At 48.9% G+C, this 135,620-nt stretch overlaps 11 protein-coding genes, 2 long non-coding RNA genes and 3 other non-coding genes across 24 annotated transcripts in view; 7 read left to right on the plus strand and 9 right to left on the minus strand.

The window, feature by feature from the left end:
- Positions 1-13,133: 13,133 nt before the first annotated feature.
- CRCP (CGRP receptor component) lies at positions 13,134-36,246 on the minus strand. Its single transcript, XM_040082804.1, has 6 exons — positions 36,123-36,246; positions 32,771-32,807; positions 31,931-32,029; positions 29,845-29,939; positions 20,873-20,930; positions 13,134-14,081 (listed from the first exon to the last, which is right to left on the minus strand). Exons 1-6 carry the CDS (start codon positions 36,128-36,130, stop codon positions 13,938-13,940), a joined length of 441 nt encoding a protein of 146 aa, XP_039938738.1. The 5' UTR covers positions 36,131-36,246; the 3' UTR covers positions 13,134-13,937.
- A 101-nt stretch (positions 36,247-36,347) lies between these two features.
- Positions 36,348-36,418, minus strand: TRNAG-GCC (transfer RNA glycine (anticodon GCC)). The gene has a single exon. It is a non-coding gene; the product is annotated as a tRNA-Gly (tRNA).
- A 4,907-nt stretch (positions 36,419-41,325) lies between these two features.
- LOC120761299 (argininosuccinate lyase) lies at positions 41,326-49,182 on the plus strand. The gene is made up of 17 exons (XM_040082411.1): positions 41,326-41,395; positions 41,883-41,945; positions 43,194-43,388; positions 43,951-44,034; positions 44,346-44,402; positions 44,634-44,731; positions 45,348-45,425; positions 45,669-45,746; positions 45,879-45,931; positions 46,267-46,329; positions 46,496-46,610; positions 47,289-47,373; positions 47,533-47,592; positions 47,728-47,811; positions 48,019-48,099; positions 48,473-48,579; positions 48,942-49,182. Exons 2-17 carry the CDS (start codon positions 41,934-41,936, stop codon positions 49,090-49,092), a joined length of 1,401 nt encoding a protein of 466 aa, XP_039938345.1. The 5' UTR covers positions 41,326-41,395; positions 41,883-41,933; the 3' UTR covers positions 49,093-49,182.
- Positions 44,423-50,564, minus strand: LOC120761300 (uncharacterized). The gene is made up of 5 exons (XR_005703595.2): positions 49,965-50,564; positions 49,701-49,814; positions 45,567-45,702; positions 44,646-45,000; positions 44,423-44,492 (listed from the first exon to the last, which is right to left on the minus strand). It is a non-coding gene; the product is annotated as an uncharacterized LOC120761300 (long non-coding RNA).
- Positions 50,565-50,975: 411 nt separating this feature from the next.
- Positions 50,976-58,189, plus strand: LOC120761286 (argininosuccinate lyase). 3 transcript variants are annotated; one of them, XM_040082385.2, is made up of 16 exons: positions 50,976-51,422; positions 53,058-53,252; positions 53,354-53,437; positions 53,749-53,805; positions 54,359-54,456; positions 54,618-54,695; positions 54,942-55,019; positions 55,433-55,485; positions 55,710-55,772; positions 55,939-56,053; positions 56,686-56,770; positions 56,930-56,989; positions 57,236-57,319; positions 57,587-57,667; positions 57,759-57,865; positions 57,960-58,189. In XM_040082385.2, the coding sequence occupies exons 1-16, from the start codon at positions 51,408-51,410 to the stop codon at positions 58,108-58,110; spliced, it is 1,404 nt and encodes a 467-aa protein (XP_039938319.1). In that variant the 5' UTR covers positions 50,976-51,407; the 3' UTR covers positions 58,111-58,189. The 3 variants fall into 3 exon arrangements, with proteins under 3 accessions (XP_039938319.1, XP_039938321.1, XP_039938320.1); XM_040082387.2 differs by having other exon boundaries at positions 51,011-51,061; positions 57,960-58,183; XM_040082386.2 differs by lacking the exon at positions 50,976-51,422 and adding an exon at positions 51,617-51,864 and having other exon boundaries at positions 57,960-58,183.
- A 1,046-nt stretch (positions 58,190-59,235) lies between these two features.
- On the plus strand, positions 59,236-69,442 carry GUSB (glucuronidase beta). Its single transcript, XM_040082260.2, has 12 exons — positions 59,236-59,460; positions 61,057-61,245; positions 61,656-61,837; positions 62,304-62,446; positions 62,617-62,804; positions 63,441-63,593; positions 64,106-64,284; positions 64,673-64,819; positions 65,816-65,900; positions 67,367-67,543; positions 68,025-68,160; positions 69,231-69,442. Exons 1-12 carry the CDS (start codon positions 59,236-59,238, stop codon positions 69,386-69,388), a joined length of 1,962 nt encoding a protein of 653 aa, XP_039938194.1. The 3' UTR covers positions 69,389-69,442.
- On the minus strand, positions 66,768-86,285 carry VKORC1L1 (vitamin K epoxide reductase complex subunit 1 like 1). The gene is made up of 3 exons (XM_040082261.2): positions 86,080-86,285; positions 76,227-76,336; positions 66,768-75,576 (listed from the first exon to the last, which is right to left on the minus strand). Exons 1-3 carry the CDS (start codon positions 86,271-86,273, stop codon positions 75,350-75,352), a joined length of 531 nt encoding a protein of 176 aa, XP_039938195.1. The 5' UTR covers positions 86,274-86,285; the 3' UTR covers positions 66,768-75,349.
- Positions 86,286-89,113: 2,828 nt separating this feature from the next.
- On the plus strand, positions 89,114-91,603 carry CHCHD2 (coiled-coil-helix-coiled-coil-helix domain containing 2). Its single transcript, XM_040082760.2, has 4 exons — positions 89,114-89,314; positions 89,887-90,133; positions 90,669-90,825; positions 91,279-91,603. The coding sequence occupies exons 1-4, from the start codon at positions 89,265-89,267 to the stop codon at positions 91,287-91,289; spliced, it is 465 nt and encodes a 154-aa protein (XP_039938694.1). The 5' UTR covers positions 89,114-89,264; the 3' UTR covers positions 91,290-91,603.
- A 1,242-nt stretch (positions 91,604-92,845) lies between these two features.
- On the plus strand, positions 92,846-100,391 carry PHKG1 (phosphorylase kinase catalytic subunit gamma 1). 4 transcript variants are annotated; one of them, XR_005703666.2, is made up of 12 exons: positions 92,846-92,952; positions 94,442-94,575; positions 94,851-95,026; positions 95,312-95,366; positions 95,994-96,059; positions 96,235-96,398; positions 96,894-96,984; positions 97,742-97,895; positions 97,984-98,109; positions 98,924-99,203; positions 99,667-99,856; positions 99,936-100,391. XR_005703666.2 is itself a non-coding variant. In XM_040082757.2 (11 exons), the coding sequence occupies exons 2-10, from the start codon at positions 94,493-94,495 to the stop codon at positions 99,173-99,175; spliced, it is 1,167 nt and encodes a 388-aa protein (XP_039938691.1). In that variant the 5' UTR covers positions 92,846-92,952; positions 94,442-94,492; the 3' UTR covers positions 99,176-99,203; positions 99,667-100,391. The 4 variants fall into 4 exon arrangements, 3 of the variants coding, with proteins under 3 accessions (XP_039938691.1, XP_039938690.1, XP_039938692.1); XM_040082757.2 differs by having other exon boundaries at positions 99,667-100,391; XM_040082756.2 differs by lacking the exons at positions 99,667-99,856; positions 99,936-100,391 and having other exon boundaries at positions 98,924-99,228.
- On the minus strand, positions 99,934-103,919 carry SUMF2 (sulfatase modifying factor 2). Its single transcript, XM_040082759.2, is given in 10 exon segments — positions 99,934-100,073; positions 100,430-100,589; positions 101,042-101,126; positions 101,487-101,542; positions 101,797-101,947; positions 102,155-102,199; positions 102,656-102,682; positions 102,684-102,771; positions 103,455-103,605; positions 103,839-103,919. Coding segments are annotated over 10 exon segments (927 nt in total). The 5' UTR covers positions 103,897-103,919; the 3' UTR covers positions 99,934-99,967.
- Positions 103,920-104,883: 964 nt separating this feature from the next.
- On the minus strand, positions 104,884-110,810 carry LOC120761334 (T-complex protein 1 subunit zeta). Its single transcript, XM_040082476.2, has 14 exons — positions 110,630-110,810; positions 110,277-110,340; positions 109,796-109,930; positions 109,022-109,195; positions 108,781-108,884; positions 108,079-108,189; positions 107,470-107,629; positions 107,161-107,243; positions 106,695-106,791; positions 106,286-106,433; positions 105,913-106,046; positions 105,691-105,793; positions 105,347-105,419; positions 104,884-105,203 (listed from the first exon to the last, which is right to left on the minus strand). The coding sequence occupies exons 1-14, from the start codon at positions 110,761-110,763 to the stop codon at positions 105,131-105,133; spliced, it is 1,593 nt and encodes a 530-aa protein (XP_039938410.1). The 5' UTR covers positions 110,764-110,810; the 3' UTR covers positions 104,884-105,130.
- On the minus strand, positions 108,310-108,446 carry LOC120761562 (small nucleolar RNA SNORA15). Its single transcript, XR_005703686.1, has one exon. It is a non-coding gene; the product is annotated as a small nucleolar RNA SNORA15 (small nucleolar RNA).
- Positions 109,334-109,465, minus strand: LOC120761563 (small nucleolar RNA SNORA22). The gene has a single exon (XR_005703687.1). It is a non-coding gene; the product is annotated as a small nucleolar RNA SNORA22 (small nucleolar RNA).
- Positions 110,811-114,799: 3,989 nt separating the features above from the next.
- PSPH (phosphoserine phosphatase) lies at positions 114,800-124,297 on the plus strand. 3 transcript variants are annotated; one of them, XM_040082696.2, is made up of 6 exons: positions 114,800-115,032; positions 119,166-119,324; positions 119,938-120,072; positions 121,524-121,669; positions 123,197-123,345; positions 124,111-124,297. In XM_040082696.2, exons 2-6 carry the CDS (start codon positions 119,185-119,187, stop codon positions 124,219-124,221), a joined length of 681 nt encoding a protein of 226 aa, XP_039938630.1. In that variant the 5' UTR covers positions 114,800-115,032; positions 119,166-119,184; the 3' UTR covers positions 124,222-124,297. The 3 variants fall into 3 exon arrangements, with proteins under 3 accessions (XP_039938630.1, XP_039938629.1, XP_039938631.1); XM_040082695.2 differs by having other exon boundaries at positions 114,821-115,084; XM_040082697.2 differs by having other exon boundaries at positions 114,821-115,028.
- A 3,842-nt stretch (positions 124,298-128,139) lies between these two features.
- The window catches only part of NIPSNAP2 (nipsnap homolog 2), a 13,352-nt gene continuing 5,871 nt past the window's right edge, over positions 128,140-135,620 (minus strand). The window contains exons 4-11 of one of the 2 annotated variants that reach the window (XR_009208428.1): positions 134,863-134,957; positions 132,944-133,014; positions 132,462-132,602; positions 132,027-132,058; positions 130,780-130,874; positions 129,914-129,997; positions 129,083-129,206; positions 128,140-128,336 (exon numbers count right to left, since the gene is read on the minus strand). Coding sequence is in view for 1 of the 2 variants with exons in the window: in XM_058422969.1 (XP_058278952.1) it covers positions 129,142-129,206; positions 129,914-129,997; positions 130,780-130,874; positions 132,027-132,058; positions 132,462-132,602; positions 132,944-133,014; positions 134,863-134,957 (583 nt within the window). In the remaining variant the exon portion in view is untranslated. The remainder of the gene's footprint in view (positions 128,337-129,082; positions 129,207-129,913; positions 129,998-130,779; positions 130,875-132,026; positions 132,059-132,461; positions 132,603-132,943; positions 133,015-134,862; positions 134,958-135,620) is intronic. The other variant, XM_058422969.1, reaches the window with a different exon arrangement.
- Positions 129,977-135,620, plus strand: part of LOC131378680 (uncharacterized) — a 7,750-nt gene continuing 2,106 nt past the window's right edge. Inside the window, exons 1-2 of the long non-coding RNA XR_009208429.1 lie at positions 129,977-130,187; positions 135,072-135,141. This is a non-coding gene — a long non-coding RNA (uncharacterized LOC131378680). The remainder of the gene's footprint in view (positions 130,188-135,071; positions 135,142-135,620) is intronic.

Consider the following 135,620-nt stretch of genomic DNA (forward strand, 5'->3'; position numbering starts at 1 on the left):
GCCCGCGGCCTGGCCCCGCCCCTCCCCGCACATCTGGCGCGCACAGCTGGCGGCGGGCGGGGCGCGCGCGTCTGGAGCGGGGACCCCACGTGCGCCAGCGCCTGGCCAGATGTGCCAGGCAGATGTTGGCGGCCGGGAGCCCGGCACGGCTCACACGCCCCCTGTGCCAACCGAAAATTGTTCTTGAATATTCGACGGACAAAACTCCGTCCCCAATCCCGCCCCCCCGGCTTGGCTTTCAGAGGCGAAAGCACCCCAAACTCACAGCCCAGCTGAGCTGGGCGAGCGGTTGAAGTGCAGCTCCAGCTGCGCCGTAAATGGAGAGAAACTCGCCAGGCTTTGAGAGGCAGGCGGTGCTGACAGCCCGGCTCGGGGCTCAGGTGTCCCCTGGGGTCACACACCTGCTCTGCAGCACACGGGAAGCGCCAGCCATGTGCCCACCGCCTGTGCAGCCGGGAAAACATCTGGAACAGCGGCAGGCTGGAGCACGAGCCGAGCCCTGCGGCAGCTGCTGGCACAAATCCCAACTCTCTAACCCAGGGCTGGGTGAAGCGGCCAGGAAAGGAGTGAGGGTGCCTCTGTCCCGGGAGGTGCAGCTTTATAAGGAAATTCACGTCTCTGGATTAACTCACCTCTTAAAAAGCGTGGCCTGAGGCCAGCCCGACCCCTTCACTCCCAGCGCTCCGTGTGGAAAGCCAGGTCTAGTTCCTCAAGAGCAGGAAAACTCCTTGAGTTGGACTTGCTAAGGTTAACAGTGACATGCAAAAGCTGGATCCAACTGAGAACACATTTCTGCCTCACAAACAGCCTGCAGAGACGTCAGTGCTGCTGCAGGGTCACAGCAAAGGAACGATCCCGCAAGACATTCCCCACATTTGTGCAGGGATAAAATCAGCCAAAGGGATTCAACATCCCAAAATTCTCTCTGGGAAAAGCCACAGTGAGAGTGGAGAAGCGTTTCTCTCCAGAGGTGAACGCGGCTTGGCTCAGGTGCACTTTATTTGCTAAGAAAACCAATATTTGCCATGCAAGCAGACACCCGTGTCCATGACAGGGACAATTATTTTCATTCTCTGAAAAGCTCTGCCCTGGAAGGACTGAATTTCCAGAGTACCAGCACTTGAAAGGCTTTAAAATGTGCTCAGAGAGCTGCTGGGAGCCCAGAGAAACCCACAACTCCTTTCAAAGGTGGCAAAATCCCTTTCAAATCCCTTTTCCCTGACAGCTATCGATGAGGAATAAATGCCCTTTGCTCCCAAATGCAGACGGATTTGAAGCAACGATTTCAAGATGAAACAATCTGTCTCCTGTTTCCAGTAACTTTGCCTCCATCCATTAAACAGCACTTTTCAGATGGCTTTATTGGTTTTTCTTTTATGGCTTTCACTGTGACTCACACAGATTGTCCCTTTTAAAGCCATCCAATCAAACGGTGCCTCCGGGGTGGGGGAAAGGCTGTTCTCCGAGGGAAGAGGGGGAAAACAGCGCTGCTGGATGGAGCAGACGGAAATCCAGGAGGCAGGGGGTGCCCCACGCCGGGCTCTGCTTTAATCAATGCTCGTCCGGCAGCCAGGGATCAAATAACCCAACGAATATCGCACAAATATCGCACAAGTGACGGCTGGGTGCAGATGAACGCCCCGAGAAGGGGCAGCGGGAAGGGCTCAGCTGGGACATCTGCACTGGCCTGGCCCTGCTTTGTTCCAGGGAGCTGGGAGTGATTCCCCGCGCTGGGCTCAGCTGGGATGAAGGATGAGCCCAGGGACAGAGGTGCAGCTCAGGGGGAGCAGGGTGACAGTCTGGGGTTTGCTGGGCTCTGGGAGGAGCAGAAGTGGGTGCTGGTGGTTGTTTTCCTCCATTTCCCCCCGTTTCCCCCAATTTTTCCCTCTTTTCCCTCATCAGTGTCATGGTTTTTGTTTGTTGCCATGCTCTCAGCTCCAGCTGTGTCTGGGATTGCTGGTGGGAGGAGGAGGAAGGAGCATCCCTGCGTTCCGGTGCTATTAAGGAGCTTAAATTACTCTTTTTTCTCTGTCTCATTTCCAGATGGGAGCCACAGCACCGAGTGGACTTTTCCTGCACATGGCAGAGCCCAGCTGGGCGTCAGGAGCCAGGCACACCCTGCACAGCCTCGGGCAGCTCGGGCTGTGCCAGCCCCAGCAGCAGGGACAGATTTTGCTGCCTGGCACCACCCCAGGGCCCTCCTGGGGAGCAGCATCTCTGCTGCCACATCACCCGAGCTGGCAAAGCCAGCGAAGGCCCCAGCACTGCTGCCCTGACCTCTGCTAGCTGCAGTCTGGCACATTCACAGGCCAAAATGAGGCTCTTTTCCCCTCCCTGGACTCCCAATCCAACGCATTTCCTGCCACCAGCTCCACTCCAAAATTATCCCTGAGTTCAAGTCCAGCGTGATATTTAAAAGCTTTGCTACTCCAGATAGGCTGGCCCTCCTCCAGGAGCATTTTACCTTAATTCCACCTCCCAATCCCAAGAATGCAAAGAATTTCCCCCTGGCTCTGTCCAGCTCGTTGCAGCAGCCCGGAGCAGGGCGAGCTGTGCCTGCCAGGATTGTTAAATAAGATTCTTTTTCCTCGAAAACCTCAGCGCAACCCCGATTTCTGTCTCACATGAGAAGGATCTCTGATCTCTCCCGCGTGGGGAAGCAGCTGGAGGAGGTTCAGCGCTCGTGGTTTTCATATCTGAAGTCACCAAAGGGAGTTTGGAAAAGCAGGGAGGGATGAGGGGCTCAAAAAAAAAAAAAAATCTCTGTTACCTCCGTTGTAGAAGTTTGGAGCCTTCACAGAAGGGATTGAAGGGAGGGATTTGGAGGATGTGATAAAGCACACACGAAGCAGCAAGGCTGGATTTCGGCTTGTCCTGTGAAAATTCCCTTGGCTTTTGGGTAAAATTCCAACATCCCAAGCCCCGTGTGCCCTGTGCTGGGCACTCCTCCCTCTCCCTGCAGCCCCAACAGCTTCCATGGCTGTGTCAGGGATGCGCTGAGTCAATCCTGTTATCTGGGCATTTATGGATGGGAACGAAACCACGGGAAAAACGATGGGATTGGCACCTTCCCTCCAAAGGAAACTGCCAATTATCCCATCAGCACAGCCCTCAGCGGGGCCCTGGAGGGGCCCAGGGCAGGAGGGGCCCAGGGCAGGATCCCTCTCCACACCCCAGCTCTGAGATGCCCTTGGGCTGAGGGTGATCCCAGACCCCTGAAGCAGGGACAGGGAATGGGAACTCCCCACTGCTGGCTGCAGGCTGAGCCAAAAAAAGCCCAACCTGGACATTCAGGGAAGACTTCAAATTCCCAGAGGAGGAGAAAATCCAAGGACTGTGTCCACAAGCCTTTGAGTTTGGAGGAAAGAGCCTCACAGGACATGAAGCTGATGACATTTGGCTCATCCCAGGAGAATCAGATGTTCCCGCACCCAGATCCCACCTTGAGCCTCACACAGATGATTTCAGGAGCAGAGCAAGCCTGTCAGCCACACAAGCAGCCAGGACATCGGTTAACTTGGAAGGATGTTCATGTCTGGCTCAGCTTTTCCCAGAGGAACACTCATTTTTATTGCTTTTCCCTGCTACTGGCAGTGCCCGTGCAGAGCCTGCCCTTGGCAGGGCAAGGTTTGTCCAGAGCCACCCAAACCAAGGCACAGGAATCCCTGTGGGAGCAGAAATGCCGTTCCCAGGGTTTGCCAGCAAAACCTCTCAGCTGCCAGCACGGGGATCCCCCAAATCTGCCTCAGCATCACCCTCGTGCAAACCCGACAGCATCTCCACCTCCAGCTTTTCCCTGGATTTCCTGGCAGGGATCCCTGGCTCCTGCAGGGTTTGGACTCATCCTGCTCCACCACTGAGCAGGGTTTTCCTGCTGCAAGCACAATTTCAGAAGGATTTAAACTTCATTTAAAAACACGGACTTCATTTTTACAACCTGACCTTCACCCGCTTGCCGCTCAGGGAGGATCAAGGTGATTTTTGCCGCTACCCCAAAAAGCAGCAATTTTCTGATAAATAGCTCCATATTCCCCACCTCTGCCTGATCCCTGCTGGTTTCTGGATGGGACAGCTACGAACTGACCTTGCCACGTGTCTGGAGGAAGGATTATGGGGGCAGGAACATCCCCAAGCCGCCCTCAGCACAGGCATTTTAGCCATCACATGGATTTATTTCACGGGAAGACTTCTTCCCCCAGCTACAGGAGCCCCTGGAGGAGCAGATCTTTGGGATTTTCCAGCTGGTAGGAAGTCCAATAAATACAGAAGGAGCTGTTTTTCCAGCCATAGGCATCTCCCCGTGTCCTTGGCTTGCAGACAGCTGCTGATGTGGCACGAGGACGTGTGCTGGAGGAGAGCTCATCTCCGGCACGGGGACATCCCAGAATAACCCATTGCCTAATTCCTTCCCCTTCCTTAAGTTTTCCTGAAGAAAAAAAAAAACAAAAAACCCCCTAAAAAAGCCCCAAATCAGTATCACAGAGACTGGCTAAGCTGGAGTTTTTATAAAGTCTCTACTGAAGGCTTTGGGGGATGTGCGAAGCTCTCAGGATTTATTTTTTATTTCCTGCCCCATGAGGTTTAAATGGCTGAAAATTCCTAGAGATTGGCCAGATCAAGGCCTGAGTTTGTAAAGCTTTAGCACACCGGGCTCCTCATGAGATAAATATCCATCAGCTCGTTAATAAAGAGACCATCAAGGAACGATCTCGTCTGCACCTGGAAAATGGCACAAGGAGTGAAAGCAGCTCGCAAACCCCAGCATCTAAAAGATAAGATAAAACCTCCACTGCCAAAGACAGGATCAAAGCTCTGAAGGGAGACCATGAGTGCCGCTGATGGGATGGTGCAGCCCTCTTCTGCGAGGTTCTTAGGAGGGGGGGTTAAAACTCCCACCATTAACGATGAGACAAGGCAGAATTCAAACCCCATGCCCACCGTGGCTCTCGGTTCCAGATGGATTTTCACCACTCCCTGCCCCCTGCAGGGCTGCAGGGATCCCAATTAAACCTGAATTCTCCCTCCACAGGGGCTGCCACCGACTTGTTACAGTCTCAGTTCAGCCGCTGGAGTTGAGGAGGGTGATGTGAGCCCCTAAAAAACCAACAACTAAAATCCCACTGCCTTTGGGGCCAGGCTCATTTGGTGGATCCAAACCCCCACCTGCAGGTTTTTCCCTGTTTGCAGTGGATGAACAGCTCAGCCCAGGATATTGCTTGAAAAAATTTGCTTTGAACTCTTTTTTTTTGTAATTCCCAAGCTGGTATCTTCAGGTTTTGAGTGAAAGCCCCTGGGCCAAAATCTGGGAGAAGCTGGAGAGTTCTGCCTTTTCCAGAGCTCTCTCTTCTTGTTTGGATTCTCCTGCTCATTTCTTTTCCCAGTGGCCTTTTGGAATGTGACCCCAGCATTTAATGCTTCCCCTGAGGTGCTGCTGGGTTTGCCCTCACTGAAAATTCAGGAAGCACCTCAGTTTGGGAATGGGGAGATTCAAGGGGAGAATCCCAATCGGAAATTTTCAATCTCAAAAAACCCCCCCAAAACCTTAAATAGCTCATATAAGTTCAATGAGGACAAAATACAAATCTAGACCTCCTTCCTCCCCATCCCCAACTGCTGGATAATGTCCCCCTCAACTAAAAAATAACATGTCAAATTAAAAAAGCAGCACAGAGAAGGATGAAATGCACCAAAAATTAATCTGTTGATGCTCTGCCCCTTTATGCAAAGAAATAAATAATTTTTTTTCCTTAAGCACCCCCATATTACCCCAGCAGAGGCAAACAATGAATTTACCCACCTGAAATAACACTTTTAAATCAAGAAAAGAGAGCAGCCATCGATACAGCAATTTTCCAGAGGAGAGAAAAGGCACAGAAATGGCAAAATCAGGAATTGCTCAGCCCATCTTGGTTTAAACATTTTCTCCATCATTCCCAAACATCCCCACACAAACAGATATTTACAGTTAATGACCTTTGACCCATTCTATTCTATTCATATTCTATTTCTTGTTTTCCTAAGGAAGAAAACCTGACTTTCCCTGCCGGAATCGAGCCACAAAGGGCAGAACTCCACAGCCAACACCCGCTGGTGCTCCTAAAGAAACATTAAAAACTTCCTGCACTCCTGGAGCCAGCAAGAAGCTTTTGCCCTTGCTGGCTTTGGATTCCAGAAACTTTTGGTCCTTTAGGCAGAAATCCTTGCCTTGCCCTTCAGGCAGCCTCTGGCTAACCCAGGATGGATGGAAAGCGGCTGGGTTTAGTGTTTTGGGGTTTTTTGTGGATGCATCCAGCAAGGACAACTCCACCAAACCACGGGGGATCTGGATCAGCCACCCCAAACTGGCCCTGTCCTGTTCACCTGTGCAAGGGCATGAGAGACTCCTCCTGCTTTGCCTAAAACACCTCTTTATATCAATAACATCCACATAAAATGCTCTGGAAGAGGTTCCCCAGGGAAGGGAGCTCATCAGAATTCAAGGGGTATCTGATTCTCTGGCTCACACAGTTAACTTTAGATGGGGGTGAAGAGCAGGGAATTGGACTCGATGATCCTTAGGGATCCCTTAAAACTCAGTCTATTCTACATCCTGTTCTAGAAACACACACATAAATACATGAAACATAAATATAATGAAAACTCCTGCCCCAGCCTGTGCTTGGTGCCCACCCAGCCTCCCTCACTCCGCTCCTCAGCAGCACAGCAAGGAAGAGAAACTGAAAACAAAGCTCAGGGGTCAAGAGAAACTCAGGAGCCACCCCAGAGCCACCAAACCCGGCCAGAGGAGGAGGAGGAGCAGGCACAGCCCCTCCACCACCTGCCCTGAGATTAAAACTCCCCAATTGTCCCAAAAGCACCTTTTGGAGCCTGGGCCAGGACCCAGCTCCTGCAGGGACTGAGAAAATGTGACTGTGGGATCAACCCTCATGAATGCATTTGGGAAACCCTGCCAGTGCCTGCATCTGATTTCTTGCCTCGGCTCCAGCCAGCTTTAATGCAACATCAGCTTGGAAGCTGTAAAACATCAGACAAACAACGTAAACCAATGCAAGCAGCAAGATTTGACAGGAAACAGGCTGTGCTCTTCGTTTTCTGGATGGGAGAGCAGCTGGCTGGGGCAGGGATGATCCCATCCAAAGCTCCTCACACCCATGTGCAGATTTGCAAGGATAAAAAAGGAGGCTGAAGGCTGATTTCATGGGGGGGGTTGGTGCAAATCATCTGTTTGTGGCTTCAAATGGGAGAAAAGGCAGAAAAAGTCACAAAAAAAAGACAGATAAAATATTATTCAACTAAAAGACTGGAGAAAAAAAGAGTAGCAGGAGGAATGTGATGCCTGGAGATGTTGGGATTTCCTGCTTTTCAAAGGAATGGCAGTGGCATCACACGAGGAATAAATATCTGTGCCCTGGAGCTGGAAACAGCTGCACTTAACACCTCTTCGGGGGAACTGAAGGCTGGCAGAAAGCTCCAGGAGGAATTTTCTCCTGCCAGCGCTGAGCTCACCAATGGCACCCGGAGCATGGATCCAAACAACACCAGGGATAAAGCCAAAACCTGCTGGTGGGAAGGCTGGGAGCCGAGGGATGAGCGTGCAGGAGAGGCCCTGAGATTGTCATCGGGGTCAGCCCAGCTGATCTAATCCCTATAACCACTAAAATCCATTCCCATCCCTTCCCCACCTCCCTATTCCCGCTGCAGCAGCCTGCTCCATGGATACCCCACGGCATAACACTGAACACCCTCACAGCTCCCAAAATCCAGCCTCACCCGGGTTTCCACTCCCGTGGATCCCACCCAGCATCCTGCTCCTCCCCAAAACCCGACCCCAACTCACGGCACTGCTGGATTTCATCTCTTTAGGCTCCACCAGGTGACTGCGGGCAGATCCTGCCCTTCCCACCACATCCACTGACCCCACAGGGATCAGCAGCGCTGGGAGAAGGGCTCAGCCTGACTTCCAGCGGCTCAGGAGGATTTCTGCCCAAGCACAGGCAGCTCAGGACACGCTCTGGGATTTTGGGGATCTCTTCCCACCAGCTGCTCTTCCTTCCCCACCCGCTTTTATAGGAGCCTGCTGGCTCCCATTGGCTCGGGACACCCTTTTTATAGCAACCACTCTGCCCCATTTCAATTGCATTCAGTAATTCCTCAGCTCATTGTCCTGCAGAGATGAGTTACACATAAGCATATTTAAGTGATTAACTCCTGGGCTCCCTCCGACTCTCCCTGCCTCACCACTGCTCCCAAAATATTGTGGCTTTCCTTGCTGCTCCTGGCCTGCTCCAACCAGCTCAGCTGGCGCTGGAGGGAAGATTTCAGCTCCAAAAGCACGGGGAAAAGGCTGGCAAAAACTCAAAACCCAAAGGGGAAGAAGCAGAGTTTGGAGAGTCAGTGAGGTTTTGGGGTGAAAACCTTCACATCGCATCTCATCCCACTAAACCTGCTGGGTTCCAAGGGGGAAAACCCTGGCAGCACAGGGATGGGTTACCCACGGAAACCCTCCAGCAGCTTCTGGGAGCACGAGGAGGATTCAGGGCCATTTCCAGCGGTTTGAGCAGCTTTTCCCCATGGTTTCAACTGCTGAGCCTCACCTGGGGTGGTGACACAGCACAGGGGCTCCTGTCCCACTTGGGGATGGCAAAGAGCCAACTTCCTGCAGAGCCCATGCCTGGAGGCAGGATGCTGAGGAGGGAAGGAGACAATGTTTAAATTGGCCTGGATTAGCTCATTTCCATCCCCCAGCGTGGGCAGAGGGAGGCAGCAGCTTTGGGGGGAGCCTCTGGGTGATGGCCAGCAAACCTGCAGGGAGGAAGGGCTGGATCCCATTTGGAGTGGGTGATGAACAGCAAACCTGCAGGGAGGAAGGGCTGGATCCCATTTGGAGTGGGTGATGAAGGAGCAAACCTGCAGGGAGGAAGGGCTGGATCCCATTTGGAGTGGGTGATGAAGGGACAGACCTGCAGGGAGGAAGGGCTGGATCCCATTTGGAATGGGTGATGAAGGAACAAGCACAACCTGCAGGGAGGAAGGGCTGGATCCCATTTGGAGTGGGTGATGAAGGAACAGACCTGCAGGGGGGAAGGGCTGGATCCCATTTGGAGTGGGTGATGAGCAGCAAACCTGCAGGGAGGAAGGGCTGGATCCCATTTGGAGTGGGTGATGAAGGGACAGACCTGCAGGGAGGAAGGGCTGGATCCCATTTGGAGTGGGTGATGAAGGAACAGACTGCAGGGAGGAAGGGCTAGATCCCATTTGGAGTGGGTGATGAACAGCAAACCTGCAGGGAGGAAGGGCTGGATCCCATTTGGAGTGGGTGATGGACAGCAAACCTGCAGGGAGGAAGGGCTGGATCCCATTTGGAGTGGGTGATGAAGGAACAGACCTGCAGGGAGGAAGGGCTAGATCCCATTTGGAGTGGGTGATGAACAGCAAACCTGCAGGGAGGAAGGGCTGGATCCCATTTGGAGTGGGTGATGGCCAGCAAACCTGCAGGGAGGAAGGGCTGGATCCCATTTGGAGTGGGTGATGAACAGCAAACCTGCAGGGAGGAAGGGCTGGATCCCATTTGGAGTGGGTGATGGCCAGCAAACCTGCAGGGAGGAAGGGCTGGATCCCATTTGGAGTGGGTGATGAAGGAACAGACCTGCAGGGAGGAAGGGCTGGATCCCACCAGGTTTTGTGTGGGTGTTTCCATCCCTTCCTTCTCCCTCCCTCCCTCAGGGCTGCTGCACCCCACAGCCAGGGCTTTGTGTCAGGAAATCCAGGAAGCAGACAAAAGGGAAAATGCAGACGAAATCGAAGAGCATTAAAAACCCAGCAGATGGTCCAGGGGGTTGGGACTGAACGCTGCAGCTGGTGAGGGTGGAAGGGCTCCAGAGCTGCCTGGGCTCAGGCAAGCCCCAGCCAGGTGAGCCCTACCCCACGTTCCCCACAGGATAAGGGACACCAGTGCACCCTGAGGGGGACTGGGATGATGCCTGCAGAGCACCCAAGCTGCCTGTTCTGCACATTTCTCCAAACCTCACCTGCCTTTTGTCCACCCACGACATTTCGCAGCTCAACGTGTGTTGCTCATCCCTGTCCTGGTCTGGGGCACTCAGAAAACTGAAAATATCAAACCAATTTAAAAAATACCAGTTTTTTTGGAACCCTCTCAGCCCTGTACAAGTGCAGACATTTGACCCACAGCTGCCAATAAAAGACCTCAGGTTTTTCTCCCTCCTTCACAGGCAGCAAAAAAACTTGGGAGATGCTTTTAGACCTGGCCAAAATCTCTCTAGTCCATGTTTAAAGCCTCCAGCATATTCCCCAGGGGTTAAATTCCACTCTGGTTATGGGTAGCAATAAAAAAAAAGAAATAAAATAGAAAAAGCCTGATATAGGCCAGGCTGAGGTGCACAAAGCCTTTCCTGACTCCTCTCTGCCAAAACCCAAAGTGTTTCACAAGTTTAACTCCCAGCTGAGGCTGCCGCTTCCGAAGCCTGTGGAGCACAGGGGAGCGGACGTGGTGCCAAGGAAGCCAGGCAATTTCTGGGCTGCAGAACGTGCTGTCTGCACATTGCCCTGGCACAGCTGCCACCCCGGGGCAGGCAGAGGCAATAAAAAGTTTCATCAGGGGAAATGCAACACAGAAAAATCCCTGTCTGTGTGTGTGTTTGAAAAGCAGGATCCAGAATAATCCCAGTCTGGGCTGGGAGGGATTGAGCTGGAGTGCAGGAGGGAATGGTTCTGGACTGGGCCAAATTTAAGGCAGTGGAGAGGCACTGTGGAGCGATTTTGTCCAAATTAAGAAAACTTTAAGAGAAAACTGTGGTTAAGATCACCCAGAAACTCCCCCTTATCCCAGCAGCACCCTGGGACTCATCCCTCACACCAGAGCAGCCTCTTCTGGAACAGCCTCAGCTGCCCACAAACCCCAGTTCCAGCCCCAAAGGAAGAGCTGAACCCAGAGGCACAACACCAAATCCTGCTGCCAGCCGTGCCAGCCTGTCCCCTGCCCTCTGCCCACACCCCAGAAATGAGGATTTGCACCGTGCCAGAGTCGGGCTCCCACCTGCCAAGGGGCTCAGGGAGCAAATCCCAGATTTCTGCATCCCAGCCCTCGATGAGAGCAGCCTGGATGAGATGGAAACACTGAATCCATGGCTGGAGGAAGGGAAAGCACTGACAGAAAGGATGGGAGCTCTGGAGATCACAGAGCCCAACCCCCAGCTCCAGCAGGATCAACCAAATCTTCCCCCCCTCCAACCATCAACTGGGAAAAACCACAAATTTCCAGTGGGGTGGAGAGCAAAGCATGAATGAATCAGGTGGGAGCCATTTCAGTGCTGTTTGAAATCAATCTGCTTCCAAAAAAAAAAAACAAAAAACAAACCCTGAAGCTCCAGATTGTGTGGGTTTGCTTTTCCTGCTTCCCACCTTGAGCTAATGAACACGAAGCAAATTAATTTTGCTCCCTGCTCGTCCCATTCTGCACTCAGTGGGGGGCACAGCTCACACACAGCCCTGGGCTCCAGCAAAGCTGCTCAGCTCAGCAGCAGGGATTTCCTGCATCCTCCTCCAAATTCCCTGGGCACATCTGCTTCCAGCAGACCCATTTCCATTGCCCACAGCCAGGCAGGAGCAGCAGCTCCTTCTCCTCCCATAAAATAAAGTTTCTTCTAATAAACCTTCTCCAGCAGGGACTGCCAAAGAATCCTCAAGGAATCTGGATTTATGGGAAGAGAAGGCCCAGGTGTTTGGAAGTATCAGATCAGGAATTCTGGCAGCTCCTTCCCCTTTCTCAGCACAAGAGCAGCGCTGAGCAGAGCCAAACACACACCACAGAGAGAAAAAAAAAAGTGAGGCAGAGGTAAGAAATGAGAAAATGAAAAGTAATATCCAGTTCTTAAACACTCAGGAGGTGCTGAGAGCTCAGTTTCTTCTCAGGACACACATTTCCCTTCCTTGCACCCTCAGAGCCACTCGGTGCCACCTCCTCTGCTCCAAGAATTAGGAGGGTCCATCTCCTGTGGTAGGGAATGGTTAATTAAGGGAATAATTAAGGGAATAAAAAGAGATGGGGGAGACTGGCAGATCTTCTGTGTGATACTCAACCTGCCCTCAGTAAATCCTCCCCTGAATTTACAGGCAGCAGGTTTAAAACTCATTCCTCGGTGCCGTGCACATGCCACAAGCCCAGATCCTTTCAAATGTTGTTCAGCTTTGGATTTTTAGGGGAGTTATTGTTCACAAGCCATCCCTGCCTTTGCAGCTGTTAACATCTGGAACTGACACTGACAGGAAGGTTCACTCCAGCAGCAAGTGAGGGAGTTCCTGCACCCTGCACAGCACCCCCAGAACGGCACAGCTGCTGGCAAAAATCCACCCCAGCAACAAACCCATCCCCAGGATGGAACATCCAGCTTCAGGGAGCTGCAGAGCTGTTCCTGTTGGCTGAAGATATTCACAGTCTGCTTCCAGCTGCTTTTGATATGTCCAGAGCAAATCTCAATAGCTTCGTTTGAGGAAAAGGCAGATCAAAATGTAAACGCTTGCGGCCCAAGGCTGCAGCCTGTCAAACAACATCAGTGGCTGCTGCGAATAAAAATGTTAATTTTAAAATTAATTGTGTGGCTTTCCATGCCATGATCCACTTATCTCTTGTTTTCTTTCCCTTTTGGAGAGAAAAATATACATTGATGTATCACAAACCCATCCAGGACTTTCCCACTCCAACACTAAACAAACCCAGTCTAAATGTCTTTTAGAGACCTTTAGTCTCCAGCCTCGGAAGGCGTTTAATGGAAGATAAATTATCTTTAAGAGGTGACAAATATATTTTTCCAATAATTTTCTTTCCTCTCCAGACATCAAAGCAGCTTAAATACCATGGAAACGAATATGACAAATCCCCCAGACACTGGAATTTATCAGTCCCTCTCAGGCACTGCACAACTGAAGCTCAGACAGCAAAAATTCTCCACATAAAAACACAAAATAAACCCATGACAGAGCTGAGGGGGGGAAAATAAGTCAGATATTGTGATTTGATCTCGCCTGTAAGCCACAAACTCCCAGGATGTACTTAAAATTTTATTTCTATTTCCAGTAGATCATAATAATTATCAAAGAATGGTCTGCAGCCACAATTTAAACCAGCGGCTGACTTTGTGCGGATATTCACACACAAATGATTTATTATAATCACAAAGGCTTTCAACATGAAGTACTTGATCCTGAAATCCTTCATCAGACAAAAAAAGCTCAGGAAATTCTGCATCATCCACGCCTGACTCTCATTTCACCAAACCAGATCAAGAGCTCAGTGTTGCCTCATTTATTCCTCCATCACAGGAGTCTGTGTGTAAATATTGGAATAAATGTTCAGAGGGCAAAGAGACACCTCAGTATTCTGCTGTTAGGGCACTCCCAGCTTTGATTTCACAGCTTCAACCCCCCCAGCTCTCTGGTTTCAGTGCAATCTGCTGAATCTGGATCTCTTTTATTTTATTTATCAGACATCCTTGAGTTGCCTTCCCACAGATCCTCCCCATTCCATGATGCCAGGGTTTGGGAGTGCCTGGCCAGAGCCCAAGGAGCCCCTGAAAACCCCTAAAACAGCCCCAAAATTGGCTTTGCACTGCTCTGGAAGCCATTTGGGCAACTCCAAAGCTTCTGAAAGGAATTCTCATTGCAGCACTGCCCAAAAGATGCTGAGCCCCAGCACTCCTCAGGCTGCTCCAATGCAAACTCTGGCACTGCCCCCCCTGTTTAGGACAAAACACCCAAACAATAGTGTCCTTTTCCCTTCTTGCTTGGGAACAATTGGTTCCCTCATCACCTCCAAATCATAAAAAAAATGGAATATATTTTACAGTTATGTTTACTACAGGATTGAACCGGTATCAAACCCAGACTAACAGCAGCTGGCTCTCTTCTGGAAGCGCTGCCTCCTATGCCTGGTCACCTTTGTCTTGTGCTGCCGTTGCTGAGTCTCTCTGCTGCTCCTCGGGATCCCCTGGCAGGATGGTGGTGACTGTCTGCAGGAGGGACTCGATCTCCTCCTCTGTCAGCCTCTCCTCGCTTTCTTCCACCATCTGCAGGTCCAAAAAACAAACCCCAATTGGCATCATTCAATCCACACTTCCTCCCTCAGAGAGAAGGACTCAGCTCAGCGGGGAAGACTTTGTTAAGGCACAGCCTGAGCTCATCACAAAAGCATTTGACAAAGCAAAACTCTTGGAATATTGTGGAAAAAAAGAGAAAGAACTCCATTGTTCACCACGGCAATTGGCAGTGTGTAATGAGATCCTGCTTTCCTTCCAGCAAGGAGAACACCACTCTGGGAACAGCCTGGTTTATCCTAAAGCCTCTCTCCACCTCCCCATCCCTGTCCTGAGCCAGGCTTTTCCTTTAGCTCAGATGCAGCCCCGCATTCCTGACCCTTTTCCCAAGTTTCTGTGCTTCTGTGGGATATCCTGAGAGGGATTCCCTGGACCTTGGCATCTCATCCAGTACCTCCATGAAATCACCAGCCCATAAAAGAAACCACCTCACCCTAACAGCAGCTGTACTCCACTGGAATTTGCTTGGATTGGGAGATTCCTGGATATAAAGACATTTAAAAGCTCTGAGCAACATCAAAAACGCCGTCATGAATCAACTCCATGATTCCATGAGATTAATTAGGGACCTACTCCCACTGTGGAGCTGTGGCAGCTTTTATATCATTGCTACCAGTAAAACAACTGCCCTAATTTATAGGCAGCTGTTAAAAGGGAAAAAAAAAAAAAAGCTTGTCAGAGGACTGGAAAAGCAAGTCAGAAGAACTCTTCAAACACAAATGAAACCAATTAGGATTGTGGGGTTTGAGTTTTCTTTTTTTTTTTTTACATCAAGTCCTTGAAGATGGCCTTTGAAGAGGAGTGATTTGGATGAATGTTGGTTCCAAGGCAGAGCAGGTTTAATCAGCTCGAGCTGTACACTGCCAGCTCTTCAGATGCCCTCTGAAAAGCAGAGTGGGAAGTTTGACTCAGTTCTGTTTTTCTTCAGAGTCCTCCGAGCCCTCTTTGCACAATCTGATCATCTTTCATCAGGATCATGCACAGATCTGCACACACACAGAGAATCCACTCCTCAGCAAAAGGCAGACAGTGAATTTCCATTTGTCAAGGACTATCCCCATCAAAGGATGAAAATCCCTGTGGAGTGGCTTTCCAAGCACTCAGTAACCACTGTCGGACCCTGGCTTGAGCAGCAGCCCTGGCTCTGCCTCCCAGCAGCTGCTCCACTGCACACCCTGTGCTCAAACACTCCAAATCCTCCTTCTCTGCCTGGGAAGAGCCCCTGGCAGCTCACTCCTGCCAGGCAACTCCCACGGGGAAAGCTCAGCACACCCTGGAGCAGCAGCACCACACTGTGATGTGGAAGATGTCCCTGGTATTAAATGTTCTTTCAGGTCTCTCCCAGCCCAAACTATTCTGGGATGGTGATTCCATGATCAAACCCGCTCCGCTCGCTCCTTGGTGCCAATGCTGCTGACAAATCTCCCCTCTCCAGGTGACCTTTGCTATTAAATGTCACAGAGGATTTTCAGCCTGGCTTTCACACTGGATTACGGGGCTATTCACGACTCTTACACTGAATTTTCAAGGCGGGGTAGGTGCCGTAGGAGCGGGAGCTGTGCAAAGAACCAGCCCAGGCGTTTTGGATTAAGGGATTACCCCAGGTAGGATGACTGAACCAATGTCTCCATTTGTTACCATCCCTCAGAAAAAGGGCACTTGGCCTTGTTCAGATTGGATTTATTGCACTACACAAACCCCAACCCTGTTCCCATTTTAATTTTATCTATATCTGTACCTCCTCTCCATTTTTTTCCCCTCTCCACTTTCTCCTTCAGGTGCTTGCTCTGTTGAAATCAGAACTCAAATCAAACCCAGGGATTTCTGACCAGCACCAGCTCTTACCAACTCCTGATTTTAAGGCAGAACATGTGAATTCTAATCCCTGTTTTCTTCCCAGCCCCCCAGTGACTCCCAATGAGTAATGCCCCAGCTCCCAGTATGAACAACCCTGCTGATGTCATTTTTACTGGCACAGCACGAGGCTGACAAAGTGCAGAGACAGACACAGCAGCTCTGGGGTTTGCTCTGGCAGCCCCAGAAATCCCAGACATGAAAAGAAAATCATCTCTGGTGTTTGTGATGTCTCATTAAAACGCTGTGAAAAGCATTTTTAGAGATGTCAGACCCTGCACTGAGGAGAGGATGGAGCTCCCAAATTCCCTTCTGCTGACAGATCCAGAGGGAAGTGGGAATTCCTGCAGCAAATTCACCTCTTGGTGCCTCTCCAGCAGCTCCCAGGAACCACCAACAGACACAAATCAACATTTAGCAGGATAGCTTCTATGGACAGATAGCTTCTAAGTGAAGTTAATGCTTCAGCCGTATTTTGTTGTGATATTATTCGAGATTTCAAAGGATCAAAAGCACAAACTGTAAAAATCAATTTTTTCCACTCTTCCAGGAAGTGAAAAAGCAGTCTGAGCCTTATTTATGAAAACATAAGCAGTGAGGAAGCAGCAAAGCAACAAGCCAAAAGGAAAAATTCAAAATTAAGCAGACAGCAGGCAGATAAAGAGGCAAAAGTGTCCTAACAGAAAACAGATCTCAGGGGGAACAGGAGGTCACTCAGAGGCTCATTCTACATTCAGCAGATGTTCTCACAGCCTTCTGATTTACAGCTGCAAGGCAAAACACCTTTGATGCAGAGAGCACAAAGAAATCTGGCGCTGAGAAGAGAAATGAGGCGCAAGAAGCAGCCTAAGAGGCAAAAAAACCCCCAGACTGGATTCAGGTACCTCCTTTTCCAGCAGCAATTTTACCAATCTTGGAGAAAATCTCCAGGAAAAAGCCCTGCACTGGCTGAAACTGCTCGAGAGCCAGACTGAGCCCATAAGCAGCCAGGAATGCAAAGTTTATAGCAAGGAAAACAAAAATGCAAGGGTTTGAAGGGAGGGGATGAGCTCAGATGTTGATGTTGGCAGTGCCACCCAGCCCAAATGGGAACAGTTTCCCCTCTCAGATGATGCCATGTGAAAAGTTTGGGGTATTTCTGACCAAAGCACTGCTGGCCCTCGATATTTGGAGATTTGGGTGAGGAGCAGAAAGTGGGACAGAAATACAATTTATGCAGAAAGAGCCCCCTGATGTCATAAATAATTCTCAGAGCTGCTGGTCAGCATTCAAGGCTGTGCTGCCCCAAAATAACTCCAGGGGTTTAGAAAAAACTGCTGCAGGACATCACTGTCATTCCTAAACACACCCAGTGTGTGTTACCTGTGAAATGTGATAATTCACCCAGCTCAGGCCTCACTAATAATTCCTATTTCACCCAAATTACAGCAGTTTGTTACTCAATTCCCATTGCAATGTATTCATAAAGTCAGCAACGCTCCCATTTAGTTGCCACAACGCTCTACATCTAATCAAAGAGGGAATCAGGAAAACTTTATAAATTAATTGGCAGAAAATTCTCCCAGCTCAAACGAAAAGCAGCACGTTCCCCCTGCAGCTCAAATTTAATTCTCAGAAATTCACAGGCAGCCCATGAAGATAATCCCAGGGATTAAAGTGTTCATTCAGGAGTTAAGATGCAAATCTATGTTCACGGTGCCCTGGACAAACGGAAGCATAAAATCACTCAGGACTGTCTAAATTCCCTTTTTTTAACTTGCTGAAACAAGGACAAACATCCTTAATTCAAACCATACCTATCTTTTGTGCTTACCCAAATAAAAGCAGAATTTAAGAGACTTCATCCTCCTCCCTGTGCTGTTTTCAAGGCTAACGTTTACTTGGTTTAGCCTCCTGAGACATAACAATAAATCAAGAAGGAAGAGTAAATAAAGCCACACTGAAGAACCCCAAAAAGTCCAGAACGAACTGAGAAATTCTCTCAGTATTTGGTGAACAAACCTCAGCATCACAGAACAACCCGTGGGTTAAAAGCTATTGGTTACTGGAATAATGAGCTAAGAATAAGATTTAAAAATAATCACTAAAGTACAGTAATAAAGGAAATAGGGGCTCTGATCATTTCCAAAGCAATCAAGCACATCGTTTAACTCCAGTGGAGGAGGGAGATGTTTGATGTGAAAATCACTGTTATTTCCTCCTTTGAGCAGTGATTTAAAATTGCTCAGCGCCACCACATTAATAAGGAAAAAAAGCACGTTAAAAAAAAGAAATAAAGTACAAGACTGAACGATTGAATTAATGTCCCTCAGAGATAATTAACCAAGGGCAAGGCAAAAATACACTGCTGAGAAAATAAAATGTTCAAACCCTCTTAAGACCTTTAATTTTCCAAAACAGGTTTCATTACTCTTTTCCAGCAGAAAGGACAACGTGCCAGCCTGGTTATGCACGTAAGTACAGAATTCTTCAAGGTAGAAACAAACGTTTAAAAAGAACAAAATCAAAATCTACTTTTCCACTCAGACAAATGTGGTGGAATTTGTTCCTTAAAAATGATGATGCTTCATCTTCAGCATTAATAAAGCTGAAGCACTCTCATGGTGAGCTGAACATCCCCGACTTTTAATTTGCTCCTTTTGGGAATCACTGAGCCAGAGCCAATGTGTGTTAAAGATTAAAGCAGGAGGTCAAGATAGCTGCAACGTGCACAGTGTTTTACTCTGTGGGGTAAGAATTTGAATTTCATGCTCCTTTTGTTGCTTTTGTTGTTGGAAAATAAATCCTGGCACAGGGGCTGGAAAAGGCAACGATGGACAATGGCAGCATTTTATGCATTAAGGTTTACAAAAGCTCAAAAGATCACAACAGGAATTGGCTTTTCAGCTGCAAAAACAATTTTACCAAAATGGATTTAATGTTTGCATGCACCTAAAAATTAGGAATTCTACAGAGGGACAGTAAAAAACTAAAAAGCAGCAATAATTATAAATATCCTCTCGCATGAGCCTGCCAGGTAAGTCCGGCTCCATTCCACGGTCAGGCTGCACTGAGTAAAAGTCTGAGACATCCAAACTGAGCCAGGGAGAGCCAGCTTGGACTTGGCTGGCATTTTGCTTCAAGCTTTCTGAAAAATGAGACTGATGTGCCTCCACTCTGGGAACTGCTCAGAAGCTCTCCCCAGCATTTCCTTCTGATTCAAGTTCAGTGAGGAGAGAATCAAGGCCATTTCAGAGCCCAAATTCACTTCTCAGCAGGTTGTGTCTCACCCATCACTGCAGGGATCCTGTGCATGGGTGACCTCTGGGTTATTTTATAGCCAGGAAATGCAGATTTTGTGTGTTCAGTGACTGCTGCAGCCTCTGTCCTCACCAAACACGGGATCCAAGCCAGCAACTGAACAGCAAAACCATCTCCTTGCTTCTCTAACACCAACCTGCAGCTCCCCAGCAGTCCCCGAGCTCCAAAGGCCTTGACTGAAGCACTCTGAAACGTGCTGCAGCTCTGGGGAGGGTTCACCTGGCACAGGGTTAACAATCCTGCCCACTCCACGCTGATTCGGGGAAAATGTGCCCTGGGAATTACAGGGGATCACAATGGAACAGGAATAACTGCAGCCCCAATGAAGATACAAACTCGGGCTAACCCCCACCTGTGCAGATATTCAACTTTTCACTAGTTGGTTTAGATCATTATCATCAATAATTGGATCAATAATGAACCGACACTGAACTCAGATCTTGTGCCTGTGTTCTCTAAGCTTCAGCGAGTTTTATTTAACTTTGACACTACCAAACTTGGAATAGCTAAAATATGGCGCTCCACAGAAAGCTGAAAGGCCCAAAATTCTTATTTTCTTCAAATGTTACACTGGAGCAAACTATTTTCAGGATTTTATGGGTAGGTAGGGCAGGAGGGGAGAGACAGACAAAGCCATGCAGTCACCTGAGAGCCCCAAAAGATGACTGCATTTAAAGAGGGGAAGAAAAGCCTGCAGATGGCAATAAAATAAATCTGTCTAAGCATATGAAGCTAACAAAGGTGTGAGACAGGCTCCAAATCGTGGTTTCTGACTAACTTAAAGCCTTAAAGCTCCTGCTTGGGCCGCTGATGGACGCTGATCTCCTGAGGCACAGAACAGAGCATGAATTCCTCAGCTGGAATCGTTCTTCTGAGAGTCCTTCAGCACTCTCATCTCTGCTCCTCAGTGACAGAAGAAAAATAGTCCTACTGGTCCCTCTTTAATCCTTCCTTTTGTGCAGCAAAATATCATCCTGTTCCTCCCCAGCTTGGTTCCAGGGGAAGATTGCAAACAGATGCTCTTAATGCAAGGGATCTTTATTGAAATAATATCCTGATTATAACAATGTCTTTATTACCACAGGGGTTTGTACTCCTGAGGAGATGCTTGAGAGAATGGAAGCATCTATTTCTATTCTGTGACAATCCCTCTTTACAGCTGAATTATTCTTAGACTGACAATGGCTACTTTCCATCAGAAAGTTTACACCCATTTCTCATCCTGCCTTACTGAGCTCGTTTCTTTTTAGGATTTCGGATTTCAGCGTAACCCTGCCGCTAAAACAACCAGGGAAGATGTCAAAAAATAAAGTATTCCACCACAGAGGTGCAGAGCAAAAAGATTAAATACATTCTTATTTGCAACGCTTTCATAAATCACCTTTAATGACTGCACTGGGCATTTTAAATGTGTGCCACTGAAGCAAACAGAGGGGGAGAATCTGCCTGAGAGGGCTCTGAGGAGAGCTCTGACAGGAAGCTGAGTGGATTTGAACCCATAAAGGGATACATTCAATCACTGGCCCATGAGAAAGCAATTATTCAATTGATCTCCAAGGTTAAAGCTGCTTCCAGTTAAGCTTTGAACAGGCCCAGGCATTGTTACTCACCAGCTGGATTTCCACTGCAGTCACCGGCCTGTGGTTCAGCAGCTGCAGCTTCTCTGCCCTGGTAAAAGCAAAGTGCAAGAAAATCCGCGTTACTGGGTGGTTTGAGGATCCCCTCAACGCCTGCAGTGATGCAAACACATTCCTGATAACTCAGGGATGAAATGTCACTGCCAGGAACAACCCTGGCTGGGTTAGCAGCGTGGCTGCAGGGCCATAATTTGGATAATTTTGATAATCTGGGGACTTTCATGTGTTCAGCCACGCTGCTGTGGGCACCGCTAGCCCAAGGTGGCAAAGCAGAGACCCTCAGATCATTAATGTGCAAGCATTAATTAACTGCTGCTTTGTTAAAGCTGCGCAGAAATACCGAACAACTCGCCAGACATTAAAAACTTCTGCCATGAACACACAACCACAAGAACAATTTTCATACCTAAGCAGTTACAATCCCATCAAATGGCAGCAACTCGTTTATCCTTTTAGCTCACTGCAAATACAAAGTTCCAGCTTCCAAACTGTAGGGAACTACAACTTGGAAAAACGAAATCTTGCCATTTATCACTAGTTACAGGGCATCTTTAAAGCATATTTGACCAGATTCTGGAGGGTTTAAAGCATATTTAAATAGATTCTGGAGGGTTTAAAGCATATTTGACCAGATTCTGGAGGGTTTAAAGCATATTTGACCAGATTCTGGAGGGTTATTTAAATAGATTCTGGAGGGTTTAAAGCATATTTAAATAGATTCTGAAGGGTTTAAAGCATATTTCAACTGATTCTGGAGGGTTTTACCCCTGGGGTTTTTTTAGAAAGGAAACCTCACAGCTTTTAAGAGAACACAGATCACTCCATGTTTACAGCCAACAATTTCAGTGTGTCTGGAGATACCCCAGAGACATAATTTCATCTCAAGTGGCCTCTGCCACTGGCTGCTGGACGATCCAGCTAAAATGTCCATTTCAATCACCACCTTCAGCTTCACAAGAAAAGCTTGTACATTTTTAACAGAGCAGTTGTGAGATACTTACAATTCCTAACAGAAAGCTCCAGGAAATCCTCCTATGTATTAATTAATTTATTATTAATTTGTTTTGCTTTTGGAGAGCCAAAATATGTTTCCACTGGCGACGGGAAGCAGGGAATACATCTCCCATGTTAATCACTCAAATCTGTTTGGTGTTTGGAGAGCGTGGCTGGGTTTTGCTCTGAACTCAGAGCATTTTACTGGCAGAAAGACGAGATGTTTGTAACTGCTGCCATCTACCACTGTCATAAAAAGCAGGAATAAAACCCCAGTAATGACAGGAGATGAGCACCCAGACCCTTCACATGGAAAGCAGGGGATTTAAGGAATCGATGAGACAAAACTCACTTGTGTAAAAGCGAAGCCAAAGGCAGCACTGCCATGTAGAGCTGGGCAAAGAATATTAAATAATATCTTTACTGTATAGAAATCTGACCAATTCAGCTGGATTTTTGAAAGATTTTTTCCTCCAGAGCCGGGAAATTCCCTGCTTTGGTGCCTGATGGAGGCACAGTGCTTTCAGTGCTCTTTGCTTTGCTCCCTGGCCAAGCCAGTGTTGGTGCCTCAGTTTCCAGAGCTCTCCAGCAGCTTCTCTGAGGATCCTCCTCGTAAAAACCTCCCTCCTCCTCCTCCCCAGCCCTACCAACAGGACAGACTGTGATGAATTCATATTTTACCTGAGTTTCTCCCACATGCCACTTCTGAGATCAGAGCCTTCTCAAACAACCCTTTCTTCTCTTTTACAGCGAGACACATCCCAATCCTCCAGCTCCACCACTCCTCCGCACAAAGCACATTATCTGAGCTTTTATTAAATAAATTTCCTCACCCTCTTCTTTTCAAAGTAATATCCTTGAAATTCCTCGCCAGCGAAACTCCAGAGCCAAATAAAGAGGATCAAACAGCAAAAGCCATTTCGTGCTTGAGCTGAAGAATGCAAACCTGATTTACCCAGAGCCATTTTCAAGCAGGTAGAGCTGTGTTTATCACAGGAAGATTGCAGCAGCAAGCAGAAATAAATTAACACCAATTACACGTCGTGACTAAAACAATCAATTAGTGCAACTGCTCACGTTTCCTGAAGAAATAGAGGGCACAACAAAAAGGGGTCACCTCTCCAAGACTTTTTGCTTATAAGCCATGAACATCACTCCAGCTCATTAGGGAGAGGCAGAACTTTTACAGTCAGGCCAAACAGATCCTAAAAGCATCATTTCAGGGTGTTTGCAGTTTTAAAAATGTGTACAGAAGAACGAGAGAGACTTTACAAGTGATTAACACATTCAGAGGCGTAATCTGAAGGATTTAATGGCTGGTTTTGATCAGTAAAGCTCCCTACTGGAAAATGATGCAGAACAACACAAAGGAACGAGCAGCAGGGTGCAAAAAAACCCCTAAAAGCTGCATAAATGCCGTATTTCATCTAGGGCTGCTTGTGCAGCGTGAGCACTAATTAACAGCCCGACATAATGATCTTTAGACGTGGTAATATGTAATTGTGAGGTAAGCAATGAAACAAACGCTTCCAAAATGTCTCTAAATTTAATTGAAATGGATTGCTCAGCCCTCAGCACCAGCAGAAGGCAGAGGTTTGAGTTGGAGCTCAGTACTCACTGCACCTTCTTAACACTGATCCCAAAAACTCACTGCTAGGATCAGGCTGTGTCTGATCCCAAAAACTCACTGCTAGGATCAGGCTCTCTGTGTCTGATCCCAAGTCACTGCTAGGATCAGGCTCCCTGTGTCTGATCCCAAGTCACTGCTAGGATCAGGCTCTCTGTGTGTCTGATCCCAAAAACTCACTGCAAGGATCAGGCTCTCTGTGTCTGATCCCAAAAACTCACTGCAAGGATCAGGCTCTCTGTGTCTGATCCCAAAAACTCACTGCAAGGATCAGGCTCTCTGTGTCTGATCCCAAAAACTCACTGCAAGGATCAGGCTCTCTGTGTCTGATCCCAAAAACTCACTGCTAGGATCAGGCTCTGTGTGTCTGATCCCAAAAACTCACTGCTAGGATCAGGCTCTGTGTGTCTGATCCCAAAAACTCACTGCAAGGATCAGGCTCCCTGTGTCTGATCCCAAAAACTCACTGCAAGGATCAGGCTCCCTGTGTCTGATCCCAAAAACTCACTGCTAGGATCAGGCTCTGTGTGTCTGATCCCAAAAACTCACTGCTAGGATCAGGCTCTGTGTGTCTGATCCCAAAAACTCACTGCTAGGATCAGGCTCTGTGTGTCTGATCCCAAAAACTCACTGCAAGGATCAGGCTCCCTGTGTCTGATCCCAAAAACTCACTGCTAGGATCAGGCTCCCTGTGTCTGATCCCAAAAACTCACTGCTAGGATCAGGCTCCCTGTGTCTGATCCCAAAAACTCACTGCAAGGATCAGGCTCTCTGTGTCTGATCCCAAAAACTCACTGCTAGGATCAGGCTCCCTGTGTCTGATCCCAAAAACTCACTGCAAGGATCAGGCTCTCTGTGTCTGATCCCAAAAACTCACTGCAAGGATCAGGCTCTCTGTGTCTGATCCCAAAAACTCACTGCTAGGATCAGGCTCCCTGTGTCTGATCCCAAGTCACTGCTAGGACCAGGCTCCCTGTGTCTGATCCCAAAAACTCACTGCTAGGACCAGGCTCTCTGTGTACCTGGAATTTCCTGACAGCACATGCACAAATTAAAACCTAAAAAACCACAATTTCATCCGAGATCAGCTTTAAGCAAGGCAACCATGCATTAGGATCAGCCCTGACTGCAGTGTTTGGCTCGGGCACAGACCTAAGCCTGTATTTAGCTCACGCTCCATTAAATCTAAAAAGTTAAAATTAACTTTTCCCAGCTCCTATGAATTCATCTTTACACTCTGTACAGCACGCTGACGCTTGTTAAATAAAACGGGGAACTGTCCCATTCATCCAAACAGAAGGTGAGGAACATTTTCAGCTTCACTGCCCCCAAACTTCAGCATCTGCATTTTCCCTGCTCCGCCCGGATTTCAGTAACAGTTTGGAACACGGAAGCTGCTCGTTCAAGAGGAGAATCCCCACAAAAGCTGAGTGACAGCTGAACAAGGTCCCGCTGATCGCAGCTAATGGGCCGTGCTGCAGACTCGGACAGGAGCCGCCTGCTGAGAACCCCCAAAACGGCAATTCCTGCCGTGGGGCTGAGCCTCGCGCGTCCTGCAGCTCCGGGACTCAGCTGGAGACAGCAGCAGCTTGTCCAGGATGGAAAAATGCTCTGGAGTGGCTTTGGGGACACACACAGAGCTCAGGCTGTGCAGTTCTGGGGAAGAAAAATGGGTCTGAGGTCTGTCTGAGGGGAGAGTGCTGGAGGAGGTGAGGATGTTGAGTTCCATCCTAAAAATCCTAAAAAAACATTTCTACAAGACAAAAACCGCCTCTGGGTCATGTTCAAGATCACAGGCAGAACAAACAGCACTTTCCTACACTGATATGTCAATTCTGAAAAATAATACAAATAACTCCATGCTCTTATGGAAATTCAGACAAAGTGCACCATTTTCTGTCAGCACTAAGCAAACTTTTGCAGTTTTTATTTTAACCAAAATCTCCTCTGCGTGCTGGCATTGCCCTTTCATTAATCTGCTGAACTCCCAGAGTGTTTTTTCCAAGCAAGAGGTCCGGGTAAGGAGAAAACAGTGCCAAGATTCAGCACAGAGAGCTTAAAAAAAACCCTTCAAACATCTGAGCAGAAGCAAATTTATCCTCAGGAAGGGATGTTTGAGAGTTGCTAGGAAAACCATGAAGTAACAGCTGGATACACGAGCAGGGGTTTTATTCCTGCTGGAAATAGAAACCCCATGGTCCTGAATCAACCACGGCAACTTTTAATGCCTGAATCCTGAGCACAGGGCTGAGGGAGGATCTTCCCAAAATGGGAAATCACAGCCCCAAGTGGGTGCTGTGTTTCCCCACAGGGATTCCTGCTGGAAAAGCTGAGAATAATCTTTTTTAAATCTCTTAAATGATGCTGCTGTTCAATGAGCACGATCCTGACTTGCTGTTGAATATTCATTTTGAAAGCTCTGGAGGAGACAAGAATTACAAAGCAAATCCTTCAGCCTTTAATATTGCAGAGGTTTGTATCAGTTGTGGTTTTTGGCAGTCACGAGGGAAAAGACTTTCAACAAGTACTGAAGATTTTCAGCTCAACACTTCCTCGACTGTGCTGATTTAGAGACAAAAAGGGCAATGCTCCTGACCATTTTTTTTTTCAGAATTATAATAACAGGCAGTGACTGGAAATTTGGTTATCCCAAACTGAGATCCAAGATAGGCTATCAGTAACATGAAGAAGCACAAGTAGAGCCAGTTCTCACTGAACCATAATTACAGAGCTCCAGCTTAATAAATGTTCTTTTCATGCAACGCAATTCACTAGACCTTGCAAATATGAAGTCATTCCAGCGCTAGAACTGGAAAATTAGCTGCTAGTGGCAAACTCTGTTTCCAAGTACAACATGGCTCACTGAACTGGAGCTTCAGCCAAAGCTTGAGGCCTCAACAAGGTAATAATAAAATTCATTATGTGGGTTCAGAGCTTTAGTTCTTAAAAAAAAATAATAATAATAAAAAAAAAATCTCAGTTCTACAGTTTGAATTTTACCAAAGTAATGATTAAAGATGATGGGAAAAACTGTTTCACCACGCCTTAACTGTATCTGTGAAATATCTGGCTTTGAATTTGCTCCATTTAGCAAGGCAGCTTTCTGAAATGACTCTGGAATATTTGTTTGCACACACTGGGTGCTTATTTTTAAAATCTGCCTTTTAGGAAGCTTTTTTTTTTGTGTTTGTAACACTGAAGATTCAAATCCATCACAAAATGGATGCTGGTCTGTTAACCTGGTATTTTGAGTGACAAAAATCAGTGATACCAGAAGGATTTGAGGTGATTTTCCAGGAACTGCCAGAACGATGTTATTAGTTTTCTCACTGGAGCAGAGACATCACGTGCAGCCTGACATCCTGCAGGGCTGTGGAAGGAAAAATGAGAATTCCCTCGATTCAAAGCCCTGCTGTGCCTCGGTTCCCGGTGTTTCCCTGGCCGCTCTCTCCTCCCAGCTGGGGATTCTCCCATCCACGAGCACAGCCTAGTGCTGAGGGCAGCAATCACAGCCCGAGCAGGGCTGCAAAGCCTGATCCTCAAACTCCTCGTCTTAGGAAACAGGCTGAGCCTAATTAAGAGCATGAACACGCTGCTTAATTGTCTCCCCTCTGACCAGAGGTGGAGTCGTGACAGGGATTTAAAGGGCAGGGAAGCAGTCCGGGGTGATGAGGTGTTGCTGACCCTTTAACCAGATTGAGGACTGAGGACAGAGCCCAATTAACACAAATAAATCTCATCAGCCACTGCAGAGAGCTGGTTCCAGCACAGTCAGTGCCTGACCAGCTCAGAGAGCACATTTTGGGGAGCCTTACCCAGAGAGGAAGCAGCAGAGAGAGTCTGGAGCTCACGACTGCTGGTGGGAGGAAAGGTCCTTACAGGGGTCACACAAGCAAGGTCCTGGAAGAGCAAACACTGCCAGTCTGCCCTCTCCTAGGGAAGGAAGCTCTCTGGCACAGCTGGAATGAAATCCCTAACCACCACCTCCATCCACAGAATGGAAACCACCAAAGCCTTTTCATTTAGCAAGAGAAGCAGCGCTGAGACCTTGGTTAGGGACCAGAGGGGAGCTCCGAACTGCCTTGGAGGCACGGCTGTTTGAAGTGGTTTAACATGAAGTGCCTTCAAGAGGAACTGCACCCCGTGTGCTCTCTGTGGTTTGGGGTGAAGGGGCTCCCACATGGGCCCTGACACTTCTGGCTTTAAGTGGCTGCATGGAAAAAAAAAAAAATCAGGAAAAAGAAGTGCCAGGATCACACAAATCAATTCTGGTTTTTATTCTGTGAAGTTTTCTTCTGGAAGTTTTTTAGCAGGTAAGATAGGGGTTAAAAAATTAAAAGTTGTACAGGATGCTCACAGAACAAATTTGAATTCTGAGAGAGTAAATTTATCACCTACACCACTGGCCGGCTCTTCACTCTCATCCTGCTGCCACTATGCACAAGAAATGATTTGGGAATAATTCCCTTGCTTCACTGCCTCAGGAAAAGGACACACAGGATAATACCTAACCCCAAAGGCACCTCAGAGCATCCATAAAAATTAAACAGGCCAAAAGCTCTTTTAAAGCTTGTAACTATTCCAGCCTTTCCAGCTCACTGAACAAAGGCAGGTGTGTGAAGGTGAATATTTGGGCAGATCTTCTACAAAAGTGCTCAGTACTGTGGGAGACAGAGAATCTGCAGCTGGAAGTTTCCCTGCTATAACTTAAATTGTTCAGTATTTCACTCTTTTAGATCCCATCCAGGGGAGCAGTTGAAGTCAAAGTACCTGAAGTGGTAACACTAAGAGCTAACCCTCAGGTCCTGGTCAAATTCTACCTGAAAGAAGTTTAGAAATGAGCTTTAAATAAAAATAAACGCTTTGATTTTTAATGGGAGTTTTACACCAACATCATTCAGTTCCTTTTACTCTGAAAAAATCCTACTCTGCCTTTTTGCTCTGCTGGTTCTCTCCCTAAACTGCTGCCCTGCAGAGACAGCAAAGCTCATTTCTCTTCAGAAAGGGCTGGTCTGCATTACCAGAAGGGAAAGATGCTCACTACTACTCAAGAAATGTTTGCTGCCAATTTTAAGACCCTCTCAGTGCCATATTACCACTCTGTACACCTCTAGTGTTTTTATTGCGGAATATTTTCTTTTCTCCATGCTTCAATACCTCCAGAAAATAATCATGACACATAAATGAGTGTCCTGCTGTATAAAATGACCTGCAGGAGGGTTAAACACTGACTTAGTGACCTGGCAAAGAAAGCACTCCAAGCACAATTCCAGGCCAGAATTCCCAAGGAGCAGCATCCCTTTGTGCAGAGCTGCTGCTGTGCTGGATGTGCCAATTTAAATTATCAGTTTTGGCTGGGAATTGTTAATTCAATTCTGTTAATAAAAAAAAGCCATGTAATCTGTGCCTCAGCTTTGAAATCATCGTCTTAATTATCACATCGGGCGATATCACAAATTCATCAGATGATAGCGAGCTCTGCCCTGTGTCTTTAAAGGATGGAATAATTAGAATTAAAAAAAAAATCCTAACAAAACTAAACAGCTGAAAACCAGGATGTGCCTGGCTGTAGAGAGAGGGCACTGAAAGTCTAACAAAAAGCTGACAGTCTGCTCTCCCTGCCCTGCACAGGCTAAAAACCTTCCCTGCAGCACTCCAGAGCTCTCACCGTGCATTTTGTGGCGCAGCCAAGTGAATGAAAGGCCTCTTTCCCAGAGGATGAGCTCCTTGGGAGTCATCCCAGCAGGGAATAAAAACACCCTCAGTGTCCATCCAGCATAAACTCCTCCTCTGGAGTGAAGGAGTCATTGAGAAGCAGCTAAATATTGGGGTTTTTCTGCTTTAGAAGTCAGAGGAGTGATCAGAGCTGATTCCACCTCTATTTACATCAGCCTTCACTGCCACTCTGCAGAGCTCCAAGAGGATTTTGTGCCTCAAGAACAGGAACTCACAGCACTGCCAAAGAGGAAAAAAAGCTCTTGGAGTCTTGGAACTGCACAGGAAATCTTTTCTTTCCCAGTCAGGACTTCCCAAAATAACAACTGGATGTTCAGCTTCACTGGAAACTCCAGGGGAGGAGGGAAGGTTGGTTGATCCAATATTGAAATAACTGAAATGCAGATCTGAGAGATCCTGGGCAAACAGCACATAAAGAAGAGACGGAAATATTCACCCAGGAGTGAAGGAAAAGATGTTTGGCTGAGCATTAAATAATGGCAGAAAAATACTTAAAATCCATTACCCAGATCATCACACTGTCCACAGGGATCAGTTTTTCAGCATTAATTGAGTTTTTACCCCTGCTCAGATGCACAATTCCACTTACTTGGTTAATTTATGGTCTTTCATTGCTACCAGGAACTCCCTGACAGTCTCAGGACTCTGGTACCTGCAGGGTGTTTTTGAAATGTACTTCAGTGTCTGCAAGGGACAGAAAGAAAATATTAAATATTTCACACTTAATACTACTGTTCTACCAGTTTTGTACGGCACAAGTACTCTGAAAAGTCTCCCGAGCCCCGAGAAAAATTGGAAAATCAATTCAGGTTTGGAAATCAACTTTACCTGAGCTGTTCAAAGCCCAAAATTGCAAGTTGAAAAACACAGGAAAGGACTGAGTTTTAGCTCTGCCTGCTAAAAAAACCCTCTTGCTGCTTGTGACAGATATTTGCTACCTTGGTTTGCTCCTTGTTCAGTTTTTGCCTTTTAAAAGCACACAGGAAAGCTGAATTTATCTTTAACCCCAGGTTTTCATGTGCTCCCTGCCAGCCCAGAAATCCCTCTTTAAGATCTCTAATCCATCCTTGTTTTTATTCTTTACCTGCATTTTTGGCAATTTAAAGCTGATAGAAGCAGATTAAGTGGCTTGTCATGAAATCCACCAGGATGTTTTGCTATTAAAAAGTAATTGAGACAATTAAACCTTGATCAATTTTTTCCACGTAACACCCACCAACCTCAACTGACACTGACAGCAGATGTTCCATTTATTTGTTTTATCTAAAATAACGACATTGAGCAGGAGGATAATGGAATTACATTACACCAAGTAATCTGACCTGAGTAAAAAACCATTTTGTTGATTAAAAACACCCATAAAAAAATCCAGTTCACAGCTGACTTTTCACTGGAGGTGACTTAAAATATTTATTGTTGCTTGAATTAAAACCCAAAATGAAGAGCTGGAAATAATTATAATTTATTTTTCTTTTCTTTAAGCCCTGCCTGACCTTCCCAGATAAAATGAAGCTGTTATTCACCACCAGCGATTGACAATGAAATTATTACATTGTCATGTGATGTAATTATTTCACAGGAGTCATTTTTCTTCCAGGTTCATCTTTTTTTGGCAACTTCAAATCAATGAAAAAACCAAATATACAGAAAAACAAAGCTCCTTTCATGGAGTTACTTCAGTGCCAATGGATCCAAGCCTGCAGGGAGCTCGTGAAGAAATCCAGAGACAATCCTGTAAGATCAAATTCTGCTTTTCTGTCAATCAAACATAGAAAACACACCCAGAATCGACAGCAGCTACACCCCCAAGCATCCTGTAGGTATTTAACATATAGAATAACAAAGCAGTTCAAGATTTCAGGTGCATCCTGACAAAATTCACTTACAGGATCTTCCTCAGCTGTTTCCCAGAGGTGCAGGAAGCGACTGTCAGTCTCTCATGAAGATTTAATTCCCAGTTTTGGTAAGCCCCTATTCTGTTGAATGCAAGGCTTAGGAATTACAACCTCTGTACCTTTTCCAAACAAAGCCAGAACTGAAACAAAACCAAAGCCTAGGCCAGATCTTATCCACATGACAGAATTACTCACGCAAGCAAAGGCAAAGTGCTTTCAGCTGCCTGTCAGGCACGGTGCTGCTCATGCAATTCTCCAGCACACACACAACGGGTCTCACTGCAAGGCTCTGGGAAGTTGCTCTTTTATTTTAAATGTTGGTATTTGTATTTTAAGGTTTTAGTCTTTCCCAGCAAGGGATGAAATGTTTATTCCTGACCTGGTGTCCATGTGATGTTATCTGTAGGTATGGTTTGGCTTTTCTTTGGATCAAAAGACTAATTTAAATTATCTGCTTTTTTGGCTGGGAATTATTAATTTAATTCTGTTGATAAAAAAGTACCATGTAATCTGTGCCTCAGCTTTGAAATCATCATCTTAATTATCACAGTGGGTGATATTATAAATCCAGCAGATGATAGCGAGCTCTGCCCTGTGTTTAAAAGGATGGAATACTTACGGTCACCCTACAACCTGACCACAGGAAAGCGGCAGATCAAACATTTTATTATGGTTTGAATCAAGGGACATTTGATACCAAATTATTAATACACAGCCCTAAGGAAGTAAATTATTGCAGCTTGAGCTGACAGGTAAATGGATGTTCCCAGTGCTGCTCACCTCATACATGATTGTGTTCAGGTTCTGCTGCCCAGAGCTCTGCTTGGTTTTGCCACTCTCTTTACGCTGCTGCTTGAGATCAGTAAGTAACTGGTACACCTGAAGATAAAAAAATAAAGGGGTTTAGAGCACCTGAGAGCATTTTATCCTGAAAATATTACAGCAGGAAATCATAAAGGAACAGGAAATGCCTATCAGCCAAACAACAAAAAAGTTGTGGCTGTTTTAGTGGATGGACCAGTGACTGAAATGAGAAATGTTTTGGCCCCAGACTGATGAAAAAGGATATAAATTGTTTTTTAAAAGCTGTGACTATTTAAAACAGATGGATGGAACTTTTTCAGATGTTTTGCTTCAGGCTTTGCAGTATATCCAGAGCAAAGCAACAGAGCACTTCTCACTGCTCATCACCTCATTTTTACCTGGCTTCAGAAGAGCCCCTTCAGCAATACACGAACACAGACAGAACCACTTGGGTTATTAAAACTGTTCCAAAAATTACAGTAATCAGCAAAGCAAAATATTTCCATTAAACAGTTAGGCTTAAATTAAACCAACAAGGACATGAAATTTCTTTCCACCTCCCCTTAAAATGAGAGAAAAATATGGAATGAGCTAAAGACCAAACAAACAACACTACAGCACCCATTACTAGCAAAACCATTTCCAAGTCTTCTTTAAAAAGCTTCTTTTCTTGAAAACAAACCAAATGCAGGGAAAAGTGAATCCCCTGCAGGTTTTGCTGATTGCCACTGCCAGGTTTCAGCTTCCAAAGATTGCACAAGGGACTGATGACAGCTTGAAATCGCTGCTTAAAAAGCAGAATGAAGACAAACTCACCTCAAAGTTACTCAGCAATGCAGCATTTGCATCTTTCCTAAAAGGAAAAATGAAAACAATTAATTATGTTCCAAATGCAACTGCTTGAAGCTTTTCTTTGCCCCACCACAGATACCAAAAGTACCTAAAGTTAAAAAAAACCCCAAACCCCAAGACATCTTATTTTGGTGATTCTACGGTTGTCATCTCCGGAAAATATTTTCCACGCTGTCAGTAAAATTATGACATATTTTGCACAGTTTGCCCCATAAATCATAATACACTTGTACAACACACTCCTTTCACTCACTCAGCCTATTTTGACTCACTCACCCAATTTCACATACTCAAACCAAAATGCTTGGCTTCTTCCTTAGAAAAAAATGCGTCTGATTTTATTCAAATAAAGACTGATGGGAAAAATAATTCAGATTACAAGCACTATTTTCTTTATCAGTCAAGAGCACCCTGAGTATTTTTGTACCACAGACACGTGCGTGTGTGTATTTAAAGAGGGCTTTAATTTTTATGCGTTGTACTGAGTGGAAAAAAACAGCAATTTATTGCATTTCCTCTTTATTTATTCTTCCCATCTTTATGTGCCTGTTCCTATATTGGAAGGGCAAGGCTGAGTTTCCCATTTTCCAATTCCTCAGTCCCCATGAAGCAAGAATCCTTATCCAAGGTGACTGCAGAGCCAAGCACACCGTGCCTTTATTCCTCCTGCATATTGTAAATTTCTGTATTTAAAGCAAAAAGCGGCAGCAAAACTGCCCCAGAACATCCTCTGTTCCCTGAACAACACATTCTGCTGAGCAGTCAGTAGCCACAACAACAGAAAAGTTTCCATACAAAAGGAAAAAAGAAAAAGGCCTTTCTCAGGTCTGCGCAGCAGCTTAGGAAAAAGAGGGGGAAAAAAACCAACAAAAAAGGTACAATGTGTTGTTAAGCACGGCGAACGGCCTGAATAGAACTGTCACGTTCATCACTTTCAAATGGTAAATGCATCCACAAACTTCCACAGGTTCTAGCATTGTTTTTAAATGAAAAGGACCTTCTAAAATACGCTGAGATGAACTTCAACTTCCATTTCGCTGACCCGAGTGAAACTTCAGCAAGTGAGCTCAGGCACGCATTAGTTTTTCATTCATGTTTTACAAGCCATAATGTATAGCTTTTGTTGGGAGGTAAATGCAAGTCTTCAGAATGTTTGCATTCAGCCGGGCCCTACAGAAATCCCCGCGGATCAAAGACATTCTATAGGGAGAATTACGTGTGGAATTCTTCGGCTGAAAGAGGGCGGAATAAACACACGGCCACGCAAACGAGGCTGCCCAATCGAAGGTCAAGAATGAAATTATTTAAGACAACTGCCTTCCTTTTTCACTCCTATCCACTTTGTCATTCAGAAAAATACCTTTTCCCTCCCCACCACCACTTCTGCCAAAGAGTCGGTCTCCAATCTCCAACAGCTCTGTTGTGCTGAAATACCAAATTTATAAACTGATCAACATTTGCAATAGGAATAAAATTTCCTTCAGTCCTGACTCACGGCTACCAATTTTACAGTCAGGAAACAAGGAGTTCTGCGTAATGGGTTCTAATGTATATTTTTAAGCAGTCAGCTCAACGCTTCGCTTAATTTTTATGTGACTTAAGCAGAAAGGTAAACATTTTCATGGTACCATCAAAAATATAAACACTTTTTAGAGTCTTTAAATAGTTAATATTTGCCCAGATTTTAGTCTAAACCAAAATACTCTTGAGTAGGGCTGCATATATCAAAAAAGATCTTAGTAGAGTGCAACACACCTTTACAAATATCACTGACACTTCATATTTTTAAGTCTGCTGCTTCACATGTATTGTACATTTAAACCACAGAGTTTTCCGAGAGTCCTTTCCACTAATAACAGATAATTCTGGTAAGAAAAATCCATAGTAAGATCTTGGAGAGTTGCAAAGCTTCCCATCTAAATAAGGCAGGAGGCAAAACAAGAATGAAAACTCAATGGATGTATAAGAATCATCACAGATTGTTGTGGGTTTTTTTAAATATTTAATGGTATCAAAGCATCTTTTTTTGTGTACGACAGCCAGAACAGTTCATTTCTCTGCAGGCTGCTATTCATATAAAGAGTGTCATACAAACCCATACTTCAGCAGATGTTTCATATTTTTTATCAACTTTTGATTTTCACGCTCACAGTAGAGATTTAATGACAATAAAGCATTCCTGGATTACACAGCTGCAGGAGCTCAGTGACTTTGGGGGACACATCCCATGAGCGCCCTCACCCATTAGAGAAATTAAAATTAAATAAAAACTAGAAAATTAACCAGCTCCCCAGAACTCGGGAGATTTTTAAGCTTCAAAATAGCTCAAATCCTATAGTTTTGTGCCTGAAACACAAGAGGCATGAAGGCCTGGTGTAGCAGCCCTGAAACAGCGACCGGCCAAAATACCAACTTCCTTATTGTGTTTACAATCGCCTTATTGTGTTTACAAACCCCTCAGGTTTTTTCCTTCCCCAGCACCTCCAGCTCCTACACAATATGGGGAATAATGAAAATTTCACGGGAACAAAGTAAAAAATTCCCATTTTGCCTCTCCCAGGCCAGAGGGAGCGGGAGGGGACAGGAGGCGACGAGAGCGGGATTCACGCCGCTTTTTGCCCCAAAAAGCTTGCTCGGCAGGAGTTTTAAAGAAAATAAACCAGACATTGACCAGAACGCCTAAACTCACTGCTGGGGGGAAATAAACCCCTCAGGGATTTACTGTACCCCCACACACCACATACAGATGTACCCACACACCCCACAGGAATACACCCCACAGAAATCCCACCGAGACGCGCTGTGGGCACCCCATGGAGATTCACCCCACAGAAATCACACAGAGACGCGCTGTGGGCACCCCATGGAGATTCACCCCACAGAAATCACACAGAGGCGCGCTGTGGGCACCCCATGGAGATTCACCCCACAGAAACCCCACAGAGACGCGCTGTGGGCACCCCATAGATATACACCCCACAGAAACCCCACAGAGACGCGCTGTGGGCACCCCATAGAGATACACCCCACAGAAACCCCACAGAGACGCGCTGTGGGCACCCCATGGAGATTCACCCCACAGAAATCACACAGAGACGCGCTGTGGGCACCCCATGGAGATTCACCCCACAGAAACCCCACAGAGACGCGCTGTGGGCACCCCACAGAGATTCACCCCACAGAAACCCCACAGAGACGCGCTATGGGCACCCCATGGAGATTCACCCCACAGAGACGCGCTGTGGGCCCGGCAAGGTGGCTGCGAGCCCCGCCCGTGCCCCGCGCTCCCCCCTCAGGCCCTTCCGTCCTTCCTTACACCTCCATCGCGTCCTCCCCGAGGATCCTCCCGCTACCCGCGGGCGGCACGAAGGGGCACGGCGTGGGGACAGGCCCGGTGGAGCTGAAGGAGGATTCGGCGGCCGCGACGGAAGCGGAAAAGGAAGAAGAAATAAGGAACCCGGAAAAAAAAAAAAAAAAAAAAAAAAAAAAAAAAAAAAAAAAAAAAAAAAAGACCAATGGAGTGGCGGGAAAAAAAGTCAGCTGCATTGGCCGGGAATCGAACCCGGGCCTCCCGCGTGGCAGGCGAGAATTCTACCACTGAACCACCAATGCCGGTGATGAAAGTTACTTCCCCGTGACAGCTTTTCTGCGAATGTTAGGCAAAAAATTGTAATTCAACTAGCCGCTGTTAAGTGTGGCAAAGGCAGAACAGTATCGCGAAAGTACCTTCAAATCAAATATTTAACCATGCGCGGAGCACTGCGAGGCTGAAGCAGTTGTGTAGTACTGCTGTTGGCTTTTAAAGCACCCATCCATGCGTCCATCAAATTCAGCATTCAGTGTCTTTCCCAGCTGTCACTGTGACTCTTTCCTAGCTAAACCACGTGCTGTTAAATTTTCCAAGGGCCCTTTTCGTCCTCAATAAAACCAGTGACACTTCACTAAGTGCAAACAGCTGAAAATCCTATTGGCAATAGCGAGGAAAATTACCTGGATGGGGAAATATAAATTCCTTAATTTTAGACATTATCACTCAGGGAAAATTTTATATGCAGATACAGCACCTCTAACTCCCTAAGGAGTGTCATATAGATATATTTGCTTACTTGCAGGTGGGATAGGGATTTAGGGAACTGAATGGGTCAGCCTTGTGCCCACAACCTCACGCAATTCCAGCACAAAACCCACCAGCCACTTTTTTCTCCGTGACCAAACCAGACAAAATTTAGCCTTTTCTTCTCGTTGGGGTGCTGCAAATGTTAAATCGATTCAGAGTAACACGAGCAAACTGCAGTGCTTTAGGAACAGTCTCCAGTGCCAGGACAGCGGGCAAGGAGCAGCTCCCAGTTTCCCAGGAACTTTCACCACCAGATACAGAAGATTGACAAAATTTAAAAGCTAACTGCAAAGGCTTTTCAGCCCTTTTAAATTGAAAACCCCTAAAAAAAGCCTCGGGTGGGCATGTGCAGCCCATCACACACGGGTTTTAGTACGGATAGAAATTTATCTATACTTCAAAATCATTTATTGTGGAGGCCTGTGGAATTAAGAAAAGCCAGGAGAGAGGTCTCCAAAGGCAGCCTGAGAGCTGCTGGCGTGACTCAGGGCACAGGATGCGATGGATGCTGCCCTTTTTCATGTCAGGATTAACTGGCCTTGTGAGTTGGCCAAAACTGGCACAGCAAAAGCTCTGTGACTGCTCTGCCATGTCCCAAAGCCTCCACAGGCAGCTGCCTGAAAGAGGGGAAAGGACGCCAGGTTTCGTGTGAAAATAGCGTATTTCCAGACAATCAGATTTCCAGGTTTCGTTCCAGAAATCTGCTAATCCTTGTCTGCCTCTCACCGCTCTCTTCAGAGAAGGCTTCAGAACCTTCAGCCCAATAATCTTAATTTTCCTTTACATCTCTCTATATCTTTCCCGCAGCAGCAAATTACTATATTTATTTCCACCTTTTCCCCAAAATTTCGCTTCCCTGACACCTTTTTCCCCACCCTTTCCCCAAAACTTCACTTTCCTGACATGTTTTCCCCACCCTTTCCCCAAAATTTTACCTTCCTGAGACGTTTTCCCCACCCTTTCCCCAAAATTTTACCTTCCTGACACGTTTTCCCCACCCTTTCCCCAAAATTTCACTTTTCTGATGTTTTCCCCCTCCCTTTCCCCAAAACTTCACTTCCCTGACACATTTTCCCCACCCTTTCCCCAAAACTTCACTTTCCTGACATGTTTTCCTCACCCTTTCCCCAAAATTTCACCTTCCTGACACGTTTTCCCCACCCTTTCCCCAAAATTTCACTTTCCTGACACGTTTTTCCCACCCTTTCCCCAAAATTTCGCCTTCCTGACACGTTTTCCCCACCCTTTCCCCAAAATTTCACCTTCCTGACACGTTTTTCTCACCCTTTCCCCAAAATTTCACTTTTCTGATGTTTTCCCCCTCCCTTTCCTCAAAATTTCACTTTCCTGACACGTTTTTCCCACCCTTTCCCCAAAATTTCACTTTCCCGACACATTTTCCCCACCCTTTCCCCAAAATTTCACCTTCCTGACACATTTTTCCCACCCCTTTCCCCAAAATTTCACCTTCCTGACACATTTTCCCCACCCTTTCCCCAAAATTTCACCTTCCTGACACGTTTTTCCAACCAGTGCTGCTCTTTACAACCCACAACGAAGACGCAGCTGGGGATGGAGGAGCATGGCACAAACACCTCTCCCAGTGGCTTTTTTTGTCCTTAACTGAGATACTCCTCCTGAACATTTCCCAGCGCAGACAGGCAGCCCGGTGGGCTGTAAATACAAACGTGGGTGAGCTCCAGCTCCACTGACACCACGAAAGGGAATACCGAGGGAGGAGCGGCCGGGCAGGGGGTGAGGTGAGAAGGTCGCTCCGGCTTTAATCGCCGCTCGTTAGGTGTTAGACAGTGATGCTGCACCATCCACAGGGAATGCAGACATGGGTTTTTCCAAATGTGCTTAGCATGTCAACATTTGAACGTTGTGATTGTTACCAGTAAGGCTCGGGGAGAGAGGGGGCCTCAGTATTAGCTGTTGAAAGCAGGGGGCCTAGGACTTGCTATTGACAGCAGATCTGCTGGGCATTTGTGTTCTTTGTCATGAAAGATGTTTACTGTGTTCAGCATTTCGCTCAGCACCCTATGGTGTCCTTTTTTTTTTTTGCCTTTTACATTCAAAAAATTCATTAAAAACAAAGATGGGGGGGGTTTTTTTGGAATTAAAAAAAAAAAAATGTCAGCCCGGCTCCGCGTCAGCCGAGCTGACGTTGCGTTTGCACAGCACGTTCAGCCCATGGAGCTGTTTTCTTTCTCCAAAGTGAAAAGACAGCTAAAAAAGTGATGTTTTTAAAAGAAGGTGCAGTGTAGCTGTTTCTGCCATCCTTTTCCTTTGCAGTCCTGTTGTGAAAAGTGGATTTCCAGAGCCACCAAAGCTCCTTCGGAGCCGCACTCCCTCAGCATTGCACACTTCCAGCAAAAAAAAGTGAAATAGTAGAGAAAGACTCTGATTACAGAAATACAAATAAAGTTCAGATCTTTGAGAACGTTCAAATCTATTCAATTAAACTCCTCTGTGCTGCAGAATTGGCAATTTACTCTCCAGTACTTATTTTCACCTAAAAAAAGGTGAGGCTGGGAATATTGATGTAGGAATAATTTGTCACTCCCTGTGCCAGAAAGGAAAATAAGTGGGAGACTTTTCCTTCAGAACTTCCTCGTTATTAACTGTGGGGTGAGGATTTTGAGGTTAATCTTTCTGTTTCAAATAAAACACTGAAAGACCATGATGGGAAGTGGAGAGACTTCCAAACCAGAACAAATACAGAGGATAGCAATGAGGATGCACTTCAGTTTGCATTAGAAAGTATATTTGGCATGGCTATTTTAATCTTTTGCACCTCAAAAAAGTTCAACTCTCCAGCTCCAAGCATCTTTAAGAAATTCTATTTCTTCAATGCTCAACTTTAAGTTGAGGAATTCTGCTTGCATTCTGTTTTACTTCCACTTTTACTATAAAAATATTAATCTGCATTCTACATTGCTTTTTATACAGAAAAACATCGTTATTGCCTGTTTGATCTAAAAATAAAGAGAGGATTCATAATTTCCTAGATAGACAGTGGGGCAGGAGCTGAGCAGAGCACTCCAAGCCAGCTAATCCCTGGGAAGTTTGCTAAATCCACAGTGGCATTGCTGACAGATCCCATGTGGATGGAACATCCCCTGTCACATGTAAGATCAGGCACGGGGAAGCAAAATCTTATTTACACCAACTCACTCTAGTTATAAATCCGGTGCTAAATGTCTTCACAACGCATTGGCAATCTCCTGTCGAAGCCCAGAGTAAGGACAAGGACACTCTGAAAAGGTGAAGGAGACAAGAAATGTGGTGAAAATGAAGGATTTCACAAGGGGAAGGACCAGGACTGCAGAAGGATCGAGAACGGTTTCAGTTTCCCAGTGGGAAAAAAGGGGATAAGTTGCAGAACTGAGAGAACAGTAGAAAAAGAATAAGGGGGTCGGTTTAAGGGAGGAGAACACAACAAAAACGTGGATGGGAAAGCTGGAATATGTTTCCTGAGCTCTGTGAGAGGTTTGGACAATGTACATGGAAAAATATGACACTGCAGGAGCTCACTTGGAGAAAGCAGCAAATATTCAGCTTTCTGTGGAGGGGCTGAACAGGAAATGCTCTGTCTGAGGAGTTAATGGGAAATTCGCGCTGAGCACAAATTAATTCTGCTGCTCTCAAGGGTCTCTTGTGCTTTACATCAGTCACATAATTCCATGGTATTTAGGGTGTGATGAGTTTAAGGTAGAGGTTATTGCCATAATAACTCCAAGCCTCACAGCCACTGCCTGAGGCTCTCAGGTGATCCCAAAACCCGGGGACAGCAGGGGAGCTCCAAACCTGGGGCTGCAGCCTCTTTCCAGGTGGGGTGAGCTGCTTCATCCACGCAGAGGTGGGAAAGAACAAGAGGCTCCCATCCATAGTTTGTGTTTGCTGGGGTGCCGATGGGGACAGAGCACTGGATCAGTTATATCTATATCATCTATATCTGTATCTATATATCTATATCTATATCTATATCTATATCTATATCTATATCTATCTTTATCTATATCCATATCTGTGTCTATATCTATATCTATATCTCTCTATATCTATATCTATATCTATATCTATATCTATATCTATATCTATATCTATATCTATATTTATGGTTGCTCATGAGAGGGGTGTGACACGGAGTGATGGGATATTCCCAGCACAGAATTCCAAGGATATTCCTGACCTGTCCTCAGCTCAGGAGCCACGCCGGGTAAGAAGCATCACTCCAGCATCCCTCCCAAGCCTCCCCTCTCCAAAGCACCCCGTGCCCCCGGGCCGCAGCGCAGGGGTGGGAAGGGACACGGGGGACACGGGGGGGACCCGAGCGGGGCCGGCCCCGGGCACACCCCGCCCCGGCGGGGCGGGCCGAGCCGCCAGCCCCGAGCCGAGGGCTGTAAAAGCGGGGCAGAGGGGCCGGGGAGCAGCGAGCCACTGAGCGGCCGGGGCTGCGTGCGGAGTAGGTGAGCAGTGCCCGGGGAACCGGGAGCGGTGCCCGGGAAACCGGGAGCGGGGCAGGGAGTGATGCTCCAGGAACCGGGAGTGCACCTGGAGCGGGGCAGGGAGTGATGCTCCAGGAACCGGGAGCGGGGCAGGGAGGGATGCCCCAGGAACCGGGAATGGGGCAGGGGAACCGGGAGTGCACCTGGAGCGGGGCAGGGAGGGATGCCCCAGGAACCGGGAATGGGGCAGGGGAACCGGGAGTGCACCTGGAGCGGGGCAGGGAGGGATGCCCCAGGAACCGGGAGCGGGGCAGAGAGTGGTTCCGGGGAACCAGGAATGCACCGGGAACGATGCCCCAAGAACCGGGAGCGCACCTGGAGCGGGGCACGGAGCGATGCCTCAGGAACCGGGAGCGGGGCAGGGAGGGATGCCCCAGGAGCCGGGAGTGGGGCAGGGGAACCGGGAGCTCACACCGCCGCAGCTGAGCGTCTCCGCGCTGTCCCGCAGGTTGCGCCAGGTGCCAGGATCGCTGCACAAACGAGCAAAACGTCGTCCGAAATGGCAGCCGAGGTGAGGGCGAGCTCGGCTTCGCTCCGGGTCCTTCTCTGCTCCGTTTGGAACGGGTGGGATCAACATCCCCGGGAGGGTTCAGAGTGTCCCTGTGGTCCTCAGGGTGGGTTAGGAGTGGTCCTGGCAGTGTTGGACTCGCTGATCTTGGAGGTCTTTTCCAACCTTAACGACCCTGTGAGTGTTTTTCCCGGTTTTCCAACGGAGAAGGGGACAGCGAACGCCTTTGCTGCACTAATCCACCGTCCCACCTCTGATCCTGGAGGCCGAGATGTCCCTGGACACCTCTTCCCACCCCAGCCCTTCCCTCCCAGCAGCGCCATTCACTCCCCGCCCCTCTGCCCATCACGGGCTGTCCAGCGAGGAGCTCCAAACTTTGGGGGTTTTCCCCCATTTCCCCTCCGCGGCAGCTCCTGCGGACAAACCCTCTGGAAAGGCAGAGCCCCCGCACTCCGAGCCCTCGTCCTGCCCCGCCGGCTCCCTCCTGCTCTTCCCCGCGCCGATCCTTCGGGAAAACGCCGCGGATGTCGCGCTCCCTGCCCGCTGTCCATGGTAGCTCCGCCGCCCGCCCGGGGCCGCGCACCTGCCGCGCCCTTCTGGGGCTGCTTTGGGCTTTTCTCTTCCCTTTTCACCTCGTTCGAACATTTGTGACACTGAAAGGCACCCAGGCCTCCCTTTCTGCATCCTGCACCTTGGCCGGTTTTATTTTTATTTTACACGACAACGTCGGGGGCTCTGGAGCTGCTTCAAACGGTGACTTCAGACACTTCAGAGTCACAGGGATGTTTCAGAGCGTGTGGCTTGTGCTGGCCCACAGCTCCTTGTCAACTGAATATTTTCTTCACAGTCTCCCTAAAAGAGTGGGAATTTTTATTATTTCAAGGATCAGGGAACAACTTTCACTGTATCCCTGACTCCTTTACTCTTTTTACTTTCTTTGGAGCCCATCAAAAGATCAGAGATCAGCAGTGCCTTAAAAGAGAGTCCCATGCTGCTCCTGCACCACATGCCCTGATGCTTATTTTCAGAGTCCTGCAGAAGTCAAATATCTTGGAGGATCCCTAAGGCAGACCTGTAACCTCAAGGGCTGAATTCTAGTGACAGTGACATGCTCTAAGCCCAGGGTTTTGCTGGGGTAGACTGAATAAAGCCATTCCTCAGCTTTACTTTGGTAAGGATTGAGATGGGCATGAAACTGATTTTTAGGGGATGTGTCCACAAATCTGCGTCTCTTCCCTTCATTACTTGCAGGGGGACAAAATGATGGCAGGAAGGTTTGTGGGGGGCACAGATCCCATCATGGAGATGCTCAGCGCTTCCATCACTGTTGATCAGAGACTGTCTGAGGTCGACATCCAGGGGAGCATGGCTTATGCCAAAGCCTTGGAGAAGGCTGGAATTCTGTCCAAAACTGAGCTGGAGAAGATCCTGAGTGGCCTGGAAAAGGTATTTCTTCTTCCCTTCACAGCCTCTGGTGTGTGCTGGGATGGATCTTTCCTTACCTGACAGCACCTTGCTGTTTCAAAGAGCGTCTTTAAATGTCCTCGTGCCCTGTTCAGACTGAGCAGTCACTAGGAATCACTGCAGTGTGAAGTAAGAACACCCTTTTCCTGCTGGCACGTGGAATTTTGAGTCTGGCTGCCCACAGGAGGCAATGCATAGCAGGAGTAGGGGGGAAGAGGAGGCAGCAGAGAAATGCTTTTATAAAATATCCATTGTTGTTGCTCACCCACCCTGGACAATGGTGAGTCTGGACAAGGTTTTATAGGAAAATCTTTGTGGCTGATGCTGAAGCAATCAGTGACATTTAAGCTCAACATTTCGTTGCAATGCTTAAATCCTCCGTAGCCCTGCAGGATTATCATGGATAGAGAGGTGAATCCCAGCAATAGTATGGAATATCAGGATGCAGCGGGCCTGAATGCCAGAGTTTGCATGGGACTCCTGGGAATGACAGGAGACACTGCTGGGGACAGCAGGGTAACTGTGGTGTTTCTGCTGTTTGCAGATCTCTGAGGAATGGTCCAAGGGAGTCTTTGGTGTGATCCAGACTGACGAGGACATCCACACCGCCAACGAGCGCAGGCTGAAGGTTTGGCTCCTCCAGCCTCTTGTTCCTGTGCCTCCACATCTGCCTGATGTTCAGGGCTTGTCCCTGTGTCCCTCTGTGAAATCCCTTTGGAGCTGCTGGCACTGAACCCCCTGGGGCACAGCCCAGGGTCTCCACACCCCCTTTTGGGGCTGTACGAGCACAGATCCCAAACCTGCCCTTGCCCAGAGCACATCCCGTGGTTCCTGACAGGGTCCTGGGGCTGAGCCCCTTCCAGGCAGGGGGATCTGCTGGTGTGGATTGTCCTGTTGAGAACACAGAGATCCTGACAGGAACCCTGCTCTTGTCCTCAGGAGCTGATTGGAGACGTGGCTGGGAAGTTGCACACTGGCAGGAGCAGGAATGATCAGGTATGGACAGAATATTTTTTTTCTCCTTCTGTATTCCTCCTCTACCTCATTTCAGGAGACCTCAGTCCAGAGTGGCCTCTGGAACCCTTCCTGGAGAGCAAGAAATGGTGACATTGCCACATAAATACCACTAAATGATGAGAAGATGCACCTTCCCATCACACAGGACAGGGAGGGGTTTACCCTGCTGTCACTGCATATGTGACATTCTTTGTGACAAATCTCCCACAGGTTGTGACTGACCTGAAGCTGTTCATGAAGAATTCCCTCTCCATCATCTCCACGCACCTCCTGCAGCTCATCAAGACCCTGGTGGAACGTGCTGCCATGTGAGTCCTTGTCCTCTGTCCCTGTTTCCCATAACTTTGGCCTTTTTGGGGCAGGAGACTCCTTGGTTTTTGTCTGACCCCACTGGGCAGCAGCAGGGTCTCCTGTGCAGGGAGGCACAGCCAGGCTCTCTGGGGACACAGCAGCCCCTTTTCCTCCAGAGTTCACTTCACAAAAACTTTCCTCATCCCTCAGAGAAACTTTCCTTCATGTCTGGCAAAGGAGTTCGGGTGGGAGGTCCACACAAGATTTTAGAAGGCACCAAATGCAGCTGAAGGAGTGGAGAAAAGGTTTCAGGTTTTCCTGTATAAGAAGAAGCTCAGCGGTGTCACCTCCCTGCCCAGCTCTGCTCCTCACACCGCAAACCTGGGCTGGGCTGGGGAATCCTGGCCTCACACAGAGGGGTGGCTGCTCCAGGCCATTCTCCAGGGAGCCTCAGGGCAGAGTCACCACTCTGGAATAGCTAAACCTGGTGTGCTTGGCTTGACAGCTGACAGAAAATGAACCAGCTTCAGATGCTCAGTTTGTGACCTTGCCAGGAGCCCTGGTGTGTCCCTGTCCCTATCCCTGCCCTCCCTCCTGTCCCTGCTGCTCACCTCTCTGCCCTTCCCCTCCCAGAGAAATCGATGTGATCCTGCCTGGCTACACCCACCTGCAGAAAGCTCAGCCCATCCGATGGAGCCAGTTCTTGCTCAGGTGAGCTCTCCCTACCCTCTGCACCCTGGGGGCCCTGCTCTGCTGAGGGGACAGCCAGGGGCGGTGACAAACCAGAGGGATTCCCCTGTGCCAGGGATTCCCCTGTGCCCCCTGGCTCTGTCCAGGCTCCACTCCACTCACGTTTGGGGGGGATCCCAGGCTGCAGGCACGGCAGGATAATGATTGGGAAGGAAAGAGCCATTCCCTGGCTTCATGTGCTTTGTCCCCCTTGTCCTTCCCCAGCCACGCCGTTGCTCTGACCCGCGATTCCGAGCGCCTGGGAGAGATAAAAAAGAGGATCAATGTCTTGCCTTTGGGGAGGTAAGATCTACAGGATGTGTGATCACCGGGCCTTGCTTTGCTCTGCAAAGTGTTCCCTGCTTCCCAGAGCTCAGCTTTGGGCGGATATGAAGGAAGGATTGCATGGTTTCTGGTTTTTTTCTCCCCTGGCAGCGGCGCTCTGGCTGGGAACCCGGTGGAAATCGACAGAGAGCTGCTGCGCAGTGGTAAATGCTTTCCTGGGCCTGAGGGGCATGGGAGAACCTGTCACACCTGGGATGGAGGGAATGGCACTGTAATGCCCCACCCTGCAGCCAGAGCCTCTCATTTTCGGGGATTTTTGCTGCAGAGAGGCAGTGCCAGTGAGGTGGGAGGAAGAGGAGCCACCCCTGCTGCACTCTGCCTGCCTGGGATCTGGGAATCATAACAAAACCTCCACTAATTGTGTTTGTGTTCCTGGGACTGCTCAAAGGCTCACAGTCACCCTCCCTGGGGCAGCCTGGTGCACTGAGGGTCCTGTCAGGGCCAGTGTGAGCTCCTGTGTCCATCCCCTTCCTTGCAGAGCTGGACTTTGCTTCCATCAGCCTGAACAGCATGGATGCCGTCAGCGAGAGGGACTTTGTGGGTAAGCACAGCCCAATCCTCCCTGCACTGTGGGGAGAGCTCCTGACACCTTTCCAGTAAATTTAATAAAGGGGCTGAAATCCATCTCTAGCAACTAAAGCACCAGTCAGGGTTCCCTGGGTTGTCCAAGCACCTTTTCCCCTCCTGATTTCCCGCCTTCCCTGCAGTGGAATTCCTCTCTGCTGCCACCCTGCTGATGATCCACCTCAGCAAGATGGCTGAGGACCTCATCATCTACAGCACCAGCGAGTTTGGCTTCCTCACCCTCTCTGATACCTACTGGTAGGTTTTTGGTCTCTGCTGAGGGATCCTCCTCAGCTGTGGGCAGGGAGCTCCTCCCTCAGCCTCTCCTCAGCTCTCCCACCCTGGGTGAGGCAGTGGTTGGGGTCTCTCTGTGCACGAGGCTGACCCAGCATCAAGGGCTTGGCACAAAGTTGGTGAATATTCCCCAGGGTGAATATTCCCCAGTCATGGCCACTGATTTGTGATTCCCTTAACTCAACCAAGTCTGTGCTCAGCCCAGCAGCTCCTGCCCAGGAAGTGCTGGCAGAGGGAACTTCCCCCTGTGCTGGGAATGCTGCCAGAGCCCTTCCTTGCCTGGCTGGGTTTGCAATCCCGACAGACTCCTTGTCTGCAGGGTGCCACGGCCACAGCCCTCCCTCCCTCCCTCAGAGCACTTAGCCCGGCCTGTGACACCACCTCTGCGGGGGCTTGGAGGAGGAGCCCCCTTGTCCTTTCTCTGTGAGAAGTGGGGCTGTGTGGCAGCTCCACACAAGGTGACAAACCCAAGGCCGTGCTGAGGGAAACACGAGAGGCTCGGTACACCCAGTTCACTGATTTCCTGCACCTTAAACAAGAGCACAAGGAAAGGGGTTTTAGAGGTTCCTTTCAGAGGGCTGGAACAGCGATTTCAGCCAGAGGGTTTTGCTCATCAGTGCAATGCTCACACCTTCCCTGCAGCTCTGGCAGCAGCCTGATGCCTCAGAAGAAGAACCCCGACAGTCTGGAGCTGATCCGCAGCAAAGCCGGGCGAGTGTTCGGACGGGTGAGCCCCAAAGAGGAGGAAGAGGGAGAGGAAACTGCTCATATTGGGGCTGGAGAATCTCCTTTTTCTTGTCCTTTTTTTTGTAAGCAACTGTGGGTTCTGGACCTGCCCTGCCTTGCTCTGTACCTCACTCCCTGCCTCTCCTGTTTCCCTCTGCAGCTGGCTGCCATTCTCATGGTCCTCAAAGGACTCCCGAGCACCTACAACAAGGACCTGCAGGTAAAGCCCTTGTTCCTCTCCACTCCGTCTCTCCTGCTGGCTGGAGGAGTCAGGAGAGCTGCGCTGCTCAGCCTGGGGGAGTTTTGGGCTGCACCAGGTTGGCTCAGAGCCGTTTCCATGGCTGTTCCAACACAGGAGGACAAGGAGGCTGTTTTTGATGTCGTAGACACCCTGAATGCTGTGCTCCAGGTTGCCACTGGAGTGATTTCTACCCTCCAGGTAAGGATTCTTCTCATCCTCTCACTATTCAACATCATCATGGTGCATATTCTGTAGGTAACACAGAGAGCAGAGCTCCAGGTTGTTCCCAAATAAAAACTCTTCAGTGCCTCACCCCCACTGCTCATTTTGGTCCCTCTTAGAGCTGATGTGCCCGAGGAGGAGCTGATGATTGATAACATCTCTCTCTGCCCCTCCTTTCTGCAGATCAACAAAGAGAACATGGAGAAGGCACTGAGCCCTGAGATCCTGTCATCTGACCTGGCTCTCTACTTGGTTCACAAAGGAGTAAGTGCCAGAGGGAGAGCTGGAGCTGGGGTTTCTTGGGATTCAGGGAACTGCTCAGGGAGGAGCTGGGATGAGGCTCCCCTGTTCTGTCCCAGGGTGATGAACAGTCAACCACCATGGAAGCTGAAAACACATCCTCTACATGCACCTCAAGCAGGGCTGCCCTGGGGGACTCCATAGGAACTTACACCCCAATTACTCGATCATAATTCATTCCTTAATCCTCCCCTCTTCCACCCCAGCGCTGCCAGCTTCAGCTTGCATTGCCCTAAGGGAAAACAGGCCAGCCTAAAAAAGCAGCACATCCGTTTTCCTCACGGAAAAGCAGCCCAGCAGCCTGGCCACTGACTGCCACCTCTGCTTGCCCCTGCAGATGCCCTTCAGACAAGCCCACATCGCCGCGGGCAAGGCCGTCCACCTCGCCGAGACCAAAGGCATCACCATCAACAATCTCAGCCTGGAGGACCTGAAGAGCATCAGGTTTGTGCCTCTGTTATTTCCCTTCCCTGCACAGGCAGGGCTCGGCCTCCCTGATCAGCCTTCCCAAAAGTGCCTGGGCCGGGCAGCACTTCAATATCCTCAATATCAAAGCTGCTCCTGCCGCGGTTGAAAACACTGGAGGGGGACAACATCACTGCAGGGGGACAACATCCATTCCACTCCAGCAGGAGCTGTTGGGAGGGGCTGGGAGGCAGGAAACCCCCAGAGGGGTTTGGCTTTGGAGATGCTCGGTGTCCCCTCGGAGCTGATGCCAACAGAAAGGCAGGAGGGCCCTGTCCTCACTCCCTCAGACACGGGGCAGGTGCAGCAGCAGCCCCCTGAGAGCCCCCCTGTGCCCCCAGCCCCCTGTTTGGCAGCGACGTGGCGCAGGTGTTCAGCGTGGTGAGCAGCGTGGAGCAGTACACGGCCGCGGGCGGCACCGCCAAGAGCAGCGTGTCGGCCCAGATCGAGCAGCTGCGGGAGCTGCTCAAGAGGCTCAAGGAACAGGCTTAGAGTGTGGGGAGAGATGCCGTGCCTGCAGCGCTGTGCCTGTGCCGCTGCTCTGGAGTTAATAAACACTGGGGTGTCTGTAGTTCACTGAAATCCTGATCTTGCCTCTTGATTCTTCGGGGTGAGGACGGGCTGAGCTCAGCCCGGGTTGGGAAGGGTGTGGGCTCTTCCTCCCTTGCACTGTGTCTCACAGGGGAGGCTGGCGGGCTGGGATTGTCCCTTTTTGCTCAGCAGAATTCCTTTCCCACCCTGGGGTTTTGCTCAGCCCCTTGGCCCCGTGCTGAGGCAGCAGCGCCTTGTTGACTCAGAGCCGCAGGTCTGGAACGCGGGAGGGAACAGAAATAACAAAGGTGTTGCCTCACCAAGTTTAGGGCAAGGGCTGCAGCACAGGCAGGACAAACTGCCAGCAGCCAAACCTCCAGCCAGAGCACCCCAGGAGACACAGAGTGCTGGCACCTTTGGAACATTTGTGCTTTTAACACGTGGAAGAAGGATCAACATCAGCAAAATTCCCTTTTTCTCATGACTCTCAAACTCTCCTTATTCTGGCCTTAAAATAAATCCATTCATTTGGCATTTCAACAACGCGCTTCAATTACCCTTCCACAAACCTCCTTTGTGCTTGCTCCCTTCCTTCCTGCCGTGTTCCTGTCTTGGCTCACGTCTCACTCTCCAGACTGGTCACCTGTGGCCAGGAAGTCACTGTTGCACACTCAGCTGCCAGGCTACAGGAACAAGAAAGCCACAGGTTCCACTAATACTCAACACCTGCAGAGTCAGAAGAACTGAGATTTCCCCATCTCCCCCTCACAATTATTTTTCCTCCCATAAATTTTCTTGATCCATGCCACTCCCCTTATTTTTCCTGTTTTTACCTTCTGGTTCCTTCTCTTCAGATCCTCAGCTGAACAGATTTTCTCTTGCTCCCAGCAGCAAAAGTTTGGCATTGTCCCTCATGGCCTGTGCTGGGTGACACAGGGCCAAAACAAAAGGAAAAGGGAAGCAGCAGATTACCACATTTTAGTTTCTTACTTAAATATGTAGTTTACAGTCACTGGTACTTCCCACCCATCCACCCTTTTTTAAAAATTGTGAAATATTTGAGATTGGAGGGGCCTGTGGGGCTCCACAGACATTACAGAGTGTGGTGTCTTCAGACTTTCACCATCACCCTCCTCCAACTCATCAAGATTTGGGGTTTGGTCTCAAAGCCCTGCTCGTTACAGGCCACAGGAAGGCACCTGAGCCAGGAATTCACTTAGGCTGTTTATCAGCTGGGTCATTCTGGATGTACGTCTCGTGCTCACCATCCTTCCAAACCCGCAGCAACCTCCTGTAAAGCCTGGAGTTTGTCCATCCATAAAGGATGAATACAGGAAAAAGGAGCATTAAAAGTCAGGGACTCCAGGAAAAGAAGGAATCTGGGAATTAAATGGTCCAAAGAGTTTTTCTCAGTGTTAGACAGTGTGGTGGTCTGTGAATCCTCAAGCCTGGAAGACTGAAAGAGAAAAATAAATAATCATGAGTGGAAATGTTTGAGAAGCAGTGAATGGATTGGTGGCTACACAGAGTCTGAGCCTTGCTCCGGATGGATACCGAGGGCACTACACTGGAAATCCAGCTGTGAACGGGCCTTGTGGGGCCGCCAGGGGCAGCTGGGTGTCATCGGCAGTGTCCTGCTGCTCCAAGGACCGGGATCGGGTTCCTTCCCGGCTGAATTACGGCACCGGGGCTGGGAAAAGGACTGCAAACCCCGAAAGGCGAGCAGAAAGCGGGGATGCCGTTCCTGGGTGCGCTGTAAGGCACAGGGTCCAGCCGTGGCACGGCCCGGAGCGGGGCTGGCCCGGGAATCCCCGCCCCGGCGGGCGGGACGAGCTGCGGGAGCGCCGGGAGCGGGACAGAGCTGGGAGCGGAGCCGGAGCTGGGATCGGGACTGCGACCGGGATCGGGACCGGGATTGGAGCTGTGATCGGTACCGGAGCTGGGATCGGGACTGTGACCGGGATCGGTACCGGGACCTGGGTCGGGATTGGAGCTGTGATCGGTACCGGAGCTGGGATCGGGACTGTGACCGGGATCGGGATCGGGATTGGAGCTGTGATCGGTGCCGGAGCTGGGATCGGGACTGTGACCGGGATCGGGACCGGAGCTGAGATCGGCACCGGAGCTGGGATCGGGACTGTGACCGGGATCGGGATTGTAGCTGTGATCGGTGCCGGAGCTGGGATCGGGACTGTGACCGGGATCGGGACCGGTACCGTGCCCGCATTGTCCCCGTCCCGCAGCGTCCCCGTCCCGCCGCGCACACGGAGCCCGCGATGGCAGCAGCCGAGGTGAGAGCGAACTTTGCTCCCGGGGGTGTCCGGGGATGCTGAGCCCAGCGGAGCTGTCCCGGAGCCTCGGCTTTCCTGCCTCTGTCTCCCCGGGAAAGGCCGGCACTCCAGCCTAGGCGCTTCCCAGCAGCTTGTGTAAACACTGCTCGACACAAAAGCCGCATTTTCGGTTTCCTTCCCTGCCGAGACGTGACCAGGCATCCTGGCCAGCTCCACTTTGTGCTCTCCAAATCGCTGCTCCGCGTTCCAGGCAGTGCCCGGCATTGCCAGCCTGCACAGCCACTGCTCCGAGGAGTCCTGGGGATGCCTAAAATGAATATTCCAGCTTTGATTTCCCGACTGTAAATGTGGATGTTGCAATGTTTCTGCTGGCCCACTTCTAGCTTTGATGGGAAGCTTTAAATACTGAAGTGGTACCTGGATATTCCTGGTCCCCAGTCAGGTGCTGAGCCTCTGGAATGGCCTTTGATTTAGCATTAATTTTGCTCCTGGGGGAAACAAATGAGTGCTGAGGAGCTCTAACACTTTTTCACTTCTGATTCCCCTCTCTGCCTTCCCTCAGCTTTCTAACAAAGCTGCCTTTTACACATGGCTACACCCTCACCTCTGCGGGCTCCCTCCTGTTGTCCTTTCAGGCACAGAGACACGGAGACAGTCACCAGGGAAAACACTTTTAAGTGTTTTGTGTGGCAGGTAAAGCCCAGGCACAGATCAGCTTCCAGCTGTCCATGGTAGTTATAGAGACCTGCATGAGAAGAAACATGCCAGCGGTGTTTAAAAAATCAAGATTAGTAATTATCCACTCTGCAATGCAGCTGTGTTTAGCCCCCTCCAACTCCTTTCTGTGCCTGGTAGCACCGGAGAGCTGCTTTTGAAATCTTGGATAAATTGTCTCAGCTCGAGTAAAATCCTTACCCGCTTCGGTGCAAGCCTGGCAGAGTTAAAACTCCTTGGGCTGTCCAACCCGGGCGAGCAAAAATCTTCTGAGCAGGGGACACAGCACAGGTGAGAGCACCCAGAGTGTGAATCACTGCTGGAGAAGCTCCCACACTGCACACGCCCTGCTGGAACCCTGCACAAGCCTCTGGGCACTCGCTGAAGTGGGTGACACATTCCAGGGGCTGATGTCACCAAGGGAATCCTAGCTTGGCCGGGAAAACCCAACTTTTGTGTCTGTGCTGGCCCACAGCTCTTTGTCAGTCAGAGAAGGGTCTGTTGGTTAAACAGCACAAAAGGGATTTACAGGATATTAATTTCAGTCTAATCCTGCTGACTGCTTAGATTTTCCTCGCTTTACAAGGCCTCAAAACAGAAATCTGTGCTGGTCTTGCATCTTCCCCTGATATTAATTTCAAGGACTCCCAGCAGAGTCCTGCAGAAGCAAAATACCTTGGAGGGTTCCTGGGCCAGGCCTCGGAGCTCAGGGGTAAATAACACTGACAGTGATGAGTTCTCCAGCTCTGCAACCACTTGCCAGAGGTCCTGGAGTCCAGGGGACTTTCTGCTCAGTGCTGTCACACTGAAAGGAGCTGAGCGTGGCCTCTGAATCAGATAAAGGGATCACTGGATGTTATTTACTGCACAGGATTTATCTGAAGTTATTAGGCCTCTTTAATTTGCTGTTTTCTCCCTCAGGGGAATAAACTTTGGGGTGGAAGATTCAGTGGGAGCACAGATGCCATCATGGAGATGCTCAATGCTTCCATTAGCTATGACCAGAGACTGTCTGAGGTGGATATCCAGGGGAGCAGGGCTTACGCCAAAGCCTTGGAGAAGTCTGGGATCCTGTCTAAAGCTGAGCTGGAGAAGATCCTGGGTGGCCTGGAAAAGGTATTTCTTTCCTCTAAAAACTGCCAGGTGAATGAATGGCTCCTGACCTGAGAGCAGCCTCCATGAGTTCAATAACTGACGGGTGTTTCTGCTGTTTGCAGATCTCTGAGGAGTGGTCCAAGGGAGTCTTTGTGCTGAAACAAAGTGACGAGGACATCCACACCGCCAACGAGCGCAGGCTGAAGGTTTGGCTCCTCCAGCCTCTTGTTCCTGTGCCTCCGCATCTGCCTGATGCTCAGGGCTTGTCCCTGTGTCCCTCTGTGAAATCCCTTTGGAGCTGCTGGCACTGAACCCCCTGGGGCACAGCCCAGGGTCTCCACACCCCCTTTTGGGGCTGTACGAGCACAGATCCCAAACCTGCCCTTGCCCAGAGCACATCCCGTGGCTCCTGACAGGGTCCTGGGGCTGAGCCCCTTCCAGGCAGGGGGATCTGCTGGTGTGGATTGTCCTGTTGAGAACACAGAGATCCTGACAGGAACCCTGCTCTTGTCCTCAGGAGCTGATTGGAGACGTGGCTGGGAAGTTGCACACTGGCAGGAGCAGGAATGATCAGGTATGGACAGAATCTTTTTCTTCTCCTTCTGTATTCCTCCACCTCAGTGCTTGAATTGGATATTTTTATGCCATCTCTCTCATGCCCTGACACACTCCAGCCTGTATTCCCTTTAAATTAACGATGGCTTTAAACTAATGATGCTGCAGTGACTCATCCACCTGGGGGAGTGGGATTTGCAGGGCTGCATCCTGGTGGTAAAAGGCCACAAAATTCCACTGACATCTCTGAAAACCTCCAGAACCCCTGACTCTGCTGCCTGGGTATACACATCTTTCAGGGTCAGTCCCCCTCAGGATGATCAGCTTGTGTCGGGAATTTTCTGCTTCAAAGTTGACAACATCTGACAAGCCCTGACTGAAAATAATGGATTTTGGTTCTGTCCCTGGAAAGCAGCAGCAGCTTTCACAAATCAGTGGCCAGGGATGCATACCAAACGAGGAAGATTTCCCCTCCCATTGCCCAGAAGCAGGAGGGGATAACGGTGCCAGGGGGTTCTGCTGGGCAATATTTGCTCACTGAATCACTGTTGTGCTTGGCAAATCTCCCACAGGTTGTGACTGACCTGAAGCTGTTCATGAAGAATTCCCTCTCCATCATCTCCACGCACCTCCTGCGGCTCATCGAGACCCTGGTGGAACGTGCTGCCATGTGAGTCCTTGTCCTCTGTCCCTGTTTCCCATAACTTTGGCCTTTTTGGGGCAGGAGACTCCTGGGTTCGTTGTGTGACTGTGCAGCTGCAGGGAGCTACAGACCTGTCCCTGCCCTCCCTCCCGTCCCTGCTGCTCACCTCTCTGCCCTTCCCCTCCCAGAGAAATCGATGTGATCCTGCCTGGCTACACCCACCTGCAGAAAGCTCAGCCCATCCGATGGAGCCAGTTCTTGCTCAGGTGAGCTCTCCCTGCCCTCTGCACCCTCGGGGCCCTGCTCTGCTGAGGGGACAGCCAGGGGCGGTGACAAACCAGAGGGAACACTGCAAACTGCCAACAGGAATTCCCAGTGTGGCTCTGACCAGCTGGGAATCCAAGCATGGGTTGGGCAACTCCCCGTTCTCCATCCTTTGGCCATTCTCACCTGCTGCAGTGGGATATTTTCCAGCCTCATCTCCCTGTTTCATCTCTCCTGTCCTTGCCCAGCCACGCCGTTGCTCTGACCCGCGATTCTGAGCGCCTGGGAGAGGTGAAGAGGAGGATCAATGTCTTGCCTTTGGGAAGGTAAAGTTTATTTTTTGTTGTGATCCTCAGCCCTCACCTTGCTCTGAGATAAAGACAAGAGGCAGATCTGTCTATCCCCTGAGCCACTGGGGTTTCTATTCCGTAGACACTGCAATTCCCTCTCCACAGACTCTCACCATAGAAATATTTTTCTATTTGTTCTTGGAAAATCAAGGATTATAAGGATTCCATTAAGCAACTCCTCCTGTCTGGGAGAGGAATTCTGGTTTAGTCCAGAGTTCAGGGTTTGATGAGCCTCAGACCAAACTGACATCAAAGTGAATGGAGGGAGGGGAATCTTCAGAGAGGTGTGTGATATCTTCAGAGAGGTGTGTGATATCACTGGAGCTCAGTTTTGGTCAGATATCAGTTTGGGTACCATGTGTGACTTCTGGTTCTTTCTCCCCTGGCAGTGGAGCTCTGGCTGGAAACCCCCTGGGAATTGATAGAGAGCTGCTGTGCAGTGGTAAATATCTCCCTGGGACTGAGGAATGGGACTACTCAAAATATCTGGGATTGTGGGAAGCATCAGCGGCTTGTCCTGATGTTATCTTGGATGTGTTGCAGCACGTTAACAAGGGGGTGGAGGGTAACGAATAGGTAAAATGTCACCCTCTCTGGGGCAGTCTGGTGCACTGAGGGTCCTGTCAGGGCCAGTGTGAGCTCCTGTGTCCATCCCCTTCCTTGCAGAGCTGGACTTTGCTTCCATCAGCCTGAACAGCATGGATGCCGTCAGCGAGAGGGACTTTGTGGGTAAGCACAGCCCAATCCTCCCTGCACTGTGGGGAGAGCTCCTGACACCTTTCCAGTCAATTTAATAAAGGGGCTGAAATCCACCTCTAGCAACTAAAGCACCAGTCAGGGTTCCCTGGGTTGTCCAAGCACCTTTTCCCCTCCTGATTTCCCGCCTTCCCTGCAGTGGAATTCCTCTCTGCTGCCACCCTGCTGATGATCCACCTCAGCAAGATGGCTGAGGACCTCATCATCTACAGCACCAGCGAGTTTGGCTTCCTCACCCTCTCTGATGCCTACAGGTAGGTCTCAGCTGTGGGCAGGGAGCTCCTCCCTCAGCCTCTCCTCAGCTCTCCCACCCTGGGTGAGGCAGTGGTTGGGGTCTCTCTGTGCACGAGGCTGACCCAGCATCAAGGGCTTGGCACAAAGGCACCCTCAGGGTGAATATTCCCCAGTCACGGTCAATTATTTGTCATTCTGGTAACTTAATCAAGTTTGCACTCACCAGCAGCTCCTGCCCAGGAAGTGCTGGCAGAGGGAACTTCCCCCTGTGCTGGGAATGCTGCCAGAGCCCTTCCTTGCCTGGCTGGGTTTGCAATCCCGACAGACTCCTTGTCTGCAGGGTGCCATGGCCACAGCCCTCCCTCCATGAAGTCACACTGACACTTGGTCTGACCTGCTGATACCACCCTGGGGGAGCCTGGAGGGGGGAGCCCCCTTTAAAGTTTCTCTGTGAGAGGTGGGACCGTGTGACAGCTCCAGACAAGATGCAAAACCCAAGAGCAACTCAGTCACTTCACTGATTTCCTACACCCTGAATGGAGTACAGTGAAGAGGGTCCTACACGTTGCTTTTGGCGGGCTAGGTCAGTGCTGATGTGTGTGTGTGGATGAGGCTTTTGCTCACCAGTGCACTGCACTCATCTCCCACGCAGCACTGGCAGCAGCCTGATGCCTCAGAAGAAGAACCCCGACAGTCTGGAGCTGATCCGCAGCAAAGCCGGGCGAGTGTTCGGACGGGTGAGCCCCAAAGAGGAGGAAGAGGGAGAGGAAACTGCTCATATTGGGGCTGGAGAATCTCCTTTTTCTTGTCCTTTTTTTTGTAAGCAGCTGTGGGTTCTGGACCTGCCCTGCCTTGCTCTGTACCTCACTCCCTGCCTCTCCTGTTTCCCTCTGCAGCTGGCTGCCATTCTCATGGTCCTCAAAGGACTCCCGAGCACCTACAACAAGGACCTGCAGGTAAAGCCCTTCTTCCTCTCCACTCCATCTCTCTGAGCAGACACAGTCATCTCCTGCTCTTGAGCTGTCCCAGTACTCCATTTCTCTGCACAGCCCTGGCTGTGTGCTGGGAAAGGGGCTGAGGGAGGGGATGCTGCAGGTGACACCCTGAGTGTCACCACTGGGATCACATCCCTGCCCTGCTGCTCAGCCTCTGGTGCTGGATCAGCCCGGCTCAGAGCCGTTTCCATGGCTGTTCCAACACAGGAGGACAAGGAGGCTGTTTTTGATGTCGTAGACACCCTGAATGCCGTGCTCCAGGTTGCCACTGGAGTGATCTCCACCCTCCAGGTAAGGATTCTTCTCATCCTCTCACTGTTCAACATCATAGTGGTGCATGGGTGCATGGGTTCTGTGGGTAACTCATGGGCCACACTGGTCCTAAAGTGAAAACTCTTCAGTGCCTCACCCCCGCTGCTCATTTTGGTCCCCTCTGCCAGCTGCTCAGGGGGTCAGAGCAATCTTTTAGAGCTCCAGATGAATTCCCCTCACCCTGAGCACTAACCTGCCCCGAGGAGGAGCTGATGGTAACGAGTCCCTGGGATCCTCCTCCTGCAGATCCACAAGGAGAACATGGAGAGGGCGCTGAGCCCGGAGATGTTGGCTACGGACCTGGCTCTGTACCTGGTTCGGAAGGGAGTAAGTGCCAGAGGGAGAGCTGGAGCTGGGGTTTCTTTGGATGCAGAGGAACTGAGCTGAGTCCCCTCTCTCTGTCCCCTTCCCCCTGCAGATGCCCTTCAGACAAGCCCACGTGGCCTCCGGCAAGGCCGTCCAGCTGGCCGAGACCAAAGGCACCACCATCAACCGCCTCAGCCTGGAGGAGCTGCAGCACATCAGGTCGGTACCCCCGTTATTTCCACTCCCCAAAGCATCCCCAAAACCGCCCCGTGCCTCAGCCCAGAGCCCCCTGAGAGCCCCCCTGTGCCCCCAGCCCCCTGTTTGGCAGCGACGTGGCGCAGGTGTTCAGCGTGGTGAGCAGCGTGGAGCAGTACACGGCCGCGGGCGGCACCGCCAAGAGCAGCGTGTCGGCCCAGATCGAGCAGCTGCGGGAGCTGCTCAAGAGGCTCAAGGAACAGGCTTAGAGTGTGGGGAGAGATGCCGTGCCTGCAGCGCTGTGCCTGTGCCGCTGCTCTGGAGTTAATAAACACTGGGGTGTCACTGAAATCCTGATCTTGTCCCTTGTTTCTTCGGGAACTCATCCTCCCTCTTCTCACCACCAGCGCCCTTTCTGCTGTTTCCAGTAGCTTTTAACCTTCAGCAAGCGACTCTGAAAATAAACAGAAGTAGGCAAACAAGCAATAAAATAACCGAGAGTAAGCAATAATAATAATAAACCTTAGCAGTGCTTAAGGGAACGTTTGGGTTGAACATCAGGAGAGTGTCCAATTCCTTCACAGAAAGGGTGATCAAACATCACAACGGGCTGTGCAGGGAGATGGAATCACCACCCCTGGAGGTGTTTAGGGGAAGGGCGGATGTGGCACCCAGTGCCCTACTCTGTCTCGGGTCACAGATTAGACTCGGTGACCTCGGAGGTCTTTTCCAACCTAAATGATTCTGTGACAAATAAATTAATAAATATACGTGTAAATAACTAAGCAAATGAAGAAATAAGGACAAGTAGGTGATAAATACGTTTAAACCCGGAGGAGAGGAGAGGAGAGGGAGAGGGAGAGGGAGAGGGAGAGGGAGAGGGAGAGGCCACTCACCGCTCGATGAAATACAGCGATCCAGGACAGAACCTGAAAGTTCCCGGAGGCGCCTTTACACCGGGACACTCGTGGCTTTGTCCGGAGACGACTGTGGGACAGGATCCGGTCCCTGTCCAGCTCTGCGGTCACTCTGGGATCGGGACCGGGACCGGGATCGGGTCCGGGACCAGGATCAGGACCGGGATCGGGTCCGCGACGGGGATCGGGACCGGGCTCCGGCCCCTCCCTCAGCCCCGGCCCCTCCCTCAGCCCCGGCCCCGCCCTCAGCCCCGGCCCCGCCCCCAGCCCCGGCCCCTCCCTCAGCCCCGGCCCCTCCCTCAGCCCTGGCCCCGCCCCCAGCCCCGGCCCCTCCCTCAGCCCCGGCCCCTCCCTCAGCCCCGGTCCCGCCCCCAGTCAGCCCCGGCCCCTCCCTCAGCCCCGGCCCCTCCCTCAGCCCCGGCCCCGCCCTCAGCCCCGGCCCCGCCCCTCCCTCGGCGGGCTCTGCCCACAGCCAAGATGGCGCTGGCGGCCTCAGGCGGCGGCGGGTCCGTGCCGTGCCCGCTGGTGCTGCTGCTGTTCCTCCCGGGGCTGGCGGCCGGTCCCGCCGGGATGCTGCAGCCCCGGGACACCCCTTCCCGCGAGCGCAGGGAGCTCGGCGGCCTCTGGAGCTTCCGCGCCGATCTGTCTCCGGGCAGGGACGCCGGGTTCGCGCAGCGCTGGTACCGGCGGCCGCTCCGGCAGGTAGCGGGGAGCGGGGCGGGCGCTGCCCATCCCCGGGGGCACGGGCTGCGCTCTTTCCTTTCCGAGCCGGGCTCCAGCCCTCTGCGGGGGCTCCGCTTCTTTCTTCCTCTTTCCTTCCCTTCCTCTTTCCTTGCTTTCTTCCTCACCGGGCTGGCGGAGCCGCTGCCGTTCGCCGCACGGTGCCGGCCCTGCCCAGGTTATTCTTGATTCAGTTTCTAATTAGCAGCCCCTGATGATCCCCCCTGGTGCTGCTCCCAAGGCAGACACGGATTGAATGGACGCCATTCACCTCCAGGTGTCCCGTGCTGCAGGAGCCTTGCACAGCGCTGAGCTTCCAGCAGCACAGAATCGAATCAGCAAGAAACGTGCCTGAAAGGGCGCTGGGAATTGTTCATTTCAAAGTTTCAGAGTGCTGGTAGACAAGTTTTGGTGCGGCTGGGATCTGCTTGGAAATTAACCACACTGCCTGAAGGAAAAGAGTTATGGATTTGATGTATAAAATCGTTCATTATTTCTGATTTTAGCCTTTTGGCCGGTTTTGATGCCGGATTGTGGAAGGAGAGAAGAGCTGAAGGGCACTGTGCTGCTGGAAGTTTTGCCAGAGGAGAGGAGACCTGAAATGTGCCCCCTCGAAAGGAGGCTTAGATTAGTGCATTCAACCTGTTTTAGACCTTAGAGAATCTCCCTGAAGGACACACAGGTTCTGGCCAGCCCAGGCAAGGGTTTTCCTGCATCAGATCCTAGGAAATCCTCTTCCCCACCCAAGGATTTCCACACTAGGGTTTTCTGATGAGGGCACTGGGCTCTTTGCAGTGCCAGTGCTGAGTCAGCCATGCACATGATGCCCACCCTGGGTGCCCAGACCTTCCTCATTCCGTTTCCCGAGGCTTCCTCAGGAAAGGAGAAGCTGCAGAACTTCTTTGTGCAACATCTGAGTGCAGAAAGTGCTGAAAATGAACAGCTCTATTTGGCAACAGCATCTGGATTCCTCAATATTCAATGTACTGTGACACTGCTTTCCTGTAGGCTTCATATTGAATAAGCAACTGAATGGATTCTGTTGTAATCCCAAGGAATCTCTGTTGCTTTCACGCAGTGAGAAAGGCTGAACTCAGCCCAAACAGTCTCCATGGGGAGAAGAATATCTCAAAATATCCATTACTGCCCAAAATATCTATTATTTTGTTACCCTTTTACTACAGCTCTTGGCTGACAAACAGCACCACAGCCCCCACATTGCTCTGGAGCTGTGCAGGAGAAAACTCCCACTGAAACAACAACCTGGGCTTGGTTTTTCCCCTCACTTCTCTGATTCTCTGATGCCAGAGCCATTGATGAGAACATTTCATGGCACAGCAGGATGGGAAAAGAAAGGAGCAGCCTTTTCTTATAGGAACAGGCAGGTTCCTGTGCCTGGTGCCAATTAGGGCTTGTGCAGGAGCTGTGAGAGACCTCAGCAGTTTTTAAACAGCTTTTCCCAAGTATTTCCCCTTGGCAAAGGCATTGTAAGGCTGTCAGTGGAAGGGGACACCTCCAGCAGTGAAATTCCTCTTTTTAAACGCTCCTTTCCTTCCTTTTCCATGCGCTTCCTGCCAGACCGGCCCTGTGATCGACATGCCAGTGCCTGCCAGCTTCAACGACATCACGCAGGACCCCAGCCTGGAGAATTACATCGGCTGGGTGTGGTACGAGAAGGAGGTGCTGCTCCCGGTGCGCTGGCTGCAGGGCGATCCCGCCCCCAGGCTGGTGCTGCGCTTCGGCAGTGCCCATTACTACTCCATCGTGGTACGTGCCTCGGGGGATTGCCTTCCTAAATTAGGCTGGACTAAAGTCGCTTTTATGGTTTGTCCAGCAGATGTGTCCCTGCCTGGATTTTGCATCCCCTTCTGAACTCGTGCCTGTTTTCCCCCAGCAAGAATGAACTGCAATTTCTCTTTGATCCTGCAGTTTTGGGGTTGGTAGCGCAGCATTTCCTGATGAATGGCTCTGCCCCAAACTGTGTCCCTCAGTGACACTTGATGTGCCCCAGACCTAGCTCCCAGCAAAGGGAGATCCCTCAAAAATCAACATTGATCCCTCAAAGATCTTTGAGGATCAAGAGCCCAAACTTGTTCCTTCTAACTGGGCTTCCCTTCTCTGTGCTCTGCTCGCCGCAAAATCCCGATAACCCATTTTTTGGGGGTCTTTCCTTGCAGTGGGTGAACGGGGTGCAGGTGGTGGAACACGAAGGGGGGCACCTTCCCTTTGAGGCTGACATCAGCAGCGTGGTGCAGGGCAGCCCCAGCACCCTGTGCCGCATCACCGTCGCCCTCAACAACACCCTGAGCCCCCACACGCTGCCCCCGGGCTCCATCCAGTACATGAGTGACAAATCAAGGTGAGCTCCTGGCGTGTTTTACTGCTGGGCTCGTCCCAGGGGTGTGGGAGAGGGGGAGTTTATTCAGCTGCTGGTTCATAAATCCCTCCGTGGCGTTGTCTTTATGGTGAAACTCGTCGGTGGGGCAGCGAGGGGTTTAAGCTGTGGTGCTGTGAGGAATCTGCAGTGAGTTATTGCATCTGTTGTGTGCACAGTGAGGTTGGGTGATTTGTCAAGCTGAATCCGTGGAAGGTTTGGGAAGCTTGGATTCAGCTGGAAGCTGCAAGTATCAGCTCTCCTGAAGGATCAAGATCTTTGTTAACTTCTTTGTTAACTGCAAACCCCTTCAAGAGTAGCAGCCGAAAGACAGATCGGCCCTGTTGTAAAGATATTTTACACGATTATTTTGCACTGCCAGCATCCACAAACTGCCTTCAGCTGTGTGATGAAGTGTAATGCAGCCAGTTCTCCTGTCTTGCTCCCTTAGGTACCCCAAGAACTATTTTGTGCAGAACATCAAGTTTGATTTCTTTAATTATGCTGGGATCCACCGCCCAGTTGTGCTGTACACCACTCCTGCTGCCTACATTGATGACATCACCGTGACAACCACTTCATCAGACGGTGTTGGTAGGTCCACAGCAGTTACAGCATCTCTCTCACACTCCCTGTGGAGGCGACAAGGGCAGCAGGGAAAATACCCTGTACGAGCCTGATTGAATTTGTTTCCCTGTGGCTTTTTCCTGAGGCTGGGCTGTCCTCTTGCAGTCTCTGATTGTGTTTTGTTTCCTCTGAGCCAGCCGCTGTGCAGTATCAGGTGTCAGTGGTTGGCAGCACAGCCAATTCCTTGTCCCTGAGTTTACGTGACCAAGAGGGGAAGGTGGTTGCTACAGGTGATGGCTCAGTGGGAGAGCTCAAAGTCCTCAACCCAAACCTCTGGTGGCCTTACCTGATGCACGAGAACCCTGGATACCTGTACTCCTTGGAGGTAAAGTGGCATTTCCTCCTCTGTGTGGGTGTGTTTAACAGGGTTAAGGCACTGCCATATGTCCCATCCTCTGGGATGTCCTCACATGGGCTCTGCTAATTAGGCAGCAATCAAATCAAGCTTTGGCAGCTTCTGAAGGGTGTGGCAGAGAGAAGGGCATTCCTGGAGTGTGCTTCACACTGAGGGTCCAATCCATCCCCTCCGGGGAGATGATGAGTTCAGTAGCTCGAGCCTGGGAGATTCTGTGGGAATTAAGGATGGCAGTGATGTTCAGGTGCAGAAATCAGGGAAGATGAGCTGCTCTGAGTTTCCAGCAGGTGATGTGTCAGGCACTGCCTGGCATCAAGGTGCAAGGAACAGAAATGTTCTTGCCTGGGTGGATGCCATGGGGAAAAGACATCAAAGTTTTTGGGATGAGCAAATGCCAAAAGGGTCATCCTGGGGCTCATTCTTCATCCTTCAGCTTTCACACCTTGGATTTCGATGTTTTGTTCGGTCAAACAGCAACAGTGAGGAACAGGCTGTGTGCTGAGGCAGGGCTGGGAAGGGACGAGGGGCAAAAATCTCCCTGACAGACAGGGAGGGAGCACTGAGCACCCCTGTGAGGATCCCTCCCGTTCCTCCCTGGCCATGCAGGTGAAGATGCAGGCCCAGGTGGGCGGGGTGCTGCTGGAGGACGTGTACACGCTCCCGGTCGGCATCCGCACCGTGCACGTCACCAGCACCCAGTTCCTCATCAATGGCAGGCCCTTCTACTTCCACGGGGTCAACAAACACGAGGATGCAGATGTAAGTGTGGCACCCACGGCAGGGACACCCAGGGGCACCTCAGCTCACGCTGCTGAGGTGGCACCTGCGCCCTCTCTCCTCTCTCCTCACATTTTCCTCCCAAGTTGGGCACTAAGGGGACACCATGGCCAGTCCTGACACCCCTCAGGGCACATGGATGTGCTGGTGGAGACGCGGAAGCTTCTCCCAGCCCCATATTTCAGTCAGACATGGGACAGTCAGTCACCAGACAGTGCTGTGAGGGTGGGGATGCCCTGACACAGGCTGCCCAGAGAAGCTGTGGCTGCCCCATCCCTGCAATTCCAGGCCAGCTGGACAGGGCTTGGAGCAACCTGTGCTAGTGGAAGGTGTCCCTGCCCATGGCAGGGGGTGAATGATTTGAGCTCTAAGGTCCCCTCCAACCCAAACCCCTCTGACTGTGACAATGGCTGTCGGGTTCCCCACCCCGGGCAGCTCCGGGGCTGGATCAAGCAGGGAAGCTGTGTTCAGCCGGGTGATTCCTCTCTTCCCAGATCCGTGGCAAAGGCCTGGACTGGCCCCTGATAGCGAAGGACTTCAACCTGCTGCGCTGGCTGGGAGCCAACTCGTTCCGCACCAGCCACTACCCCTACGCCGAGGAGATCATGGACCTGTGCGACGCCTACGGCATCGTGGTCATCGATGAGAGCCCGGGGGTGGGCATCAAACTGCCGTAAGAACTGCCCAGCACGCCCTGCCCCTCGCTCCTCTGCTCCTCTCTGAGCTGCTTCCAAGTGTCCCGTTACCCTCCTTACACTTTTGTCCTCACGTCCCACCCGTTGTGCTGATAATGAGAGTACTTTGCTCTGTTTGGAATTCTCTCCTTGCGCCACCCTCGTGATGTTGGGCAACCGGAGGGCGTTTAGCCACATTTTGCCACATGGCTCCATTAACGAGCCCAAACCGCGGCCCTGAACTGTGCAGCAGACTTTGGGGAAGTAGAGCAGAAGCAATCCTCGGCCATCCTCAGCATCAAAGCTCTGCTCTGCCCAGAGGCTGACTTTTCTCAGGGAAAGGCAGAGGGGATGGATTTTACACCCTCACCTCCTTGTGTCTTCCAGCGAGAGCTTTGGGAACAAGTCCCTGCAGCATCACCTGGCTGTGATGGAGGAGCTGGTCCGCAGGGATAAGAACAGGCCCTCGGTGGTGATGTGGTCAGTGGCCAACGAGCCGGCGTCGGAGCTGCCCCCAGCCGCTCACTACTTCAAGTAAGCGCCTCTGCTCCTCATCTCTTGGCAGATGATGCCTCTTCTTCCTTTGGGATGGCACAGAGAGGTAGTAAAGGGAGGGCAGGCATTTTTTGGGAGCCCTGGAACTGAACCTGGGGGTGGAAACTGCTGCATGTGTCCAGCTGATGCTCAGAACTGTCCCAACATGTTGGTTCTGAACTGCTGAGACTCCACAAAATTACCAGGAGTCCACTTGGTTTGAGCATCTGTCCTTGAGCTAAGGGTTAAGGAAAATCCTGGTGAGAACCCCTTGGTAGCACTGGAAGATGAGTGCTGAATCCTTTGAGAATTACAGCAAAGCTGTAAAATAACTGGCCTTTCATTCTGAACACAAGGTTCTCCAGCTAGTGCTGCTTATTTGTTCTGTGGCTCCCCACTTCAAAGCCACTGCTTTGAGTCCCTGCAGCCCCCTTGGTTTTATTTCTAAAGAGATTTAAGCTTTGGATAGCCCAGAGGCAGCTCTGCAATGGGCACCAGGCTGTCCCTGGGAGCCATGGGTGCATTAAGAGAGAACAGAAGTTTCATTCTTCAGGATGTTCCACCACCCTCCTGCAATGTCAGGGCAGCAGCAGAGCTCGACCATCCTGTTCTGTCCCATCTCCCTCACTCAGGGCTTCCTCAAAAGCATCCAACCTCTGCCTGCTGTGGGACAGCACGTCAAGAACCCATCCCAGGAGTTGTTCAGAAACTTCCCATTGCCCTTTCTACAGTTTTGTCCTCAAGCTCAACTGTCCCTTCAACTTCTAAGCTGCTGGCACCACCTCATGTGCCTGTGCTTGGTGTGCTTCCACTCTGCTCTTTTCCAGGTGGCGTAGCAACCACGTGGTGACAGATATTCTCTTTATTTCATGAAATCACTGCCTGCTACATCAAGAGCAGCTCTGTCTGGGGGGGTGGAAGGACAGAGAGCCTGGGGAGAGGGGGCTGTGCTTCTCCACGCTGTTGTTGAACTCTTGCTTTACTGTTTGCAAACAGGACAGTGATAGCTCACACTAAAGCTCTCGACCCCTCCAGACCAGTCACCTTTGTGACAGATGCTAATTACGCTCTTGATCGTGGTGTAAGTTGGCTTTATTTTCTAGCTTTTCCTTTTTTTTTTTTTTTTTTTTTTTTAATTCATACATTAAATTTCCTCCTCTTGTCACTTGTTCTACAGTCCTTCCCCCACCTCTTCCCTAAACTTACTGGAGATATTTAGCATTTTTGTTTCTAGTAGAAATCACCTTATCCTGTAGTTGTAGTCCAGCTGAAAAAAAAAAAAAAAGGATCTGTAAGAGAGAATAATTCTTTGTGTGCAGGATTATGCCCCTGGATTCCATTAATATTGTCATGCTTTGCCATGCCATTGATTGTGTTTACTAATGCTCAGGATTTTCACTTGCAATTAAGCCAAAGCTTAAACCTCTTTAAAATGCTCACAACCCTTGTGGAAGTCTAAAGGAAGGAAGCTTTGCTTTAATTCCTGCTTTAAACTGCTCTAACTCTTCTCTGGCAGATGTCTGTTTGTGTTGAATAATCTAAAAGCTCCTCCAGCTCCATAATTAAAGCCTTAGAGCTGGATAAATAACCAAAAGGCACTTTCCTTGGATTTTTGGGCCTTTCATAGCATGGACCGAGGATTTTTAACACCCGTATTTGTTTCCAGGGTAGATCCTTGTACAATAATCACTTCTAGCAGGTGAGTTGATGCTGCCACACATCCCTGCTCCCAGGCTACACTTTGGATTTCGAAAAAGTCCTCTAATTAGCAGGAATGGCTGCAACTCTGAGGGTTTTCCTCCCCACCCCAGAAAAAAACACCACCTCTGATGGCTTTAAATTAGAAAGAGCCCAGCAGGAATCTGCTTTTGGATATCCCATTCCCAACTCTGCCCAACTGGAGGAGCTCAGGCAAACCAACCCAAACAACAGATCTCTCACACTGATGTGATATTAGAATTTTTTTTTTTTCTTTTATTACAAAACATGTTAAGAGAACATTGAACAAGTTACATACAACATCACTTTATCTTGAGGGGGCTTTGTGCCCTTTTATCACACTGTCCATGTGGTAGAAATGGCAATTAACTTGCAGAATGCTTTAATCTTAGTATTGCACCATTGATGCACAAAATTTAGTTGCTAGTCAAAATATTTGACCACTCACTTGATAATCACATTCCAATACTCAAAAAGAAAAAGTACATCTAAATGTACCAGCAAGCCAGAGACATCTTGGAAACAAACAAAAAAAAACTTCTAACAAACCTGAGAATGAAACATGTTGATCTTGTCTAACTCTTTTCTGTGATTTCCTAATCTGTAAAAAAAATGCCAGATTAATGCTGTTAGCTTATTAAATTTATCCTTTTTTTTTTTTTTTTCCTGGGGAAGATAATGATGTTTGGAGGGCCTGAATGATGGGGGGAAATAATTCATTCTTACTGTAATAAACCTGGATTCTATGAAATGAACCCAAAGGAGGATTTAGGTTTCCAAGAGAACGTTGAAATCTGTGCCAAAACACTCTCACCTTGTTTTTTGCAGGCTCCCTACGTGGATGTGATTTGTGTGAACAGCTACTTCTCCTGGTACCACGATCCAGGCCACCTGGAAGTGATCCCACTCCAACTCACAGCCCAGTTTGAGAACTGGTATAAAACCTACCAAAAGCCCATCATCCAGAGTGAATACGGAGCAGACTCAGTGCCTGGGCTGCACAGTGTGAGTGTTGTGGTGTCTGCCAGATGCAAACGGCTCTTAGAGGCCAGCAAAATGTAACTGGGAGAGGGTGGCACCACTGGGCCTGGCTTTGCTGGGAGTGTCCAAAAGGCTACAGGATTGGGATCCTGCTGCACCAAAACCAGTGAGCTTTGCTGCTCTGCCTGAAGAGGACTCCAAAATCTGTCCTTGGCAGTGGTAGGAAATGCTTCAACGAAAGCAAACCCTGGAGAATGGAGGCTCGTGGTGCTGTCCCCTGCAGGGCGGGTGGCACTCCTGTCCCTGTCACACCAAAGGCCACCAGGGGGATTCTCCTTGGGAATACCTGGAATTTGGTGTTTGCTATCGCTCACAACAGCCAAGTTAATGCAGCACAACTGGCAGAGCAGGCAAGCACAGAGTTTCTCTTCAGGAGCAGTTCCTCTGTCAGAGGGCATGGCTTTGCTGGATTATTTGTCCCCTCAGCCTGTTGTTGTGGCTGCAGGACCCCCCTGTGATGTTCAGTGAGGAGTACCAGCAGGCCATGCTCAGGGAGTACCACTCTGTCTTTGACAAGAAGAGGAAGGAGTACGTGATCGGGGAGCTCATCTGGAATTTTGCTGATTTCATGACCAATCAAGGTGAGCTTTGATTTATACTCTGAACACCTCTCCATCCTCCCTGGGAGTTCAGTTGTTGATGCCACACAAATGCTGTGCTGAAGGGTAGGACAAAAGGCCCTCTGTGCACCAGGACAGAGCACAGCTGTTTTTATCCCAAAATCCAGCATGAGCAGAGCCAAGAGGGAAGGTTCTGCCTGTGCTTAGTTCATCCTTTCTCCTGCACAGATGCTCCCAGGAACGTGAGGCAATGAACAGGGGAAGCTTGTGAGGGACCCAGATAGCTCCTGGTTTTTGGCCACCCTCACTTCAGAGCTTCAGGGACATCTCAGTTGCTTCCAGTGTCACCTACAGCTGCCCTGGGAACAGAGCACCTTAAATAATCATCATTAACTTGGCAGAGATTTAGCAGTAGATGAGCAGGTGCCACACTGGCACACAGCTTCCTCACCGGGACACTCCACCCATTATTAATAGATAAGTGCAGTCACAAAGGAAGGGAAATTCCTTAACTGACAGCGCAGTCCCACAGAAGTTCAACAATCACAACCTAACAATGAACCTGTTCTGCTGCCCTGCAGTGGGCTGGGGTGGTGAGCAGTCAGTGAGAGGGAGGAACAGCACTAAAACACCCTGCAGAGCACCGGCCAGAACAGCAGCATCGAAAAGGACAGAGAAAATGTAGACAAGGTCACACACAGACACAGTTCCAGTCTCTCTACGTGTTGCAATCCTTTTGTCTGTTTTCCTATGAGGATTAAAACAGGCAGAAAGGATCCAGACGCCACAGTAAATAGTCATCACCATTTCCTCCATCCAATCTGAAGGTGGAGCCAACCTGTTGTAGATAGAACAGGGATCAGTGAGCACAGCCCAGTTAAGTGTCCCAGCTGTAAAAACAAGGAATTGCAGCTGAGCTGCTCTGTCACAGCCACTGTCCTGCCAAGCTTCCCTGTTGTACCTGACTGTGCAGAAGAAAGTGCAAAGGTCTCTTCCACCTGGCCTGATCTGGTACCTACATTGTAACAGCTCATAGCAGGGCCTGGAAGAGCTTGGCTTATGTGTTTCTTTATTTTATAACCTCTCTGCAGGGACCACACGAGTTCTGGGGAACAAGAAAGGAATCTTCACCCGCCAGCGCCAGCCCAAAGCAGCTGCATTTGTTCTTAGAGACAGATACTGGAAGATTGCAAATGAATCAAGCTGTCTTCCTCCTGTAATAACATCACATTCCCTCTTCCTAAAATGAAAACAAGTGGCTGGGGATTATGTTGAACTTGTTATTAAATTTCTGTGTAAATAAGTTTTATGCCTGATTCAAGTCTTGCAAGTGCAATGCGATTTCTAGTCCACCTGAAGTAGTCACTGTGATGCAAAGCAGATCGGAAACTTTTGCTTCCTCTGCTCAGCCATGTCTGGAGGTTTCCTGTTTCCAGGCAGGAAAACAAATATTCACTTTCAAGGAGCTGAAGTTAAGAAATCCTGACTGAGGTATCTGTTTATGGCAAAAAACCAAACCAAAACAAAAAAAACAACAAACAAATATTACATGATACAACTCGATGCTGAACTTAAAAAAAAAAATCTAAGTTACTCTAAATGAACATCACATCCTTCTAAAGCAAATGAGGTTTTCCAGTTCAACTCCCCTAAGAGTTAACACCACTGAGCTCACAGCAAACTGCCCAAGGATTGCAGAGCAGCAGAGTTTGTGCAGCTGCTCTGGCCTGACAGGATGGATGTGTGAGAAATCCTGAGCATTCCCAGCAGTCAGGAAGGGTGTGAACCACCCAACATACTCCAACAGAGAGTTTGGAATTCCTATTCCAGCAGCAAGGTGGAATGTTAGAGAGGGAGGGACTACACCAACTCAACTTTAAATCTATTTATTTTACAGTACCAAAACTGCCACTATTAGACACGAACTGTGTCCAACAATGCCGCTTCCAGCGTGGAAGGGCTTCCTTCATGTTAAATGTCACCACGGGAAGAGCAATCCAGAGGGAAATTCTGTTCCAAACCTTTCTGAGAGCAGCCTGAAGCCCTCTGGGGTAGGGCCAGCTGTAAATCCCTGTGCTGTACACCAGCCTCAGGCCAGGCTTTAAGCACTCAAAGAAAAACAAAGAATATTTAGTCTGCAAACTGCCCAGCAGCATCACAAGGAGCAGAACAACAAAACCAGAGGCTGCCCAATGCATTTGGAAAGTTACAATTTTGGAGCTTGATTCCTGGAATTCCCAGATCCTGGGTGAAACTGGTGCCATGAGTCCCTGTCCTGCAGCTGCCTCTGGTGTGAGTGGCTCGGGGGAGTGACCAAATCTGACCATATAAAGAAAGTATTTGCTTTTCTGTTGTGTGGTGGCCAAATTCTGTTCCTTTCAGAGGTGGTACACGAGGAACCAACAGCACCTTCCACCCTGCCCCAGCAGAATAGGGACACAGATGTTCACCGCAGACTCCACAACAAATTTTCTTGTGTTTTTAAGGGAAAAGAAACAACACTACAGAATTCCTCACACCGTGCTAAGCCTAGATTTTCTCTAGAACTAATCCCCCAGAATATAAGACTCTATGCACAATAAAAAGACATTTGTTCAAACACACCATGGTATGAGCAATTCCCATATTTAAGCCCACTAGCAGTGACTGAAAGACATTTCAGCCTCTCCATCTCTAGTCATTATCCTTTAAAAACTCATTTTCTTCCCCAATTTCAACAGACCTGACCAAAACACAGCTGAGGATTTGACATTAGTCACTCCTTACAAACCAGGGTTCAGCTCAGCCCCCTCAAAATCTGAGCACGCATTTCAGGGTTAATTCCTGCTTGTTCTCAACAAACCCAACCCTGCCCAGCAGCTCCTTCCCCAAATCCAGGGACACATCCAGCAGCTTCCAGGGATTTTGTGGTCTGTGGGACCAGCTTTGAGCAGCCCCAATAAAGCAGAAAGTGATAAAAACCACAATGCTGGGTTGGTTATTTGTTTTTTTTTTTGCTTAAAGAACTGTAAAGAGTGAAAGCCTCAAGTCAACGCTGCTCAGCCTTTACACACAATGCTCAGCCAGACACAAAGCTGCAGGAATTCTACTGGGAAAACTGGGATCTGGGGGGAAATCAAGTGCTTTAACCCTTCTACTGCTAAACACACACGAGGTCTTAGAAAAAAAAAAAACCCACACGACTTGGTACAATTTCTAGAAACAGAATTACAGTACTGACATTAAAAACAGTTTCTAAGGCTCAGACTGAGTCCAAAAAGGCCTCTGGTTGGGTTCATTCAAGCTCTTATGTTTGGACTGCATGATTGCAGCATAAGGATGATTGCAGCAAGACATCCACAGGTAATTTCTACATTTATTTTTGTTGGGTTTTTTTCCTTTTTTTTAATACCAAAAAAGTTATGTGCAACAAATAGAATTCGTACATATTTACATATTGGGTTTTTTTTTTTAACCTGTTAGCAAAATTGTCTCCTAGACCTCCAAGAGAGAATCTCTCAGCTTATAATGAGAGAAGGAACATCTGCCCAATGACTCCATTTTAAATGGGTGCTGGATTTGGAGTTGAAAGCACTGGGAATAAATAGTTGATGGAACATACTGTACAGAACAAACACCTAATATTTAGGCCATGCTTAATACAGGTTTATGATAACAGAACACTTCATCTTTTCTGGATCAGTTTAAACAACATTGGCAGAACCAAAGCCACCCAAACTCTGATTCAGCCCACGTAAATCAGGAGCAGCACTGCCTGAAGCACCTCACCAACCTCCTGGAACAACTGAGACTTTACAGCAGCACAAAAAAATGCAAATTACAGCACTCAGAAACCTCCTCACCACAGATTTGTTGTCACTTCAGATCTCAAAAGGTGCTCAGGAATGTTTCATTGGCCTCGGTGTCACAAATGTTTTAAAGGAAGAAACTTCCAAGAATATTCAAAAGCTTTGTTGGCCTTAAAGAGTAGCAAGTACCTTACAGTAAGAGCATTTCAGGAACGTTTAATTCCTAAGCAGGTTTTGGGATGAGGTTTCTTTGCCTTTCCAATCCACCCCTCAGTGTGGAACTTCCAGCTCAGAATACTCTGTGATCCCAAGGGAATTCTGGGATTCTGAGAGAGGCAGATTCAGAACCTCTGTTAAGAATTGTGAATTTTACCCCATCTATTCTCCTGAGTGTTGAAACCACAATGAGGATCTCTGTAACGTCCCCCCCGTCCCTTGCCAGCCCAAATATCATTTACCTGCCTTTACCCAGACTCCTGCACCCTTGAGAATTTTTAGGATTTGCCTCTGGATTTGTAAGGGTAAAACCAGTACCAAGCACACATTTGGCCGGGGCAGGCAGGGGGGCACAGCTGCACTCCTGATTTCCATCACAACCCATTTTACTGGAAGGAAGATGCTGTTTCTATCACTGGGAGCAGCAAGGAAAGTCCAAAGAACTGGAAGCAGAAAAGTCCAAATTTCTCCTGCTAAGATTATTCTGCCTTTTATTCAGGCCAACTGCATTTCTGAAGCACTAGAGAGAAACAGAAGAAATCAGGGCCGTTTCTAGCGAATAGCTTCCAGTAAAAAGTAACTGCAAGGGATGCGCACAAGACAAGAGAGTTCACAATTAAGGATGAGATTTGCAAGGTCGTGCACAAAGAGGGGCTGAAAATTCTCCCAGAGCCCAAACTCCAGCTCCATTTGCTCCCTATGTGCACACAAACAAGGACTGCAGACACCACTGCTGAAAATCTGGCCCTAGACATTTTTACTAAACAAACTGAATCAACAGACGATGCCCACACAGACAAGCACAAGACACAGTGAAGTTAAGTCAATACCAATACTTTCAGCTGATGGGATGTTGTTTTTTTTTTTTTTCCTCTTTTTTTCCCCAGGAATTGGACCAAGTACTCATGGATTAGACTTGTCTCCGTGGCTGCTTGCTCTGAGACAGGAGCAACTCTCAGGCAGCACGTGTTCACCTCTTCCTCGGATGAAAAAAAGATGCCTTTAGTGTAGATCACAGGAATGCATCGAAAGAAAAATCTATACAACACATTAAACACTGCTACTGCCTCAAGGCTTGGGAGAGAACAAAGCCAAGCCTTGAGGGACCAATTCAACATCATTCATTCCCCTTAATATCAAAGTGGAAGGCATTTGAGAGACAGAACTAAACATCAAGACAAGCTTTAACTATACTCCGGTCAATACAAAACTCATTTAATGAATTGTTGGCTAAAACTGTCAGACGAGGGACAAGTCTTTTAGTGTTACATGCAACAGATGTTACTCACACCACAGAACTCTGTACAGAAAAGCAGTTTCCACCTCCACCCTTGGTGCAAACCAGAACTACTTCAGTAGTAATTTGAATGTTAATTTTGTGAATTCAAGCTCCAATCTTGTTTTGCTCTATGGAAACACCGCTCGTTTCACAGTCAAGTTTATCTTTAGTGTTTAAAATCCACTTACAATGGCAGTGTCTCTCTGACATTTGTGTTCGAGAAGGAAAATGCTAAAAGGAGTTAAATTAGTTCTTTAAATAAATGGGTATGCAGTTGGAATTCTTCATATTTCGAACTGACAGGGCAAAAAGCAGCACAGCACCAATTAAACAAAGTAGCTGAACCCACACATTTTGGTGTCACACAGTCTGAAACACGAGTATTTCATTTTTCCAAATCACATCAACCTTTTAAATTAAACTGAAAACAATACTGCTACCACTTCTCAGTCTAAAAACTAAAAACAGATCTCTTAATACTCTTCTATCCCCAGCAAGTTTGCTGGGAATTCTGTTTGTTCATTTTTAAAGCAAGGACACTTCTGCCTGCCAAGTTCAACACAAAGTATTTGGTTTAAGATTTGAAGACAGAAGGCACTTTTAACATTCAGCCTTAGAATACCGAGTGCAGAAACAACGTGTACAATTTTGTTCCTTTGTTTAAATCTGCAGTTTAGTATCTTATTTTTCCCCAATTAGTTTGTAGAAAGAGCAATGATAGCACTATATCACATTTCATTTTCAGGAGCACATTGACTTACTTATCCCATTAAACAGGTTGCCCTTCCAAGAGATCTTCTCTGTGTGTGTGTGTGTGTGTGTGTCAGGCCTAAAGTTCATTTCCCAATATAGCACAAACCAAAGATCCTGACCAAGATCAATTAAGGAACTGCTTTTTCAGTGCACTGCTTGGTTATCCTGCTCACTCAGTGGTTTCCACTGCAAATTGCAATTCTATACTGCAGCATTCATAGAACATCAAACATTAGTAACACTGGCTGCCTGAGCACAGCTTCAAATGAAACAGCTCTGCTTGGAAATGGAGTCCTTTCAAAGAACACTTCATCCAACCCCCAATCTGCAAAAATCAGCTTTTCATTGACCACATGAAGCTATTTTTGTTCAGTACAGAAATTCATGAGGTTGTCGTTTAATCAACGTACTTCAGGCTTCAGCTTTAATTCCTTTTTTGTTACTAGAGACAAAAAAAAAAAAAAAGAAAAAAAAAGAAGAAAAAATGGAACCAACCCCAAGCATCATTCTTGTGATAGCACAACAGTGAGAGCAGCAACTCCATGTTCTTTAGAGGTCACTTCTTCCATCGTGTCAGTCGACTCCGAGCTGAACCCTCTGACAGCTCCTAACCAAACCCATGGGACAGTGAGTTCTCCAGGGATGAAACCAAGAGTTCTAATTTTATTTACAGTATAAGTCCTAGGCAAATCTAAGTCCATCAGCTTAAAAAAAAAAAAAAAAGAAAAATGAAAAAAGAAAAAAAATACACTTAAAGTAAACATGGCAACATTAAATATGGTGATGCTAGTCTAGAATATTTCATGTCATGATCACATCTTGTTATACCTGAATTTATATACAGGATATTTCATAGCAAGTGTTACCCACTTCACAAGTGGAGGGGGAAGAGAGAGAGTCTAGGTTTTGCTGTGGCTAAAACTCCTTCAAAGTAAAGTTAAAGCTTGTCTTTGATTGTTACAGAGCTTTCTTTCATAACTGCATTTAAACTGAAGATTAGCACAGAGAAATTATCTGGGGCCCCTCGAAATTTATAATTCAAAATTTCCGTTATGATTCTTGGGAGAGAAGGGGGGGGAAAAAAGTGTCTGATATGGAGAATAAAAAAATTACTGCAAAATAAACTTAATGGAAGTTGGGTCTTCAGACTGTCAGTCAAAAGTTCCACCAGGGGTTATTCCTGTTTGGGTTGGAGTTGCCTCTTCCAGGCCTCGTTCAAATAAACTAGTCGTTTGTAGTTGATGATAAAGAGAATGAAGTTCAGCAAATATGTGAGCACGAAGACAATGCAAAATTCCTTCAGCACGAAGTACAGAATGTATGCCAAGTACAGGGACCCTACTACAGACACTATGGAGGATGTCATGAGGATTAGAGCTGCTACTGCACTTGCTGTCATACCTGCAACAAGAGAGACAAAGTTACTCACCCCTCTCCACACAGAGCAAAACTGAATTCAAACTCAGCCACTCAGCAACAGTTACACAAAATTCTGGTTAAAATACCACGGTTGGGTATTTGGAGGGGAGTATCTAAGGCTCTGTGTGATAAGGAGTGTGTGTAGGATTAACCATGCTTGTATTACAGGAAAATCAGCAGTCAAGTTATTTCTGTCAGGATCAACAGCTTTAGAGGAAACCACAGAGTTACCAAGAAATGGATATGATTATATTTCATGCACTTTTTTGCCTGCTCTCTCCATTACTCCTGCAAAACTTGCCCATTCCATTTTTACTCCTTCTCTTTTCCCCCATGCAATCCAATGCCAAATATACCGGAGTGAAAATACCAGCACAGAAACTATCTTCACACTTGGATTATTAATAGCATATCAGGAGAAAATGCAATTACTCTTGTTATCAGTTGGGTTTTTAAGCCCTTTGGACAGATGTATCATTAGAGTGATACTTAAAAAAAACCAACCACCCCAAGATATAAAAATCAGAAGCATTTATCTGGTTTCCTGCAGATTGTGCAAGGGATATTACTCTCCTCCTTCATTCCCACAGCCCTGCTGTACACTTGAGGCTCTGAAGTGAACGAATACTTACCAAGTAGCATTTGTAGTATATAAAACACCAGGCCAAAAACACTGTTTGACTGATTTATTGCACTGTCCTTCCCAAAGATGGAACCCAAGAGACCGAATCCTCGACCCCATCTGTAAAACAGGGAAACTAATTAACTCTGATTTGGCCACCTACTGCTTTCCAGCAGCATTTTCAGTTCAGGGCTGTTAGGGAAAGAAAAGGACACATATTCTGACACGGCTGACGTGGAGTTCTCCTGGAAAACCAAGCAGCAACAGGGGGAGCACTGGGCACGGCTTTATCCCACACCTCGCTGATTAAACTTGTTTGACACACCAGGAAATACTGAGTTCACACAGCTGCAACATCCCTGAGCACCACCTCAGCTTCCCAGAGCTGGAGTTTGGAGCTGTTTTATCAAATAAACACTTCCTTCCCTCGGTGACAGCTTCAGCAGCTCCCTGCACCACAGTAAATTGGACACAAGGTCACTACAAAGCTGAGGCGAGGATTTGTTCCACTCACTTCTCTGCATCAGAGCAGGAGAACCAGGGCATAAATCTGTACCTCAGCTGCTCCTCAGTCGAACAGCTCAGGAGGAACCCAAATCTGTCAAGCACACGAGCTGAGCACGGCACCGTCACAAGATCCCCAGCCCTCGTTTGCGGGAGCCCTCACACAGTGAGACACTGAACCAACACCTGAAACCCCTACAAAGCGACTTTCAACTTTCCAGTGATAAGGCAGAAAGCAGCACGAGCCCTACAAAACTGCTGCTGCAGGAAGGAGGAGGGAAGATTAAATTAGCTGATGTGTTTGTGCCAGAAACCATTAATCCCATGCCCTAAGGCAGACCACGCCATTATTTGTAAAAGCAAAGTGAGGACCCTATTTATTAGTGTCACTTGAAAATATGAAGTTATTTTGCTACTCCAACAGGTAATTTAACTCACAGGAGCACACTGGGATGTCTGCCAGCAGAGTTTTGGAGCACCAAGCCAAGCACTACACAAACGTAAGGCTTGTTTCACATTACCAGCTGAACTGAGCCAGGTAAAAAAGCGCCATTCCTCCTTCTGCAGCAGCAGGAAACTCCAAGGAAAATGCAGTTTTCAGGAAGTTTCTTATCCTAGAGGCAATGCCCTGCTGAACCAAGACACAGCTCAGGTTTGTCCCTGCACATGGCAGGGATGTTGCTGATGTCACTCACCTGGGACCTGCCATCACCACACCACAAGCAGCTTTCTCATGGGAAGAACCACCACAATAAGGACAATTTAGCACCATCTCCAAAATACTTCCTAGTCTCACAGCCATCTGTGCAAAAACTCATCATTTTAATTGCAGACTAACTCTGAATTCACTATCAATACTCTTGTGCTCTTCTCCCCAAGAAACCCAGCAGTTCCCAATCCTTAGAAAGCAGATTTGCTGTACAAACAGTCAACAATTAAACATACTTGTAGCTAGTTTGGTCTCAAATCTTTTAAAAGTGAAACCTTTGTGCCAATATTAAGCTTCAAGGCAGCACAGACAATGATTTTCCAGGGGAGAGAGCCTCAGCATCCCAGAGCTGTCAGATGTGGAGTTGCAGGGAAAAGCAGTGCAGAACTGCCTGGCTCTCTGCTCTCATCCCTGGGCATCTCTGGGGCTATGGAAATGACAAAAATGACAAAGAATCTCAGTTATGGTGAGATTTCATCCCACACCTTGAATGCTATCTGGATTTTAAGTGAGAACTGTTAATTTTTTAGCCTTCCTTTGATGAGATGGTCGCTGTCCAAATTCCAAAGGCTGTATTAAAGAGCCACACAAATACATTAAAAGAATTATCATTTCTACATTTAATAGTTTATACTTATTTTTCTGTATTACTACATTTAAACATGCTTCAGCCTGCCATCCCCAGGCTCAGTTTATTGTTCTGGACTCCAAGCGAGCATTCTTTGCAGGGTGACATTAAAATGATTTGAACACACTCAGGTTTTGTTGCACAACCCAAATGGGCAAAGGTTCAGCATCAGCCTAACTCCAAATAACTGCAGGATGCTGAATCCATCCCTACCTGAGTGCTCTCACTGCTGATGCTCAGCAGATCCCGTGGTGTCTGAGAGCAAACTCGTGCTTTAAACATCAGAGACGGCATTTTACAGAACCTGACCCTTGCAGTTGTCCTGCAAGAGAATAAAATGTTGCCAGTGGAAGGATAATGAGCTCCAGCCCTTCCTGAGAGTCGGAGTCCCGGAGTGATCTGTGCAGAGCTGCAAGGTCAGAGCACAGGGAAAGCTTTAACACATGCAGGAGTTCAGTAAGTGTCTTGTTGGCCTTGTAGCAGCTTTGAGGACATCAAGGATTACATTTCAGCCCATGGAGTCCAAGTCTAATCTCACATCTTACTCCACACACTTGGAGACAGCTAAGCAGCCTGGGGTTTAGCACAGAACACTGTTCCCAGCCTTATAAGGTTTGGAGTGGGAACAAGTGTTCTGCATCAAACCGAAAAGCAAAGTATTTAGACTTCATATATTTATTTGTATACTCCCTTTCCCATCTCATTTCCCTATTGAAAAGTCTAAATCGTCTCCTAATTTTATTAAGGTTGTAAAACCCGCAATGAACCAGGAACTTCTGCCAGCAAGTGGAGGAAGGATAAAAACTGAGTAGATGATGTTCCTTTTCCCACCAAACTCAGGTGTGAATTGCCTGACTGCTGATAACTTTGAAAGTCTAAAAAAATATGGCAAACAAATAGCAAGAAGAAAGTCCTTATAGCAGGATAAGCTGCAAAAAATAAACTCAAAAGTCCTTCATGTAACCTGCATTTAACAAAAAAATGTAATTTAGAAGACGTGTTACTCATTTGCAGCAATTTTTTTTTGATGCAGAATGCTAAGCAAAATGACCTGCAGTAACTGCAGAGCTCCTTGCACAACAAGATAAAAGCACAGCCTGATTTCGTCAAGTTTTTCCTGGTCCTGACTGGTGGCTGCCATCCCTGAGGATCAGGAGTTCGGTGCTGAGATCCAGGTCGAAGTCACTCGAGGTGACTCAGAGCACTCCGACAAACACAAGTGCCAAACCCACTTTCGCCACACCCGAGTTTCACTGCTATTAAAGAATAAAAAGCAATCTGATCTAATTACAAGGAACAAACCTTTAAGACATCTTTGGAACTCAGTTTCCCTCCCTGTCTGCATGTACCACTCTGAATGTTCTTTAGAATGTTAAACAGTGATTCCAGAAATCTAAAATAAAGTGATTTATCTACTTTCCCAACATCTACAGTTGAACACTGATTTTCAGTCCAATGTGCACTATCTTTTATCAAAAGGAGGTTTTGAAAGTTATTATCCACCCTCTAAACAATGCCCCTTTTGGTTTGAGGTACTTCACAAAGCCCAGCAATGTTGCATTTTCAGAAGTTTAAACCACTATTTGTGTGCACTTGTTACTTCTTAACAGGAAGACAAAAAGAACTGAGGTCACTGTGCTCCAGAAGTGATGTGCCTCCAAGAAAACCTTACACTTTGAAATCACTAAAATAATTTAAATCTCTTTGGCACAGTTATGAACATCCTCTGTGTTCCAGAACAGTGTATTAGGGGACACACTTGAAATATTTCAGCATAATACAGCAGAGAAAATGCTAAAAGAGAACACAAGAACTTCATTTAGTCCCCCAGTATCTCAAGTATTTTAGAGGACAAGCAAACAACCTTCCAGTTTAACAAGTTACAAGCTGTGAGTGATCAGCATTGGCTCCAAAAGCAGAAGAATTCCGAGCCTGCCAAGCACACCAAGTCAAACAAACAAACCAAAAAGTGTTTATTTAGCCAGGAGCTGGATTAGTGTCCCCTGCAGCCTCGGTAAGAAATGCTGGAGTGTTTCTGCAGCCAAGCCCCAGCTCTGACAGTTACCTGCAGATGTTTTTAACAACTCTGTCAAAGATCACTGCCTCCACTGTCCTTAAGGATCAGCTGAAACTTCTCAGCTGGGGTTTCACCTGCACCAAGACACTTGGTGCCCCCCTCTGAAGCCTTCCTGGATGTCCCAGATGCTTTCTGAGCACTTCTGACCTCCACCACAACCCCTGGTGATGAGCAGAATCACATCCCCTCAATTTCACCTGGTAACTCCCTTAGTTTTTATGCCCAGAACTGAACTAACCCCAATATTTTCATTTTAACATGGAAAGAACCCTACTGGGTCAGGGCAGGTCCAGCAGCAGATGCCTTGAACAAAGCACACAACTCCCAGGTCACATTCCAGTGTCCTCAAGGACTGCTTGGAAATGCAATCGAATCCTTCAGGGGACCAGATTATTCAAAGGCATGTCCTGATCCCAAATCTCTGCATCATCAGCTTTGCCAACACAATTCTCTCTCAGTTGGGTTTGGTGCAATGAAAAGGTCAAACAATAAAAAAGGTTCTGTCCTCAAACTGCAGGAAAAGTACTCAGGATTGGGGTTTTTTTGGGTAGTAGTAGTTCCTTGAAGCCTCACATTTCAGGATGATTTATCATCCCATGAGCATTATTCTGTTATCAACAGCAAGCACCCCTTAGCACTTTGTAACCCTGAGGAAACAATAAATCTAATTTTCTAAAGAAATCAAAAAAGGCAACACTTGATAAGCGATGTGCACATTTCCTTAAGCACCTCTGGACTTCTGAGGTAATTTCTGGTCCAGAGTGAAAGTTCTCAGAGGGGAGCAGAACTCACCCCCTGCCTTCAGGGAAAAGCTCAAATAAAGGTCAAAGCATCTGGAGCATGTTAAGAAACTTTGGTTGCAATCTCTTTCCAGTTTCACCAGAGGATTTTGGATTAAACCTAATTCATTGTTTCAAGGCCACTCTAACAGTTTTAATAAATTAAGTAAAAGCCTTCAAGTAGAAGCCACAAAAAAAAAGGAAAAAAAAAAAAAAAAAGAGATTAAAAATCCCCATTTGTAAACTTGCAAGGAGTGCTCAAAAATGTTGATACACTTAATTTCATGTTTAAATCTATTAGCAGCATTTAGCATAACCAAATGAGGTTTTCTTCTATATACCCACCAGCTCTGCTTCAGAAAGAGTCTGTAAAAACACTCAGTGTCCAGATCAGCAAAATATTAAGCAGACAGTGGGTAATTATTTTATAGCAGCCTTTACAGAAGCACTGGCTATTCAAGATACAAGCCAACAGCACTGATTCCTTCTACATAATCTTTTCTATTAAGCTACCATAAATGAAGCCCAAGTCTGAATTATAAGCACTTTGTTAAATTTACTTTGCACCAGGCAAAATAATTCCCTAATAGCCCTATTACAAATTCCAGTCAACTTGGAAATTTTGTATTTATGAAAAGCAAAAATTAAAGTGCTTGTGTGAGCACTGTAAGGATGGAAAAGAAAAGATTCCCACAGCAAGGGCACTGCTGTGTTTTACAAAAGTGTGCCTCAGTCAATAACTGTTGTATCAGTATTAAACCATCATTTTTCTATTAGAAAGCTGGAAAAAATACCCCAAAACACTTGAGTTATCAGCTTCTGCAGCTTTAAGAGCAACTTTAAAATTCGAGGCTGGTATCTACCAGCATTCCTGGCACACCTCCCTTCTCCAGCACATGGAAAAAGCTCTGGATCCTCCCAGCTCAGCCCCTCAGCCTCTGCTCCCACTGTGCCAGTCCTGAGTGCTGTTTGCACAGTGCCAGCGCGGCTGGGGACAAGGGACAGAGAACCTTGGCTCTCAGAGCAGGGTTCCCTTCAGCTGAGCAGTGACTCTGGGTTTCCCTCCCCTCCCCTGTGGCACTGAATGTGCCTGCTCCAATTTCTCCCTGCCCAATTCCAGACCACAGATCTCCCAAGCTTCCCTCAGACAGCAAACCCAGTGAATCCAGAATCCCTGCAGAAGTCCTGTTACATCTCCTAACACCTTACACCAGTCACTGACACTTGCAGCTGAAAACCTCACATGTATCTGGATATTTGCTTGCAGGTACAGCAATGAAAAAAACACCCTGGGATATCAGGAATTTATTACTATAAATACAAATGATAACTGCTACGTAATGTTCTTTACTTGGAATTTAAGCAAACTTGACACACGAGGAGTTTTTTGGGACTGCTCTATAGCAGAGCTCAGTGGAAACCTGTTTAAACATCAGCTTAGGGAGATCTGGGAAGCTTTTTCCACATCCCATTTCCTTGGACAATGGGGTTGTTCTTGTCACCTTGATCCATGTAAAGGTGCACTGGAACAGTTCCAGCAAGGTGCGCTCTGCTGCGAACCCAGCACGGGGCAGTTTTACCTGCAGTTCTTGGAGCAATTCACACCCACCAGCACAATCAACCAAAGAGAACACAACGGGTGTGAATTCAGTGTTTAAAGTGATTTATGAACTGTACATTAACACTACACCTGTCACAGGCCGCCCTTTCAGACCTGCCCACAACACACCCCAAATTTAACAGGCATTTTCAGGAACTACCAGGTGAATATTTTGGTGCATCCACCAGAAATCACAAGGTGGATGTGCAGCTTGGTCTAGAGGAAGGTGTCCCTGCCCATGGCAGAGGGCTGGAGCAAGAGGAATTGAAGGTCCCTTCCAACCCAAACCATTCTGTCACATCAGACTGTTTCAGAGTGCCTCAAACACAAGACACCAATCCAAGACTTTGCCCGTGAACAGAACAGGGAACACCTAAAATATCAATGACATCCAGACTCTCAAAAACGCTACTTTGACTCTAGAACTCCTTCAGCAATCGGGCAAAGATCAATATTGACGATTGCCAAACCTCCTCACTGACGCAAATATTGCTAAAGGTATACACGACGTGTGCCCTTTGCTCGTTTGTGCTGCTGTCTTGAGGCTCTGTTACAGAGGGTACAGCATTCATTAATGCATGCCAGGCTACAAAAGCCATTCAAAACCACTAATTTATCCTGCAGGAATCTCCAGTTCACCAAGACAGAAAGCAGAAATGTGTTAGAAAATGGTGTGGAAAAGACCAAAGCCAAAGGCTCTGGGTCTCTGCATTACCACTTAAAGGTCACATTTTATTTCAAGCTGTAGCATGACCTCTGTGACTTGAAATGTGTTTTATTACTTTAATTCCCTCTGTGAAACTACAGCAAGACCAAAACTATTTTTCAGGAACTGTTATTAGCCAGTTTCATTATATAAATAAAGCCATTCTTGACACTTAATTATTCTCAACTATAAGACAGCAATTAATTTAAAATAAACACAGCAATTGCCAATGGAAATGTGAGGTATTGCCCTAATAGCTGCCCTTATCAGCCACTCCTTAGCAGTTTTTATTTTTAAATTATTTCATGAACTTTCCCCTTGATAAAAACTTGAAATATGCTGACCATTCATGTTTTGGGTAAGGGATACCAGGGAGGGATCTCTCAAAAATAATCTTCTGCATGAGTCAGGCTCTGATAGGAGATTTTCTGTGCTCCTCCCTCTGCATGCTGGCAGTCTTTACATTTCTGTTCCTCTTGCTGTGCCAATGCCAGATCTGGCTTAAAAGCAAGACTTGGAAATACCAACAGCTGGTGCAAAAAACTCCGCCCAAAATACCAGAAAGTCAGCTCAGGAAGGAATAAACAAATTTATTCTAATTATTCTATGCATTTAAAATGAACCCTAACAGCATTAAGTGCTTTTTAAAGTTCAGCCCACTCTCAGAGTCAAAAGTCAAGATGTGAAGATTGCAGCATTCCAAATTCCATCAGCAAATTCAGCTTAAATAAAAAGTCACATAACCATTTAAAAGCCAAAGTAGAAACAGAAGTTTCTCACCCAGTTAACTCCGCAGAGTTAACTCAAATAATTAGCTAATCAATTAATTTCTGACTGTCAGTGTAAGAGCTTAATGAGAAAAGAAATGTGAAAGTTAAATCTGAATTACCTGAGGAAAAGCTGGAATACAAAACTGAAATTCTACAACCCCAGTGAAATCTAAATGTGGTTAAAAGTTCCTTTTAGAAATGAAGTTTCTGAGCAACTCTGGTGATCTGGGAACAAGAAACATCCAGCTGGAGAAAGAGAACGATGGATGTGGCAACATGGAAAATAAGATTAATTTCTTTCCAACTTTAATGCCTTTGCCCTTCTGCCTTACTTTTAAAGCAGAACTCCCCCTCTGTGTCCTGCACAGCCTGGAAAGCAACTTCATCTCCAAATATGGTTGGAGTGAACAGAACTTGCACGTTCCTTTTCCACAAACTCCTTTTACCACCTGCTCCAACGATCACGAGCTTTCCTGGCATTTGCAATGCTTCACTCCAGGCATGGTTCTCCTAGCAACTGCTGGGAGATCTGAGTGCATTTCATCCCTAACTCTTCACATTATCACACACAATTCCTACAGCAAAGGATTTCCAGGTCTTACTCAACGTGTCAGCTGCAGCATTGCTAATGAACGTTGTAATTACCGAGCTTGATTCCATAATTAGAAATAATTCCAATTATATCTTTAGGTAATTTCCTTCTCCCGAGCGTTCAGTAAACATGCATCAGAACTGTGACATCCAATTCCCTGTCACAACAGCAGCATTTGCTGCAACAACAAAAAGCTGTTGGAAGACCAATTCCATACAAGAATGGGCTACTTAATGCTTAAATCTCTGTTATTCTCTTTTTACCCCTGTATCTGTGATCAAAGTTAAATTACTGATGAGATTCATGTGGTTTAATCTCAGTAGCCTAAGGATAACTTAATTTATATTATTTGAATTTATCTGATGAGTTTGTTGAAGTCTCCTCCCTAGTTAGATTCAAACTTCTCATTTCAGGACACTTTCCAAGCAGAGACATGAACAAGCACCTTCACAAACTAAAGATGACCTGAGGCAGACAGAAAAGCAGAGTTAAAACCTTTACTCAATCACAATTTCAGGTGGCCAGAGATACAGATCTCTGTCACACAATCTCACTTCTGTCACCACAGAAGAGGTTTTAGGAAAAAGAGCTCCCTGGATGTTTTGCCTTAATAATTTCACAGCTCCCAGCTTGACAGAGGATGGGAACATTCCCTCAAGCTGGCTTGTTAGGATGATACAGCAAGTACCTCTATAAAAAATGTGACGGCTTTTGTACAGGTTGCCCTGAGAGGGGAAAAAGGAAGTCTCAAGTATTTATTCAGTTGAAGGCATTAACACAATAATAACAAAATTCTCATTAACATAAAGAGGAAGGGTTTAATGCATAGATTTGCTCAAGAACCAGATTTATACACTGACTCTCCTAACAGGAATAAGAGCCCTCATCCTTCAGAAAACAACTGCTAAACTGGCTGGACGTCTGCAAAATAAGTCAGGATTTGGACTGGGATTGTGCTGCAGAGGCATCCAAGTCTCCCTTGAATGAAGCACTTCCTCTGTACCACCAAAGCATCTCTGTGCTGCCAGGAGACGTCCCAATGAAAACGCAATTCGGATACCGCAATTACAACTAACAAAGCAAACCACCTGCAACTGCACTGGTTTATGTTGTCCTTAACCACTACTCCCAGCTACAACACTTCACTCTCCCGAGCTTTTACCACTAAACCGCCTGTCACTCCACCTAATCGCCACTGATTTACAACACAGCAATTGCGGGTGCCTCACCCTCCAGCCCGTAGTGATCCCAAAAACCCCGGCTCCCACAGCGGCCCTCCAGCGATGGGGCTGCCCCACACCGGGAGCGCTGACCCTCCGCGGGCTGCCCCGGCCCCTCTGTGCCCCCGCCCGGCCCCAGCCCCTCCGAGCACCGGCCCGGCCGCCCAGCACCCCGCCGAGGCACCACGGGCAGCACTCCGGGACCAGTCCCCTCCGCTCCCGCAGCCCTCAGCCCCTTCCCCTTGCGGGGGCGGCAGCGAGTCCCACCCGCGCCTCACCTGGAGGTGATGGCGGCGGAGCAGCGCACCCGCTCGCTGAGGTCGCACAGGGCCTGGTAGTGGCTGTCGCGGCCCTTCTCGCGCTCCAGGTGGCAGGCGTACAGGGACAGCAGGATGCCGGCGGCGCACACGGCGGACCGCGCCACCCGCTCCCAGCGCGGCACCGACACCCGCAGCAGGACGGGCGCCGCCATCTTGGCCCCGTCCCTCCGCCTCAGCCCGCGACGCGCGCCCAGCGCCGCCCCGCCCCGCGCCCGCGCGCCCGCTCCTCATTGGCACGCCGAGAACGCGCACGCGTCCCTCATTGGCGGGGCGGGCGGGCTCGCCACTGCCCCCTCCCCTTCCACCCCGCGCGCTGGCCCCGCCCCTCGCCGCTCGCGCCGGACGTGGCGCCTCGCGACGACGTCACGTCAGGCCTGAGCGGGGGAGGGGGGCGTGGCACAGCGCCGCCTGGCGGCCGCCGGGGACCCCAACAGAGTCCCCTCAGGCCCCCGCCCCGCCTGATGCCAGCAGGAAAATGGGCTTTTCCTGCAGGAAAATGGGCTTTTCCTCGCGTTTTCCCCCTCACATCTGGGGCGCGGGGGAAACTGGGCAGTTCCGAAAAACGCGAAAAAAAGACTTCACGGCTGACCTGACCCTCAGGGATGATGTGTCACTTCACCGGAGCTAAGGTGATGTGAGCCTCAGCCCCGTTCTCCAGGGGTTTTTCCATCATCTTGGGCAGAATGCGCCAAACTCCCGCCTCCTGCAGACGCACAGAGCCCATCTGGTGTGCAGAGGGCCTGTTACAGTCCCAAAGTTCACCACGAGGTTGTCTGGGATGTGTAATTTGGATGGACGATAGAAGAAATATATTAAAAGTTTGGTTTTCCTAGGGCAGCACAGCTCGGGAACAGCTGGTGATGGATTCCCCTGGGGCTCGCTCAGCCTTGTGCTTGAGCAATGGGATTTCAACACTTACTGCCCAGATCTGGGATCGCATCCTGCCAGACTGGGTCACGATCAGACGGACACAACCCAAAATCAGGGCTGGATCTTCTTCCTTCCACACGTTTCTACCAAAAGCAGCATCAACACCTGTCTGGTGGTTAAAGAACCACTGAATCCCTGTGGAACACCCACACAAAAGTCCCGGCAGCTGAAAAAAACCAATCTTTGCTCGCTGTAAACACCACCACAGCCACCATTATTGCTGATTTTTGGGATGGCCACCAGCGAGTCGTTCTCGTGCCCTTCCCCAAATCCTTGTGCGCTGTGGGCATCAGCAGATGCGAGGCTGAGCCGGTACGAAAGGGAGCTCTGGAGTTTTCCCAAGGAAAGCAGGGGAACAAAGCACAATGGCAGCATTCATCCTGCTGGCGGTGCCATCCCGCCCTCATTGTTCTGCAGAACAAAACAAATCCAAGAGGGACGCGGCCGCAAAATGACTTCGAGCGTCAAGAATCCCTCTGCCAGCAAAAAAAAAAAAAAAAGGAAAACTGAAAACTATTAATTAAACAGCACTGAGAAAACCACTCATTAAGAAACGAGTTGCTTGAACTCTATGAAAGCAAAATTAGAACTCCTGCTTTCTATGCTGTGATTTGCTGTCAGAGATGGAGAGAGGCCAAGAGCCAGGGAGAAGAAGTTCTCAGGGACGAGCTCCTGCAGCAACACCAGTGGTCTGAGCTTCTGCAGATGTCCCTGTTCCGAATGTGATTTATCATTTATATTTATCTCCTGATAATTCTCTCGTCAGCAACTGCATTTCTGAACCGTACTTCTGCTCTATAAACTCACAATGTTAGCAATTCTTTCATCAGGCGACAGTTACACCCCCTGATGTAAAAGATGTTGAAATGCCCGGTCTTTCACCTCCTTTATAAGTGAAGAAACTGCAAATGCGCAGTTTTTTTTCTGTCATGAATTATCATAACTGTTGACTGTGGTATCCCTTAGCATTGCTGCAGTGTATAGAAACATCTTAATTCATACAACAATTAATAAATTAATTTAAAAAATCATTTCTCCATGTAGATAGTGTCTCTAAAGCAAGGCGACTCGGCCCCTGGGTGGGATGAGGGGGCAGGAGGGAGGCTCACTTCTTTTTTTGGGGTGAAAATCACAGAATCACAGGATGGTTGGGGTTGTAAGGGACTCTTGGAGATCATCCAAGGCAGGGTCACCTGGAGCAGGTGACACAGAAACACGTCCAGGTGGGGTTGGAATGTCTCCAGAGAGGGACGTGGCAGGTTCAGAGCTCCGCTGCCCTCAACTGAAAGAAATTCTGTCTCATGTTGAGGTGAAACTTGTTGAGTTTTAGTTTATGGCCGTTACTCCTCGTCCTGTTGCTGGGCATTACCAAAAAGTATCCGGGATCATGATCTGGCACCCCTTGGAGATATTTCTATGGATTGTTGGCATCTTCTCTCTGCTTCAGACAGAAATCTAAAATCTGTAACTCTACTGAAAGGCTGAATCTGAGAGGCTTTTGGAAGCTCCTTTTCCACAGAGGATGATTCCCTGAAGGCTGGAACACTTTTCATCGCGATTTAGGTTTTTATTATGGCAGAAGGTGCCACGGGCGCAGGTTTATTGTGGTTTAGGTATTTATTGTGACCGATGGTCCCACACAGAGGCGGGTTTATCGCTATTGAGGTGTTCATTCTGACTGAGGATCCTACAAGAGCGGATTTGTCGCTATTAAGGCGTTCAATAGTGGCTGGAAGTCCCACAGAGACGGGGGGTTATCACTATTCAGGTGTTTACTGTAGCTGAGGATCCTACAAAGGCGGTTTCATCGCGATTTAGGTGGTTATTGTGACCGAGGATCCTGCACGCGCGTATTTATCACAATTTCGGTGCTTACTGCGGCTGAAGGTCCCTCAGGCGCAGGCTAATCGCTACTTAAACGCTCACTGTGACCGCCGGTCCCCTAAGAACGGGTCTGACCACAGTTTAGACGTTTATTTATTTCCCGTGACCGCCGCTCCCGCGCGGCGCCTCAGGCGGGCGGAGGGGGCGTGGCCTCACGCCAGCCCCCCCCCTCCCCGCGCGCGCGGCGTTCCGGAAGTGACGCACACGCGGTGACCTTCAGAGGCGGCGAGCGGGTGTCAGGCCAGGCCCGGCCGTGCCGTTCGGGCTTTTCTCCGCTTCTCTGCGCTCTGCTCGCGGCTTCCTCTCGCTTCCCTCCGCTCCCCGCCGCCATGCCCAGGGGCAACCGCAGCCGCACGTCCCGCGTGGCGCCCCCCGCCAGGTGAGGGCCGCCGGGGCCCCCCTCTCCTTCTCCCCTGTCCCCCGTGCAGGCCGCAGCGGCCTGGCCGCCATTGTGGGGGTGGGTGACGCACCGGGGTGGTGACAGCGCCCGGCTGGTTTGAGCTGGGCTGGCTCTGGGTTAGCGTGAATGGGGTTGGGCTCTATGGGGGATGGAAGTGGGTCTGCTCGGCCGCAGGGCCTGGACACCAACACCGTGTTAATCAACCGCTTTTGGGTCATAGTGCATTTTTCCCCAAAACAGCAGAGCTCTATGTGAGCTCGCAGAAAGAAGCCTGTAATCCTGACCCTGTCTTGCATAAGACGCTCACCGGAACACCGAGTTCATTCCTTCGGCGTGTAACGGGGGTGTGTGCACTCCCAGCGTGATCCTTGGGGGCTCCTGTGCAGCGCCGCGGGTCGCACTGGGCTGTCCCTGTGTGTCCCTTCCAGCTGGGGACATTCTGTTCCTCACAGGAGGAGCGGTGGCCTCCTGCAGCCATGTGGCCTCTGCCTGGCCTGGTTTGGGATGATGACGATGATGATGAAGTGATGTTTCTCTTTGTGTCCCCGCAGCCGGGCACCCCCCATGAGAGCCGCGTCTCCATCACCGGCTCCTCGGGCCTCTGTCCCCGCAGCAGCTCCACCTTCGGCCGTGGCGGCCCCGGCGCCGAAGCAGCCCGGGCTGATGGCCCAGATGGCCACGACTGCTGCCGGGGTGGCCGTGGGCTCAGCCGTGGGACACACCATCGGCCACGCCATCACCGGAGGGTTCAGTGGAGGCGGCAGCTCCGAAGCTGCCAGGCCTGATATCACTTACCAGGTAAAGGGGAAGCACAGCTGGGCTCCGACTGATGGCAGCTCAGCTCCACGTGGGCTGAGAGAGCTGCTGGAGCCTTAAACACCACATGAGTCACAGCTGGGGTACTTACAGTCTTTATATAGTCTATAGACTATATATATATAAAATCATATACAGTGTGTAGCTACAGACTGAATCTCCAAGGTGAGTCATCTTAAAAATAGTTTAGAGGGATGCAGGAGTGATGTGTGGCAAGGTGTTGGTGTTATTTTCTATGGGACTTCCATGTTCCAGGTCTGCTGTTGGGGAGACTTACTCAGGTGCAATCCAGAGTTACCTGAGTGCATCAAAATCACTCAAGTGTTTGTAATTTTAAAAACTGCTCTGGATGTGGCATTCCACTGCTGGAAAATTGTTTTGTACTTCGGCCCTTCTCTTGTTTTCCATTAAAAAAATTCAGATTTTGACTGAAATGCAGGGAAGAACCCTCAGCGAAGCAGCGTGGGGGTGGTTTGGCTTTGTTGGAAGGTTCTTACGGAGCCATTTGGTGTTTCAGGAGCCCCAGGCTGCTCAGGCTGCCCAGCAGCAGCAGCAGCAGTATGGTCCTTGCCAGTACGAGATTAAACAATTCCTGGAGTGTGCCCAGAACCAGACTGACCTCAAGCTGTGCGAGGGCTTCAGTGAGGTGCTCAAGCAGTGCAGGGTTGCCAATGGTAAGTACACAGCGCTGACAGGCAGCTGTGACATGGGATAATCAGTAAAAGTATTGTGGGAATGATGTCCTGGGGGATTTGATCCAGCTGGTGAAGGATGGGGAGTGATGAAGGTGCTCTGAAGTCTGGTAAAGCAGCTGCTGTTCTGTTGGGGTTTGTGCTGAGGTGGAGAAAGGGTGAATTCCTGATGCTTTGTGCCGGTGCATGGATTGAAGATGACTGGAAAAATGGCAGCAGCACATTTGGGGCATTAGCAGAGCTCTAAGGACAGCAAAACCATCTTGTCCTGGGAGGAAGGAGGCAGCTGTGCACCAGTGCTGATGTCTGCAGCTCAGCATATCCCAGTAAATGCACGAGGGAAGGGGGAACACCCTGAAAAATCTGTCTTAAGGCAAGGAAAACACCTTCCATTCAAGGATCCAAAACTCACTGACATGACTCCTTCCATTTCAGGTTTGGCCTAAGCCTGCACAACGAGGCTTCTGAAGATCATCTTGCAAGAACTGACCTATGAATGAAAAACAAAAAGCTTCAGTAATAAAGTTTAAAGTTGTCTGGTATTTTGTTAGTTCATATATTCACACTCTCATCCCTGTGGCTTGACTCCTGCCATAGCTGCCTCCGATGTGATCCAACTTCACAGCCGCGATTTAATTTAGCACAAAATGGAAGAATGAATAATAAAGTGGAATGAGCTAAAGTGGGTTTAACTGGTTTTGCTGATCGTTGTGTTGAATGTATGTAATGTGGTCTTATGAATAAACTTCTCTTGAAGTACCTTGCTCTAGTTGAGTTTGCTGGAGTTGCAGGGTGAGGAGGTGAATTGATTTTGGCAGGGTATTTTCTGCAAGTGTATTTTTTATGCTGTGGTATTGTTGAACCATGCAAAGGATGGGCCTGTGGCCTTTCCCCTCATGCCTGGCTCAGGCAAGCACTGCTACATGAAAATAATTATTATTATTTTTAAAGTATGTACTGATGCCAAGTGCAAACCCTCCTTTTTCCATCGGAGGGAGCAGCTGCGGTCGTGCCTTGCTCAAATCCTTGGTGCTGATAAAGTAAACACCCTCCTGGCCACCACTGGAAAAGCTTGGCTAAGCTGTGCTCCCACCAGGAAGTGGGGTGGAGAATAACCCTGCTTTGGAAAGTGCAGTGCCTATTAAAAATACTGTCCCTAGCATGACCCGTTTTCACGGAAGTGCTGTTATGCTGTTGGATGTTCTGCCTGTTCCTAAAGCACTTCACCTCTCACCTGCGGTTCCTGGAAGTGAAGAGATTAAATCGATCTTCAAAAGGGAGAGGACTCACCTCACACAGGGGCAATGAGGACAGAAATGCCTGTCCTGGTGACAGGAGCAGCTTCGCCTCTGCTGATCACGCTCCCATCTCATTTCTGGGGTGTTTCAATGTTCTTGTGAAACTGCAATAAAAACCAATGGAGGATTTGGGCCAATCTGTGACGAGAGGAAGTGGCCTTAAGCTGATAAGCTGACACAGGGGAGATTCGGTTAGCTATTAGAGCAAAACAAACAACCAAAAATTTGACCCACCCACCCACTGTTTGGGTGGTCAGGCAGTGGAAGAGGTTTCCCAAAGAAGTTGTGGAGTCACCATCCCTGGAGGTATCCAAGAGGCGCCCGGACCTGGCGGTGGGTGAGGACCAGCGCTCACAGTGGCAGCGCCGGGACGCTCCCACCTTTCCCCATTCCCTGGCTCTGCCCTCCCAGCTCCTCCCGCCGCCCCGGGGTCAGCCCCGGCTCCCGGCGGCCCCACAGCAACACCCCCGGGGAGGAGGGGCCGGGGCCGCGCCGGGGCCCGGCGGCGGAAGGGTTAAACCGGGGAAGTGCCGCAGCTCCGGGGCGGCCCCCGGCCCCCCCTTGCCCCTTGCCCGGCCATGCCCGCCCGGCGCCCGCCGCTGCCAACTCGCGCTGCGCTTTCTGCGGGGCCGGGCGGCGGCGGCCGGCCCTGAGCGCTCGGCTCCCGGCGGCTCTCCACGGCTCCCGGCGGCTCCCGGCGGCTCCCGGCGGCTCCCGGCGGCTCCCGGCGGCTCTCCGCGGCTCCCCGCGGCTCCCGGCGGCTCCCGGCGGCTCCCGGCTCCAGGCCCGGCCCGGCGCTGCCCTCAGCGAGGTGAGGAGCCGGCGGCGCTGAGGGGAGGGCGTGTGAGGGGGGGTCCTGCCCCGGGAAACTCCCGTGCTCAGCGTTCTTTGTCTCCGGGTCAGCGGCAGGAGCACCCCGGCGGCTCAGGGAGAGGGGCCGCGTTGTCCTGCCGGCCTGAAAGCTTGCTTTTTTTTTTTCCTTGAGCTTTGCGGGTTTATCCCAGTGCGTGTTTGAATATCTTTGTCCTCCTCAGAGACACCCCCGCCGCTGTTTGGCGGCTGCGGGCGGGGGGCGATGCCCAGCGCCTCACCCTCAGTGTTCCTCCGGGCAGGAAATAATCCCCTCACGACCCCCTCTGCATTCTGCTGATGAACCCAGGGTATCCCGTAAGAGCCCTGCACCGGCTGCTTATGTAATTCCAGGGTGTTTTAAACAAACGCCCGGGTTCTTCCCTCCCAGGAGAAGGCAGCGTGCAGATTCCAGGCTTCTCCGGGCAGAGCTCCGTGGATGCTCCCCGGCCCTTCCCCACAACACCAACCCCCAAGGACCTGGATTTTCAAAAATAATCAGTTTTTGGTTACCCCCCCCCCCCCACCTCAGATATATTTTATTTTTCCTACTTCCTGGTCCTGCCTCTCCTTTGTGATTTCAGCTTGGTTTGGCGTTACTCACAACATTTATTTTCAGCAACTAAAAATCTGTAAGTTAAACTCATGGCTGTTTAGAAATGCTGCAGCCCATGTTAGGCATCCCTGGCAGCAGCAGCCAGACGCTAAAATACCACTTTGGTCCTTAAAACCAGGTCAGGACAGATACACATTGCTAATGAGATTTAAATGTACTCAGAGCTGCCAGTGCCCTGGCAGAGTTATTGAGAGGAGGGCAAAGGAAAGCTCGCAGAACTGGGGATCTCCTGCTCACCTCTGTCCCGTCCCCAACAACAAACTGTCATCTCAAAGGAACAATTTTGTTGTCCAGGCTTGTAAGAACTGCTTTCCATCCTGACTGCCTGGACTCCGTGTATGGGCACAGAAACAGGCTGTATAAAAACCTCTCCAAGCCTGAGACAGGAGAAAGAAATGGGACAAGAGCCCTTCAGGAGTTGTGGAGGCTGCTGGCAGCTGCACAGGGGTGGCTGAGGGAGCTCTTTCAGCTGCTGTCCTCACGCTGGCTCAGCTCCCACTGTCCCCAGTCCCTCTGTCCCCACCTGCACCCTGACCCAACCAGCCCCTCTCGCTGCTTCACTGACCCTCACCTCCTCTTTTTCCTCCTCACTCTCTTTCTATTCCCTTTAAACACTATTTTGAGGGAATCCAGTGGGGTTTTTCCTGTTCCCTGTGCGATCTCCACAGCATCCCAAGGGCAAAGCTTGGCTTTTCCAAGCTGCAAAATACCCGCTTTGGTTGGTCTGGAATTTTCCTTCTCTTCCTTCCTCCTCCATGTTTTTTCTTCCATGAGGGATTGATGATCCCAGCTCTGGGGGCAGTGAGTTCCCATCCTCTCTCTTTTTTCCTTGCAGCCCCTTTCTGCCCTCAGACAAGCCCAGAGCGCTGCCTGACAGGAGCCAGAGATGACCAAGGAAGAAGATCTACCAGACTGGAACTCGTCCAAGGAGTTCTATGAAAAATATGAGCCGAAGGAGGTTTTGGGCAGGTAAAGCTTTCTTTTTGGCAAAGCGGCTTGTTTTGGTTTCACGTCCTCCAGTGCCAGAGAGGAACAGCGTTCCCTGGGAATCTGATACAAACAGGGCCCACAGCAGCATGGGGCTAAAAATAGCATGGAACAGCACTTTTCCATCAGCTCAAAACCTTCTGTCCCACCGAGACAGGGTGACAGAGCGAGACCCGCTGGTGCATGAAAATCCCAGCCCGCCCAGGTGCCGGTGGCCGGGCGGGCAGGGATGGAACCCCCCCTTTTCTCCCTGGCAGGGGGGTGAGCAGCGTGGTCCGGCGGTGCATCCACAAAACAACAAGGCAGGAATACGCCGTGAAGATCATCGACATCACGGCGGGGAACATCTCCCCCAAGGAGGTGCAGGAGCTGCGGGAAGCCACCACCAAGGAGATCGACATCCTCCGCAAGGTCTCGGGCCACCCCAACGTCAGTAAGTCAGGCCTTGAGCGTCCAGCCAAAGGGAATTCCTGCCCTGTTTGTTCCTCAGGGTGTGCCCAGGAAGGGTTTTTGGGGTGAAATCCCTGGATGATGCCGGGCACCTGCTCAGAGCATTGTCTGCTCTCCCTCCACACACACACCCCCCAGCAGTGCCCCCCATGTTGCCTCCCAGCTCGTGAAGATCAGCTCCTCATTAACTCAATTAGCAGTTTAATCAGGTTTTTAGTCTGCTGATGGACAGGAACACGGTGCTCACAGCCCCTGTGCTTTCTTGCAGTCCAGCTGAAAGACAGCTATGAATCCAGCACCTTTTTCTTCTTGGTGTTTGACCTGTAAGTACTGGCTGGCTCAGCACCCTGGGCCCACTCCCTCTCTACAGACTGGTCCCAGCTTTTTATGGCCCAGAAATGGCAAAGTGGAGGGACAAGCAGCCCTTAAGGTAGAATTAAGCCCCAATTACTGCAAGCTCATTGCAGCCCTGCTGCCAGCACTGTTTCCCCTCTGTCAGCGGCTCAGCTCTGCTCGGGTTTCCCTGTAACCTTTGGTGGGAGCTGTCATGCAGCCCTGAGGGTTATTTATACGCTCACTGGGATCAGGGTGTCTGCAAAGCCACAGTTCCCAATGCCAGGGCAGTGCAGTGGATGTCAGAGGCGTGGGATGGCACTGGGAGAGCCCCATCCCTGCTCCATCTCTGATGGTTGGACTTGGTGATCTTAAAGACCTTTTCCAGCCTTAACAAATGTGTTTCTATCCAAAACCTGCCCTCTCCAGGCACAGCTGCTTCTCCTCCTGCCTGATATTTTACTGAAATGTATAAAGGCTTTTTAACCCCTTTTTATGAAAGTTATTTTGGGCTGTTAAGGAGCACAGACCCCTGATTGATCCTCCCCAGGGACTCAGGGCTGGTTAGCTGTTGCAGCTCAGCCTCTGCCTGACTCTGTTTCCCCTCCCTCGTGCAGGATGAAGAGAGGGGAGCTCTTTGACTACCTCACTGAGAAAGTCACCTTGAGCGAGAAAGAAACCAGGTAGGGGCAGAGGGGTGAAAATCACCTTGCAAGAGCAGAGCGTGGGTTTGGGGGGAGACCTTGCAGCCAGCACAGCACCCTGGGCTGTGTCCCTGTGCACTGTCCCCGTCCCCATCCCTGGGGTCATGGTGCCAGTGGATATTTGGGATAGGGGATGAGCTGTCTCCATCCCCAGGAAGATCATGCGAGCGCTGCTGGAAGTGATCCAGTACCTGCACTCCATCAACATCGTCCACCGGGACCTGAAGCCGGAGAACATCCTGCTGGATGACGACATGAACATCAAGCTGACGGATTTTGGCTTCTCCTGCCAGCTGAACGAGAATGAGAAGCTCAAAGGTCGGGGGCTTGGCGAGGTGGGGGGATGCTGGGCTGGTGAGATTTTCCAGCCCCACTCTCTCCTTGTCACCAGTCTCACCTGGGGCTGCAAATTGGTGCTGTTTGGCTGCTTCTGTTGTCCTCACACACAAGTTCTGACTGCACACAGCCTCCACACCTGTTTCCTTGCCATGAAAAAATTGCTGCTCTTTAGGAAAACCATCCTAATCCATTCCACTTCTGTTTCCTCCAGCTGATCCCCATTAGCTCATCCACTTACTCCTATATGCAAAGAGCCACGTACCCAACAGGCATCTCCTCCCACAAGCATCCATATAATTTTCATTACTCACTTTTTAGCCACAATAACTCACCAAAAAAAAGCCACAAAATGCACACAGGTTGTGATTCCTCCCTGTGAGCGCCATCCCTGCAGATATCCCACCATGGGCTGCCTGGGGGCGGGTGGGAACGGCCCCTGGGCTGATGCTCTGCCCTGTGTCCCTGTCCCCACAGAGATCTGTGGCACTCCTGGCTACCTGGCCCCCGAGATCCTGCAGTGCTCCATGGATGATGAGCACCAAGGCTACGGGAAGGAGGTGGATATGTGAGTGAGAAGCTGTTCCCTAAACACACACACGGGGTTTGAGGCACGGCCAGAACTGTGCCGATGGGAACCTGTTTGAGTGTTTGGGAAGGAAATGATGCACCAAAAGCCAATACTGGTGGCGTGAGGGGCTGTCTGGGTCACCAGGGGGCTCTGGCACAGAGCAGAGGGAGGAGCAGCTTGGGGACAAGGCCATCTCCCCACTTTGCCCCGTTGTGGGAGGGAAAGCAACGCTTTCTGTTCATGGAAGTCAACTTAGGCTGAGCTCCATGACACGGGGGTTTTAAACGCACCTTGTGCAGCTCCTGAGAGAGCAGCCAGCTCAGGGCAGCCCACCAGAGCTCTGCAGGGACTTTGCCACCCTCTCTGGCGGCTTCAGGCTGTCAGCTGTGACACGCACCAGGGCATTTCATCCCCTTCCCAGTCTGAGCTAGGACACACTGCACAGCCTGAGTGGTACCCGGGGGCATCCAGCCTGCCTGGCACCACCAAGCCCCACTCCCTTCCCTCAAACACTCTGCAAGGGTCAAACACTCATCTCAAGGCATCCTCCTGCAGCATCCAGGGAGCAGCTTCCCACCAGCTCAGCTCAAACCCCTCTCCAGCAGCGAGCTCATCCCCGGGCACACGCGGGGCAGCTCCCTGCCGGTTTTCCAGGGAGGCCGGGGCAGGTGCGGCCAGCCCTGGGGCGCAGAGCCAGCTGGGTGCCCCGGGGGTGGCACAGGGGTGCTGGAGGCTCCGTGTGGGCTGCCCGCAGGTGGAGCACCGGGGTGATCATGTACACCCTGCTGGCCGGCTCGCCGCCCTTCTGGCACCGCAAGCAGATGCTGATGCTGCGCATGATCATGAACGGCGATTACCAGTTCGGCTCCCCGGAGTGGGACGACCGCTCCGACACCGTCAAGGACCTGGTAGGAGCTTGGGCTGGGAAAACTTGGGAGTGGAGGGGCTGCTGCAGACCCCTGGGACGGCCCAGGTTGAGCGGGTGCCCCCGCGCAGATCTCGCGGTTCCTGGTGGTGGACCCGCGGCAGCGGTACACGGCGGGCGAGGCGCTGGCGCACCCCTTCTTCCAGCAGTACGACGCGGAGGAGGTCCGGCACTTCAGCCCCTTCCGCAGATTCAAGGTGGGGATGAGGCTGGGAGCTGCAGGAGCCAGCAGTGGGATGGGTTTTCCAGCTGAGCTGGGAGAAACTGGGCGTTGGGTAAGGCTGATGGGGCTGGGTTTTAGGAGGATGAGGCAGCCTGGGTGCAGACTTGCTCGTGGGAGGGAGTTAAGGGAGAAATTGCCTCTCACCTCCAAAACAAACCATTGAAAGAGCTGGAGAGTTCAGCCTGCAGAAGAGATGGCTCCAGGGAGACCTTAGAGCCCTTTCCACTGCCTAAAAAGGCTCCAAGAGAGCTGGAGAGGGACCTTGGAGAAAGGATGGAGTGGCAGGGCAAGGGGGAGTGGCTTCCCACTGCCAGAGGGCAGGGATAGATGGGATAGTGGCAAGAAATTCTTGGCTGTGAGGGTGGTGAGGCCGTGGCAGAGGTTCCCAGAGAAGCTGTGGCTGCCCCTGGATCTCTGGAAGTGTCCAAGGCCAGGTCAGATAGGGCTTGGAGCATCCTAGAAGGTGGAAGGTGTCCCTGCCCACAGCAGGGGATGGACTGCAATGGGCTTTAAGTTCCCTTTTCACTCAAACCATGCTGTGATTCTGTGATTCCCTGGCATGAGCCCCTGCCCTTTGCCAGCCCCACAGGAACTGAACTGTGCCAGGCACTGAGCTCCCTCCTGACCCCTCAACATGGGGGGATTCACTGGGATCACCCCATTGTGGGGATTCCCCTGTATCCATCCCTGAATGCCAGGCTGTTGTGGGAGAATTCCCCTGAATGCCAGGCTGTTGTGGGATTCCCCTGCATCCATCCCTGAATGCCAGGCTGTTCCCTGTGCCCCAGGTGATCTGCCTGACCGTGCTGGCCTCGGTGAGGATTTACTACCAGTACCGGCAGGTGAAGTCAGTGACCCGGGAGCTGGTGGTCAGGGACCCCTACGCCCTCAAGCCCGTCCGCAAGCTCATCGACGCCTGTGCCTTCCGCACCTACCGCCACTGGGTGAAGAAGGGGGAGGCCCAGAACAGAGCTGCCCTCTTTGAGAACACCTGCAAGGCCATCCTGCTCACCCTGGCAGCCGAGGAGGGGCTGTTCTGATCACTGCCCCTGGTTTGGCTCACGGCAGGCGAGTAAAATCTTGGAAAACGAAACGGTGGTTTCTGGGGTTTTTAAGTTTTCTTTCACTGGGCTTAGGGCTGGGGTAAATACAAACCCAGCAAATGATTTGCTCTCGGGGTGTGTCCCACTGGAGGAATGGGTTTGGAGAAGCCACCTTTTAGCAGAGCCAGAAGCAGCTGCAGTGCCTGTTGTGGGACAGTTAGAGGTGGATGAGAGATCCCTGAGCAGCGTTCTTGCCCACCCTTGTGGTCAAGGCTCCTGGTGCCGTCAGCAGAGCTCGTGCACAAAGAGTTTGTGCTGGTTGTACCTCCTGGGAGAGGTGGGGCCCTGCTTTGTGTCATCTGTCACTGCTCAAATGCTAATGAAGGGGCCTTGTTTTACTTCTGGGAAGGCTCAGCACTGCTCCAAAGCTGGAACTTCCCAAGGGAATGGGGATTGATTATCTCCCCCATCACTCTCCCCCCTGGCAGCCCCACACTGATGGTCACAGGGGGCTGGAGGTGAGAGCAGCTCTGGCCCAGTCCCACACATGCATCCCTCTGCTTTACGTGGACAACAACAGGAGAGCTGGACTATCCACACCAAAAGGACACTGAAGACAAACCCCCCTTGCTGCCATCCCCATCACTGCTCCCACCCACACATCCCAGCACCGAAAAGGTTGGAATGATTCTGATTTTTTATAAACAACTGGGGTTTAATAGAAATGACAGCTGGGGGTTACTGTCCATCTCCACAGGAGAAAATGCCTGAGGTGTTCCCAGTGAGCCCTCAGAGCTCGGGTTTGCTCCGGCTCTTCCAGGCTGGGACGGGCGGGACGTCGGCAGCGCAGCGGAAGCTGAGGTTGTCAGAGGCAGAGTCTGGTGTGTTCCCCATCCTCAGAGGGAAAAAGAGACCCCAAATTAGGGATCCTTCTTAGGTAACACATATACCTAACATGCTACAACCCTCACAACCCTAATGTGACCTGCTAGAATAGCCCAGAAACATCTTCCACTTCCCCTGAGTAACTTAGAGAAAAGCATTTAATTATTAATGCCTGCTGGAAAACACATGATTTGAGAAGCATTTAGGAATGGGTTTATAGCAGGAGTGTGTTTAGCCATATTCGCAGTGTGCTCTGCCAACTGCTTCTCCAAAAAATTGTGTAGGAACGAACAAACATCTTTTAAAATAAAACCAACTCAGAGAAAAATCCTTGTGCAGCAGCACCTGGGCTTTGGTCAGACCTACCTGGTGGTGACTCGAGCTCTGTGGTTTGCAGAGCCATCTGCAGTGTCAATCCACGAGGCCCCTCTCAGCACCTGCATGTTCTGAGCCCTGGATGCCCTTCCTGGAGCCAGGAATTCCGATGCTGTCCACTCCCAGGTGTTTCCCAGCAGGTCATAGAGCCCTGAGATGGTTTTGTGTCAGAATTAGGAGAGCAGGTGTGCACGGGCTGCAGATTTGGTGTATGGGGGGGGGAACAACATTGAAAACATCGTTCAAGAGCGTGGTTCGATGGTGAGGCTGAAGAAATTCCTCACTGTATTTCAAACTTAAATGTGTCATCATTTCCCATGTGCATGAGGACACGGCAGCCAAACAAGATCCTTGGAATTTTTGTTACATCCCACTAAGTCACAAAATAACCCAGTGATAATTAAAATGAGGTGGTCTGGTGCCTGAAGTGCAGCAGGTGCATCTCAGCCAAGTCCAGCACTGACCACTGATGCTTTTCCTGGGCTCACTTACTCTACCCCAGATCCCACCCATCTGAAACTCTGCCCAGCTCCAGAATTTGATAATTAACATTAATTTAGGAAGCAGATGCCGTCCCCGAAGCAGGCTGAGGGCGCTGTGTACCGTAGCTGTTCTGGGCAGGGAAGGCTGTCACCGGGGAGACGCCGTGGTAGCCGTCCTCAGCCGTGTCCCCCCGAGGGAAGGCACCCTGGGGGAACAGAGACCACTCCCAGCAAAGAGCCACCCCAGGAACAACAACCCCAAACCCTGCTCCTCACAGGGCTACCTCCTCAGGTAGGCAGTAGCACTCCGGTGTGAATTTATGCTGGTCAAGAGAGATCACCCGGCTGAAGTTGTCACAAGTTCCTTCGTCAAACATGAATTTATAGAAGCAGTAAAATCCTGGTTTCCCAGGGAACATGGGCTGAGCCTGCTCCCTCTAAGGGTATTTTTAGAACCCCCCAGGAGCTCCGTTTCAGTGCCCACAGTGTTTCCCAGGACACCCTCACTCAGTGGCTGAGTGAAACGGGAGAGCCCAGGGTGCGTGGGATGATTTTTAGGATCTTACCTGCCACAGGTTTGTACGGTTTGGCTGGAACTTGTTTCCCCAGGGATACATCCTTTCTGCCAAGGAGAAAAAGACACTTGTTAGCCCAGGGTCACTCCAACCAGGCTTTTAGGATTGTCCTTTTCTGCTCAGCTTGGGATACTGAGGTTTTATTAATTTATTTTATTAATTATTAATATTATTACATTCTCAGGCCAAAAGAGGTGGTTCAAACCCCCTCAGGTTACCACGTGGAGGGAGGTTTGGATCTGGTGGAACTAACAGCACTCCATGCCTGGTTTGGGAAAAGCTCAGAGCTTGTGCTACGTACGCTCCAGTCCTCCCCTGGCAGCAAATTCCCACTCCTCCTCCGACGGGAGCCGCTTCCCTTTCCAGGCACAGAAGGCCTGAGCATCGTTCCAGCTCACGTGCAGCACTGGGTAATCCAGCCTGTCCTTTATGCTGGAGCCAGGGCCTGAGGGCTGGGAGGGATTTAAACAGATTTGAATTAATTTTATACAGTTTTCATTACAAAGGGAATAAGGGGTGGAAGAGAGGAAAGGGATGGAAAATGTTTTTTCAGCTGTTTTTGTTCAGCACGCACAACACACCAGCTCCCAGCACGGGGAGGAATCACCACACCAGGGTTTTATTACACCAGGATTTTATTACAGCAGGGTTTCACTCACCTGTCTCCAAAATGCCTTCTCGACGGGCAGCCACCATGGGGCTGACTGGGGAAAGAAATAACACCAGATTAAAGGTGAACTGGTGACACCTGGACCGGTGGCACCGTCCCACAGCAGGGTGTGTTAGTCTGGGAAATGCTGCAGTTTGAGCTGGGTTATCACAGACATTTGGATGCTGCTTTCCCACAGAGCAGAGGCATCTGCTTTTAAAAGTGAAAATAGATCAACAGGCTCATGCTGTTCAGTTTTTCTGCTTTAAGGCTGGATTATTGAAGGACTTTGAAACACGTTTTACTTCCTCCCAGCTCCCTGGAGCCCAGACTGACAGCTCACAGAGCATGGAAACAGGAGCACATGAATCAACCCCAGCTCAGTCCTGCTGTGGTTCAAAAGCAAAACAACCCCAGACTAAAGAAAAACCTCTGAGAACAGCCAGGCTCTGCAAAGAGGCAGCTGCTCTCTGAAAAGCAACACCAAACTCATCATAGGATTCAGATTTACCTCCAGTTTTTGGGTGACTTTTTTTTTTCAGCTCTTCAGATACGAAATCCTCAAAGACAAAGCTCCAGCCAAATGCTTCTGCTTCTGTTTTGTATTTCTTTTCTCTAACAAACTCCCTGGCATAAATACAACATAGTCTGGGTAAGAGTTCTTCAAGCTCTGCCTCACAAATCTACTTGTGCAACGAGTTCAGAGCAAGGCAAAAGGTACAAAACTTACAGAACCCCCAGCTCCAGATGGTTTGATTTAGATTTAACAGTCCACTGTGCATCTTTGCATGGATTTGGTATTTTTTATGGTACCCATGCAGGTAAACTCAGCCTGCACTCAGGTTTCCATAATTGCAGAGAGAAAAAAAATTCCTTAAAAGCCAATAAAACCTGTGGCTGCTGTTAGTGGAAGAGGAGAAGAAGAGAGAAAGAAAAGTGGAAGAAGAGAGGGAAAGAATAGGGAGAGAAAAGGGAAAGGAGGAGGAGAAGAAAAACAGGGGAAGAAGGAAGGAGGAGGAGAAGAGGAAGAGAAAAGAGAAAGGAAGAAGAGGAGAAGAGGATGAGATGAAAAAGAGAAGAAGAAAAAGGAAAGAAAGAAGGAGAAAGGCCATAAAAGAATATTTGCAAGCTCCACTGCCAAGATAGTTCAGCTTGCACCTGTGGGGGTGAATTACTATTGCCAGACACATTTTTTTTCCCCCAGTGAGCACCCAAGCATTGGCTTTCAGACCCCAGGTTCAGACCCCAGTCCCAGAAGAGCCCCACCACAGCTGCCCGTGCCCCGTCCCCAGGGCCACCTGAGGGCTCACCTGAAGTCCCTGTTTGTCACCGGGTGCTTGTCCAGAGCGAACGGCTTCACTGTCACCTCCCTGGCGGGCTCCTCCTCGCCCCTCCTCTGCTGCGACCCCATCCGGAAGGTTCCTCCGGGCAGCTGCACCATGCTGCCATCCTCTCCGAGCGCTGGAAAGGGAGAAATTCCGTCCAAGATTCACTTTTAAACACGAGCGAGGAGCAGCCACTGCCGGGATGTGCCTGCGTGTGCTGGAAGGGGTGACAGCGATTGGCGCCCGTGCAGCTCAAAGCATTTAAAGTCCCGTTTGCGGCAAGGGAGCGAGCCCTGCCTGGGGGATCAGCGGGAGGCTCCGTGGAGGGGGATTTAGGGGTTGCCAAGGGGATTTTTTTGGGGCTCTCACCGCGCTGAGCCCCCAGCAGCCCGCAGCACAGCAGGAGCAGCCCCGCCGCCGTTCCCATGCCGGAGGAACCGCGGGCCCCAACCGGAGGCGCTGCGGGCTCGGGAAGCGCTTCCGGGGCAGCCGAGGTGCAGGGAAGGGGATTGCTGCGGGGAAGGGGATTGCTGCGGGGAAGGGGATTGCTGCGGGGAAGGGGATTGCTGTAGGAAGGGAAGGGGATTGCTGCGGGGAAGGGGATTGCTGTAGGAAGGGAAGGGGATTGCTGCGGGGAAGGGGATTGCTGTAGGAAGGGAAGGGGATTGCTGTAGGGAAGGGGATTGCTGTAGGGAAGGGGATTGCTGTAGGAAGGGAAGGGGATTGCTGTAGGGAGGGAAGGGGATTGCTGTAGGGAAGGGGATTGCTGCAGGGAAGGAGATTGCTGCGGGGAAGGGAAGGGGATTGCTGCGGGGAAGGGAAGGGGATTGCTGTGGGGAAGGGAAGGGGATTGCTGCCACTCCCCGGCTGCACACGGGGGTAAAGCTGCCAGGCATGGGGGCCACCCGCAACCCTTCCCCACATGGGAGGGGTTTTGGGGTGTTTGAGGCGTTTTTAAAAGGTGTCGGTTCTGCTCGTTCAGCATCACACCTGACAGAGGAAGGAGATTCCTCCGCTGGGATTAGGGAAAATCATTGCAAAGGGCAGGAGTCTGTACCCCTGCCACAACCCCTCTGAAAGCTCTGCCTATGCCTGCTCTGACATAAATTCTTTAATGCAGCAGAACCAGCGATAAAAATCCACCCCCTAAGAGAGCTCCTTACCCCTCCCCTTCAAACCATTCTGCACTCAGTGAGCTCGTTTTCATTCACAAGCAAGTACAAAACTATTAAGTGATTTCCTTAATCCAGCTTTTCCTTATTTTTAATTTACTGAACAAATTGCAGGCCTGATCCCACCCTGTTGCCAGAGCACTCCTGAGCAGTAAGTTCACAGAATTCCCAAGAGCAGGACTCAGGAATAGAGCCCCCCCACTGCAGAATGTTCTGGAGGGTTAAAGAACAGACACCCAAAGCACAGAACAGAAGAGTTTATTGGGTAAAAATGGAAAACAACCGCAGCCACACACTTCAGTGAAATCAAAAATAAATAACTCCTTTTTAGAGCCAAATCTTTGATAAGTTGCTGAGATTTTGAGTGGCCATGTTACCAAAGGGGCTCCCCCTGAGGCAGAGTGACTCCTGCTGCTGGACACCCACCACAGCCAAGGACAGGCCCTGGGGTGGATTCCTTGGAGAAATTCCACAGGGAGCAGCCCCAGCTCAGCCTTTCAGGGAGGACATCCCAGCTCTCATGATTTCATCCACCAGGAGAATGTTGCTGGCAATCACCGTGCTGGAAACACGAAAGAAATATTGTTACAATCGCCAAACTCAGCTTCATTTTTTGTTTCAAGACATCTTCCTGAAGGTGGGATCCTCGGTTTTACACCACTTAAACACACAGAGAGTAATGTCAGAAGTGAAATTCAGCCTTACCATGAATGAAGCAGCTGCTTTTTGACATTGTAATTGTCCCAGATTCCAGCTGCTGCAGCCACCATTGGCTCCCCTGCAAGAGAAGTGAGCAGCCTTTAAACAGCCAGTTCACACAGAGACTTTCTGCTGGCTGACATCTGCTATCACTCACTGCATGCGGGACTGTGTGCTCTGTCCTCTAAAAACCTCAACTCAGAGCACACTCAACTACAGCGGCCTGACTGCCCAGGCTTCTGTGCAGCTTTTCATCAGTAATGAAACTTTCTGCATTCAGAGCACTTTGCCCTCCAGAGCTGAGCCAGGTTCTGACTGCAGCATCACGCTGTGGCGGAGGGAGTCCTTACCAGTGCTGAGGTCAACCCCAGTGAGCTGCCCCGACTCCATGTGCTCTGCCTGCACCTTCACCAGCGTCTCCTGGGGATCATAGCCCGAGTTCTGAGCAAGCACCTGGCACAGGACAGAGGGATTGGCTTCGTTTTGCTGATCACAGAGCCCTCCAGCAGAAAAAGCACTGAGTCTGTGAGTGCTTCAAAGCCACTCAAATTCCACCCAGGAATGCCTTTTACCTTAGGAATGATGAGCAGAGCATCAGCAAAAGCCTGAACTCCGAGCTGGGCTCTTCCTTTCACGTTGGGTTTGTGTTTCACAAGAGCATTGGCTACTGCCACCTCCAGTGCCCCTGCTCCTGGCACCACACATCCTGCACGGCAAAAGCACCTGTTTCAGTTTAAACAGCTCATTTTTAGTGCAGTTTGATCTCTTCCCTCCACATCCTGCACCTGAACAGCTGAGTACTTACACAGGTTATCAACCACAGAACTATGAAACCACCTCACACTGAGCTCGGGCTTGGACTGGAGCAGGAACCAAGGGAGCTGATAATAATTTGGGGATGTGCTTTTACAGGTCCTTATCATGATTAACAGGGAGGGGACTCACCATCCTCAATGGCATTCTTCACAGCCCGCAGCCCATCCCGCACCGCGTCCTTGATCTGGGTGAGCGTGTGCTTGTTGGGGCCCCTGATGAGCAGGGTCACCGAGCGGGGGTTCTCACACTTCTCAATGAAGGTGTACTTCTCCTCTCCCTGTGGAAAACACGCTCAGGTTTGCCTGGCAGACACTTACTGCAGCAATGTGGACACAAATTAATAAACCGGACGCTTTCAGGCTGGGTTCTGCACTGACAGCACTTCGAGAAGTGATGAGAGGCAGTACAACTTTAATTTCCGTTTTCTCAGTCTATGACAGGAGCAAACATCCAGGCAGATGTTCACATCCCAGTGGATTTTAAGTATTTTATTTCACAACTCCAGCTGTACTCTTCAAACAAACACTTGGTCACTCACCAGGGTGTACTCATAGACCAGCCCTGCGTGTCCCAGGCAGTCAGGAGTGAGATCCTCCACGGAATTCATGGCAGTGCCACCACAGGCCAGGGTCAGTCTGACAGAGAACAGGCACAGCTCAGCTTTACGGTCAATAAAACCCAAAGTCTCTGACAATAAGTGCAGTATTTCAGCATGTGGAGCCTGGGCTGGGAACAGTTTGGTTCTGTCCATGGAAGAGCTCTTTAAAAAAACTAACTTGTATAATTAAGGCTCTTCTGTAAGTGTCTGCAATTAAAGCATCCTGTGAGCTCAAGCTGCCCTTCCTCCAGTTTGTCCAAAGTGCCCTGAGTTACACCACAAGAGCTGCACATATTGAAGTGGAATTTTTAGTCAAGTCTTCGAAGATGGATTTAAGGCAGACTTGACTCACTGTCTCAGTTTGGAAGAGCAGGTTATTGCATCCTCTCCTCCCCCCAGAACTGACCTTTCCATGTTCCTCCTTTTAGCTCTCCTCAAAGCAACTATTCCTTCTTTGGCAAGGGCATCCAAGGAAAACGGGTCAATTCCCTGGAAACAGAAAGTGACCATCAGCATAAGGACAAAGCTAAAAACACTTCTCTCACTCTTCTGGCACTAATAAGTTCTTCCTCAAGGCTTGATGAAGAGCTCAAGCAGGAACTGTACATTATATTCAGAAGTATCAGACTGAGCTAATTCTGGCTCAATAACTGCAGGTGAGTCACACAAGGAAGCCAGCATTTCAAGTAATTTTTAGTTATTCTCTTCATCTCACCTTCTGGTTGATCACAACAAATCCTTTGTCTGAGTCGCCACAGACTTTTCTTTTCAGCTCTATGATTTTGTTGACTCTGTCTTCAATGAACTTCCTTTCTGCTTTCACCAACTTCTCCCTCTCCTCAGCGCTTTTGTAGAAGAATCCAGAGCTCACCTCTCTGCAGGGAAAAAAAAACCCACAAAAAAGGATTGAGAAAACTTCCTCTCTGCTGTAGCAATAAACTTGAGCATAAGGAATGAGCCTTTCTGTAACACTCTAAAGAAATCAACCCAAACCAAACCAGTCCCCCCAGCCCACACTGCTGCTCCTGCTCTCTAGTTCAGAGCTTCTCCACTTCAAAAAACAAAGCAGGCACTTGGAGCTGAGAGAACTCTGAAGTGCATTAATGTGTTTGCCCAAAAAAGGAAGGACCTTCAACCTTTCTGTGATCACACAGCAAAATAAAAACCACTGTGAAGCTCTGCCTCTCACACAGATTTTTTCACCCACCACCTTTCCCAAAGGGCTGCAGAAGGGGCATCACCTTTCAACTTCACAGTCTTGGTTGGTTTTTAAGCACACTTTTATTTAAAGTCCCTAGGACGTGAGCATTTGCTGTGTACTCACGTTTTCTCATACTCCAGAGACACGTTGCAGGTAAGAATAAAAGCATCTTCCACTCTTTTCTTCATGTCAGGGTGGCGAGCTCCGTGGTCCAGAACCAGCCCCCTGATCAGCCTGCGAGATTAAAAACCATTCTGGGGGTCACTGGCACAAACAGAGCATTTCATGGAGTGCAGAGAACAGAACTGGTCCAACCCAAACTGCCTGGGCACTCGTGTTGGCAGGGAACAAGGATGATGTGCTCCCCTTCCAAGGGCATGCTCATTCCACAAAAAAGCACACCAGGCACAGTGGAAAAAAAGGAATTTGCTCTGGCATGGTGTCTGACTGCATCAGCTACTGAGGAAAGCTAGTGCAGAATTCATCCATGCACTGAGGGAAATAGAAATCCTATGGAATATCCAGTCCACAACACAGTTTCCATTTATCAAATGCTGCTTTGTATTTAACAGATGCCAACCTAAAGCATCATCAAGTCACAGACACAAAGAAAAAAAGAGTATTTATCCAACAATATTAAGCCAGTGTTGCTCTTTAGTATTCAGTAATTTCATCCAGGAATCAAGTTCAGTGACTGAGAAACCTCTGCCGAGATATCTGTGGCTGAAATCTGTATTTCAACTCTTCAGTGGGAGCTTTAGGACACCCTAAAGAGAAACCAAAACCCCCCAGACTCCTCAAAGCACAAGGATGCTCCTGACTTACGTTGTGTCTGTTTCTGATTTGTGCTTCATCTCCATGATTTCCACCATGTACAGGTCAATGGGCTCACCTGGTTTTCTGACTGTCAGGACAGAATCCACCACAGCCTGCAACACAGGGGAAGGGAACATCCCAAAATGACCACCAGTCTTCCAAAGTGCAAGTTCACATCTTTCACACTTCAAATTACAATCCCAGCACTTCCAAAGCTGGATCTCTTCACAGAGAGGCAGAGGACACTCACCTCTGTCAGGATGTCAGCGAGCTCAGCGTGGACTTTAGTCCGCAGGGATGTCCTGGCAACATCAATGAGGGTCTCCCTGTCCATCTCCTTGGACACTTTGACCTGCTCCAAAACCTCAAGTGCTTTTTCCTTGGCAATCTCAAATCCTTCTGCTACTATTCTAGGGTGCAAACCCTAAGGCAAGGGAAGAGAAATCATTGGACACTGGAAGACTGAACGATCCTTTTTCCAGAAAAAGAACCCGCGATTTCAATGTTCCATGGAATGGCAAAACACAGGGAATATTCCACGCAGGGAATATTCCACACAGGCAGATGTTCTGTCCTTCTGAATACATGTAAAAGGAATGCAAGTCCTTCCAATGCAGAGGAAAAGTACAGATTAATTTAGCACAGAACTGAAACCAAGGGAACTACAAAGCACACTTGGGTGTTCGCTGTGCAACATCCACGCTTAGCTGCCCTCAGGGAGATGCTCCTTTTTAACGCTTCAGAAGTGTTTTGACTCACACAAAACAAAGTAACAGCAGGTATCACACAAAACCTTAAAACTTATAGTATCCACAACAAGTGGGTTTTATTTTGAACAAGGTTCAAGTCCTCTCCTCCAGCTTTCCCCCTTTTACAACTTCCCATTTAAAGAAGAACAATGTATTTATGTTCCACTCCTATTAAACACTTAACAAAAAAAACCCCAAAAAAACCCCCTAAACACTGAGGGGTCTCAGTGAAGGTTTTAACTTGCCCACCTACAAATGAAACAATGGATACACACCTCAGAAATATAAAGATCTGCTTGCTTTAGGAGCTCTCCAATGATGAGGACATTCGAGGTGGTGCCGTCTCCAGTGATGTCATCTTGTGCTGTTGCTACTTTTGCTATCAAGGAGGCCGTGGGGTGTTGGATTTGCTAGAAAAAAAAAAATAAGCTGAGCAGTTAACTTTCACTGCAGTGGTACAGCAAACAAAAATCTGAGATCAGCTAAGAAAGAACTGAAGGTGATGTTCTAATGGTTCACCCTAATTGGTTTGCTACTCCTTTGGCTGGTTATTTTACTGATTCTTATGATGCCGTTTATATTTTTAACAATACTTTCTTTACAGTATTGCCCTGCACTTACTTCTTTACCCTCCTCCCAAGGGACATTTTGCTTTCAGTGGATAAGGGTGGGTGGGGCAGCGGGGGACCGATTCCCCCTCACCCAAACGCGCTCATGCCTCCCTAAACCCCCCTGCGAGGACCGGCCCCAGCTCACCATCTCCTGCAGCAGCACGTTGCCATCTTTGGTCAGCTTGATGTCTCCGGACCCCGACACGAGCCTGCGGGCGGCACGGGGCGGGTGAGCAGCGCCCCGGCCCCAGCACACGTGTGAGGCCGCGGGCCCGCCCCGCTCCTTCCCCATCCATTCATCCATCCGCCCATCCCCGGGCCCAAAACACGTGCGGGGCCGCGGGCCCGCACCGCTCCCTCCATCCCTCAGCCACTCACCCCTCCCGCCTTTGTTCCCCTCCGCATACCCCGGCCTCCCGCCGCTTCCCCTCACGCCTCCCCTCAGGCCGCGCTCTCCCCCAACCCCACCCGCGGCGAGAGGCGCGGGCGCTCCCTCACATCTTCATGGTGCCCTTGGGCCCCAGGTTGGTCCTCAGCACGTCCTGCAGCCCGCGGGCCGCGCTGATGTTGACGGCCAGCGCGGCCTGGGCGCGGGCCACCTCGGCCTTGGGGTTGAGCGCCTTCACCGCCATGACTGCGCTCCGCTCTGGGCCGCGCCGGGCGGGGCACCGCGGCCCCGCCTCCCGCCCGCCCCTTCTAGAACACTCCGGGCTCGCCCATTGGCCCCCCGGCGCGATGCGGCGTCTCTATTGGTTATAGTGGCCGTCGCTCATTTCGGGCTCTCCCGCCGCTGAGGGGCCTCGGCTTCTCATTGGTTTATTAGCGCGCTGGCCGCGTTCCCATTGGCTATGGTGCCGGTCGCTCCATCCGGTCCCGCCCCCGCCCCGCCGCTGAGGCGGGGGCGCGGCACCGCCCTCAGACCGGGCCGTGAGGGGAGCGCGGGGCGGGTGTGGGGTGGTCGGTGCTTAATCCGCCCTCTTATGTCACGGAGACCCGCAGCACCTCCGCAGAACCTTGAGAATAAAGAATTAAACCCCGTGAATTCACATTAGGCCGATAGAAGTAATAGTTAAGTGGACTGGATTAATAATCAACAGTTCTTGGTTAAATTCGGAGTTGAGGTCAAGTCAAAATTAGTCTTCTTGTAACACACAAGCTGATGTGTGGGGCACGGGGGCCTCCATCGCCTACAGTGCACACCCTTTACCCGGGGCTTTCCTGGGCTGAATCCTTCCCAGGGCTTCTAAGAATGGGGATGGTCTCTCCCAAGGCCTCACAGGTTTCCGTGCGGAATAAACCCAGAAATATTGTTGTCAAGACAACCTTGATGAGTGCTGAAATGTTTGCCCTATGTGCCCTGTCAGGGCTCACTCCTGGAGACACTGAAATATTTGTGTCTTTGGACTCTGAAAGGGAGGGACGAGTGAGTTTCCCCTGAGAGGAGCTTGAGCAGAAGCTCCTGGCGTGGTCCCTCACATCCCTGCGGGCGCTGATTGCGCCAGGTTTGAGCCCCAAATCGCTCTGTCTGGGCTTGCACCCTCAAACACCCACTGCAGCACACGGCAACACCAGGTGTGACACAACCTCCTCCTGTTTCAAGCGTTGCATGAGGCAGGTGCCCAGCCCCAGAATGATCCCCAGGCAGTTCCCGGTGTTCTGCAGCCCAGCTGCTCCAGAGGATGCTGACCACAGGGACAACCGGCCCTGAGGCCAGGATTTTGTCAGTATTTGGTACAGGGAAGGCAGAGACCCTTCCCCAGCACTTGCCCACCAGGCACGAAGATGCCCAGAGAAGCTGGAAGTGTCCAAGGTCAGGTTGGACAGGGCTTGGAGCAGCCTGGGATAGTGGAAAGTGTTCCTGCCCACGGCACAAGGGCCGAAACAAGATGCTCTTTAAGTTCCCTCCCAACAAACCTACGAATTCTATGAAATCTCTCCCCTTCCATCCCACTTTTTGCAGCAGGGAGCTCTGGACGCAGCCCTGGACAGCTTCAGCAATGCCACGAGCTGTTTCCACACCACCTCCAGGAGTAAAGCCTGAGCCTGTTGTTGGGTCCAGTTTTGCTGCGCAGGGGTTTTGGGGGAGCCTGAAGGGAAGAGTCAGTGTCAAGTGTCAGGGCAGCCTGGCTGGGTTTGGCTGCAGGCTGTGGCACCTGTTTTGGGTGAGGATCTCAGGTTTCTGGGCAAAATGCCACGCTGTGCACGAGAAGAGGACTCCCACACATGGCCTGTCTGTCTCCCTGGAAGGGACAGCTGCTGATATCCTTGGGATTCTGTTTTTTTAATGTTTTAGGTGTTGTTTGGGCATCCTACAAGTCTGGAGCCCTTTTGTTTAGCTGAGCAGTGTCTTGTGAAATATTTTGGTGCTGATTCCAGTAGAGTGGCTGGGCTTTCTTCTCTGTGATTGCAATCGTTAGGAATAAACATTAAACATTGCAAAATGCAGGGAATCACACTTGCCATTTCAATATTGGCTCTGGAACTCCGTTAAAACGTTGTCTGCACTTTGTTGTGATGCTGAAACCATAACAAAACAAAACACCAGACCTGGCCCAAAGAGGCTGCTGTGCAAATATCTGAGGTGCCATGTCCAGTTAAAACACCTGGATCCCCAGCTCTGCCCTGGAATCTGGAACTCACAGATCAGATATTTTGTTTCTCTTGCTCCTCCGTTTTGTTATTGTTTTCCTTGTTCCTCTCAGGGCTGTTCTCAGCAGAGGGCAGCCTTGTCAAACCCATCCCAGCAGGCTTGTTATATTTTCTGTTTTCCTTGCTGATGCCTATGGAAAGGCAGGAATTGCCCCCCCTAAAACACCTGTGTTGTGTGGGGCTGGCAGCGATGTGGGTCAGGTTCAGGTTTGTGAGAGGAATTACTTCCGCAGGAAGAAGAAAGGGAAAATTTAGTTTTGAGATTTTTTTTTTAGGAGAAGAGCGGAAAAAGAAGAAAAAGCTGTTTTCAAAGATCCTAATCCTCCATGCAGGTGGTTTCTGCTGGTTTTGTACAAATGGAGGTGTTCTGTGGTGATGTACAAGAGCTGGGTGCTGTGTTTGTAGCAAGTTTGTGTTTTCACTCCTGAGCATCCTCCTGCAGCTCCCAGGCAGAGCTCTCGGTGTTCCTTTGCTGGCTCACATTCCTCAGGATAGTTATTTTGTGCTATAGTAACATTTCTCATGAGCATCTTCACATTAAATTCCAATTTTGCAGCATTTTTCAGCCATCAAGGCAAGATTTTTTTTCAGTCTTAGCTGTAAAATTGTTCTGTGTATGTTTTTTATGTGTAATGAAAATAAAGGGCAAATGCTTACCAGACTGAAATTGCCCTATGAATTCAATGCATTACACCAGGTTAGAATCAAAATATTTAACTAAATTAAAGCCAACATGTCCATTAAACTAAGCCAAATAAAGGCAATATCCTTCATGAAATATTCAGCAGCAATTCTCTTAGTCAAACCAGGCACTGCTTATCTTGGCAAAAACCCCTCTGAGATTCTCAGTAAAAGCCATTTTCTTTCATCTTTATCAAGATGGGTTTTCCTTTAACCTTATTCACAGAAATGATTTCTAAATCCGCTCCAAACAACATCCTGTCCTGCCACGATAAAGCTGACAAACAACAGCAGGCTGCTGATCCCTGGCACCGGTTTGGCAGCACAGGGGCTTGGTCCCATCTTCTCCTGACTCGAGAAGTGACTGAGAGGTGATCCTGTCAACATTTGGTCGTGCGCTGAGAAATCCTGAAAAAATATAAAGGGAGGAAGGGCACGAAAGGTGATGGGCTTTAATGCATAAATGGAGTTTTGAGGGGTGACGCTGCCGGGGTGGCAGAAGAGGTCATGCACAGAGTGTGACTGGAGCACCCAGCGGTGCAGAACAGACGGGCACCAGTCACAGGACTCCTGGCACAGGGGATCAGAAGCGGCTAAATCAGCTAAATCAGCTTTTCTTGACCTTGAACCGAACAACTCCAGGGCTGGCGCTCTCCCGTTTTCCAACCCACGGCGGTGTGCGGGGGCAGCTCCTCCGTGGGATGCCAAAACACAAGCACGGGCAGCTTTGGCAATTTTTCCACAGCTTTTGACAACACTGCGTTTAGGGAAACAACACAGGGTCTTTCCTCCTGCCTTTTCCCTTTGCTGCCGAGCTTTTGCCGGCTTTGGATGTGCTTCGTGTGTGTGACTTTGCCCAGGGATGCACGAACAGCTTAAGCCAAGAGCAGATATTGCAAACTTAAATACCTGAAATGTGGTTGCAGTCAGGTGGGGCTTGGTCTCCTTCTCCAGAACGAGAGGACACAGTCTTAAGCTGAGCCAAGGGAAATCTAGGCTGGATGTTAGGAAAAGCTTTTTACTGAATGAGTGATAAAGTACTGGAACGGTCTGCCCGGGGAGGTGGTGGGGTCACCATCCCTGGATGCGTTATGAAAAGATTGGATGTGGCACTCAGCGCCATGGTTTAGTTGAGGTGTTAGGGCTCGGTGATTTTTTCCAACCTAGCGATTCTGTGATCTCAGCTCGCAAACCCTCTCTCCTCCCCCGAAACCGGCGTCCCTGCCTCTCCTCTGACTCCCACCAGGAGAGAACTCCCGCTCTCCCGAGCCCCCCGCGCCCGGCGCTCCCTGCCCGGCCCGGCTCCTCCCCCGGCCCGCGGCGGTCACACCTCCGCTGCCCGCGCTGGCAGCAGCGGCTGCCCCGCTGCGCTTCCATGTGTGCGAGCCCCAGCAAACCCCCCGGGCCGCCTGACTCAGCGCTTTATCAGCGGCGGAGCGGCAAAATGCGGCTCTCGTCCAGCGCAGCCCGTGCCTGGCGTTTGTGTCGCTGAAGGGCTCGGCCGATCCCTCCCTGCCCGGCGCAGCCCAGAGGATCGCAGCGGCGGCGGCAGCCACGGCCGGCTCGGGTCTGTAAGTCACCGGCATCGGGCTCGGCGTTTGGTTCGCAGATCGGTAACACCGGGTTGGTGTTTTGTTTTGTTTTGTTTTGTTTTCCCAGCAGGGAAAATCAGGAGGATCTTGCGCTGCCTGTTTTATAAGAGCAGTGTAAATGAATGATGCAATCGGGCACGGGGGGAGCAGCGGCATTTTGGCAGGACAGGCGAGAGGGGATTGGAGAGTTGAGAGGTGGATGTCAACATCCAACAGGTTCCTTCTGCCCTTTTTTCACCTGCTTTTTTCACGAGGTGCTTAAATGAGTTCGCTGTGAGGCACTGCTGTGCAGATAATCGTGCGGAGCTGCGAGCAGTTCATCTCTTGAAACTTGCAGACAGCTTTGTTGCCACTGCCGTGACAAACGGAGCAGGAGGTTCAGGAAAAACCTAAAATGAAATGGAAAACCCAAGAGGTTTAACAAAAAACTAAAAAAAAGAGAGAAGGAAACCCAGGAGATTAAGGACTGAATCTTCCTATTCTCACCCGCAAACCACGGAAAGCTACGGGTGGATGGGTTGAACTTCTAAAACTTATATAAACGCAAACACAATTTGCTTAAATATAACTAATCTGCTTAAATGTATCAGCTTTCCTCTAAAGCTTTCAAAACGTTGCTAATTCTGAGGATGAAAGCTCAGCACAGAAAAGCTGTATTATTCCCATTTTACAGACACAGGACTGGAAACAATGAGGATTAAGTGGTTTGTTGAAACTCATACCATGGAAACACTCCTGGGAATGTTCTTAGAAGCAGTAGGAGGAAAAGGTCCTGAAAAAAGTTTCAAAAACTATTTTCTCCAAATCCTTTGCTCTGAGCAGCAGTTTCCCTTCAAGGCAAAAGAAACAGTTTAACGCGGTTGAACTTCTGTTAATGCTCAATACAATATTAAACGTGGAAGTGAATCAGAAATTGTTTGCAAACAAGGACATTCCTGAGTGCTGTGTACTATTTCATTAAGATTCACTTAATCTTCGTTTTTAACAGCAATAAATGTGATCATCATGCAAAGTAGCAGCGTGGCAGCACTTCTGAAAGCTGAAATATGACAACAAGGGAGGTGTAGTCACAATGAGGGGTTTGAGATCTCATCAGAAGCTGGCAGCCCCAGAACACCTGCAGTTCTGAGCACCACTTACTGCTTCAATTTGCATTACATGTGGAAACAGAGGATGGTGCAGTTTTTCCCAGTGAGGCAAGTGCCCTCCTTTGAAGGGGCAGCAAACAGAGAGGATTTCAGTTGTTTTCCTTTCCCATGTGCTCTTACATAATTCTCCTGTTTGTGACTCCACCCTGTCTATTATGAAAGAGAATTATTTCTTGTGAAAATGTTTTCTTTCTCTTTGGAGCAGCCTAATGAAACACTTCATAGTCTGGAGGCAAGGAGATCTCACGGGAATTCCACTTTTCCCTTGTGATTTCCTTTTTTTCTCCATCTTTATCTCAAGTTTCGCCCTACCTCTCTGTCACTCTTCTATCTTCTTTAGCCACTTCTTTGCCCATTGTTCTTCTCTTCCCCACATTCTTCTTTCCAGCTTTTCCCCATGATATTTTATATCAGACCTGTTGAAACATTTGCTGCTTGCATGCTTTTCAGGCTAGGAATAGATTGCCTATCTGAAATTCAGTGGTGGGAAGACCAGAGATTCCCTTTCAGTGTTCTTCATATGGAAACAGAACCCATTATTTCTGGGAATTTCCTGTTTCTTCCCATCTCATGAAAACATTTACACTTTTAAGCAATCAGATGCTCTGTATTTTGAAATTATTAATATCTCCCACTTACACAGGCCTGGACCGCTCTGGAATACAAAATTGCTTTTCCCTGACTGCAGCTGAGATTTGTCCATAGAAGAGTTTTACACAACTTCAATTCATTTTGCTCTGATGCGCTGCTGCTGACATTTGCACTTCTTCCCTTCCAATTTGTCATTTCTAGACAACATAAACCACAGCTTGAAACTCTTTTCAAAGAGTTATTTCCTGGAATCAAGAGAGGACAGGGTTAATTCCAACTATGACTCCACAATAATTCTTTATTTGCCCATCAGAGTGCTGAGTCCACCACAGCTTTCATGTCATCGTTGCGAGGCCCACCCAGCAGGGAAGGGAACGCGGGGAATGTGGATATCAGAGAGAAGGAAACGTGAACATTTCATCACTCTCATGTTCAGAGAGATAAGGTTTCTCTGGGACAGATTGAAGCCGCGGATCCAGACCCAAATTCCAGCAGTCACGTCAGGGAGCGGTGTCCCCCCGCGGTGCCGTTGCCTCACGGTGTGGCAGCGTGGCCCCAGGTGAGGCAAGGGTGGCTTTGCATCAGCCGTGACGCCGTGACGCCAATGTCGCAGCCGCCCTGCAATCACGGCCCTGCTGCTTGGAAAACTGGGATATTTCACTGCAAACACAAACACAGCGCTCCGCAGTCGGGGGCAGGTCAAGGCTAAAGCAAACGTGGATTCACATGTCACCTGCCCGGCCAGTGCCAAGCCTGACCTCAGAGCTGGGCTCTGGCAGAGGGAAGTTTTGATGTCCATGGCCACTTTTCTTTTATACCCTGTGCTGATGGCCTGTAACAATTTTTCTTACATGTCCGGTGCAGTTTTTGTAGAAAAAGATAAAACCCCGCATGGCCTGCAGCAGATAATCCTTTAGTCACGCTCCTAAGGCTGGACTGGAGTTTTACGGTGTGCCCACACACCAAGGGCAGAGTTCTGCCAAACTGCAGTTCAAGGAGCTCTGTAAAAACCCTTTTCTGGGCTCTCCTCTAGTGCCACCCACTCCCCTCGAAGGCAGCAGAATAAAGCCCACAGAGGAGTCCTGTGTGAGGGCTGCCCGTGCCCCTCATGTCACTTGTTGTCCCTGTCCCTTGCTCGTTGACATCTCCCTGTTGGTCAGGCAGAATCTCTCAGCTCCTGGCTGTTCACAGCAGGTTTCACCGCTCAGGCTGGGTGGTTTCCTTCAGACAGATTTCCGCCTTTCAACAGCAGATCAGAGCATTCTCTTCTATTCCATGCACAAGAGCAGATAACAGAGGTGGGTGTTGTACATTTTGTACCCCGATATCCACCACGTCCTGGGAATAAACCCAAAGGTTCTCGTTCCTGCTTTGACTGGTAGTGAGATGAAAACAAAAGATGAAAGGTTATAAAGACGTCCATCATTCTTAAGAATGTGCTGTCTGATGGTGTTTTCCTCCTATCCCAGGAAAACCACCTGCAACCTATCCTACAGGACACGTCCTGAGAGATGTTTGAGAGGCTAGAAGCAACAAAAAATTGCACCAAAATCTGGGAAGTGAGATAAATAGGAAGGTGTTGTTTGTGTCTAAATTATAGATTAGTGAATCGTAAAATCCACCCTGAATTAATTCCCCTATGAAAGGATGAAGCACGAGGCGAGTAGGGATGTGTAAGATGATACTTAACTCCTCAAGCTTCTGATCAGCAGAAGTGCTCAGCATATTGAAGTGGACAGATCTAAAAGGGTAGAAAATAAACTTTTGTCAGGGACTGTTATGGAAAACGTGATGTCTTGATGGGTTGAATGAAGTTCTCAAAGGCCAGGGGTTTGATGGATTTATAAAAGGCTAATCCCCAGTGTTAATGGTTTTATTGACGAGGCTGTAGAAGAGGATCTAAACTTTCCTGATTTAGGGACAACCTCTCACTGAGGAGTTTAGGATACTTTGCAATCAACCCTTAGGGCCTGGGCGTCCTGCAGCAGCCACTGATGCGAAATCAAGACACCCCTGAGACGAACCAGAGCCCTGCAATCCCACACAGCGCTTGGCAGCCCGGGGCCTCATCCAATGCCAAGGATTACAACCTTGAACCCACGGACATCAGTGGGCTGAGGCAGCAGGGAGCAAATCAGCAGCAGCCCCGGGCTCCACGGCCCACCTGGAGCACGAGGTGACCATCAGTAGGCAGCAACAGGCGGGAGCAAATCAGCAGCTGAGCCAGACCTCCACCACCATTCCCCCCTGGATAAAAGCCGTGGCCGGGCTGCGCTCGGCCCTTCTCGCCCGCGCCAGAGCAGCAGCACCAATGGCTCAGGAAACAGTGCACTACTCTCACTCAGAGAAAGATTTCATCTTGTCCCCTCACAGTAAGAAGGCTCCCAAAAGGATGGCGTCCCTGATGGAGCTGAAGGAGATCTTCCGCAGCGCCGACGCCGTGTGCTTCGACGTGGACAGCACCGTCATCAGGGAGGAGGGCATCGACGAGCTCGCCAAGTTCTGCGGGGTCGGCGACGCCGTGGCGGAGATGTACGTATGGCTGGGGGAGCTCCCGCGGTGCCAGGCAGAGCTAGCCACGGAGGGGATCCATCTGTGAGCGGGAATTGATCCCTCGTGCTCACTCCGCTCTAGGTTATCACGGTTTATAGTGGGGTCGGGGTAGAAAGCGGAATTGATGCAGGGTGAAGTGGCTTGCTTCGGGAATTGTGAGGCCACCCAACAAAACTGTCCTGGCAGGAATTCTCTAGTGGTAATTTTGATAGACTGGGAGCAGCCCTCATCATTAAACTTGGCTAAGCACTACCAAACCTTGTTCTGAATGAGGAAAGCTTACCATGAGATGGAGGAGAGGAGACAGCGCTCCCAGCCCTCTGCTGAGGCTGGGACACAGCTCTCAGCCGAAGCTTTGTTAGATTCAGCTCAGGGATAAGCCCCAGCTGGCATCACAGAAGGAATGGAGCCGTTTTCCTTTGCTCCACTGTTCTCCCACCCATGGGGATCTCCTAGCAGTGGACACCACCAGGCTCTGTGCTCAGTACAACCTCTCTGACCTGGGTTCTTGTCATCCCCTGGCAATGCTCTGCTGTTGGGAGAAGCCCCAGCTGGTGCAGCGTCCCTGATGTGAGCTTTTGGTGTCCCCCAGGACCCGCAGAGCCATGGGTGGCACTGTGACATTCAAGGCAGCTCTCACAGCACGGTTAGGTCTCATCCGGCCCTCCTACGAACAAGTGCAGAAATTAATATCTGACAACCCACCTCAGCTAACTCCAGGAATAAGGTAAGATGAATTTCTTTTTTTTTTTTTTTAAAGTATTCAGGAAGCAGATGGAATAAATGAACCAAATTCTGTGTCATTAGTGGTTCTGTAAGGCCACAGAGCTGGTTTGTGTTGCCTTCCTGCTCCGTCTCCTTGCTGGGTGTGTACAGAGCTTGGATCCGGAGCCTGACTCCATGGCAAGTGGTGAAGCATCCATGTGAAAAAGAAAAGATGCTTAGATATTTACTGGCATCTTGGCTGCCAAGCTCAAATCCTGGCTTGAGGATTAAATGGGCATGGAAAAGAATCTGTTCAAACAATGTTTTTTCAGGGGTGGTGGGACTGGGAGGAGATTCAACACCTCCTTAAATTTGGTCTTTATGGTCTAAATTTGCAACTCTGTCACCTCCCTCTGACTCTCCTCAGTGCAGTCACACCCCTGGCTCAGTTTAGGGGATCCATTACTCAGAGCTACCCATTCTGAAGTCCCTGAAAACATTAAAATCCTCATTCAGCAAACACACATAAATATGTGTATTCATTCATCCCGAGGTTTGGAATGAACTATTTCAACTGAAAAGCTCTGGGGATTTTTTTTTCCCTATTCAAATTGTTTCTAGCCATTGAAAAGGATTTATTTACTACAGAATCTGACCGTAGCTTCAAGTCTGAAATGTTTTTAGCGTATAAAAGGAGTTTTAGATGATCCTGTGCTGGTATTTTATCTTTCTTCAGCAGAAGACAGCTAGAGATAACTACAAAGAGAACATTGTTTCTTGGTTCGGGATCACGTGATTTTCCTTTCATTCCTTCCTTTTCTTCCTCCTTTTCAGTCCTTCCCTTTCTTCCTCCTTTTCTGTGTCCTGCTTTAAGCCTCTGCTTCGCTTTTCAGTCTTTAGTGTTTCTGCCGTTCCCTGCTACCCCTTCCCCTGCTGCCCTTGCTGCAGGCTGATCCTCCTGCCTCCAGAGCCAAATCCCCCAAACTTCTCACCGCCTGCAAGTCCTGCTCACGTGAACTGGGGTCACAGCTCCTTCCCTTGATTCCTTTCCTGCAGCTGGTGCCCTCTGCTGAAGATGGCATGGGTGAACCAACTCCGAGCTAGAAAACATTTGCACTTTGCACTTTTCAGTCCGCTTGGCATCTAGGAGCAGTGGTTTTATCTCATTCCCTGCTTTTTGCTGCGTTCCGGATTCATTTTCTTGCCGTTGTTCCACTTCAGAAAAAGATCTGAACCAGATCCTCTCTCACTTTTTCACGGGAACTAATGTGAAAGCGGAGAGAAAACAGTTTGAGGGAGTGCTTGTTTTGGAGGGATGAAATGATGGTTTTGTCCAGCCCTTTCCAGCCAGGCGTGTGCACAAGCAAAGGGGAAAGAAGGAAAAGCTGTGGGCAGCAGAGCTGGGTGGAGCTGAGAGCAGCACACGGCCCCTTTAGGGAGGATCCCTTTGACCTCTGTGCTGTCTCCTCTCAGGGAGCTGGTGAGCAGGCTGCACCAACGAGGGGTCCAGGTGTTCTTGGTCTCCGGGGGCTTCCAGAGCATCGTGGAACACGTGGCCTTGCAGCTGAACATCCCCACGGCAAACGTCTTCGCCAACAGGCTCAAGTTTTACTTCAACGGTGAGAGATCTCCCCAGATCTTCCTCTGCTCATTGCTGGCACTTTTCTGGGTCCAGCTGGCACACGCTGGGCTGCAGGCGCTGTCCTGTTACCAACCCAGCTGACTCCACGGGGGGAAAATCACCAAACCTTCCCCAAAACCAGCTCAGGGAGTGCTGGGTGTGACAAACAGGGAATGCTGGGTGTGACAAACAGGGAATGCTGGGTGTGACAAACAGGGAATGCTGGGTGTAACAACAGGGAATGCTCACTGTAACAAACAGGGAATGCTGGGTGTAAAAAACAGGGAATGCTCACTGTAACAAACAGGGAATGCTGGGTGTAACAAACAGGGAATGCTGGGTGTGACAAACAGGGAATGCTCACTGTAACAAACAGGGAATGCTCACTGTAACAAACAGGGAATGCTGGGTGTGACAAACAGGGAATGCTCACTGTAACAAACAGGGAATGCTCACTGTAACAAACAGGGAATGCTGGGTGTAACAAACAGGGAATGCTGGGTGTGACAAACAGGGAATGCTCACTGTAACAAACAGGGAATGCTCACTGTAACAAACAGGGAATGCTGGGTGTGACAAACAGGGAATGCTCACTGTAACAAACAGGGAATGCTCACTGTAACAAACAGGGAATGCTGGGTGTGACAAACAGGGAATGCTCACTGTAACAAACAGGGAATGCTCACTGTGACAAACAGGGAATGCTGGGTGTGACAAACAGGGAATGCTGGGTGTGACAAACAGGGAATGCTCACTGTGACAAACAGGGAATGCTCACTGTAACAAACAGGGAATGCTGGATGTAAAAACCAGGGAATGCTCACTGTAACAAACAGGGAATGCTCACTGTAACAAACAGGGAACGCTCACTGTAACAAACAGGGAATGCTGGGTGTAAAAACCAGGGAATGCTCAGTGTAACAAACAGGGAATGCTGTGTGTAAAAACCAGGGAATGCTCACTGTAACAAACAGGGCTGCAGTTACTTTTTAATTGTGAGCTGTGCCAAAGGTAAAACTTGTTACAGCTGCTGAGAGCAGGGTTTCATTTTCTCCTGCTCCTTCAAGTTAAGGAGTTCATGACCTGAGCTGCTCTCACAAAGCTCCCTCTCGGTGGCTTTGGGGCCCTGGAGCAGAGCTGCTCTGGATTTTCAGCTGGAGTGGCCCAGCAGAGCTGTAGGGGCTGAGGTTGTTCCTTCCTCAGCGTTTCCTGCGCTGTCTCCGCATCATCCTGGGTGCTGCTGTTGGGATTTTCGCTCCAGAGTGGCTGGGAAGCCATTGGTAGCGCTGCCCGCACAGGTTTCTGTTTTTCTCTGAAAATATCTCCATTTCTCTTTGAAAACCCCCCCGCTGAAGGCGTGGGTGAAATCCCAATCTTAAACTCACCTTGGAATTATTTCTTTGGGATGCTGATGCTGGGAGTTTCACAGGGCTGCATGCCATGAAGTCAAGACCACAGACAGAGATCCTCCTCCATTCACAGCAAAATATCTGTATTTCCAACTTGTCCTTCCACTGTTTTCTAGGAGAATATGCAGGGTTCGATGAAACACAACCAACAGCTGAATCAGGGGGGAAAGGAAAGGTTATCACTCATCTGAAAGAACAGTTCCATTTCAAGAAAGTGGTTATGATTGGAGATGGAGCTACAGACATGGAAGCCTGCCCCCCTGGAGTGAGTATTGCAGAAATCCTGAATTCCTTTGGAGCAAATCCTCCAGGGGAAAAAGAAAAATGAGGTTTGGACTCTTTAATTAAAAAAAAAAAAAAAAAAAAAAAAAAAATTTACCAGAAAGACAACTTTTATAAACGGTCATGTCCCAGGGAGAGGTTTTAATTCCATCTCCCCTTCAGCTCCTTTCCCCACACAAAAGTCCTCCAATACCCCAAAGCAGGATTTATTTAATGCTTCCCACCTCAAGGCAAAAAAAAAAAAAAAAAAAGAAAGAAAGAAAGAAAGAAAAAAACCAGCTGCAGTGGAAATTTTAAACCCTGCACTTTCACTGCAGGGGGCTTTGTGAGATGTAGAAACGATGATTGCTCGGGTTAATGATTGAGGGCAGGGTTAAAGTTTGCTTTTGGTATCTCTCAGGTGAGGTAAACAGAGGTAAGATAAACAGCAGAGGGGTAATTGTGGGATGCTGGTGCCTGAGCCAATGTTTACTTGCTCTTGAATGGAATTGCATCACGTTTACATCAGATTCTCAGTAAAATCTCACATCTCAGCAATGTGGAAGCTACAAGGCGCCGAGAAAAACCCCGATAACCAAAACGCTGTGGAATTAATCGCTAATAAATCTGAAACATGAGCACACAGGGGGAAACAGGCCAGGGAGCAATGCCATGGTTTTAAAATCCAATCTGAAAAGCAAATTTAATTCCTGAGAGCTCCATTCCCTCCAGGCAATAATCCATGTGCCCCTTCCTTGTGTTTTCCCAGGATTGCTTCATTGGATTCGGAGGCAACGTCGTCAGAAACCAAGTAAAGGAGAAAGCAAAATGGTACATCACCCACTTCGATGAATTGCTAAAGGAGCTGGAGGAGCGATAAACCCTCGTGTAAAATAATCTATTTAACACCTGTAAATCCATTATACAATGCCATTAAACATTTATTTGTTTGCAAACTCGTGGGCTGGAGTTTTTAGTGGTTCTGGGAGCTGGGGACCTTCCACTCTGGCTGGTGGGGCCGATGGAATCGTTCTGCTCAAAGAGGTTGTAATGGAAATGGGAAAAAGATCTTTTTATAAAGCTTTCCTGTGGTGGAAGAAATGAATTGATTATTGACTCCCAAGTGAAGACCAAACAGAAAATAATAAGTTAAAAATACCTTAAGGGATTATCTCCTGGGCAATATTGCACATCTGTTGTTTCATCAGTAGTGCCTCTACTTATTTGAGGCGACAAGAAAAGAGCAAGGCCACAAACAAGGACTTTGCATAATAATAATAATAATAATAATAAATTCAGGCTGCAGTTTGGCAAGTACCTTTCACTGCACAGACTCTCAGCAGCAGGTAATCAGTGAATAGCTGGGAAACTTCACCAAATATCTCTGATTTCATTAAAATTATGGCTACGGAGAACCTGAGGTGTCATCTCTTACCCAATGTCAGTTACTCAACCTGTCTGGGACAGGAGCTGCCTGGAAATCTGAGGCAGATCCAACGTTCATCCCTGGCCAAGGAACATTTATCAGCTGAGGGTTCCCATCCTTCATCACAATATTCCAATCAAACTGCAAACTGCTGATTTTGGAAAGTGGTCCCAGTGTTTGTGGAAGTGTTGTTTTTTTTTTTTAATCCACCAATGTAAATTGGTAAATTCACAGCTGTAAATCGCCCCCATCAGCTGTAATGAGATGGGAGCAAATTCCTCACCCTTTAAAGGAAATTCTGGGAAGCTTCAGTCCCTTCCTCTGCCTCCAACGTGGATTAACCACCCCTAAACTCTGCCAGAGCTAAGCCTGACCTGTTCTAAGAACTCCTCTGAGCTCCAGCTGGTGGGTTCCGGTTTTTTAAGGAGTTTCTTTGGTGTTTGATCCAGGAGAACACACCTGGGAAATGCTGACAGCTCTCCTGAGTGTGTTTTTGCCGTTGTGGGACTTTCATTTCCCTGACTTGTAAGAATCTCACTTGTGAGGATGTGAAAAGCTTTACCAATGTCAAAACAGATCACACCTGCCCCTTCCTTCAATCCCCACAGGAGAAAGACGGGTAAATATGACATGACTTAGTATTTAAAAAAAAAAAAAACAAAAAAAACCAAAAAAAACAATCTGCAGAGGTTTTTATCTTCTAAGTGCTTACAATATTTTTCCAGACACTGAAGCGTGGCCATTCTCTTTCACCCCGCCACGTATTTCTGGGTGGAACAGAAACAAGCGATGTCCCGACCTTCCAAAATTTCACAATAATCACCACTTTTCCCAATTAGCGGCGAATTTCCTTAATTTATGATGATTAAACCGAGCTGCCACGAGACGGCTGCTGTCCAATGGTTAAAGCATCACCAACAGCTAAAGCAGCTACTGGTTCTGTTCGTTCTGTGACACGGGTGAGGAGGAGCTGGGGGACAGAGGAGATGACACAGCCCAGAGCCAGGGCTGCAGCTCTCTCAGATGGTTTTGGATTGAAGTTCCAACAGCATTTCAGCAGCAGAGAAGCAGAAGGGTTAAAAGAAAACGAATCCGGACAAACCCAAACCACAGACTTGTGATGCTTTCTGGAGCAAGGCAGGCACGTGAGAGCCCCAGAGGATCTGCAGAGATTTTAGCAAAGCCCACAAAAGCCCAGCAGACAGCGGCTGGCAGCGCTCCCCACAACTGCTGGGAGAGTTCAAGATGGGCTCTTTGAAATTCTTCCTGAGCAAAGTCCCGGGCAGCTCCCGGCCAACCCTGCTTTGGTTCAGGCAAGGCTGAGCAGGGCACGTCCAGAGGGCTTCTGTGCCCCTGCGCAATCCCGGGGTTACGAAGTTAAGGAGTTTGCTGGATTTTATGGAATTAAAAGGAAATAAACCCGACACGGAGCTGATCAGCCGGAGCTCCGGGCACCGCGACGCGGCTCAGGGCTCTGCGATTCGCCCGGAGCCCCAGCCAGGAGCCCTGGAAGGGATGTTAACATTCCCAGCAGGAGCTTCTGCCCGCCGGGGCACTATGGAAACGCGGGGCCGTGCCAGGGATTTCACAACAGCTCTTGAGGTCGCACTGGCTCGGGGGAAAAAAAAAAAAAAAATTAAAATAAATATAACAAATCACCCCCCTCGCCTTGCACTGGGCAAATATCGAGGCTGACCTCCAGGCCAGCAGGCAGCTGCAGGATTGCTGAGCTCAGGGAGAGGCTCAGCTGTTTTGTCTGTGAAAGAGTGGAAAATTCCCAGCGGGGAATAAAAGCAGGGTGAGGAAAGTTTCAGTGTCACGGGCACTCCCCGGCACCGAGGGGCAAAGTCTGGGGAGCGGCGCGGGTCACACAGGGAGGACCTGGGCTCCAGGTGCCCTTCTGACCTTCACATGGAGCCTTTTAATGCGATTATCCAACGAGGCAGAATCGCTTTAAATTCTGTATTTGCATGAGGGGCGGCTTGCAGCCTCCTCCAGGACAATTAAACCCGAGCTTTAATTGTGTCACTGCGGCGGAACGAGAACTGAGAGCTGCCAGAGGCCCTGCCAGGCGCTGTCCCCCACTTTTCAACCTTTGGGGAGCTGTGGAGTGCAGCAGCTCTGCTGTAAGAAATGCTGAGGGAACTGCTCACCTGAGGAGAACTTGAGCTCAGCCACGGAATTGAGAGGGAAAATCCCAACAGCGTTCGCAGAAGCAGGGAAAACGGAGCTCAGGCAAAGGGAAGCCAAGGAAAGGTCGGCATTTCCCATCTACACTGGAGTTTACATTGTTACCTGTAAGGAAAAGAACAGGAACTGGTTTATCTGCAGGTAAAATAACAGGAATGAACTGTCCTGAGGGCAGCCAGGGCACCAGAGTGAGGGGAGGCTCATCCCTAACAATCAGGGCAGGGGGAATCCAGGATTCCAGGGGGAATTCAGGATTCCAGGGGAAATTCAGGATTCCAGGGGGAATTCAGATCCTGGGAGCGGGTAAGGGACCTGCACCCCGTGATGTCACCCCACAGGACACCCAGTCACTCCTCTGATTCCTCATCCAGGCAAAGATCCGTGGCCTTTGAACAGCAAGAGCTGTGCCAGGCAGAATTAAATTCCTGGTGAAGGTAAAAAACATGGATTGCAGCAGAACACAAAAAATCCTGTAGCTCCAAAAATGCCATTTTTTTTGCTGTTTGTCTCTGTCTGAGATTGCTGGGTAAGAGTTACAAGGACCATTCTCCAGGGAAAAGAAATCTGGGAGGATGCTGGGAGAGATGAAAAGGACTGGAAGGTAATACTGGCATCCCTTTTTTCCTTCTGCAGCTGAAAAGGAGCCCCAAAAACCTGGGAAAACGGCAGCCCCAGGTGATACCACTGCTCAGGGCTGATTTACAAGGGATCAGCTCAAATAATTTCCTGGGCCCACTGAGCAACTTAAAGCTGATAAAGCAGAGAATGTGACTCAGTAAAATCCCATCATCACTTGACAACAGGAGGGAAATATAAAACCAGATCAAATATTGGCTTTGCTCAAGAGGAAATTCCAGGGGAGGCACGAGTGCAGTGTATTTAATGTAAGTAGGGAAGAAACCACACCTGAAAAATGAAGCATAATTGGTGGAGAATAATCAAAAGCGTTTTGTATTTATCACCAAAGCACTCGGAACCTCTAGAACATCCAGCAAAATGGGATGTGGTGGAGAGATTGTAAATTCCCTTTGGAGGAGGAGAGCAGAAAATGGGAAATGCTGTCCCTGACCCAGAGGAATGACACTGGTTAATTAACTGAAATATCCTAAATTTTCCATGCTAAACACCGCAAGAGGAGAGAAAACACAAGTGGTGCAACACATAGGAGATGCCAGCAAAAAGTGAAAATTAAAAGGATTTTATTGACTGACACGTTCTTCCTGAAAACTCGTTGAAATGTACAAACGGGACATTCAGAACTGATTTGTACATTCAGAATGTTACACTGATTTCTCGGAGCCGCTTGAGAGAGAGAGAATATGACTGCCACAGGATGTTCACATGGTCGCAGACACCGAAAAGTGTGGATACATTCTAGCCTAGAAGTGAAACCAAAACAGAACTGGACACCATGGAACACGAGCTGCCGAGCCCAGCTTCACACCCCAACCCAGCCGTGGGGGCTGCGAGCCTGAGCCAGCGCTGCTTATTAAATTCAACCCCTTCTCCCCGAGTCTGGAGCTGCCTGGGGAGGGAAATGCTTGCAGGAATCGGGCAGTGTCTGCAGGGGAAGCGTGGCTCACCCCGCGTGGGATCCGTTCCAGGGGAGCTACCACACAGAAGTGTCCCCAGAGACCCTGCAGCGTCCATAATCCATCCCCTGCCACACAGCATGATCCCAAATCAACGACTGCCTGCTTGGAAACGGAGCTTTGCTGATTTCAGGCCCGCTCCACCGGCCAGGGGCGATGTCACAGCAACGCCCGAGCTGCCCGTCTCCCGATTCGAAATGAAATTCTCATTTCTGCAGAGCCTCTCGTCTTTCCAAACGTTCGTTTTGGAAAGCTGTGGCCATTAAACGCTCCCAGCAGCGCCGTTACTGAGCTCTGGGCAGGGCCTATGGAGCAGGAGATTTCAAACCCCGTGGGTCACACGTTACCTGGGGTCCTGGCCCACACATCTGGACTTGTTTCCAATTCCCCAACCTTTTAATCACAGTCCTGGTGTTGTTTTTTTTTTTTCCCCCCCCTAAGAGCAGAAGGTCGTGGGTTCTGAAGAAAAGAGGTCTCTTTTATAAGCTCAATACAGTACTTTTATATTTCAGACTATGATATACAGTGTATACCATAAATTAAGACAAATACTTGTCACTTCATCTATGTAGGCACAAGGAAATCAGTGACTTTATTGAAGTGGAGAAATCTTCAAGGGTATCATGATTCTGGACTCCATCTCCTGAATAAGGGGCACTGGAAAAAAAAATGGAGAGAGGTTTTAATTTCACTGACAGAGTAATTCAGTAATCATCCCTCTAGCACGGTAGTTTTGGGGATAAAAAAATAATTTTTTAAATTAATATCATCTCTCTGCTTGTTTGAAGACAAGTATTTCCATTCTTTTCACCAAAATGGAAGTGATCCTACATTTTTCTGGTGTAACTTCCTTTGAAATGTGCCCTACAGACCCCAAAGCTGACATGCCTGGCACACTTCTGGGAGTTTTGTTGTGACAGCTTTCTTTGATCTCAAAGATCTCTTGGCTTTTCGTTCCAAAGTCTAAATTCCCTTTTCCCAGCAATGCATTTAACAAGGCTCCTGTATGCCATGAAATACTCAAAGTAATCATTTCATATTAAGGTAAATTTCACTCCTGGCTCCCTAAATCTTTGGACAAGCCTTTACATAAATCTCCTCTTCCGCAGGAAGTGCTGCTATAAAAACTCAATATTAATGCAGCAATTTTTTTTAGCGCTCGGGCAACTTTTCCACGTGCAACCAGCTGCAAAATTCACTTTACAGCTCAGCGCAACGCCCCTCTGCTCCTTTACAGACTAAGAACTGACACAGACACACGTTTCCCCAGGAGATACCCAACTTCTCCTCCCAGTGCTGGGGAGCAGAGAGGGTGGCACAGCCCAAAGTCTGCCCCCGGCATTCCGGAGAAGTTAATGGGTTACCTGTGTAATAAACCAGTTCATCCCAGCCAGGTTTGTGCCACGCTGCATTCCTTATATCTTCCCTGGTTTGCAGGTCTTTGTAAGCTGGGGAAACAAGCACAGAGTGACTCCCGTGCCTTCTGCACGGGAAGGGATCCCTTAGAAGGATCCCAAGGAGGAATTAGGAGGAAGGAAAAACCAAATTAAAAAACCAGGAGTTCTCTGCCAGAAGGAAAAGCTCCCCGAGCAGCACAAAGAGAAGGAGATGGGGAAGAGAGAGAATGCCTGGGCACAGGTAAGATAATGCAAATCAGGGCTGTCAGATTGCTGAAATATAAAATTGTGGATTGTTGGGATATGAAGGAAAAACCGGAGTAATTTCTAACAGATAATTGCTTTTCAAGTTGAAGCAATCCTAAGGTGTTGATGAGGATGAATGCACAGAGAAAGCCAAAACACCTCCCTGCAGGAATGGAAATAAATGCCTGCTTTGCCTTTCTGCAGGTGTGGTGAACGTGAGGCTTGAAAGGAAACCGTAAAAAACTGACTTCAGCAGGGCTGTGCTTGTGGGACTGAGAGCAAACATTGAGCTCCCAATGAGGAAGGGACAGCAGAAACCGTGGGTGAAACAGAACAAACCACGAAATGTTCATTTCTTGTTTGGTGAAGGATACATTTGCCTACACAAAAATTAAAAAAAAAAAAACAACAAAAAACCCAGCAAATTAAGAAATAATAAAAAAAAAATTAGGGGAAAAAAAAAACACAACCTTTTAAGACACCATTTCCTTTGCCTTTTGTAAAACTATTTATTCCAAAAAGTGACTGGGCTGACTCAGTGGGAGGAAAAAAAAAAACAACCAAACAAGCAGAGAGCAGGAATTTACCCCAAAGGTGATGGACCATGTAGAGCTGTCCAATCTGGGAGAAAAATCCCCCAACTGCTTCATTGCTGTCCTGTCGGAACCGAATGGCACGAGCCCTGCAGAGGAGCAGAGACATCAGAGCCTGGGCAGGGAAATTAGGGAAAACGGGGAGGAAAAGAGCCTGGAAGGGAAGCTGGGATGTTAAACTGCCTTTGCTGCGTGCTTGAGCAATTAAAAGTGAGAAAAAGTGGGCGCCATGCTCGTTTTCAGCACTCTGTAATTAAGATTTACCTCTGTGGTTTGTGAGGATGTGTTAAAATTTTCTACAGTCTCGCTAAGCTCTGCATTAATCATTTCTCAGCCAAATTCAGGATAAAGGTAATTGCTGGAAGAGCGTGAAGTGGCCTTTTTGTAGCAGGTTTTATAAATAAATCCTTAAGTTTTAGTCACGTCAGCTTTGCCACATTAATTTCCCCCAGATTTTGTGGTAGAGGAATACAACTTTTTATTCATGTAGATCTTTGCATGAATTAAGGTAAGTATTTCTCTTGTTGCATCTTATAAACAGATTTTCCACCAGTAGAGATGTGCCTATTTTATATTAAAAAAAAAAATCTAAACTCAATTTGTTCCAATGAATGTAATTGAAAAAATTACATCAATGACAAGTCTGAAAATCTAAGTCCTCACCTTTGCCCAAATAATTGAAAATACTCCAAATTGTTTTAACTATCAACCACTAGAACTGCAAGGACAATTGAGTGACAATTGCAAGGACAAAAGTGAGTGTAAATTGAAATAAACTTACACTGGTTAAAAAATAAGACAGAACCAGAAGCATATAATCAATAGCAAACTGTCTCAAATACTTCTAACCCATATATTAAAATACAAATGTGCTGCTCAGCAGCTTTTCACGAAGCAATTTGACTCTGAAAGCTTCAAGAGCCAAGATTTAAGCTGAAATATGGGAAAGATGAACCAAGTCTCCCAGAAGAAGCGCCACTCTTCCCAAGCAGCTTTCTGCTGAAAATCCTGGGGTTTTTTGCAGCAAACTGGGAGGGTTCTGGGAAGCAAAACTAAACCACAGAGGGTTGTTTGTGCACAAAATTCAAATTTTTTTTAATCCTCAGAGGGTCACAGGACTGTCTGAGCAGGGGAGCAAGTGCAGAGCAGCTCCTTAACTGGGGGTTTGGTGGCTTTGGTGCCACCCTGGCACCTCCTGTCCTGCTTTTCCTACACCTGCACCTCTCAGGCCTGACACTTACCAGTAATTGCCCCACTCGATCATCGTTCCAGGCTGCAAAAACAAAACACACTGTTAGAGCTGCAGTTTAAAACAAAACAAAACAATTATACCATTTTCACACCGTCTCTGCACGGAAACCACCCCGTGTTAACACAATCCCTTCCTCTGAGCGATAAGAATATTAAAATAATCTCTTAATTGCTCTGTTTACCACCTCTTAGTCATCTCTGGAGCATCCCTCAAAGCAACCACAGGGTTTCAGCCCTGCAGACATCAGGATCTTGCTGGAGCCTGCCTTCACCTCAGACCCCACACTCTGAGACTCAGAAATCAGCTTGGATTAAAAAAAAAAAGCAGATTTTTCAGACAAGCTCTGTTTGCCACAAACACCCTCCGAAGGTTTTAGGACAGCACAGAGCTTCAAAGCTCAGCAAGGAATAAAAACCTGACTTACCCTGAGCTGGTAGGATCTCAGTTCATAAATGTTAGGGCCATCTCTGGGGACAGGCTCGTTCCAGAAGCTGAACTCCAGCAGGAGCTGGTTCTTACGGGAGAGGAGCATGTTACCCCTCTCCTTACGGAATTCGGTGAATTCCTAAAAAACAACGTGGGACAACGGGTCAAATCCTGCAACAACAAACAGCAGGACACCACAGGGTGGCTTCGGTTGGGGGTTTTTTTTTAATGCTGTCAGGGTTGCGAGGCAGTGAAATCCTGAAAGGAATGTGAATTCTTCATGGTGAATCTGAGAATTCCAAGGATTTTCACGTGAAGCATTCAGGAATTAAACCTGAATGTGACAACGAATCCTTTCTCAAAGAGGTTTATGGGTTTGTACAGGAAGGGATGAGACACTTTGGTATCTGAATCGGCATTTTTCAATTTGCCCTGCCTGCTCTTTGCTCTCTTGTGAGTAACAAAATCTGCATTTTTTACCTTATTTTGACGAAGTTTGCTCATGACCTCATTGAGAGCTGGGTAACCTCCCTCATATCTCCACAAATGAACTGAAACAGAGAAAATGTCACTTTTTTCAGGGATGTCCCAGACCAGTGGTAAATCTTATGGAAAAAAAAAAAAATCACACTATCAAATGCTCTTCACACTACAAAATTACACAAAAATAGAAACCAGGCAGCAGGTTTGAAAATAGATTTTCACTAATGAAAGCGAAATATTGGGATATTTTAGGGACAATGGAATCATCTGCTTTTTGAAAGGGGTTCTCTTGGAAAATTTCACAATTTACTCTGAGGGTTACAGGGAGTTTCTGAAAGCACTTTTTGTTGCCATGCCAGTAAGGTGTGATCGCTTGTCACAACAATTAATGAAATTAAGATTCCGCTGAAGAGGATGACTAAATTCCAAAAACGTGCTTTGTACCAGTTTCATCTAAGAGCAGTAGAGGGGCAGATTTTCAGTTCAGTAAATTACTCCAGCACAAAAGCAAGACACTTTCTGTAGGACATGGAAAACGATGCAAATGCTATTTCTGAGCTCAACATTAACAGAAGCAGAAGAAAACTGAACATTTGCTTGGATTTCCCCCATAAAAAAAAATTTCCAGTATCTATGTTTGTATCTATTTTTTTTTCCAAAGAATTCCCTCTAATAAATCAGAATAAACCCCTTTAACAAATCACAGAAAGATGTGTTTAAGAGCGTTTAGCATAGCAAGGCAGTAATTTCACCTGACAGAAAAATAAAACCTATTTTCTCCCCTCCTGAGCAGCTTTTCCAAGAGAGCAAAGGAGGCTGATGGGAGGCACTTCCCTGGGAGAGCAGATTTCTGCTCCTGCTGCCCCAGCCCCAGGGCAGATCTGATGGATCCACCTGCTATTAACCCAGCACTGAACCAGTCAAACCCCACAATCTGCTTGATTCCAGTGTTGCAAGAACACTTCCAAGGCAGGCTGGGGATGCAGTGACAGATCCAGCCCGTGTTAATCTGTTCCAGAAGCAGCCACTGGGACTTGCCTGAGGAATTCCCATTTCAATTGTCCTCATTCCCCAGTTCCCCTCCACCTTCCAGGGTTGGCTCTTAGACATTGTTTGGTTCATCTGCTGTTAATTCCCTGCACTTGTTCAGTGTCAACACTGCAATATGCTGGCAGTGCAGGGAGAATTGATGTGTGCAGGAGTTTATTCTTTAATTAGGAAGCAACAGCACCGATCTTGGCAGAGCTCTCACAGAACCTCTACGGATTTGGATCTGTGGCTTCCCATTCCTTCCAATTCCCAGGGCATTTTTCAGGTTTTCTCTCTACTCTGGGCTCTTTGGAGTTACCTCTGTAGCAGCTCTTCAGTCATGTCTAGTTCCAGTTTGTTTTCATAGTTAGGCAGTATCCTTGTATGAACATGAACAGAAAGATTTTTACTCTCCCCCAGTAAAGTTTCGTGTTAAGTTCACAATGCAGATGAGCTGGAACGATTTGCAATTCGTTATCATACAGCAATTACAGTCTGAAAGGCTGAGCAAAGCTTTTATAGTGCCCAAAGGAGGGACAAACCCTGGCTTTGCAAGTCTCCCATAAATATTCAAGAGCTGTGCCCACAGGACTGTATTTTACAAATACATCCCCAAAACCTGTTAATTTCAACAACCTGGAAAACATGGGGAAAAAAAAAAAAACATCAACAACGAGACAAAACCGAAGGAATGAAGGCTCTGCTGTCCAGCCCAGCACGACAAAAGCAAGCAGTGCACATTTAAGACAGCTGAGACGTGATGCACACACCCCCTCACTGGACACATCCCCACAGGGTTTTGGGTTTTTTTTTGGGGGGGGGTGATTTAAAAAGAAGAAACCTGCCAAGCACATGGGTTTACATTGGGTTGTACTTCTATCTCCTACCAGCCTGATCTTGCTCTCCGTACCACGTGTTCCAAGTCCCCACCAGAGCACAAGGGTAGTGTTTTTCTTCATGAATCTTTGGCAGCACCTCTTGACTTGAAAACAAGGAACACACAGACACTGGGTTGCATTGACCTTCAGGGAGGCCACAGTCCATAAATGTATAACACAGCATCATGCTAGGAACATTCACAAGCTTTATTTTGCAGAGGAGAAAGCTGAAATATCAAATTCTGCTATGCAGGGGGGAAGGTGGCTACACCCCCACGGAGAATTAAGGTGAGTGTTAGCATTTCTTTTAGAAATCTGTGACAAAGGATTCTTTGGATGCAGTAAATTAGGTGTATCTAAATAATTATGTCTATCTAAAAGGTTATCCAACACACCAGGAAGACAAATATCAGGATATCTCACTGAAAATTGAGCCTATGTGGGTGATCTCCTGGAGGAAAAGCTTTTCTGTGCTTGAGGAAAAGCTTTTCTTTGCCTGAGGAAAAGCTCCCCTCAGGGTGGGGAGAATGCACAGAAATATGAAAGCACACTCTTCTAAACCAGTTACAACTGCTGAGCTGAATGAATAAAAATAATTTGATAAAGGGAATAAAGGCTGTACCTCAGAGTATTGCTTTTTGATTTCAGAGTGTTTTCCTACTTTGAGGCAACTCACCAATGAAAACTAGGACAGCCTTAAAAATACCCCCACCATAAAATTTCTGTCTGGCTCTTCCCAGGATTTCTGACAGGCTCTCAAACTTCAC

The sequence above is a fragment of the Hirundo rustica genome, chromosome 19 (assembly GCF_015227805.2).
Source record: "Hirundo rustica isolate bHirRus1 chromosome 19, bHirRus1.pri.v3, whole genome shotgun sequence".
NCBI lineage: Eukaryota > Metazoa > Chordata > Aves > Passeriformes > Hirundinidae > Hirundo > Hirundo rustica.

Excerpts from the sequence above, each read along its gene's own strand:
- PSPH (XM_040082696.2), top strand. The coding sequence starts at position 119,185 with ATGGCGTCCCTGATGGAGCTGAAGGAGATCTTCCGCAGCGCCGACGCC. Across the intron at positions 119,325-119,937 it reads GGCGACGCCGTGGCGGAGAT|GACCCGCAGAGCCATGGGTG; the intron begins GTACGTATGGCT and ends GGTGTCCCCCAG. Across the intron at positions 121,670-123,196 it reads GCTCAAGTTTTACTTCAACG|GAGAATATGCAGGGTTCGAT; the intron begins GTGAGAGATCTC and ends ACTGTTTTCTAG.
- PHKG1 (XM_040082757.2), top strand. The coding sequence starts at position 94,493 with ATGACCAAGGAAGAAGATCTACCAGACTGGAACTCGTCCAAGGAGTTC. Across the intron at positions 94,576-94,850 it reads CCGAAGGAGGTTTTGGGCAG|GGGGGTGAGCAGCGTGGTCC; the intron begins GTAAAGCTTTCT and ends TCTCCCTGGCAG. Across the intron at positions 95,027-95,311 it reads CTCGGGCCACCCCAACGTCA|TCCAGCTGAAAGACAGCTAT; the intron begins GTAAGTCAGGCC and ends GCTTTCTTGCAG.
- CRCP (XM_040082804.1), bottom strand. Across the intron at positions 32,030-32,770 it reads CATTGCTGAGTAACTTTGAG|GTGTACCAGTTACTTACTGA; the intron begins GTGAGTTTGTCT and ends TTTTATCTTCAG. Across the intron at positions 14,082-20,872 it reads CTGCAGTGGAAATCCAGCTG|ATGGTGGAAGAAAGCGAGGA; the intron begins GTGAGTAACAAT and ends TTGGACCTGCAG.
- LOC120761286 (XM_040082385.2), top strand. Across the intron at positions 55,486-55,709 it reads TAGAGAGCTGCTGTGCAGTG|AGCTGGACTTTGCTTCCATC; the intron begins GTAAATATCTCC and ends CCTTCCTTGCAG. Across the intron at positions 56,771-56,929 it reads CCGGGCGAGTGTTCGGACGG|CTGGCTGCCATTCTCATGGT; the intron begins GTGAGCCCCAAA and ends TTCCCTCTGCAG.
- CHCHD2 (XM_040082760.2), top strand. The coding sequence starts at position 89,265 with ATGCCCAGGGGCAACCGCAGCCGCACGTCCCGCGTGGCGCCCCCCGCC. Across the intron at positions 89,315-89,886 it reads CGCGTGGCGCCCCCCGCCAG|CCGGGCACCCCCCATGAGAG; the intron begins GTGAGGGCCGCC and ends GTGTCCCCGCAG. Across the intron at positions 90,134-90,668 it reads GGCCTGATATCACTTACCAG|GAGCCCCAGGCTGCTCAGGC; the intron begins GTAAAGGGGAAG and ends TTGGTGTTTCAG.
- GUSB (XM_040082260.2), top strand. The coding sequence starts at position 59,236 with ATGGCGCTGGCGGCCTCAGGCGGCGGCGGGTCCGTGCCGTGCCCGCTG. Across the intron at positions 63,594-64,105 it reads ACAAACACGAGGATGCAGAT|ATCCGTGGCAAAGGCCTGGA; the intron begins GTAAGTGTGGCA and ends CTCTCTTCCCAG. Across the intron at positions 64,820-65,815 it reads CCAGCCGCTCACTACTTCAA|GACAGTGATAGCTCACACTA; the intron begins GTAAGCGCCTCT and ends GTTTGCAAACAG.
- LOC120761334 (XM_040082476.2), bottom strand. The coding sequence starts at position 110,763 with ATGGCGGTGAAGGCGCTCAACCCCAAGGCCGAGGTGGCCCGCGCCCAG. Across the intron at positions 109,196-109,795 it reads CAGATCTTTATATTTCTGAG|GGTTTGCACCCTAGAATAGT; the intron begins GTGTGTATCCAT and ends CCCTTGCCTTAG. Across the intron at positions 107,244-107,469 it reads TTGTTGTGATCAACCAGAAG|GGAATTGACCCGTTTTCCTT; the intron begins GTGAGATGAAGA and ends TTCTGTTTCCAG.
- VKORC1L1 (XM_040082261.2), bottom strand. The coding sequence starts at position 86,273 with ATGGCGGCGCCCGTCCTGCTGCGGGTGTCGGTGCCGCGCTGGGAGCGG. Across the intron at positions 76,337-86,079 it reads TCCGCCGCCATCACCTCCAG|ATGGGGTCGAGGATTCGGTC; the intron begins GTGAGGCGCGGG and ends CCTGTTTTACAG. Across the intron at positions 75,577-76,226 it reads TATACTACAAATGCTACTTG|GTATGACAGCAAGTGCAGTA; the intron begins GTAAGTATTCGT and ends CTCTTGTTGCAG.
- LOC120761299 (XM_040082411.1), top strand. Across the intron at positions 44,732-45,347 it reads CTGGTGGAACGTGCTGCCAT|AGAAATCGATGTGATCCTGC; the intron begins GTGAGTCCTTGT and ends TTCCCCTCCCAG. Across the intron at positions 47,374-47,532 it reads CCGGGCGAGTGTTCGGACGG|CTGGCTGCCATTCTCATGGT; the intron begins GTGAGCCCCAAA and ends TTCCCTCTGCAG.